The 142,964-nt window shown below is 40.1% G+C and overlaps 8 protein-coding genes across 11 annotated transcripts; 5 read left to right on the forward strand and 3 right to left on the reverse strand.

Moving 5' to 3' along the window:
- The first annotated feature begins 511 nt into the window (after window positions 1-511).
- On the forward strand, window positions 512-12,939 carry klhl14 (kelch-like family member 14). The gene is made up of 8 exons (XM_070919424.1): window positions 512-1,389; window positions 3,316-3,437; window positions 7,636-7,725; window positions 8,530-8,608; window positions 9,042-9,232; window positions 10,801-10,959; window positions 11,989-12,146; window positions 12,799-12,939. The coding sequence occupies exons 1-8, from the start codon at window positions 512-514 to the stop codon at window positions 12,937-12,939; spliced, it is 1,818 nt and encodes a 605-aa protein (XP_070775525.1).
- A 7,822-nt stretch (window positions 12,940-20,761) lies between these two features.
- cacna1eb (calcium channel, voltage-dependent, R type, alpha 1E subunit b) lies at window positions 20,762-74,834 on the forward strand. Its single transcript, XM_070919695.1, has 48 exons — window positions 20,762-21,180; window positions 27,148-27,411; window positions 31,818-31,923; window positions 32,823-32,962; window positions 44,283-44,386; window positions 45,200-45,358; window positions 46,889-47,079; window positions 47,167-47,270; window positions 47,355-47,470; window positions 48,946-48,999; window positions 50,286-50,369; window positions 50,498-50,707; window positions 50,854-50,966; window positions 51,600-51,712; window positions 51,829-51,960; window positions 52,231-52,300; window positions 52,661-52,778; window positions 53,689-53,756; window positions 53,837-53,904; window positions 56,545-57,318; window positions 58,457-58,725; window positions 58,971-59,115; window positions 59,289-59,418; window positions 61,638-61,697; window positions 61,842-61,948; window positions 62,469-62,480; window positions 63,281-63,377; window positions 63,495-63,655; window positions 64,444-64,581; window positions 64,739-64,940; window positions 65,050-65,214; window positions 66,314-66,424; window positions 66,543-66,623; window positions 66,915-67,034; window positions 67,166-67,231; window positions 67,799-67,890; window positions 68,020-68,194; window positions 68,288-68,415; window positions 68,785-68,881; window positions 69,346-69,451; window positions 69,865-69,972; window positions 70,058-70,158; window positions 70,755-70,861; window positions 70,954-71,053; window positions 72,707-72,811; window positions 73,222-73,357; window positions 73,828-73,991; window positions 74,310-74,834. The coding sequence occupies exons 1-48, from the start codon at window positions 20,762-20,764 to the stop codon at window positions 74,832-74,834; spliced, it is 7,215 nt and encodes a 2,404-aa protein (XP_070775796.1).
- A 3,029-nt stretch (window positions 74,835-77,863) lies between these two features.
- On the forward strand, window positions 77,864-82,282 carry LOC139296264 (RING finger protein 11-like). Its single transcript, XM_070918636.1, has 3 exons — window positions 77,864-78,427; window positions 78,844-79,013; window positions 79,853-82,282. The coding sequence occupies exons 1-3, from the start codon at window positions 78,305-78,307 to the stop codon at window positions 80,022-80,024; spliced, it is 465 nt and encodes a 154-aa protein (XP_070774737.1). The 5' UTR covers window positions 77,864-78,304; the 3' UTR covers window positions 80,025-82,282.
- A 1,276-nt stretch (window positions 82,283-83,558) lies between these two features.
- Window positions 83,559-87,492, reverse strand: rpe65a (retinoid isomerohydrolase RPE65 a). The gene is made up of 14 exons (XM_070919246.1): window positions 87,374-87,492; window positions 87,001-87,083; window positions 86,686-86,836; window positions 86,050-86,157; window positions 85,664-85,805; window positions 85,403-85,550; window positions 85,102-85,183; window positions 84,881-85,013; window positions 84,625-84,764; window positions 84,406-84,535; window positions 84,197-84,311; window positions 83,994-84,088; window positions 83,796-83,907; window positions 83,559-83,704 (listed from the first exon to the last, which is right to left on the reverse strand). The coding sequence occupies exons 1-14, from the start codon at window positions 87,490-87,492 to the stop codon at window positions 83,559-83,561; spliced, it is 1,704 nt and encodes a 567-aa protein (XP_070775347.1).
- Window positions 87,493-89,541: 2,049 nt separating this feature from the next.
- Window positions 89,542-96,450, forward strand: LOC139296118 (serine/arginine-rich splicing factor 11-like). 3 transcript variants are annotated; one of them, XM_070918422.1, is made up of 12 exons: window positions 89,542-89,815; window positions 90,636-90,769; window positions 93,024-93,139; window positions 93,718-93,798; window positions 93,916-93,953; window positions 94,093-94,226; window positions 94,402-94,486; window positions 94,572-94,691; window positions 94,780-94,869; window positions 94,967-95,089; window positions 95,496-95,679; window positions 95,793-96,450. In XM_070918422.1, exons 1-12 carry the CDS (start codon window positions 89,694-89,696, stop codon window positions 95,973-95,975), a joined length of 1,410 nt encoding a protein of 469 aa, XP_070774523.1. In that variant the 5' UTR covers window positions 89,542-89,693; the 3' UTR covers window positions 95,976-96,450. The 3 variants fall into 3 exon arrangements, with proteins under 3 accessions (XP_070774523.1, XP_070774524.1, XP_070774525.1); XM_070918423.1 differs by having other exon boundaries at window positions 95,006-95,089; XM_070918424.1 differs by having other exon boundaries at window positions 95,006-95,089; window positions 95,880-96,450.
- A 408-nt stretch (window positions 96,451-96,858) lies between these two features.
- Window positions 96,859-107,929, reverse strand: LOC139296527 (ankyrin repeat domain-containing protein 13C-like). The gene is made up of 13 exons (XM_070918945.1): window positions 107,469-107,929; window positions 107,297-107,338; window positions 106,384-106,488; window positions 103,785-103,870; window positions 103,468-103,513; window positions 103,108-103,174; window positions 102,791-102,935; window positions 102,575-102,706; window positions 101,417-101,578; window positions 101,229-101,308; window positions 101,015-101,113; window positions 98,933-99,033; window positions 96,859-98,832 (listed from the first exon to the last, which is right to left on the reverse strand). Exons 1-13 carry the CDS (start codon window positions 107,842-107,844, stop codon window positions 98,702-98,704), a joined length of 1,572 nt encoding a protein of 523 aa, XP_070775046.1. The 5' UTR covers window positions 107,845-107,929; the 3' UTR covers window positions 96,859-98,701.
- A 517-nt stretch (window positions 107,930-108,446) lies between these two features.
- On the forward strand, window positions 108,447-110,127 carry znf830 (zinc finger protein 830). Its single transcript, XM_070918890.1, has one exon. The coding sequence runs from the start codon at window positions 108,488-108,490 to the stop codon at window positions 109,526-109,528; it is 1,041 nt and encodes a 346-aa protein (XP_070774991.1). The 5' UTR covers window positions 108,447-108,487; the 3' UTR covers window positions 109,529-110,127.
- An 804-nt stretch (window positions 110,128-110,931) lies between these two features.
- Window positions 110,932-117,703, reverse strand: efcab14 (EF-hand calcium binding domain 14). 2 transcript variants are annotated; one of them, XM_070918889.1, is made up of 9 exons: window positions 117,107-117,703; window positions 116,307-116,452; window positions 115,991-116,136; window positions 115,351-115,449; window positions 115,126-115,233; window positions 112,449-112,601; window positions 112,089-112,188; window positions 111,878-112,009; window positions 110,932-111,339 (listed from the first exon to the last, which is right to left on the reverse strand). In XM_070918889.1, the coding sequence occupies exons 1-9, from the start codon at window positions 117,280-117,282 to the stop codon at window positions 111,161-111,163; spliced, it is 1,239 nt and encodes a 412-aa protein (XP_070774990.1). In that variant the 5' UTR covers window positions 117,283-117,703; the 3' UTR covers window positions 110,932-111,160. The 2 variants fall into 2 exon arrangements, with proteins under 2 accessions (XP_070774990.1, XP_070774989.1); XM_070918888.1 differs by having other exon boundaries at window positions 116,307-116,455.
- Between the last annotated feature and the right edge of the window lie 25,261 nt (window positions 117,704-142,964).

Raw genomic sequence — 142,964 nt, forward strand, 5'->3', positions numbered from 1 at the left:
AGGAGACGGGATAAGTGTTAGCCGAATGCTGCATGTTATCCGTCCACCGTAGCGGCCGTCTCTTTCTCCGTATCCGACAACTTCAGCCGCGTTACCGGGGGGGAGAAAGCCCTGCAGCATCTCCGTATCCTCGTTTTGTTTTGACAGCGCCCTTCAAACCCCCAGCCTCCATTTAAACCATCCTGCTCTTCTTGACTTAAGAATGAATAAGAGTGGCACGCTATGGGAACTACTGCGTTTTTGTTTGTTGCTTTACGACCAGAGCTCAAAGTTGAAAGCGACTGAAGCCGTGTTGGATGCAGATTCTCGCCGGCAGGCATGGCATGATGGTTATTCCCTGCTGGATGGACGGGAGATCTGCTCAATAACTTATTCGAGAAATCGCTTTCTATTGTACTAGTTGACTGATAGCATCTGTAGGCTTACGTGTGTTGTGCAAAAATAAATGACCTGAGGTAAATGGATTGCATGGTTTATTTGTTGCCTAGGTGGCGTTCACAGTCAGGAAGTCATGTCCAGATCGGGTGATAGAACATCCACCTTTGACCCAACACACAGTGACACGCTGCTGCACGGGCTCAATCTCTTATGGAGAAAACAGCTTTTCTGTGATGTGACTCTCACTGCCCAGGGACAGCAGTTCCACTGCCACAAAGCTGTGCTGGCATCCTGCTCCCAGTATTTCAGGTCTCTCTTCTCCTCCCACAACGTTATCAACAACGAGGGGAGCAAAGGGGACCAGGGCAGCAGTGGGACCCCCTCATCCTCTCCTGATGACAAGCTGGTGACCCCCAGCGCCAGGCCCATCAACAACCTGGTACTCCAGGGCTGCTCCTCCATTGGACTACGATTAGTGCTGGAGTACCTGTACACTGCCAACGTGACTCTTTCCCTGGACACAGTGGAAGAGGTGCTGTCAGTCAGCAAGATCCTCAACATCCCCCAGATTACCAAGCTCAGCGTGCAGTTCCTCAACGACCAGATCTCTGTGCAGAACTACAAGCAGATTTGCAAGATTGCCGCACTCCATGGACTGGATGAGACCAAGAAGCTGGCCAACAAGTACCTGGTGGAGGATGTGCTGCTGCTGAACTTTGAGGAGATGTGTGCCATGCTAGATGCTCTGCCACCTCCAGTGGAGTCAGAGCTGGCTCTATTCCAGATGTCAGTCCTCTGGCTGGAGCATGACCGGGAGACTCGCATGCACTATGCGCCGGACCTTATGAAGAGGCTGCGCTTCGCCCTCATACCTGCTCCAGAGCTGGTGGAGAGGGTGCAGTCTGTTGACTTCATGAGGAGTGACCCTGTGTGCCAGAAACTACTCCTGGATGCCATGAACTACCACCTGATGCCCTTCAGGCAGCACTGCAGGCAGTCCGTGGCCAGCAGGTGAGGATGAGACAGACAAACATACAAAGATACAAAAAGAGAAACACACACACACACACACATACACACACAGCAATGAGCTGTTTGAGAGTGGACGGAGGGCGATTAAATACCTCCCACTAGTTAAATTTGAACAAATTGCCGACTCAAGTGTTGCCCACGCGCTCAAGTGCTGGTCCCACTGCCTGTGTAGTCTAGACCATGTAGGTGGTCAGTTGGAGATGTGAGGTTTGAGGCCCAGTTAGTGAGGATTGTGGGGGTTTTCCTGTAAAAGATTGCCAGCTGTCATGGGGCTTGATCTGCTCTATGCCACACTGTATCCATAATTACGAGGTTACCTTATGTTTTAGTGAAGAAAAAAACAAGTCTTTATTTCCTCACACATCTGTGTAATTGCTCTCTAATCAGTGTAGACAAGATGCAGCAAACTAGATAAAGGTTATGCGTTTGACGTGTAGCAACTCTCATGAATGCAATTTGAAATGCTGTAATTAAATTGTTTCCAGAATTACATGGTAATTACATAACAATTCTGGCATAAGTACAAGGATATTTCAGCTATTGAGGTTACAATAAACAAGGCAATTCAATATATTTGGGTATGTATTATATTATATTTGAGAAAATTCAGCATTCATCAAATAAGGGACAATTTGACAATGTTCTCTATATTCAGGTTAGATACACGTGGCTCACTCTCACACAAATAGGCCAAGCTGCACGTCTCACTTCCATCTTTGTCCTGATCAGCACTTTAAGGAGCTGGTAAGTTGACAGGCGTTGTCAGTAAGTTGATTGATTGACAGCCCTGTTGTCAGGTTTTGTTGACAGAGCTCTTTTGAGTAGTGATGGCATCAGTATTCAAATTTTAAATTCACTGGATATATCTTGAAAGGGCAGAAAATCCGAGCTGTGACACTGAGTCTCTAAACTTGAAAATCTATTTTTGTAAAACAATTTAACATGTATCTATTCCAACATTGTCCCAATAACATATCTATTTCCACATATGGACCTAAATGAGCAAAGAATCAGGAATAATTAGTTTCACATGCCACTGTTTCTGTCCTCTCTCAATTAATCACCATTATCTATGTCCAGGGGCCCATTTGCATATGAATAACCCCAAAACACTTCAGAGTGGGCCAGTAGCAGAGAGAATGTACCGAGACGCTGGTGATTCTCCCAAGCATAAAAAAGTAGAATAAGAAAAGGAAAAAAAGGTGAATGTGACTGAATATAAAACTGCTCTTAATCTTTTTACTGCATATTGTGATTAATTGGTAGATTTGCGTTGAAATCCATTAGGAGCCAGATAATGGTCATTAATGTACAGTAAAGTGTGCGGCTTTTGGGTTATATATCATATACAAACAGCAGGAAACATCTCACAACTGGCTCACAATTGTCACATGAATCATTGCAGCCAATGAAATGGAGACACTGTATAGGCAGTTATATGTACTCAATTGCGCTTTTAGCCTCCAGCATGGCACCCTGCACGACCGTCTTCGCTTCACAGCTAATTGAAAAGATATCTTTAGAGTACAATAACCATTCAATAACACATCAAAAGGATGAATACGCTGTTGAGCAATTTTTTGTTAATTGTGATAAACGTGGCCTGATTTGTAGTCTCAAGTTCAGTAGCTTGTACCCAGACGAGGAGCAGTTATTTATTTAACAATGAATTTGTTCTTTATTTCATTCACTGATTATTTCATTCTCACACTCAGAGTGAAAAATCAAAATACGCCGGGGAAGTGCTGTTAATACAAAGTAATTATGCAAATTAGGGAATTAAAGGTGTCCAGGTTCAGGTTGTGCTTATTTTGGCCTTTGGATGTTTTATTTCTAGTCTTAATACCTGTTTTGTCCTCTGTTTCCTAACACTTGTCCACACACCCACACTTTTTGACATTACAGAATCCGTTCCAATAAGAGAATGCTGTTACTGGTGGGTGGTTTGCCTCCTGGACCTGATCGTCTCCCCAGCAATTTGGTCCAGTACTATGACGACGAGAAAAAGACATGGAAGATCCTCACAAGTGAGTAGGAAAGGCTCTGCTGCTTTTTTTTTTCTTTTTTTTTTTACCTGAGGCATCTCGTGTTAGTGGCTTTTATGATGAGAGAAAGTTGTTCCTATGGATGACTTTAACACAGGTTAATTTCCACAGAAAATGAGGGGAAGGAGTTCCCTAAATCCTTTAGGTAATAATGTATCACTATCACTTTTAATATAAGTTTTTAATCAGAGCGTGACTTCACAGCACTGTGGAGCTTCATGCCCGGTTTCCCTTGTTTTTGCTGAAATATGCTGGCAGGATGCATGATGAGATTTACTTGCATCTAATGATCTATTGTGGCAGAGATAGAACAATAATGAAAGACATCGCTCCTCGATAGCTTTTAAATGTAGCTTGATTATTCACTCACACTGATCGATACACAAGAGTGAATTAACCCATACATATTAAAAAGCAGCGTGGAATTAGCCTGTTGACCGATGAGTTAAACACCAGAGAGATGGATGGGGTTAGTGGAACACAGCAACTGTAATGTCGATGCAAACATTTAAAAATATATAATGATTTAAATCGACAAAATAGCAAAAATAAAAGATATAAAGACATATCCTATAACCTGTAGGAATTTATACTAAGGTGCAGTTTATGATATTTCATGATGTCATATTGAAAGCAAGTTGTCATAATTTCCCCCCAAAAATCTATTCCATTCAATAAAAATGTGTGGTCTATGGAGAACATATTTGAAGCCTTTGTGAATTTACAAACACATTCCTGCAGGACTCACCTCTGTACAGTGTACTATGCTCTTTCTTCTCTCTGTCTTCCCTGACCTTTTAAGGCCCACCACTATATTGTTGCCATATTGCAAAGGTCAAACAGGAGTTAATGGGAAACCATATTTGTGCTTTGCATCATCATTGCTGGACATATTGAGTTTTTTGTCCTTTTGTTTTGGTTGGAGCCATATCTCAGCAGTGTCTCTTCATTCGTACATATTAGCCATAGGTCTGTTTTCTGTCAGCTCGGCTCTGTGCAGTGTGTGTTCTCTCTTCATTTTAATGAATCTGGTATGGTATTTCTCCTGTTGTGGTTATGGTGTCTTAAATTCAGAGAAAGTTTTGGACATTGTTTCTCCCTCCGTTCAAATCATAACGTTTCTTGGCAGTCGTTTGTTATTTTAGCTCATGTTTGGCTCAAATTTATCAGGGTGCTTTTTTTTTTTCTGAAGGACCCATGCATACACAACAGCCTGAAACTCACTGGTGTTTATATCGTCATTTTCTCATTTAACTCACACTCCTGGGTATAAACTGCAACCAGCAAAAGGTCAGTAGGGATTTCCATCACTCAAAACTAAAAAGTTAACACTCAAATGGTCCGTGGCCAAGTGGAAGGACAAAACTGCAAAATCATCCCCTTAACACATCAGTGACCATCTGATGTAGCCGCCACACAATGAATGTGGAATAGAAGATTATTAACATTCAATCATAACTTTTCAATGAGGCGAAACCTGAGAGGGACAGCCTTTGATTAAGACATTCATCAACACAATTTGGGGAGAATCTGATCCCTCTCGTTGTGTCAGATATATCCGCTGCTCTGTGATTCTAGTGTAAAGTTTGCCATCTAGTGTACCCACAGCAGCGTGGACGAGCACAAGACAAAGGCAGGCACAGACTCAGCCACAATGCTGGACTATTCCTGTTCTTCCTCTTCTTTAAACCAGCCTGATATTAAAATCTCCCACTTGGAAATGGACCTCATCTACGCAGCATGGCCTAGAACAAAGGAATTCAGCTCAGTGGGATGCAGTTGTAATGGTGTTAAAGGCACGTCAGAGCTCGAGCAGCAGTGGTGCATTAGCTGTGGAATCATTCAACCAACCCCGACTGTGCCTCTATGCAGAGGTTTCTGACTCCCTCTAGTGAGCCCTAGAGCTCACTGTAGACTGGAGTGATGGCGTCCATCTCGTAGAGGACGTGCTCATCCTGCCCTCCCATGGCTGTTCACCCCCCTGGGGTTAGTGGAAGATTTAGGGGAGAGGGGACGGATAGGTAGATTAATTTCACACTCCTTCTCAGGTGATAATTCTCAGTAAAGTCTTGCACAATGTGGAAGGAAAAATAATTGATATGTTTTATTATTTTCACTGCACAAGACTATTACAGTATAGATTCAATTATTATAGCCTGCCGCTTATCCCACTGTTCACCACTGTCTGAGGCACCTGTAGAAGGAGGGCAAATGTCCCAAATCCTCCCACAGCACTCCTCACACTCTAGCCTGTGACATACTGTACAGCAATAATCTTCTTTTCACATGGGTACGAGATGATTTTTAGTATGAGTACAAGTCGCTAGACATCAAATAAAAAGCCGCCCATCCGTGCCCTATATACTGCTGACTGAATGATAATGTAAATAGCATGTAAGGGAATTTGGCAGTCATATGGCACTCGTCTTTGAGGTGCACTGGAGGCAGGCAACCTAATCCCCTCGTTCGAGATAAAGCTGTGTTTAGTGTATGTAGTATTAGTTCCTATCTGAGACTCCCCTCCCAGAGAGGACCGGCACATGTCAGCCAGCCAGAGTGAGATTGCAGGGAGAGGCCAATTGGAAAGAAATGAGATTCAAGGCTGTCTAATTTTGCAGCAACTGTGATCCATCAGGCGTTGGGGAGGTGACAGTGGAAATGACTGATGGAGACAGACAGGTGGGCTTTAACATTTCACTGATTTGTGCTCAAAAAGCACCGGGCCTGAGATTTATTGAGTGAGCACGATCATGTTCATTATGACTGTCACCTAAGACCATTTCTCTACATCTCAATGGGGTCACTTCAGCAAAAGAAGATGGAGGAGAGGAGGGGAGCACAAAAACATACACAAGGGAAAATCCTCCACAAGGGGTCCTGCTGCAGCTGTGGGCTGGTAGCCGTTTGTGCTAACTTTATGCTAACACTTGATGAGGAGTAGGACACACCAAAGATCATTTATTGGATGTACTCAATATATTACGAGATGAATAGCTGCTGTGGCATATTTTAATACTAGATGAAGAGAAAAGGAAGATAGATAGATAGATAGATAGATAGATATTGTCGTAACAAACAGTAGACCGTTTACTCTGCCTCATACTTTAATTTGTTCCAGTGTAGGAGTCAACAGGCTTGATTCCCCACAAGAAATCACTTCCTGTAGATGGATGAATGGAAGGTTACAAAACAAAACCAATGAGGAGGGGAAATAAATCCTATAACATTGGCTCACACTGAGGATTGTGAAAGAGATGTTTGCCTGTGTCACGGTGACAAGCCTGTTGGCCTGTTGTGATGAGTACATTGCCAATTAAATCAATCTTGACATTAACATGTACTACGAGCACTCGTCAAACAATAGGACACTCAGCGTGACGATATAAAAACAGTCACTGAATGAGAAATGCTGCCAGGACTAATATTGCTTATTAAAAGGTTAAGATAACATTTTGTAGGTGTTTTATAAATAAGAACCTCATTACATTTTAGTCTAGTCTCTAGACCAGTAGACCTGGATCAGGGATTGGCAATTACTGTTCAACCAGGCCCAGTTTTTTAAAGCTTTGTTCAATGTAGTGTTTCAGGTGCAGCTGAGACTCTGGCTCAATAAGTTTTGTTTATTATTAATTTTAAGATAAAATGTAGCAGATGTTTTTTTTAGTACTTTAAGTGCCAACAGAGTTACAACAGTTTATGTAAATAGTCATTTTCTGTATGCGATTGTATGTTCTGTGTTGTGTTATCAGCACGCTATTTCTTTTAAACCACCACTTACTGTGTTTGAGAGAGGCAAATCTGTCATGGTCAAATAGTGTAAAACCATGGAATTCAAACTAAACTGTTTTCATGAGGTACTTGTTTAATTTAAATCCAGTATTATTTATCTGTTAAGTTTATTAGATTTTATTTCAGCACCAGGGTTAGGGTTGTCCATGGTAAGGCTTAAATAACCTGGTTTACATGCCGCTTTGGGGGGCACTGATTATTATTTGATGATACGAGGTCATGTTTATTGGGGTTTACATTAACCTTGTATTTATTACAGTACATTTATGATAAATCATGCACAGTTTTGATTCAAACTTTAAAAGGGAGGCCTAATTTGACCCACAGGGTACTATTTGTCTATACTTATCACGTTTTAGTTTGACGCCTTTGATTTTTGTGTCTTGTCCAGTAATGCCTTACAACAGCGCCCATCACTGCGTGGTGGAGGTGGAGAACTTCCTACTGCTGCTGGGCGGGGAGGACCAGTGGAACCCCAACGGTACAGTAACACCACAGACCGAACGTCTTGCTTTCCAGTGACTTCACACAGCAAATTTGTCAGTGTTTACTTCATTTAGAGAGCGCTCCCAGCCAGAGTTGATGCAAGCTCAAACCCATCAGAGTTGATGTAACACTTTCAGATGGTTTCAAACACTCATCCTAGAGCCAGTTCAGCTCTGAGTGGACAAACAACACTCCAATCAACACTTGTCAATAATTGGCACAGAAAAGTAACTGTTATTAACACTGAAATGTTTGTGGTGTAGAAGTGTTAAGAGTGCTTTTTGTGAAATGGTGGTAACACACCGCCATAGTAAGAAACAAAGACTGTAAATGATCAAAAACTCTGTCCCTGTCCTTTTGTTCTTATTCCATCAAGTGTCATTACAATACAGTGCTGCACTTAGTGAAATCAGCAGTGTTTATTTAGCTCTGAGAGTAGCACACACAACCAGCCAGCAACACAAAACCAATACGCATCATTAGAGATCATTTAAGATGTTTTGAACAGATTATCCTACAGAACCAGATTGGTCTATGATTGGAAAAACAAGACTCCAGTCAAAACTTGTTAACGCAGTGAAAAGCAGCACATATTAACACCGAAAATCATCATGTGTGGGTGGTGATTTTCAGATGATATGTTTATATTTAAATAAAGAGTCACAGTTGTGCATTTCATTGGTGCTGTACGTAACAAAGGATTTGGTAAAGAGTTCAAACTGAGCACTGCCTAAACTGTATTGTACCATAAAAACTCATTTGAGTAATCAATGTCATTGATCGTGATTATGTCTTGCAGGAAAGCACAGCACTAATTTTGTCAGCCGCTATGATCCCAGATTCAACAGTTGGATACAGCTGCCTCCTATGCAGGAGAGGTGAGTCTGATTGTGGTTGAATACAAAACTGTTCATTTATAAAGGGACAGTACATCTGATGATGCACTAAGAGACTGTAGACCCCAACACTGTGATTATTATTTGATTTTTTTATTAGTATTTTAAGTATTGGCTTTTTCATCATGTTTGCATACAAACATTGTTTAATACTCTTTATTACTTTACGTGTATTATCTTTAGAATTCTGTTTATTTTTATGAAGTTATAATATTAAAGAAAAAAGTAAGTAAGTACACCCATTACACCGGCATAAAAACAGGTGCTCACAGCTGGAAAGCATAACTGGGCCTAAACAGTCAACTTATTTCAAATATATCCTTTCCTTCTTCACAGACAAACTGTGGGAAATCCTACAATAAATCTTGTCATTGCTGGTTTAATGATGTTGTCTGGGTGACACTTCCTTCCTCAGGAGAGCCAGTTTCTTTGCCTGCCGCCTGGAAAAGCACCTGTACGTGATCGGTGGTAGGAACGAGAGCGGCTACCTCTCCAGCGTGGAGTCCTACAACCTGGAGACTAACGAGTGGAACTACGTGTCGTCTCTGCCGCAGCCTCTGGCCGCTCATGCAGGGGCAGTGCACAACGGCAAGATCTACATATCAGGTCAGGAGAGAGCCTGTCAGTCAGACACACTTATTATCTCGTCTTCTTCTTGTCATGAAAAACATAAAGAGGTACCTGATGTTCATTGCTCGGCTTTTGATAAAGATAAATACCTCCTCTAAAACATTACTATGTGATAAGTATTTGGCACAACAACAGTCAATCATCTTTATTATCACAGCTGAAAAATTTGTTCACAGTGACATTAAAACAACAGCGACCATAGGCGACGACTATAAACACATACGCAGTACAGAATAAAGCAGCAGTGGAATGTGACCAAGTACATTTACAAACTAGAGGTAGTTTTACTTTTTTTTTTTTACTTTTATTATTTCAATTTTCTGCCACTTTAAACGTCTATTCCACTACAGTTTAGAGGAATATTATTGTACTTTTTTTTGACAGCTATAGTTAGTAGTTACTTGCAGATTAAGATTTTATAGTTTATAAAATATAATACATTGTTACAGATTAAATTACCCAACTGTGTATTAAGTTAAATTAGCCTTCACCATGACCCTTTAAAACATTAAAGTGCTGCTTACACAGTGATGCATTAGCATTTATAATTAATTAGCTTGATATATAATAATGTGACACTAACAGGAGTCATTCTGCTCTGCTCTTGTCACATATGCAGTAGTACTCCCCAAGATCTGTAAACAGACTTTGATGTGTGAACCCACAAGGGAGCCCTACATCTTTTCATCCTCTGAGCAGGAACCCTGAAGCCAAAAACTGAGGTCCAGATTTCAAACTCTAGATGGACAGAAACATTCAGACTGGCATTTTTCTTCCTAAAGACATGATTAAATACCTGGTTTACCCTTTTGATTTGATTGTCTCCATGCGAGGTTTCTTGCAAAGTGCAAACTCGAAGGGTCAGGGTGCCATGAAATGCTGCAATACAATCATTTCAAAATGAAGCATATACCAATACTTCTACTCTCTGAAATCCATAATGATATCTTTTGTTTTAGTGACATTTAAATCAGTCAAAGACTCATCACACCAACACAGAAAGTCATAAACTAAAATCCTTCCAAAAGATGACTATGACTGAATCATTGCTGGACTTTATGATGTGACTATAGTACTGTATTATGCACCACGCCAGTCATTACAATATAAAACTAAAAGAAGGGAACAAAGGCACCAGCCTTGAGTGGAGCCTGTTTGAATAGAGCTGGTTGAAGAAGGCGCCATTAACTCTGACGCACTGCGATCAATCAGTTAAAAAATAAAACCAGTGTCTAGCCAGTGATACACAGATGGAGTTTAAAAAAGAGCCAACGAGTTTCTCTGTAAGCACATGAGAAATACATTTTAATAATTTATACTCACTCTACACTTAATCATATGAGATACTTTTACAATATATTTGAACATGGTAACCCTGGTAGTTATTAGGTTCAGCAATAAATCAAAAGGTTTTTTAATAGGGACTCTACCATTGATCAGCATACACAGTCAGTTTGCCCTGCAGAGTATATCACACGAGCAGCAAGCATCCACCTGAATTTCGACACATATTAAAGGCATAGTTCTGTGTTTGCCTGTTGCAGGAGGAGTGCACAATGGAGAGTATGTGTCCTGGCTCTACTGTTATGACCCTATAATGGATGTGTGGGCTCGGAAACAGGACATGAACACAAAGCGGGCCATTCATGCCCTGGCTGGGATGAACGACCGCCTATATGCTATTGGTGGAAACCATTTGAAAGGTAAGTACTCTGCAGATAGATGCCTTTTTATTTTTTGTCAAAGCTGTGTGAAAGAGATGCTGCCATTATGAGCAGGCGGCGATTACCTTTATTACACTATAGACCTGCAGCCCCTCTTCTCTTTCACACTTCGTCATTGAAAGTACAAAATGAAAAACTGAACAAACAACCGGATTACTGTTGTGTGTTTATTTGACCAGTATAACTGAGTGGGAATTATGAAAAGATGAACTTGTATGTGTTTCTTTGAAATACAGTCCTTCATTACTCATTTAAAAGACTGTTGAATGCACATTTACTGTAACGGTTGTACAATTTGCAAACTATAATTGCCAAACTCAAATTCTTTCTGTTTTCTCAGACTTATTATTTTAATGTAAAGCACATTGAGTTTTCTTGTAATGTAATGTGCTATATTAATAAAAGGCCTTGCCTTCAGATTATTGCAATGTTCAGGTACTTGTGAAGCGCAGACACTTGTAAGAAAACAAAGATTCTTTACATTGATCCAGATGTCAATGTTTCATCTGTTATTTTTTCTCCTGTGTTTACCTGCATATATAGTGGCTAGTTACCATGTTATTATGAGTATATTGACTGAGCAACTAGTTTAAAGTTAAACAGGCAGTGTATTAAATGGACCTACTGTACAATGACAGGGCCTGTTAGCAGCATGTGATACATTCAAAACTTGATTTCAAATCTTACAGCATTTCTCTATAACATTAAACATTCAAGTTAAAGAAAAAAACATTTCTTAAGAGTGTGGCCTGGCTGGCAACATATGCAGACAACCCCTCAACTGTCTTCAGATTTTGATTCAAATGTTGTTGAGTCCTGATTGGTTCACAGAAGTATGTGACATCACCTTTTTCTAAAAGAGTCCCGCCCACTTAAAAACCAGTAAGAAGGGCACAGCACACACAGAAATAACCAAAACTGTTAACAAAATGTTGTGTTCATGTAGGAACTCATCGCTCAGAGTAAGAAGCTGTTATTTTAAGGTATTTTTCTTCCTCTCTCACAAAGGTTTCTCCCATCTAGACGTAATGTTGGTGGAGTGTTACGACCCGAAAGCTGACCAGTGGAACATCCTGCAGTCCCCAATCCTGGAGGGTCGTAGCGGCCCGGGCTGTGCTGTTTTGGATGACAGCATCTTCCTCGTGGGAGGCTACAGCTGGAGCATGGTATATCCTTACACATCAGATTAGATCACTTTAGATTAAAGGATAAGGCTGGCAAAATTCTATATTTTTGTTTTTTTCAACAAATCCCATGAAAAGACCAAAAACCAATAATGCCTTTGTCTCAGTTCTTCAAAACTTCTCTACCCCGTCTGTGGCACAGGTCAGGAATATATTCTTTCAGTTCTTAAAAAGGCTCAGCAACTTTCTTAAACATCTGAGAACTGTAGCTTTTAGCAAACGTCACTTAAACAGGAATAAATTGTGGATTTGTTGGGGAGTCTTTGTAGCTGCGGATTAACACACATTTGGCACGCTAGCAAGTATTTCAGGCATCAAATATACTACAGTTTGTGTTCATGGTAATGAAGGAAGGTGTCAACAAGTGCAACAGAGTCACTTACTGATGTGTTTTAAATAGTTCTTGGACAACAGTGGAGCTCTATCCAGCTTTGGCTTCACAGGCAATACTTGTTTGTAGGATTAGTTCATTATTGGTTTTGGTCTTTTCATGGAATTTGTTGACAAAAGAAAAATATAGAATTTCACCAGTCTTAATCTTTAACGTTGCCCTGGCTGTTTTTGGCCACATTCATTTATATAAAACTGTTTTTCCATTCCACAAGGGAATGACTTGATTTTCTTTTTTCCTCAGGGGGCCTATAAGTCTTCTACCATCTGCTACAGCCCAGAGAAAGGAACATGGACAGAGTTGGAGGGAGAGGTGGCAGAGCCCTTAGCAGGCCCAGCCTGCTCCACTGTCATACTGCCCGCCTGCCTTCCCTTTAACAAATGACAACTAATCCAGCAGGCAGGCAGAGTGGGCAAGGAGCAGCAGAGTGAATGGGGGGAGGACCATCAATAAGCAAAACAGTTGTCAACAATTTTGTGACAAACCCTCCGGTCAGACGACGGGGGTGTGTATAAATTATTTTTTTACAGGTTTGACCAGAGCACTTTCGTTATTCCCTACTGAAGGTTTGAAAAAAAAAAGAATTGTGTAACTCATGTATTTAAACTCATCTGTGTTCTGAGAAATGGTCAGTTTCATACTTGATTTAATTTAAACTGATAGTAAGTGTTTTTGGCTTCTCTTCTATAGCACGCATAGTGTTGAACTGAATTATAGCTTTCAAATCCATTGTATCTTGTATTCAGTAGAGGCATAATTCCAGCAAAATGCAGTGTTGTTTCATGGACTGACGCTGGGAGAAAAGGTGAAGTCCCAAATCGTCATGGGGTTAAGTGAAACTAGGGCTGGGTGAGTTACATTAACCGTGCTGAAGTGTATAAATATTCATTCACGTTATAGCTCATTTTTCTCTGGCTAGATTGTCCACCTGATCAGATCATTATGCAACTGTTTTGTTGGCTTTCTCTGAAAATGAACATATTTAAGTGTCTAAAATGGTGACATTTCCAGAGACTTTTCCCAACTGCAGCTGTTATTATTTAACTGACATGGTGTGAACAGACATACAGCGTAACTAGACCTGCAAGCAGGTGTACCGGGGTCCAAACGTTGTAAAAAATGAAACAATTACACAGTGATCTTTATGTCCATGTCACCCAGCCCTAATTTTTAACTAATTATCTTAATAATTTACACCCAGACTGAAGTCGTGTTTCTGTATAACTTGTCGAACAGAGAGCTCCTTACTGGTTATCTGCTTGAAAAATTTACCAAATGTTTGTGGCAACTATTCTTCATGCTGCAAGTGAAACAATTTAAGGTTTACCATTGGTTCTTAAATATTCATATGACGCACTAATGTTCACATTAATTATACAATGATGGTACAATCAAATTGAAATTGCTAGCCAATGTATTTATGGGTAGCGTGTTTGGGTAAACTGACGGAGAGGTTAGTTAGTTTGTTCTCCTTCACAAGTTAATGCTAACAGGCCTGTTTATGAGGCCACATAGCATTACCCTGATGGGGTTTTAATCTTTAAGGTATGAAAAACAAACAAGCATACAGTGGTACAGCTTTATGCACTAATAGTGAACTCTTAATTCAGCAAAGAAAGTTCACTAAAATGTAAATTAATCAATGTGCTGTGTTTAAATAAATGATCTTCAGTACAAATGAATCTAAGTCCAGTCTAGTCTACCTTATTAGGTTCAAAAAGTTGACTCTAAATATTGATGCAGTACCTGTTGAATTCTGTAAAGATTTGTTGATTTCATTCTTGTACATAAATCGCTTGCAGTGAAACATTTTTGTGCACTCAACCTTGGATTTATTCTCAAATCCTGTTATGTCCTTTGCATTTTAGAATATGAAAATAAATTGACTCTTGATGATTAAAACACCTTTCTCAGTTCTTTGCCATTGTAGACAGAAGAGATAATTCAGCATGTTTTAATATAAAGACATATCCTGTGCTAAAACTAACGATAGAAAGTTTGATTATGAGATGGACTAATGACATATTGTGCTTATAAAACATATTTCTACCTTCATATTTTACAAATCATTCACAAGTGTTTGTATTTTTCTTGGAACAGTTTTCTGCCTCAAAGTTTAATCAAATGAAACAATCCAAAGAGGCAAAATTATTCTTCGGCTGAACTGTTCACCAGTCAAGAAAGGACGGCTTTAATTTTAAGGAGTCATGAACCAAAAGTTTGAGAACCACTGAACACAGCTGAAGATCTGTGTAACAACTCATCTAAATTATTAAAACACAGCTTCACACTTTGACAGAATGAAGCTCAGACACACTAAACATGCCAAGTGTTCACAACTCATGAGGACATCTAAAATATTTATAAATTGTCTTGATACATGAGCAGGAACATTGTCCCTCTCTGCTCGCATAGTATTTAGCTTGAAGTTGTGCATCATCTTCAGACTCCACTGTAGTTGCCTTGGCTGGACTGCTGATTAATTAATGTCAATATGAGTTAAAGAGATATTCATTTAAGTTAGTTCTACTAAATTAGTTCTGCAGCCCCTTAATCTCTCATAGATTATACCAATGAAGACTCCATACTCTGAGCCTACAAAAGGTAAGATTATTAATAAATCTGACCTTGAAACACTTTAAGATTAAAAAAAAAACCCACGCAGCGTTACACCAAGCAGGAGTCTGTAAACTGTGAAAGCAGCAAGCATACAAAGCGAACCTGATGTTCACCCTCAGGCCGGCCTCTCATGCCAGACCAGATTTGATTTGCCAACCATTTACTGCCAACTGTCTCATGCGCCAAACAGCATGCTCGTCCCCCTACACATTCTGTACACCTGATGGTTTATTTCTAATGTCTTTTTTTCTTTTTTCTTTTTTCTGTCAATGGCAGCAGTTTCTCTGCTTGGTGTCTCCACTTCATGCATCCACTTGGCCATGTGCCTGGAGGATAAGACGGCAATTATTTCCTCACAGAGATGATTCTGCTAGATTACATAAATCCATATCTAATTCACACAATATGGCATCGGGACGTTGGAAAATCCTCAGTGTTCTGCGCGTCACAAAATCCTCAGAGACGTGTCTGACAACAAGATACTGCATGAGATGTTTGAATGCCTCCTCTGGTCTGCGGTAACGTCAGAATAACATAATCTTGATTAAGACAAAGATTTGAAAAGCTGTCCCAGGACAAAAATTAAGAGCCTTAGACAGAGAAATACTGAGTGTGGCACTCTCAGTCCCACTGCTAACACATCCTCCTCAGCTCAGGGAATAGCTGGATTGGTTAAAAGGAACACGGCTGACCTTTTAATTAAGTACATGGACCATCATGGCTCTGTCTTAATCACAGAAGAAGTATTCTCTATCCTTGGTTCTAGTTTCATAATAGTACAGACACAGGACACAGTTTTTAAAGGGTTAGTTAGGTAATGACTTAAAATTTTGGAGGAAAACCTTACTTTTCTTAAAGCTTAGAGCTGGAATGAATATACATTTTCCCCCACACAAGATAGTTTATCTCATTACTTCATCTGAGTTTTTAGTATTTTATGGATTTCGTTTTGTAAAATGAACATCTTCATTTGCATCATCCTCAAACCTTTCTGTTGAATCTATTCCTGCTCAGGATTTAGAATCAACATACAGTAGCTGCAGGCTTTACTTTCCATATTCAGTGATTTCTTTTTTAATGTCTGCTAACATCAGATTGCCTGTCCTGATGTGGTTGGATAAACATTGAGGGCGAGCGAGCCACAGATAGTTAACAATAGACACGTTAACATGCTTCTTTCTTATCTCTTATTTCCAAAGTGGTGGAGATCGTTTCTTCATGGACATTTGGAAACAAAGGCAGCGTGTCCTGTGTTGTAGGTAGTTGTTTGGCTCTGAGGTAAAACGGGAAGTGATCCGGTTGTCTTTGCAACAGCGACGCCAACAATAATACCACTTGGAAACGCTAGAGGGGGAAAAGTTGGAAAGTTGTCTATTTCCACACACAGCATGAAACTTTATGCTTTAATCCTACTGTACTTTACCTGCTCCAGCATCTTATTTTTAACATTCATTTGTAAGTTTTTCAGTCCACTTTTTCTTCTTGTCTGAGACATTTATACAGAGATACAAAGATTACAAGTAGATATGCATATCTGTGGAACTGTTTAGAGGATTGTTGATGATACTTTTGTGGCGTTTTTTCATACATTTCCCTGTTGAAATATAAAAAATCTTAACTCTGTCATACTGTCATAGCTTTTTCAAAAATGCTTTAACCGCAAACCACAAATAAATGCAGCATGTATGCCACTTGTTGAGGATACTCCTTTGACAAATGATGATGTTTCCCATCGAGTAAAAATATGACATCTTTGCTTATTTAAATATTTATTCAAGTAAATAATCTTTTAATTTATTTTCCTTAAAGAGGAAACTACTGAACAGGTATGACGTCCAGAAGGTGAAATTATTTACTTTCTTTAATTTGTCATTTACTGTGGTAACATTTTATTTTAAGGGTATATAGATCCCTAATCATTTCCTAGGAAGTTTCCTGGAAAAAACTATGTAATTTGGCACTAATTATTGGTAAAGCAGAGCTCAATTATTACATTTTTAATTGAGTGATTCCAAATAAATGTGAAACTAGGTCCAGATGGTGATTGCATTGCAGATCAGCTGAGCATGCAGTTTCTCAACTGGCAAGTATTAAATTCTTTTTAATACTTTTTTTTAGTTTTTAACAGTGGTGGAATGTAACCAAGTACATTTACTCAAGTATTGTACTTCAGAATCATTTTGAGGTATTTGTCCTTTGCTTGAGTATACTTATACTTATACCTGCACTCTCCAATAATTAAGAGGCAAATATTGCACTTTTTACACCACTACATTTATTTGACAGTTCTAGTTACTTTACACATTATGATATATCGACCCAACAGTATGTGCAGTACAGCTAACATAAATGCATTAGTAATAATAATCTAGCCATTCTGCTAGTAAAGTACATTTACTTTAGATATTTTATGTTTATAATACTTAGAAGTAGCCTAATCATTTGAAATGATGCCTTTTACATGTAATGGAGAATTTTCACTCTTCTCTATTTTTACAATAGGTGTAATATGAAGGTGAAACCTGGACTGTGCACATCTTTATGTCAATGCAGCTCCTCATTCAGTAAGCCTGCTGGGTGTCAGGTATGTGGCTTTAGTCCACCATCTAGTGGTAAATATATCTGAGTCTGTGTATCTGTGCTCACACCAGTCCACCGTTTCAAATGGGCAGCGTGCAGCAGACCTGTTGCATGTCTCTCTCCCACTAAAACTCCTGTGATCTCTGGACAGGTAAATAACTTTCAATCCAATTAACTCCTTTTAAATGAAGTTTGAAGCCAGGGCCGTTCATAAAGTGACTCACATCACCGCAGCCAGCTAGTGAAGATGGTCGGGATTGTTTCCATGCCTCGCTCCTGTCCCCATGCCTGTTTACGTTCATCAGAGCTACGCTCCCCTGGCTCCCCGCCACCCCGCGGTATTTATAGCCAAACAGCGGTAATCATCACTCAAGGAATCCTCGCGAAATCCTCCTCAAACCTCTGAACTTGGACTGAGTGAGAGGGGCTGAATTTAGGATCCACCTGATCGGGGCTCTCTGACGATGAAGGAGCGCGCGTCACCTCAAGGTAAAGCTGTCAAATTCATTAATCCTTTCATTAGCTGATTGATATATTTAAATATATATATATATATATATATATTTTTTGCTTCCTGTCGCGGGCGCTGCATTGATCCTCTTCCTCCAGGGAATATTTTTAGCATCTTATTCATGTATTTCCACTTGTTATGACTGCCGCTGCGTGGTTTTTTTTGTTTTTTTGTCTTTCCTCACGGTTGCTGTGCGTCAAACACTTAACTCCACGAGAAGAAAGAAACAGCATCCTAATTAGCAGTACCTGTTAACAGACCTGTTAATGTATTCCTAAATCGACTGCAGACCTGCACAAATGAGACGGGGGGCTTTACAGTGGTACACTAATTGAAGCGAAGGAGATCACAGCCAGAAGCTGATATTTGAATTTAAGATAGAGGAGCATCTTTACACAACTTTAATGAATTATACAGATGAGGTGGACGCCTCTTTCAGCAGTAATTGTTGCTGCTCATATCTATAAAGCAACCTTATCAATGCTGCCATTCATGATTCATTTCATCTCTGATTGAATAAATAACCCAAATGTCATTTATTAACCCTGCACATCAGCCCACTGTGTTGCGCCTGCTGCTTTTTGAAGGTGTTCCTGTTGATACAAGTGCCTTGACATTTAATTTCACCAACAGCTCTGGCTGCCAAAAAAAAGCGCCTGAAAATACAAGGTTTCACCTATCTTTTCAACTTGCATGGCTGTGCTAAAATCAGAGGCAACCCCCCCCCCCATCAGCAGCATAAAGCTGCGGCTAAGCCACCCGTGTAAATGTGTGCGCTGACCTTGTAGCCTCTCCCTGCTTTCAGATGAGCGCTGTGCTGTGTTCGAGGGCAGAGCTCAACTCAGACTGTGTCCAGTTCATGTCTGAGGAGCCCTGCTGCTGATGAGTGAGTCACTGTGCCTTTGCTTCAGCTCTCCCACACTCAGTCATCTTCCTTTCAGCTCCGGATCAGTGGAAACAGCCTTGTTTCGTCTGTCTCTGACTGGCTCGCCTCAAACTTGCTGTTTTCCAGCCTTGCCACCTCATCTCCCTCATATTTCTCTGTTTCAGCTTACTCACACACACACACACATGCACGCATAACTGGACAATGGCAGCAACAACAGGATAATGGTTTAACAGGTCTGTTGTGTTATGGTCAGTAATCTGGAAACAAAACGTGAGACTAGATTAAAGCAAGAATATGTACACTAGATGTAGAAAACCTCACCTCTCTGAACGTGTCTTCGTTGCTTTTATGAGACTCACTTTGTGTGCAAAGTCTTATTCTGCTCACCAGTATGATTACTCATACTATTTCTGGATAGCTGCTGGTTCAGAGCTTTTGTTCATCCATCAAAGATCTCACCAGCTGAGGTGATCATTTAGAAAAAGCACAGTTAAATGGTGACATTCATTCTGACTTTAAGCTGCACTGTTTAGTGGGAAAACACAGTTTATGTTCCATGAACTGTCAGTTTATCTACTACATGTTTCTCATATTCAATAACCATCCTTCAATACATTTAGATTCTAACAGTATTAATAAAAATGTGAGACATTCAGAAAGGTTAACCTTGCTCTAGCTATATGAGACTGCCTGGTAGCCTATTTGGCTCAACATTTAAATTGCTCAGCTTTTAAATATCAATAGAACAAGTCAAGTGGAAATTTGACCCCATGGTAGTTTGCTTTATAGAGAAAACCTTGCTAGCCATGCTAGTGGTTCTCTGAGGCTGTTCTGAGATACAGCAGTGGTTTGAGCTAAATGCTAATGTCAAAGTGCAAACATACTCATAATGACAATACGAACATGCTGATGTTAAGCAGGCAAAATGTTTACCATGTTCACCATCTCAGTTAAACCTGTTGGCATGCTAACATTTGCTAAGTAGCACTAAACACAAAGTGCTGTGGCAAACTAGGCTGATGGGATGGGTCATTACTTTGCAGGTATTCTACAAATTTGTTTTGACCTGATGATGGTGCTAGATGAAAAGTGAAGAGATCAACAAAGTTATTATAATTCATTCTGAAGGGGATACGAATGTGTGTACCGTATTTCATGGCAATCCATCCAGTAGTTGTTGTTGAGATGTTTCACTCAAAACCACAACCTCCTGGTGGCGCTAGAGGAAAAGTCATGTGATCACCAAAGTCATTAGGTTACAATGTCTGGAAGCCATGAATGTCTGTACCAAATTTTACGCCAATTCATCCAGTAGATGTTGAAATATTCCACTGGATGTGTTTATAACTGTGACCTAGGATTCATCCTCTGGGGACCATGAATATCCATCCAATGGTGCACTAACCAACTGCCTGGCATTGCGGTCCCTAGAGCCATGCTGCTATCGTGGCTAACAAGGAGAGGGGACAAGCAGGATGTGAAATGTTTTCCAAGCAGTGTTTCATGAATGTGTTTAACCACCTTTCACTCATAAATGTTCTGCCTCTCTACCCTTTATTTTGTTTGTAGCATTATGGTGAAACCGCTAGCCACCGCGCTCTGTAGAGATGCTCACCAGTTCAGACCAGTCCCTCTCCCGCTCCCTCACACCCAACCTCCACTCTCCATCCAGCTGTGGTCCAGGTGGAGAGATGCACATCCGGTCCTCCCTGTCCCTCCCCGAGCCTGAGGCCTGGAGGAAGCCAAGCCCCGCTGCTGCCCGTCATGGCCTGGCACAAGGAGCCCGCTCCTGCTCCCTGCAGGTCCCTCATGCCGTCCCTGAGTGTCTGGGGCTGCCCCCTCGAGCTGCCAGCTTTGATGTGTCGTGTGGTCTGGAAGAGGGCTCGTCCGATCAGGGTTCAGGGTCTCTGAGCCCGCACGGCATGCTGCGGCGGCGGGGGGGACTCGTGGAGCAGAAGGACATCATTATGGCTCACCAGGCTCACAAAATCCAGAGCACGCCGCAGGCCCGCAGGAAGGAGTGGGAGTAAGTATAAAAGAGATTCAGAGGCAAATGATTGCTCTTAAATTGTATGTGTAAAGATGATAAATCTCCATGGAGGAGGATGAAAGTGCTGGTGTAAAAGAATACACGTACTGTTGTATATGCAGTATAACTTCTCAACCTATTGAACCTCTTTGGTGGGTCCATCATAACAAACATACAGTTAAGCCACAGAACTGCATTTTAAATGTTGAACAAGTTCCCAAGGCTTATAAAGATATAAAATATGTTATGCTGAAGGGGCGGCATGGTGGCGCAGTGGTTAGCACTGTCGCACGGGAGGTAAAGCTGGTTAGAGCCCCGTCTGCCCCCGTCATGTCGAAGTGTCCTTGAGCAAGACACTGAACCCTAAGTTGCTCCCGATGGAGACCAGCACCTTGCATTGCAGCTCGGTCGCCATTGGTGTGTGAATGTGTGAGTGAATGGGTGAATGAGACTTAGCTGTAAAGCGCTTTGGGAACGGTGACGGTTGAAAAGCGCTATATAAGTGAGATCGTGAGATTGTGAAGAAAATGATGCAAAAGGATGCAGAATTAAGTAGTGACGGTGTCATACGATAAAAAATGGGATCTTTGATGTCAATATTTCAGCCAATAAACCTTTTTCATGGCAGACAGGAAAAGCACGGGTGTAATTAATAACATTAATGATGGGAAGGGGCCCATCTAGCCTTCGTTAATGTTATTAATTAACTCCTGTTCTTTTCCTGCCATGATGTTTCAAACTGTCTGTTGTGAGGAGGACCTGTAGACATGTGACATACTGTAGCTTCAACAATGTAACAATTAGATTAGAAAACAAACAGTATATGAGGTGAAAGGTGTCGCTTGTATCTTCTGGCCTTCAGCTCTATGGAGCATTTTAGCATCTTTCAGCTCATTGTTTTGGTTTTATGGCCCACAACTTTCCTGTTTTGACTCACTCTTATAGCTCTCATCAACCTTGGTTTCAACCAGGTTGTGATAAAATAAAATAAAAAGAGCTAAATATTTCCGTCAGGAGTTGGTGGAGGCCAAATCAGAGCTCATGAGAAAGTGAATATTGGACTGACATTCTTTAAGTGACCAGAAAATTAATGCTTATGATACTCCATGTCCGCTGAAAATGTATATTAGCAACCGTTTGCCCACACTGCCCCCAAGTGGCCAGAAATAAATACATTAATGCAGGTTTAAATCTGAATTTCTTTTAGATTAACATGAATCTAATTACACCATATGATGTAAAAGAGTCAACTCTCAGGTCCGCACACTGTTCTGTTGACTCTCATCAAATGCCGTAGGAATCCTGACTTGAGTGGAATTGAATGTAAACAATTATCACATGAAAGGCAAAAACCTGAACTAGTAGCCATCATGAAATGGCTCAAATCTGAAGTAACCTAGTGGCTAGTGATGAAGGTTGAGCGTCTAGCAACCTATACATGTACACCCACAGATATTTTTCTCAGGAGCTTAATTAAACTCGAGCTAAATATCGAGAGAGGTTTACGTTAGTCAGGTCCACTGGGATGCTCATGTTGCTTTGTGTCTACTGGATGTGTAAGTCGCAGTTTGCTTGCTAACAGGTTAACCATAACAAATAATAAACCGATAGTATGCCAGGCTTGGAGTCGTTTTGACCACTAGGGGGACACTAGTGGTCAAAACATGCGTAGAATCTTTAAGGGGAAAATGTAAAGATAAACTGTAGAATTGTGTCCTTTGAGGCCTAATAAACATTTTGAATGCATCTCCTTCCACATAAAACATCTGCAGAGCTGGATTTTGGAAGAATTTGAAACCTGCATTGTTTACATCCATGTTTGCTTGCTAGCAGTCTTGCATTTGTTGGTGCATCACATCACGCGTGTGCATCCTTGTGCACGTAAATGAGATACTAACAAATGGGGACTCACACTTAAAAACATTGATCCATTGTGCTACTAGTGGTCAAAAACTCCACAATACTGAAAACACAGGGGGTTCAAGGGTTCAAATGCTTAACCATCACTGTATACATTGTAAAACATATTATTGTTGTTTTGTTGCTTAGTTACAAAGTGCTCATTTCAAAGGGTGCTGCATAGTAGCAATACATATGCAGATGCTTTTGTTTCTAGCATTGTTGTAGTTCCACCAATGAATCACCAAATCAGTTCCTGCTGCTCATCATTTGAAGTTTCTTGTGGAACATTGTTGGCTGCGGTTTACTGTAATCAGATACTGGATAGCGTTATTAATGGCGGAGCTGAGGGTGCTTGCTCATGATCTTTTGAACTCTGGAGCCACATTGCTCTGATTATCTGCTTCCCACCACTCGAATGTGGAGTGGTACTCCATCAGCGTAACCCCCAACCCACCAACAAGCCCCCTCCCTCCTCCTCCTCCTCCTCCTCCATCCTCTGATTTCTCTTTGCTCTACTATACCTCCACCACCCACTCCACATCCACTTTACTGGTGAATTGTCATTCTCTCTCTGGCTTTCCATCTTTTTCTCTCACGTACAAACACACAAACACGCGACTTAAGTCCATTTTTTAGTCTTATTTTCTAATTTTCAACCTGTAAATGTTGACTGCCTGAGCCTGAGGGACTGAAAAATAGCAGCTGAACATTGATTTCAGGGCACTACTGTACATGTATTGTGGTTACTTGTCCATTAGGGGATGCTAGGGAATCGAAGTAGAGGAGCAGCAGGGAAGCAGCATATGATGTCTTTAGAGCTAGGCAGTAGAGTTTTGATATTGTTGACTTTTCCTGCACAACTGAAATATGAAAGATATTTTATAAAACTGTAAACATTTGAGAAAAAGATCAAAATCAACGTGACAAAGTGACATTGAATTTCTGCATAATATGACTTTTGAGAGTGAGAAACCCCCCCCCCCTCACAACAGAAAACTTTTCCAGGTTTGAATTTGCAACATTTTGAGCTTTTATTATTTTTTTCTCTCGGTGTTGAAGACTCTGAAACCACAGCCATGATGTTGATATGCTTCAAGGTAAACTGGCACTGTGTCACGCCAATCTGCGATGATATGAGCGGCAGTTATTGGTCGAATCAAACTGACATAACTCAGTACTAGAGGATGTCTGTTGCTAGGGAACAGAGAGAAAAATAAAATGCTAAAACCACTCCAGTCAATGTTGGATGAAAGCCTGTCTGCAATTATATAAATGCTCTTCAGAGTTCTGGCACAAAGTACGCCCATTAACGTTTAACTCACAGTGCGTGTCACCTGCAGCCTCGCTTCATCTGTCTTCCCCTGTACGGTATTTATAAAGATGTTGTTTTTTGCTGGACTATGGACATAAAAATGCACTGCAAGCTACTGTGGGGTTTTTTTTTCTTCTGTTTTTCATAAAGCACATTTCATATCCTGTAGACAAGACCTAGCTGTCCGTCAATCAGCTAAGACAGACTATTTCTTTTAAGTTTATCTTATTCAAAGTTTGGTTAGGCCCCAAGCAAATAGATATGAGCTTTTCGTCTTTTTTTCCCCCGCTAACAGTTTACACAGCTATATTTAGAAGCCTTTGAGTAGGCTGTGAGCAAGAGCAGAACAAAAGCCAAACACTGTTAAAGCAGACTACATCTGGTCGTCTATACAGTACAATGGAGCATCAGCGTAGTGACGGCGGTCTGTCAGCTTCATGAAGATGTCCAGTGACCTTGATGGAGGGGAGGTGTGTGTGTGTGTGTGTGTGTGTGTGTGTGTGTGATTGGGAGAAACAGATTTCTGTAGGAAGAGGTTGCTCTATTGTGCAACATGGCTTTTGTTGGCAGAAATGAAAAGAACGGAGCAGGAATTCAAGAGAGCTATGTCGCTATGGAAACAACAGCAAAGAGAGCGCCAGAGACGCAGAGATAGAGAGAGATATGTACTGTTTGTAGAGATGGACAAATATTTTTGTTGGGCAACATACAAGTAGATTTTTTTTTTTTGGGGTAATGAGGGCTTATGTAACTAAGTTTTAAGTAAAACGCGGAGATAATGTTAATATACTGTGCAGATATTTGCAAACCGCACATATCACTAATCATCGTCATCCTACTGTTTTTACATTCTGCTCTCAATGGGTCAGCGTCGCCTTTTGTTGCTCCCCTGCTTTGCATGAAGCGACACGCCCGTCGGCTTCATGCAGATTAGAAAGAGGAGGTAACGGAGTCATGGGTTTTTGGAGCTCAGTTGGGGACTTATTCATAGATCCTGTTAAATCAATGTTTTTTTTTCCTCTTTTGCCTTCTCCCCCAGATCTCGACTTGTTTGCCAAGCATAAATTTGTCACTCTCTCTTGGCTTGCTTTTCGCCCCCACCCCCCCAAATCTGAGCCCTCACTCGCTTGCCCGTCTGCACTCTGTGGTACCTGTCTGTCTGTCACTCAGTGATATTTTCTGTGTCAGGATCTCAAGTGGACTGACAGTGTGGTTGATTTTTAATTGCATATATTTTAAACGGCAGCTTTTGGTGGGGGCATGAAACAAGCCACGACTGAATAATATCATGTCTGTGGGGGCTGAAGTGGTCATCTTCAGGAAACAGTGGGGAAGGGAGGAGAGCAGCAGATGGAGCGAGAGAGCCCAGTTGCCTAATGAGGTCTCACTTGTGGCACTGAGTGCGAAAAAGACCCTGCTTTCTTCTCTTCTCCCTCAAAAAGGGAGCAGCCCTAAGATCTATTTCATGCTCTATTTTTACTCCTGACTTTTACTCCAATATTAGCACAATGGCCTAGTTTTTAAATGTTTTAATAGTACAAGTCTGTCTCCATTAATGAAAATACGACAATGCCGTCTGACTATCAAATGGTGAAAGCGTTTAAATGGGGGGAGAAATGAGTCAAGCTGCTATAAATCACCTTTAGGTCATTTCTTCTTTCTTTTACTTGCTTGCCCTATCCACACACTTGTTGCCTTTTTTTTCCCTGTGCATTGTCTCTGCTCCTACTATTAGTGTTAAATGTATTTTCACACCTCTTCCTCTTGCCACTGCACCCACTAACATCTTTACATAATTGTTTTTAAACCACGTACCCACACAGCTGACTGTATATAGGCCTCTTTTTCCTTTTTTTTTCAGGACAATGTTTTTGTTCATCCTCAGCAAACTCTAATTGCTATGGTAACAAAATATATGTCCCTCCTCTCCACCAGCTTTCATTCAGATGGATTTTGAAATCGCCATCATGAAATGTTTCTGTGGGAGGGGGCTGCCGGTGCTTATGCGCTCCTGGCTGCGTGATCATTTTCCAGCAGGTGATAAGATTGTAAGATACGTCTGATCTCGCGATTCAGGCGGCTCTGTTGCTACATTTTCGACCAGATTAGAGAACAACTTCGTGTGCAGTTTTGTTTTTAACAAAAGAATCTGGTTTAGGGGCGTTAAACGGGCTTCCTTTCACACGAGATCTTCCTTTTTGTCAAGTCGAGAGGATGCGTAAAGTTTGCGAAGACTTCCCTCGGATCTCTCCATCTAATGAGCGCAGAGTAGTTTCTGATCACGCAGCAGCCGCCGGTTTGTCAGATCAAAACGAGCTTGGATGTTTGATAGAAAGGGTATAAACTCGGTGGATCTTTTTTTTTCCCTCCCTCCTGCTGCCTGAGTTTTAGAGACGCGCACACATTAAAAGTTGTTCAGAGCTGATGGCACCGCGCTGTTAAACAGATGGGATAACAGAGATGCTGAGGTTTTGCAGCTCGTGCACCTGAATCGTCATTAAGTAAATGGATGTTTTTTTCCTTGAAATATAATCCAGCTGAATGATATAATCATTCCCCCCCCTCGTGTGGATATGGAGTGATAGGAATCTGCAACTTTTGGGGATTCTTGGCGCTCGAACAGCTGTCAGTGGATTGAAGGTGGATCCTTTTTTTTTCTCGTTTAGCTCCACTTCACATTTTTTTCCTTTTACTAGAAGTCGTCCTGTAGTAAAACACTCTAAGCCGGCGGTCTCCTCATCTCTTTGTAGAATGGCTCGGTTCGGAGACGAGTCCGCTCCCAGCACGGTGGACTCCGGCGATGGGGACTTGGAGCGCGGCGGGGACGGACAGGACGCGGCGGCGGCGGGGCTGACGGCTTCCATGAAACAAGCCAAGGCGCAGCGGGCCCGGACCATGGCTCTGTACAACCCCGTCCCCCACCGGCAGAACTGCCTCACCGTCAACAGGTCGCTCTTCATATTCGCAGAGGACAACATCATTAGGAAATACGCAAGGCGAATCATTGAATGGCCATATCCTTCCATAGAAACACCAGCTATGTTTAAAGTTGTCTCTGCTTTTCTTCCATTGTGTCATAGAGGGAGCGCATGGTAGGTTGTTGTCAGTTCAGCACCATGAACAGCTACAGGCAGCATGTGAGCAGCTGCAGCATGAAAACTCCCATCCACTCCTGAATGTCTAAAAAGCCACAAAAGTTCAATCTAAAGTGCAGCTTAAAGTGCAGTGTCAGTGCTGTCAGTGTGTTGTGATGACTTCCCATGCTCCTTCACATACATGGAGCTGCTAGTTAAATCACCGGATTGAAAATGAGCTCTCTAATTAATTCCTCTGCACAGCTGAATGTAACCGTCTCATAATTCTGTAACTTGCCCTGATTTTATTCATCTGCGGGGCTCCATGTGCTGCGGTGCTGGCAGAAGACAGAAAGTTAGCATGTGGTGATCATTAGAGGCAGCTCTGCTCGCTGTGGGGGTGGCATGTAGGCACATCTCTGCTGCCTTAGTGCTCATTGGAATATGAACCTGGCCATGAGTAGGTGTCAGTTCAAACCAGGCAGCGTTTCTCCGCTTCCTGCTGTAGCGTCGGCCAACAGTTTCTTTCTCCCTGAACTGCTGCAGATCTAACAAAGATGAGCAGGGAAGTTATAGTTTTCCAGCAACTGCTGCAAAGTAATGTAGTGTGAACATAGAGTTCAGGCAATTTATATGTACAGTTACAGGATAAACATAAGAATCCATTAGTGCTACTTCTCCATGTTCACTTACATTATCTTAATTCACCTTAATAATGCTTGATGTGATTTCCTGATAAATCGTGTACATATTTAGACATTTTAAAAGCATAATCAGTTCAATAACATCACTCAGTTGCCATATCTACCCACTGCACCTCCTGTCTTACACCCCCATCAGTGCAGTGTGCCAGTCTCCCACTGTTACCTAACCGCAGGCTCTGTGTGGTGTGTGGGAGTGGGGCTAGTGGTCAAGACTAGCTGGCCACTGGCAGCCCGGTAATGTGACTGTTGGTAACACCGAGGCAGAGGTATGTGGGAGAGAGCTGGCCGGTAGTACTGTGGTGGATCGTGGGCTGTAAAAAGCAGCACATGTCACAGTATTGACTGGGCGAGACCCAGATTTTTTTGCACCTAGCGTCCAAGTTCTGAGCTCGCAAGTGAAAAACAGATTCATATGCATTCATAGCGATGGTATTTCTTTGATTGTTGAGTGTTACAGCATAACATTTCTCGCTGGGACCTCTATTGCCCAATATAGACCAACATCTGTGCACCATAGAGTTAAGTTAAAGGACCACTGTTCCTGCAAGTTATACTAACAAATTGTGCGTACTAGAGCTGCAACAATAAGTCTATTTTGATAATCGATTCATCGCTTTGAGTCATTTTTAAGAAGAAAAAAGTCCCAAATTCTCTGTTTGCAGCTTCTCCAATGTGCTTTTCTTTGTTTTATATCATTGTAAACTGAATATCTTTTGGTTTTGGACCGTTGGTTCAGACAAAACATGATATTTGAAGATGTCACCTTGGAGTCTGATATTTTAATTATTTGAAAATAGTTGTTAGTTGTCGCCCTGGTGTATACTTTACATCACTGCTGACCATTTTTAAATGTAAGCTGTACAGTTTTAGACTTCCAGACAGCCATTAATTTCCATTCATTTGTATACAACACGAAGACCTCCTAAAGCTCTGTTTAGTTATGTAATACATCACACCCCATTAATTACTGTCAAAGTTACATTCTTAATGTAACTTTGACAAAATAAATGTAGACTTGACGTTGACTTTGGTAATTTGCACATCTCAGAAGAGTTTAAAAAGTCAGTTTCAATATATATTTTCATTATGCAGCTTACTTCACATACAGATGCAAATAGTCGATCAGTGGGTCTTGGACTGTTGGTCAGATAAAACAAGCAATTTGAAGTTGCAGACTTGGGGCTCAGGAAATTGTGTTTGAGGTTTTTTTTCTCCTTTTAAGCACATTTTATAGACCAGATGATGAATGTATTAATCGAGAAGGTAATTGGCAGATTAGCCAATAATCAGTTGCAGCTCTACGCTGATTCAGTTGTTGCAGTTTTACATCATTTTGAACCAAACGATGTGTTAGATTGTGTGTGTTAAACAAATTTAGAGGAAAAGGCAAAATAGAGCCCAGATAAACCCACCCTCACATTCTATTCCATGTTCCAAGAGCGAGTAAATTGATTTTCTTACTGTACTCAAATATAAGTCAACGGCTGCTTGGAAGGTCAGAAAAATATGTTAAAATAACAGCATTGTGTGCCAAATGGTTAACTGTATGTGTCTTGTCCTAAATGGTCTAAAACATGCATAGTCTCTGGTACGCATGGTAACAGGTAGTGACAGAGTGGGCGAGATTTATTAAGTGTTTCCCACTTTAGCTATTTTCAACTGCTTTCAATGGCAACAATGTGGACTTGTCAATGTGAGTCAGTATGGGTCCCAGAGGCCCCCATCTCAGCACTCCTCTGTGAGTCAATGACCCCATTTCTCTCAAGGCAGGAAAATTAATAACAAGAAGCAGCTGCCTCATGGGAACTCCGAGGGACTGAAAGTCACAAGCACATACAAAGTGTTGGGGCACATATAGTCACACGCAGTGCATGCTGGGTCACACATATGCACACGCTGCACCCCGAGGGGCCCATGCATGTACACACTCATACAGATGTTCCAGCGGTGAGAAGATAGATATCATTCTTGAGAAATTATTTAAATGATGCAAAAGCCTCGAGAAATAATGTGAGTTTTAAAGGCCTACAGGAAACATTCAGACGCTTATGTTTTGAATTTGGAAAATACAATTGTGCTTGAGATTTAAGGCTGCAGATAATTGATATTTTCATTGAAGATTAATCTGCAGGTTGTTGTTTTTAATTGATTTATTATTTGGTCTATAAAATGTCAGAGAAATAGTGAAAAAGCCCCATTACAATTTCCCAAAAGCCCAAGGTGAGTTCATCAAAATGCCTGTTTTGTCCGACTAACACTTCAAAACCCCAAAATATTCAGCTTGTTATCACATGAGACAAAGAAAGCAGCAAATCATCACAACCGAGAAGCTGGAGCTTGGTAATATTTGGCATTTTTGCTTGAAAAATAGCTTAAATGATTAATCCACTGCCAAAATAGTTGTTGATTATTTTTCGGTCAATCTGCTAATTGATTAATCGACTAACCTAAAATGTTTTATTGCAAGAATGCTGCTCTCGTTACATTTGTTTATTATTTATTTGCACATTCATCATGAAACATCAAATTCAGACCACACGTGAGAATGTTTCAAATTCAACTTCACCACAGGCTCTTACAGTGTTTCTACAAGTTCTCAGCAGATGTTGCACCTTATTAGGGATAGTGGTAGTTTTTGAATTACTTTTGTTTTGTTTTGTCAGTTTGTTTTGTCGGACCTACAGTGATCTGAAGCACAGAGAAACAAGAAACAGGAATGTTTTTTTCCCCTGAAAAATGACTCAAACAATAAGGAGATTATCAAACCTGTTTATGATAAATGTTCTGTTGTTGTTGTTCTAATTGTTGCAGCATTACATCATTTATACAGTCATAAAAACACTTGCAACTGTAGCGTCTGTTATTTTTATGGTTAAACTGTAGTTGAATATTTATTCGCTCCTGTTTTTAATACAGAGATTTTCACAACTTTTCTGGTCAATGAAACATTTCAACCTGAAACCTTGGCTGCTTTTCTTTGGTAGCAAACACGTTGAAGATGTGAGTTTTGTCCTACAAGAACACTAGGATCGACATACTGTAGTCTGGAGTCAGCTGTACGCAGTGAAAAGCAGCCATGAGAACTGTTTGCTGTAGGTTGTGTGGTTAAACCTGTCAGGCCAAGGTGACTTCACAGAGCTCTCTCTCTCTCTCCCTCTCTCTCTCCCTCCCTAACCTGCTCTTTTTTCTCTTCATGAAAAGCACTTTTAAAAGTGTGTTGCCATGGATACTGCAATCTCTCTAACAGATTGCTTCCAGTACCAGAGAATATGAACCTTGCCATAATTCATCTGTCATTTAATCATCCATCCATGTTTTTTTTTTCCTTTCCACTGAACCACACACACGTGTACTTTGAAATATTTGTGGTATTTAAAACAAAATACTGTATATATGGATACAGAATAAGAGTACGAGTCACTGCTGTTAATGTATTGAACATTTTAAGCTTGTTCAACTCACAATATGGTGATTTTTTTGTATCGTAAAATAGGACCTGTTTGTGTAATGATGTACAGTATATTGTCATGTCCCTTTCTCTTGCTTTTTCCATGTTCGCTAAGCATCACTTGTTTGTTTTTATGTGTTAGTTTTGTCCTTGTGTCGTGATAAAAGTACTTTTCTTAACTTTGCGGCCTTTACACCCTTTGAGTACATGATCCTGGCCACCATCACCGCCAACTGTGTTGTCCTGGCCTTGGAGCAGCACCTCCCTGGAGAGGACAAGACCCCCATGGCAAAGAGACTGGTGAGGACAAAATCTTGTTTTCACATCCTCAACACAGAGACGAGGTTGTGAGCGAGCTTTTTGTGAGACGCAAAACAAACCAGACTGACAGAGAGTTCATGAGAAGATCCAGTTGTTTTTGTGCCTTAAACTGCAGTAATCACTTTCAGTCAAGGGTGCAAAGTTTGCTGTTAGCATGTAGTGATCTGCTCAGAACCCTGGATTTCAAGAAGGTGGTGGAATACCAAAATAAGAAAGCTTATACTGTCACTATGTTGCTAGGTTTTGAAAACATGAGGACAGATGCCATATACAAATGTGCCTTTAGTGGTGGAAAGTAACTAAATATATTTACTCCAGAACTGTACTTCAGCGAGTTAGTAGCTACTACTGTTGAGATTAAGATTTTATATGTAAAACATATGATCAGTTTATAGAATTTGTTATAGATTAAATACTCAACAATATATGCTTTTAAAATTAGCTCCAACTTAACATTAAAATGCTTTATATACTATATATACTAACTCTGAATGGAACCACTTTCAAAATGTTTACTTTGATACTTTATGTACATTTTGCTTTTAATACTTATGTATTTTTACTTGTGTAAGATTTTGAATGTAGGACTTGTACTTGTTTACTTGCTGCTTATACTTCTACTTTACTAAGTAATGGAACTAAATACCTCTCCCACCACTGTTTACCTCTAAAATAGTGAAAATGTCCATATATCCACATATTAGATATCATAGCTGTGTTTTTTCTACCCCCCTGCTGCACTTCCTCTGCTGTTTGTAAATGGCATGTCGTCTATACAGTAGACTGTGTGAAGTGTAGTATATATTAGTTTGTTCATCGGCTCTACTCAGCTCTCCTACAGACTCTGCTGACCTGTTTCTTGTGTGGTATTTCCGCAGGAGAAGACAGAGCCATACTTCATTGGGATCTTCTGCTTCGAGGCCGGGATCAAGCTGTTGGCGCTCGGTTTTGTTTTCCACAAAGGCTCCTACCTGAGGAACGGCTGGAACGTCATGGACTTCATCGTCGTGCTCAGTGGGTGAGTGACATCAGTTGGTCTCCCTGACAACCTGAATTTTTTATCAAAGTGAGAAATGTTTGTTTTGAACATTGTGAACAGACAAAGTTGCTACTTGCCAAGCATACTGGTGAAATCTGTCTTTGGAGGAGGAACAAATATCCGCTCTCTGTAACTAACCAACTTTTTGACTGGGAGCCAATCAAATCAGAGAAAAGCTATTGCACTGGCAGGAGCCAAATAATAATAAATATAAATTATTTATATACTGTAGCCCAATATCACAAACTTCTTGCAAAGCTTTCCTCCTGTTTTTCTTCTGTCTGAATGCTTGATGGATCTTCTTCAAAGCAGTCATAGCTGGGAGAAGCACAGGTGTGACTAATAACATTAACGGTGGCTCACTTCCATCAAGCGCCCATGTAATCCATTCCAGTGAGCCAGTATTCACAATACCAGGACCCAAAGAGCTGGCTCACCTAAATGGAATACAGCCATCGTTAACGTTATTAATTACACCTGTACTTTTCTTATTATAGCATGGGAAAAAGGTCTATTAGGACTACTGTTAAATGAGGATTAAAGTGTTATTTTGCTGTTAATATGGAGGATGTTACAAATTGTGGATGATTGCTAGACTTTCTCTTCATGCTAGCTTTTGTTCCACTAGCTTCAGTTATGTATAGTTATATCAAACATGAAACTTTAGGGCTTCTTTTATTCGTCGCTTTGAAAAACTGAAACATGATACTTGGTATTTTTGTCCAAATTCGAAGCAACATTGGTAGCACAAATTTGAGATAGAAGATGAAACAGTTATTACTTTGCTAACATTAAACAACATTAGTCTCAGACACAGAAACCCTGGCAAAGCCTGAGTTTGGCTTTCTGTACTAGAGCAGATGACTAGTGAGTAAGTGTTTCTCACTATTGCAGTGTTTGCATATGACCAGTAATGTATTGCCATATGTTGTGGTTATATGTTTGATAGAAGTAACCAGTGTATGTCTGGCTGAAAACAGCAGCTAGTTAGCAGTGATAATAAGTTATGTGGAGGTCAATTGCTGTGAATGTGTCTTCCACTACGCACGAGGAGTATCCACTGTTTGTTTGGTTGTTAAATATTTCAGAATATCTGATTTCAACCATAACTGTACATCATCAAAATCAGTTTTTGTGCTCTTGTCTTTCAGAAACAGTTTGTTAGCAAGCTTACAAGGCCTTATACCTAATCATAACTATTTCTATGCTCATACCGACTTTAAGGATAAGGCTCCCGTTACTCTCTGACTTGCCAGGTTTCCATCCAAATGTTAAGTGAATATTAGAGGTTAAGCACCTCGAGATAAACTGCATAAACATGAAACTTTCTCCTGAATTTTCTGCTTTTCAATCCAGCTGTTTTAAATGTGCAAATTGAAAATGCGCATAAAAAGAGGTGGATGGAAATGCACTTACTGTTAACAAATCACAACTTCCACAACCTGTTTTAAACCGCAAGCCCCCATTTGTTCCAGATCAGAAATATACAATTAAATTTTTTAAAAAGATTAAATACACATTTGGTGCTTGAGTATTTCCAGCAGCAGGACGATGTATGTGGGATCAACTCAAAATAAACTACAGCGGCCAGCTTCATCGTAATGAAGTCACCCAGTGTAACAATGTGGCTCATTAATATGATTTTGGACAGCAATGGAGGCAATACATGTTAGTAGGATCAATTCCTTTTTTCATGGGATTCATTTACAAGAAAAATACAGAATATGACGAGCCTTATCTGAATATCTCACACTGCCCACATTATAAGTATAAGATCCTAGTTGAAGGTCAGAAAAGTAGCCTTTTAATGTAAAAATGCCAAATGTAACTCTAACAGAGCTGATTTGTGTACCGTCATAGGTGTGTGTGTGTGTGTGTGTGTGTGTGTGTGTGCGTGTGTTTGGAGATATGGCTCCAACTGCTCTCTTTTTAATTTTGAATTTGGTTGAACTCCATGATGAATTACAAACTCCACTGATTGTATGAGAGAGTGAAAGAAAAGTTTTAAATTAATGCTCAGCAACTGATTCTGCAATTAATTTTGACAGAACTCATTTTTGCTTTACCAGGCTGTGGCTGGTGAACCAAAAGATTCATTTCAAGACTCTGATTGTCAAGTTGTGTCGGTGCATCCATGCGTGCGACGCTGCTTGTGTCAACGTTTATCAATATTGTCGCCACGCATGCTTTGTTTATTTTAAAGGCTTCTAATCCCTGCATGCTGTACCTCGTGTCTGACAAATGCTTGGCAATGGTTGACCCTATAGGCAGGTCTTTATTGTTGATATTTTGATGTCATTTCTCTCTATAAGCACATACATTTACACACCACATACATCCACTGGAAAACACATAAATGCGTGTTTCCATGGCACAGTCAGGCTCTGCAGTCAGCAATAGGTGGGTGGATAAGTGGATTGGCAGTTGTGTCTAAAACCTGCTTCGGTTCGCCCCCAGGACCTCTGTGAATTAAATGTGAATGCAGCGCTGGAGATGTTATGCAAAGAATGGATGGATGGTAGAGAAGGAAAACAAGGGGGAGGAAGGAAGATGGGGAGACGGACCCAAGAAAACGCATAATGAGAGACTTCATTTGTTCCCTTTAAAACTGGGGTTTAGTGAATTAATTGTGCAGGAGTTGAGCATTGTTACCACTGGTATGTTGTTTATGGTTTAAGTGTACAGTATTCAGGCATTCAGGGAAGGTTGCTGTTGGCGTGTTGACATCTCATTTCAACCTGACACCCACATCTTTCTCTTTCCTCAGTGTCTCTTATTTCTCTGTCTGTCTTTCCATCTCTCTCTCTCTCTGCCTCTTACATAAAAGGCACATCAGCATCACGTTTACAGTCCAGTTAGCGTCGACCTAAACGCCTAACAGCTGTGTTGTTGACAGATTTCCACAGAATCGACAAGGTTTAAGTGTTCAGTCGGTTTTTAATAATCCTTTCTGAACAGTTGTTACTTTAACAGCTCTGGTTGCTTCAGTGGGATACTTTGAAATTCTCTCATTAGGCATCCGTCAAAGTTTGCAGCAAAACATTTTGCTTTCAGTTTCTCGTTAGCCAAAAGAAACACTGAAGCAATGTTTGGTGAAAAGTAAAGCTCATTATTCACAAGTCTTTGTGGATTTAAAACTGATTTTTGATAGCAAAATAGGTCGAAGCAACATGTCAGGAAGTCTTCACTGGCATTGAGGACAATCTGTGACTTAAACCTTAAAGTAGTATTCTCCTCTAATGATATGAAAATGCAAAGGCGTAATAATTTATAATATAAATTGTCAACCAGGATTTTAATTTGTAGTTTACTTTTTGTTCACAGCAGTGCTCAGTTTGAATTAATCTATGCTACATTGGATTTCAGGTTATGACTGCAGCATAATCCACGTTCCTATGTCTATGTTCCAGTCACTGTTTCAACACAGTATGGCTAAATAAATACGCAGCATGTGTGTTTTAATACTTTAATTCTGCTGTGAAAACTTGTCACCTAGCCAGATGACCACAGCTGCAGTTTTTTCCGAAGATGGAAACTGTTATCTTTTATCAGCCTCCCATCAAGCCCACAAAAAACGAGTGTTACTAATAATAGAGATTTGGCGTAGGATGTCACTTGAAGGCCAGTGGTGTAAGTTGTGTAACAGTTTGATGGAGTTCAGTAGTGGTGTGGACCCAATTACAGTCCTCCAAAACACGTTGGTGGGAACTTGAAAACGTGTGTCTTACAAAGGGCTGCAGTTAACAATAATTTTCATTAATTTCTAATTATTATTTTCTTAAACAAGTGATTAATCGTTTGGTCTATAAAATAGTGAAACATTTCCAAAAACGAAATTCTCATTGCCCACGTGGATATATTTTTGTAATTCAGTGTTTATTGATTTTTACGGACAATGAATCTGTCATTCATCAAAACAATAAATGCACATTGCTCAGGAACACCCTTCATGAATTAGAGCAGACAAAGCACAAAGACACTATGATACTGTATGTTTTGACTCAGTTCTGATGTTCTCGTTTGTGTTTAAGTCCAATAATGTTCATACAATTGATTTACACAAGGACAGTTTGTGCATTAGTGGTTGGAGGTCACCGGAGAATAGTTTGAAACAGTTCTTAGTGAGATTATCAATACACTGCACCTTAAAGAGGCAATAATTGATATTTTAAAAATAATAATTCATCAAATGACGATGTGAAAACAGTGTGACAATGTGAGAGAGGACGCCCACCACTTTACTGTTTTGGTTCACTCTCATCACTCTCATAGTGTCATTTTCGGCTGCAGCAGGCCACTGATTACAGCAAGAAAGTTCTAAAGACTATTTAAACACTACCTGTTCAACACCAAACAGCACACAGACACAGTTAGCTGCTAGCTGGTGAACATAGTGGAGCATTTAGCAGCTAAAGAGACAGATATTTCCCATAGGAGACCAAAAACAGCTAAAAAAAGAGTGAATATTTGACTTATATTCATCAGATCCGACTCCACACAGCTCCAAATGAATGCTAATGTTGCTTCGTAACTGCTGGATGTGTAAATAAGCAACTGTTTGCTAACAAGTTCCCCATATCAACTTTAAAGGTGATAATATGTCATGTTGTGTTCACAACTTCTTTCCGCTGCTCCCAAGTGGCCAAAAAACCTCTGATCACATCCAGCGAGTGCTTTGTTGCACCTGTAACCACACCCGATAGTGAAGTTAGTCTTATTTTAGAGAGTTTATATAGACTGTTGAAGTTAAGCTCTTGTAATGCAACTGAAATGTCACTTACAGTATAAAATGCACAAAGTCGTCAGTGTGCTTTCTGCAGCCCACAGATCATTTTGCCCAGTTCCAGCCACAGCTGGTTGGTAACTGACGACCTGGTTTCCTGCCACCTATCTGACACATTTTCTGGTAGCACATATGCTGCTCTCCTCTCTCTGTCCCTATCAAACACACACACACACACACACACACACACACACACACTCTGACGCTCTTTCACTCTGGTGGCACAGTACAAGTAAGTCAGACTTAAAAGAAAACACACATGTGTCATGGAGGCCGTTTGGGAGTAAAATCGAGGCCACTGGGCCAGCGCTGGCGGCATTCATTCCATTTCATATTAATGAATTGCTAGAAGCGAATCTGCTGGGACACTGAGCTCAATTAAAATCCTTAATCTGAGTGAAGAGTGTGTAGCAAAAGAGGACCACAGCTAGAACAACTTACCCACAAACCAATTTAATTCACTGGGAATCCTAAAATGGTCAATTATATCCTGCGGCAAACAGATCGTCACAGGTGGACTTGATGCTTTGATTAGCAATAAAATGTCTCCCAGATGACTTGTGCATGTGTGTGTGTGTGTGTGTGCTTGTTACTCCATTTACAAGGCTGAAGGTACAGATTGTTGCCAGCGAACCTGTTGCCCTCGTGTTGTTAAATTAGCTCCCTCATCAGACCTGAATGATTTTGATCCCCAGCTGTGCCTGCACTCGTGTGTTTGTCACTGTCAGTATCCCATTGCGTTGTATGACGGATATCAGCTTTCCCTTGTTGTCCCTCTTACATACTGTGACACTTTGCTAAAATTGTTGCTCTTTAGACAGGATGAATAATACAGCTGGGTGGGAGTTGGGAGTGACTCATTAGCCATCTGGCTCAAAGACAGACACACAGAAGCGAGAGAAGTCTCATTCTTGTGTGTCTGTCTTTGCACGCCAAGGCAGTTTTCATCCGTAGCATTCAGCGTACGCTCCCAAACTGTTGTGTATAGATGTGTTGATGAGCTAACTGACAATGCTAACGCTAGCTTGCTAATATATGACCTGTTTAGAATGAGTAAAAGACACATCTGATCTGACACTTGTTCTTAAGTTATACTTCACAAAAACAATCTCCAAGATTTTATGCAACAAACATCAGGCTAAATGACTATATGAATCCTGCTGAAACACACATATTCCCCTATGTGTAGTTATATAAATAAAAACAAAGTCATTAATATCTGTTTGACCCCGTATAATAGTTGTTTTTGGAAGTTATTTTACAGCTTATATTGCTCATATTTCCACATTATTAAAGTTGCTACTAGCTAAGACATTTTTAGTTTTTGAAATTTTAACGGTGCAACTCAGTGTAGTAAATAACTAGTTTGAAACTAGCTGGTAGTTTCTAAGAATTTAGGAAGGACTTTGCACGCAAACTTAGTAACGGATTTAGAAATTGCAGGTACAACCCAGTCCTGGAGGTCTGTGGGGCAGATTGGTGATCCCGCCTTGCGTCCTTGTGTACATGTACATCTACCTGTATGCGGCACATGATTCCATTGCGTTTAAACACACCTGTAAGCACGAGTTCCACTGCACATCTGTGGCCTCAAAACTTTGAGTCAATTTCAAATGCAGCTAAAAATTCTCCCAACCATGCCAGAGACACACAAAACTAATTGAGGAATTAAGAGTAAAAGTTCAAGATCTCGTCAACATCATGTGTATTACTGCAGGAGTTTTAAAGGACGGCTGCAGTGGTCTCAGCTCTAATTTTGCTCTCATAATTGAACTGAACAAACAATAGCTTACAGTCCCAGGTGGGTTTTCTTTGGGAAAACATTCACCCAGCCATTTATTCTATGACTAATCGTGAATAAATGTCTTTTTTTTATGTAATCCCAATTCAACAGAGCACTATTAATGTTGCCATTACACGCATGGTTTATGTTTTTTCCAGATTTAATTCAAAGCCATTAATTTGTTGATGCATTATGTTGACGTTGAGTCAACTGCACATTACCATATACGGAGCCGTGCTGAAATGGTGAGCAACGTGATGCTGCTGATTACTGTAGTTTTTGGTGGTGTTCATAGTGTAGGTGGAGGTGTGTGGGAGAGGCTGCATTCTGTGCATGTAATGAATTCAGCCTCTCCAGAGCCAGTTTGATACAATACTGTGCAACAGTGCTTCACTTAAAGAGCCAACGAGGAAGAGATTAGCCTCTCAGTGTGCACATTAACTCGCTGCTGAGTTGTTACACAGTTGAATCTGTAGAGGGGCGTGTGTGTGGAGCTGTGCTGTGTTTCAGTGTCTCTTTACTGTACTGAAGGCCCTGATAAAGTGATATGAGTGTTTATACTGTGAGATTTTACATTTTTCTGTCTCTATTCATTTCGTTATAAATTCTTTATGCCAAGTGGATTTTTATTCCCGCAAATTGATTTTTTTTTCTGAGGGTGCTGGCAATTATATAGAACAAAGAAGATTGCTTCACAAACATTTAAACTTTAAAAGGAACTGAAAACAAACTTTAAAAGATTGAATAAAAGAAAGTGTGAACAGAAATTTAGAGGCAATCTTGATATGACAAGACTCCGTGGTAGCAGCTCTGTGAAGCTGTACTTCACCTGGAATTATACTTGTCTGAAAATACAGGTAAACATCTCGATCTAATAATAATAATGAAGGGGTTTTAAAGGCAGTCAGAGCACTTCCAAAAGTAATTTCCCCCCAGGGATCAATCAATATAAAGTATTTCTGAAACGTGTGGCACATTGTAACTAAAAGAGGGTTCAACAACCTTTGTTCTCACTGTTGGAATAGCAAGCAATGTTTTCAGAGAAACAAAGAGGTCTGGTTGTTTCATAATATACAAGAAGGTCAGCAATATAACTTGGGGCTGTGAGATTAATTGATTTATGTAATATCTGCTACTCTCTTCCTCTTTGTCAAGCACCGTTCTGAATAACATGCAGTTTTTTGGGGTTAACCAGGAAATGGGATCACAGTAATCTAACTTACTGGTGGTGAAGGAATCAGCTGCAGACATGAGGTCTCTTACTCTTGTCATATTTTTAAGATGATAAACCGACTTTGTCACAGAACTTATGTGGTTGCCGAAGTTTAGGTCGGTGTTTATTACGTTGAGGTTCCTGACTTGTTTTGCGGTTTTAACATCACACAGAGGTACGATGAGCACTAATCTTTTGTCTGTGTTGTAGAGTACCGACAACAATGCAATTGAGTTGACTATCATCTACATAATTATGATCGGAAATATTGTTATGACTGCTCCCTCTAGTCCTACCCAATATTTGAATTTATCCAACAATATTTTGTGCTCCTTAGATGCAAATTGGTCCATACAGCATTTCAAGTGAACAGTATAAATATACAGTATGTATGATATTGGAAGCTGAAAGACTATAAAAATGTTGGTTTGCATGATTATTGATTGTGTCAGTGAATTTTGTTCCTGCGGTAAAACAGTTTCTAAACTAAACAAAAGAAAATGCCCTCTGTGTGTGTGTAGGGATGATTCACGAGCTACCACAAGCAGACGGAATATTTGCTTTAATTTTGAGGGAGCCTCCACTGAATTGTTGTGCTCAAAGTGCAGCCTTGAAGGAGCTGTGCTGCTGCCTGCCTTTGTTCAGCGTGTTTGGTTTGAAGGCTATTTCCACAGACTCTCCCACTCCTCTGCTCCCGCTCTGTCTCAGTGTCTCTCGCTGTGTCATCTCTTTGTCTGACTCACTCACTCACTCACTCACTCACTCTATACATTCACAAGCACACTAAAACCCAATTACTGCTAATAACCACACTGAAGTAATAGTGATTGTTTGGTATCCTCGTTAATGCCACAAAAAATAAGAGAAAGGCAAATAGAGAGACTTCATTTGTGTTTATTGTTCGTCGTGTTGATTAATTTACATTAATTTGATTTGATATTCAGCCTCGACGCTTCAACACAGAGTGAATCAAAACGTGTAAATAAAGTCGGACCAAGCTGTAAACACGGCACAGTAATTTGAAAGACTGACATGTAATGTGCAGTAGGTACGTTAGGTTACAGTCTGCTCCAATGTCAAACTTAATCTGATTAATAAAAAATGAATGGATAAATGTTTATTATTAGTGTGCCTTGAAACACTAACTTTGTGCTAAGACGTCAGCAAAGATGGCAGCAGTGTTCGTGTAATAATGCCATTTTCATTCATTTTTTTTATCCTTTCGCCTGTTTAGTACAGCGCAGGAATTTGTTGTGGAATGGAAATTGATCATTGTCTGTTTTGTGTGTTTTGTATTAAAGTCCACTTTAAACTCCACAGATTTTACACATCAGGTTCTGCTTTCTTGTCATGAGGAGCACGCTCAGGCCCTGAAACCATTCTACTACACGGGGCTGCACAACTAAATGAAAGTAGTATATCGCTTATGTTATATATGTATGTAATAATGTGGATCTGGAGGAGCTTTGTCAAGTCCTCGACAATACTAAGAGTCTACAGCCGTGCTAGCAACTATGTGAGGCTATGCTGAGCTAAATGCTAACATGCTTAAGCAGGTGTAATGTTTGCCATTTTTGTTTAGCATGCTAATATTTGCTAATTATTCATTAATCCTGAGGGGGAGATGAATGTGTGCCCTAAATCTAGTGCTAATCCATCCTGTAGTTGTTGAGAAATTTCCTTCACATGCGCAAACTGGTGGCACTAGAAGAAAAGTCAGGATCACCATGAATGTCTATACAAAGTGGTGGACCGACTGATTGACCAACAATCTGCTATTGCCATCCCTATAATCCTCATGACGTCATATTATCTTGACCTGTGCCTGGAGGCTTAAAATGCATAACTTAAAGGCCACATTACAATATGGAGGTGTAAAGTTTGAAAGGTAGAGAGGATCTAAGAAAAGACACTATTGAGTTTTATTATGGAAAATGTAGCATTTTGCAAACTTCACACATACTCAGGACGAAAAATCAGGATGTCTCAGCTGCATTGATTTTGACCTGTCTCTGGAGAGCCCCTCATCTTTACAGAAGTGCAACACTAAATCGCTGGAGTACCACTGTAATACTTGTGGTTCTGTATACACTGTTTGTGATGAGCAACTGATCAGTTTTCCCCAGAGATGCTGGCCTAGAGACTCCTGGCTCCTAAAACTGGCTGTTGCTTTTAAAGCGGATGAGAGAATTTGACGTGATAGCTGTGTTGCCATGACTGTACCTGGTCTTTGGTGTGATCCTTTTTTTTAAATTATCTATAACCCCAGCAAACAGTTGCTCGCTCAGTCGTCCTGCACATATTGTAGCATTCAGTATTGATAGTAAACTTTTAGAAAAGGTCCTGAACACGGCGGTTCGGACAGTGAGCTCTCGCCACTTTGAACAGCACTTTCAGGTTTTATCTGCAGCAGTGTGAACGTGGCCTCACTCATTCACTCGCTCATTCGGCCTCTCTCCCTCCCACTGCTTTCAGGAGAGATTCTGCGTGGGCTTACACTTGAGTTTCTGCCATGTGCTTTCTACCCCTTGCTCACACACACACACAAACACACACACACACACACACACACACACACACACACACACACACACACACACATACCCTCCCCCACACTTCCTAGCATTGTCCACAGATTTTATGAGTTTGTATATTTGTATCTGTGTGAGAGAGAGAAAGAAATCTGGAAAATAATTATGATTTCTAGCATAATTTTCACACCCTAGTTAAGATTTTACTTGGCAGATTAGGAGTGGATATTTACCCGCTCATTGGTGAAAGCGTTAACTGTTACGGGTCACCGCATTGGATTGGTTGATATTGACTTGAGATGCAAGATTTTATTTTTTGGCAGGCTTATTGCAGCCCTTGTGTATTGTTTGTTATAACATTATCTTTTCCGAATTAAAAAAAAATAAAACGAAACCTGCCATCGCTGCAGTGATTTCTGCTGCACGTTGGTACACGAGAGATTGCCTGTCGGTTGCTCCTGATGCTGTGTTTGTGTGTAGGTGGAGGGACATCAATGTGTGCGTGGGCAGATGTGAGTAGAGATGCCTGCCAGGTGTATGTGGCTGTGCGTTCTTTGTCTCTCGCCGTACAAGTCTGGCACACTAAATGGATATACTGTACCTCTGCATGACATCGAATCAGTTTTTTTTTTTTTTCTTTAAAATGACTCATCTCCAAAACTGTCCTTGAGTTACATCCGTTTGTTGCCTTTTACCTATTTTTGTCACGAAATTTGTCAAACACACCAGACAAAAAACATTAATCTCAAGAAAGGAAAGAGAGGCTTTGTACCAGATTTAGCTGCTAATTGTTTTTACATGTCCCTGTTGCATTTTCTCTATTTTAACCCAAATGTCTTTTTCCTTTTCAGGCCATCACAAGTAACAGCTTTTAATTTAACAAAGTCTTAACAAAATAATGAAAGAAAGATCTGCCTAACAGTCCTACCATGAAAAACACCTCTGAATCAAGTACACTGCATACATAATGTGTATGTGTTGTCCGTCAGGATCCTGGCCACTGCTGGTGCCCACATGAACATCCCAGTTGACCTCCGGACCCTGAGGGCTGTGCGAGTGCTGAGACCTCTAAAGCTCGTCTCTGGGATCCCCAGTGAGTCAGTTACTAACCTCTAATGCTGCACTGTAAGGTCAAACTATCTGGTATAACACTGAAAATAACAAGTGATCATTCTTTGTGGGTGATTTTTAGGACTTTTCAGTTCACAAACCCAGTCGTTTGAGAATGTTCACGTAAGAAATATTTATAAAATCTCCAACACAGAAGCTTTTGCTGTTGCTGTGTCTCTATTGTATAAGGCTGACCATCCAAGCAATTTGTGCCTGTACTGCGTGGTCCATAATTTCAAGGCTCAGGGTTAATTCTGAGGCCCTTTTGAGCTTAAAGCCTATGAATTTTGCATTGATACCAGAGTCATTTTTCCCATTATGCAGCTTAAAGCCACCAATGTATTTGCCACATCCAGAAGCTACTGTGTGCTGCAACTCATTGGCTCTTTTGTTTAATAAGAACCTGTTACAAAAACAGCTTAGACACTTAGAAACATGTTGAATGACATGAAAAGCATGTGTGTTGCAGTTTTTGCCATTCGTGACAGCTAATTACTGGGTTTATAGGAACAAGACTTCATTCTGTTTTGTTCATCTTGAGGCAGTGAAGTGTAAAAGCAAAAATATGGCAGAGTTGCAGGCTCCTGAATGTGTTCTCTTTAATCTCTTAAATTGGGTTTTGAATAGAATGGGACTATCTTTTATAAAAGCTGCCATTACTTTGATGATAGAATTTAATTGTTTATTTTTTTACAAAAGGCAACCTAAAACATTTAGGTGGGCCAACAGACAATAGATTGAAATATGGTGGTGTTATTCTTGAACGAGATGTCTTTTTCTTTGTGAATACTTTAAGGCCTGCAGATTGTGCTGAAGTCCATCATGAAGGCCATGATCCCGCTGCTCCAGATCGGCCTTCTCTTGTTCTTCGCCATCCTCATGTTTGCCATCATCGGTCTGGAATTCTACAGTGGGAAGCTTCACCACACCTGCCTGCCATCTGTGGACATCCAGGGTACGGTCCACTCACCACATGCATTTTTGTTTTGTATTAATTTCTTGTTTAAACAGAAAGTATAGTAGTATAGTGAGACACATGAGAAAAAGCTTCGGTCCTGAGTTAGTACGAGTGTTTATCCAACGGCATATGTCTTAAAACACCTCCTGTTGGTTATGTCCTTGCATTTCTGGGTCAATTTTGTTATTCTGGTTAAATGTAGATAAAATTAAATTAAGACATTCCCACTCAAGTTTGAAGGGAGACAAATGTTGTGTGTAAACAGCATGTTTTGGCATCAGTCTCTCAGAGTTAAAATAAAAGGTTTCTTCACTCTCATCATTTGGTGAAGGTAGATCAAATTACAGGTACATCTCAACAGTTTACAGCCTCCAGTTTAAACTCTTGGAAGGCATTATGATGATAGCCAACAGTTTGAGAGTATCTGCTTGCAGCACAATGCCAGTGCCTTCAGAAGATTATCGTCATGTTGTCATTTTTGTTTCTGAATGATTTATGATTGCCTTTGACTGGTTTACCAACAGGTATACCAACTGTGTTGTTTACTCATTGTTCTCAAGCAGAGGGTGTGAACATGTTTGTTTGAGAGCCTGAGGCTTTCGTAGATTACGGTAGCAGCGAGCTCAGAGGTATTATTAGAGTTGATACTGGCTGTTTAGCCACTGCCTAATTAGTCAACAACTACTCTGTAATCACACGCCACACCACAGCATTTACTGTCATCGCTCAACACAACTCAGATATGGATTGAGATTTAAAACCCGAATAAGTTCACAGTATTTAGAGCAGGAAAATATTTATATCCATCCCTTGATTCTCTAATGGTCTCTAATAGTTTAAAGATCCCCTCCAGACGTGTTTTAAGACATATAAGCTTAACTACTAGATGTAAGATAGTTTCAAGTTTCCACACATACTTTTGTGTGGAGGGGGACTTCCATCTACACAGAACACAATTAAGTGCTTATTTAGTTGTATAACAACAATCACGAGCAATACAATCAATGACAAGAGAAAATACAGTGGAAATTTGGGGAAATATGCTTATTCGCTTTTTTGCCAAACGTTAGAAGAGAAAATCAATACCACTCTCATGTCTGTCTGTTCATTATGAAGTTACAGCTAGCAGCCAATTAGCTTAGCTTAGCATAACTCTCACTTGTTTAATCCGTACAAACACAAAAAAGAGCAAAAAGGGAGAAGTTGTGGTTTTAAATAAGCGCGATATAACTGATGGTTGGAGAAAACATAACATTGAATCGTTTATGTATACCACATGCATCATAACGGCTTGTGGTATAGATTCTGGGTATGGAGTTAACTGAATTAAAGTGTAAAAGTATAATATGATATTTAACTAATCAATAGTAGCCACAGGGAAGTCAGAAGCTGAGGTCAGCAGCAGTGCAGTGCCTTGCTGCCCAGACATGAGTATTTACTAGTGTGGACATTACATAAATATATACAATATATATACATATCAATGAAAGATCATAACAGTTACTATATGCTTCTTTTTTTCTGTAGAAAATGAGACTGTTGACTCGTCAGAGTTGGCGTTCGCCTGCGGAGTGAGGAAGTGTCCAGAGAGCTACGACTGCAACGACACCTGGATCGGGCCCAATGACGGCATCACGCAGTTTGACAACATCCTGTTCGCTGTACTCACCGTCTTCCAGTGTATTACCATGGAGGGATGGACGGCCGTTCTCTACAACGTGAGCGGAAGAGGTTCAGTTCTGCTGAAACAAACGCCACGCAGTTGTTGTATATGTGTAATAATGAATGAATGTTATGGATTTCAGACCAACGATGCCTTGGGTCCCACATGGAACTGGATATACTTCATTCCTCTCATCATTATTGGCTCGTTCTTTGTGCTGAACCTGGTGTTGGGTGTTCTGTCGGGGTGAGTGTGACTATGTGTGTAACATGGGTGTTTCTGTCTGTGTTATGTGTTATGACAGCAGTTTTTTCATGTTTCCCTCTTCAGAGAATTCGCCAAGGAGAGGGAGAGGGTGGAGAACAGGCGGGCCTTCATGAAGCTACGCCGCCAGCAGCAGGTGGAACGAGAACTGAACGGCTACCGAGCCTGGATAGACAGGGCAGGTACTGGGCAACAGAACAACTTTACATCTGCTGACACACACTTGTTATTTAGTTACGTGGAGGGATACAGCGATATAGAGGCTTATAGTGACTGTGACTAGAGCAACTAGATCACCTCTAAATTCAACTCATGAGCTGTGCTGTTGGTCCCACTTTATGCATCATCACACAGCAGACAAAACCTGATGTGTAAAAGCCATCTGATGAGCAAAAAAGAGTTATTCCAAAACATTTAGATGGGGCAGAAATGTTCTCAACGTATATTTTTAATGAGAATGTAAGAGCTATTTTTGTTTTACTTTTCCCCACCTTTTTAGTTTATACTGTATATGTATATAAATACATAATATGTTTAAATGTTAAGCACCATAGCAGACCAATCCAATGATAGTCCTTTTAAAACTGTACAAAACAGTCAAAAGCATGTAAAGGGATACTTCTTTATTTTGGGAAACACGTTTATTCGCTTTCTTGACTAGAATTAGATTAGCGAAGGGATACCACTCTCATATCTGATTGTTGAATATGAAGCTGGAGCCAGGTGTCTGGTAGTCCGGCACATAAGCCCCCATAAAGCCACAAGTACGAATTAAACAAACAAGATATAACATGTTAATTAGTGAGTTTTAGAGATGCTGGATACCTTTAGCTGTGTCCCCCTGTTTCCATGCTAAACTAAGCTAACCGGCTGCTTTATGTTAGGCTAAGCTAACTGGCTGTTGGCTGTAGCTTCATGTTTAACAGACAGACATGAGAGTGGTGTCAATCTTTTCATCTAACCCTCAAAAGGCCGGAAAGTGAATAATTTCCCAAAATGACAAACTTGCTTCGTTCACAAAATAATAATGGAATGAAATTTGTGCTGAAATCAGAGTTAAAACGTACAGATATTATACAATTATTAATAATTTCACAGCTAATTTAACAGGGTCTTTTTTTCCCAGCTGATTTTGTAAAGCTATCTCTCGGCTACAGACACTTTCAGAGTTTTTGGACCTACAGTAGAGCAGCTCTGTTGAGTTTCACACACACACACACACACACACAAACACAGTGCTGTAATGGCAATCTACATTGCTAGTCTCCCACGCAAGTAGAGGGTGAGAAAAAGGTGATACTGACTCACTTACTTAAATTTGTGTGCATGTGTGTGCGTGTTTACATGCATGTGTATGTGAGCGAGCTGCAGTGCATATTTATGTGTGCATGGATGTGGGTGAGTGTGGGAAGAGAGAGAGAGAGAGAGAGAGAGAGAGAGAGATTGGGAGAATGTAAAATAGAATAAGAGCTCTCTTTCTCTGAAGAAGGTCATAAAGCAGCGTTTACATCAGCTTGGCCTCACTTCCTGTAAATGTTTGCAGACATCCTAAAGAACACAAACCTGCGACGTATATCTCTCGTGTCTGATGATTTAGATTGTGCTATAATGAAAACAAATATGTCTGTGCATAACCTCCAGCTTTATTGTGTTACAGAGGAGGTAATGCTTGCAGAGGAGAACAAAAATTCAGGAAGATCGCCGTTAGATGGTGAGTTCACACACTAATCACACGTTGACCTGTGTTTACCTGTGACATGATCGGATTAACTGGCGTCTTTTTTAACTGTATATCCAAACATGTCAAAGGTTTAACCACCTCTGTACTGTTAAGGTGTTGTGCAAGCTGCAGGTAACCATAGCAACAACACTAATGCTTGATTTAACGTTACCAGTTAAGTCTCACTGCTGAAACTAAAGCCCCCTTCAGACACGCACCTCGTTACGTAAACATGGTGGCAATTTAACATGTCGGTCTCATGAGTCACTTTTATGTAAAGATCACAGCAGCAATCTGACTGGGATGGATGTATGTTGTGTTCAGCCCTCATTAATAGTGCTGTAATGCAATCAACACTTAATTATCAGCTCTTGCGTTCAAAGAAAATACAAATGTTGTGAAATGAGTCCATTTTAAGTTGATGAGGAGATTCTTCTCGTGTCAGAAAAGTCTGTAAAAATTATTCTTTGCCTCTTGCAGTGGAGAGAAAAGGAGAAACATACAAACATGTATAACCGCATTAATCATTAAAAACCACCAGTCTTCCTCCTTATATTGTCACTTTCCATTCATGCCAACCGAATGGGTGAAATTCTGCAAATCGCTTTACATACAGCATGTGAACAAATAGGATTTAGACGAGGGTCCCAGCTTGTCACGGCTGTGCGCTGTCGGATATTATAAACTAGGCAGTAGAATTAAATTGAAATTATAAACTAAACAAATAAATGATGAAATTGATGAGTGAGAAGCGGGGGCGAGCGTTCCTCGAGCTTTGTTTATTAATTGATTATTCATTAATTCAGGCATGGGCGGCAAAATAAGTTTTAAAACCCCTTCACTGATTCATCCTGTGAGAGAACCGAGAACGCTCCTCTTCCTTCATGTCGTTAAACTTTTCAACTCACCTCTGTTCTCCAGCAGTGCGAGCATTGTGGATCTTTAATGTAACGGTCCTGTGATCTCTGAATGATCCCTCAGACATCACTGGAAACGATAGATGACACCAGCAATGTTACGTACTTACCCAAACTGACCACAAACACAGCCTCTCTGTGGTATTAGGGTGCTAAATCCCTGCACTGTGAATCAAAATGTGAATAAATTATATTCAACATGTGTGCATTGTTCTATCCACAGTCAGTTTCCTCTGATGAGTGTAGACAACACAGAAACGTGTAATAACTCAGCCTACTAACTGGAAGGAGACACTTCACTACCATTTTAAATGTATTGAAATATTTGTATAACCTTGTGTTTTTGTGGAACATGTTTAGTGCTAAAGAGAGCGAGTAAGAAGACTGGTGCACGGAGAGGAGCGCCAGGAGACGATAAAGGAGACACGACTGCTGCCAGTGCCAGTGAGTGAAGAAGTTTACCATTTCAGTCTGTCCAGTTAAATATACTTGTTCTGTATATTCCACCTACATGTTACCGCTTCCTTGCCCTCCTGCCGTCTTACATTTGAACTTCTCTTTTTCTCTCTCAGGCATGTCGCGATCGAGGATGAACTTCCGCAGCGGCCGGCGTGGTCCCGCTGCCTACCTGCGGCGTAAAGAGCGCATGTTACGCATCTCCATCCGCCGCATGGTGAAGACGGACACTTTCTACCTGATGGTGCTCAGTCTCGTGGCTCTCAACACCATCTGTGTGGCCATCGTCCACCACAACCAGCCCGACTGGCTGACCATCTTCCTCTGTGGGTTTCAGTTTTAAATGTGTTTTTTTTCTATTCTTCTTTACTACTTATTAATTCAGGTCATGTCTAATTAATGATTTTGTCAGACAGCTGCCTCCTTCTCCTTTGATATAATTGCTTTTTGCTTTTTGTTTTCTCATCTCTAGACTATGCAGAGTTTGTTTTCCTGGGGCTGTTTTTGGCTGAGATGTTTTTGAAAATGTATGGTCTGGGTTTCCGGCTCTACTTCCATTCATCTTTCAACTGCTTCGACTGTGGGGTGAGGGCCTTCGTCTGTTATTCCGACTCCATATTACACTAGAAAAGAAAAGAAAAGAAAAGCGGACTCAAAGCTATTCTGTTTTATATCACAAAGGAAAAAGTTTAATTTCTGGTACAAAACGGGGATTAAAGATTTATGGTGTGCCTTACAATGACGCTTATTGCTTATTATTATTAAATTTTCAGAATATAAATCAATAAGTAAACCATTGTGACAAATGTACTAATCACATACAAACACACCAACATTAACACCAGCTTGTAGCCACCACATACATAAACACCTTATAATATCAAGGGACATTAATGGGGACTCGTCCAATTTTTAAAAATAGGACAGAAAAAGTTGCCAGATCTTATGAAACCTTCTGGTTGAGCCTTAAGTAGTATGCATCAGCTGTTTGAGTTTGAGGTGCGCTATTACATCCTCCAAACAGCGTTCATGAGATGGTGATATGGTCTTCTTCAGTTGTCGAACAAACCGTGTAGAGAGGGCCACGACAGCAGCTTGGTCAGCATCTTTAAGTCCTCCAGAGATCAATAACTGTGCCACATAGATTTGAGAACGAATTAACAACATGTTTACTTGTAGCCTATAGGACATGATTTTTTTTTTTTACATATTTTGTAGGTCATTGTCGGCAGCATTTTCGAGGTGGTTTGGGGCTTCTTCAGGCCTGGCATGTCATTTGGGATCAGCGTACTGAGGGCGCTGAGACTTCTGAGAATTTTCAAGATCACCAAGTAAGTGGGACAACGTGAAAGGCAAAGCATTTCAGCTAAATTAGACCTGGGTTGTAGTATATTTGTGTATATATTTTCCTGCAGAGACAAAAAAGTCTGTGATTTCTCTCTGTCAGATACTGGGCCTCTCTCAGGAACCTGGTTGTGTCCCTCATGAGCTCCATGAAGTCCATTATCAGCCTGCTTTTTCTTCTCTTTCTCTTCATTGTGGTGTTTGCTCTGCTGGGGATGCAGCTTTTTGGAGGAAGGTGAGTAAAGCGAGTATGGAGTTTATTTTGATTTGTGGTGCTGATTTCCATAGAACACTTTAACCTACGTATCTGATCGTGCCGCAGTTTTGAAACGGCTGCTACCCCCTGCGAACTGAACAACAGTTTCTTCAATGGCGTGTATGATGAAAAGGAGAGGAAATGGCATGTCCGGATGAAAATAGCTTTACATCCTCCTCCTCCTCTTCTTCCTCCTCCTGTTCTTCCTTGGTCATATCTGACCCTGCTTTCTATCTGCCTTCCCTCTAGGTTCATCTTTGAAGATTACACTCCCACCAACTTTGACACATTTCCAGCTGCCATCATGACAGTGTTTCAGGTTTGGCTCCCACAGATCCCCTCGTTCTGCCTGCTCTCCATGACACATTGCACCCTGGGATATTTCTCACCCCAGGCGCAGATTAAACAACTCTGCTCACTCGCTCTCCACCCCCTGCCTCCGCTATCATCCCACACATCCATACACACATATGCGCACATGAATATCAGACAAGTGAAACGTGAACAAATCCACATCAGATCTGCTACAAAACCAACTGTGAAAGAGTGTTTTGATCAGCACTCATAGTAATTACTTATCTTGCTGCCATTTTTAATACCATATCTTGAACTGGTTTGCAGACATGGAACATGTCTCCTGTCATTATTTATGCTAAATATTCTGTGCATTTGCCTACAGATTTTGACAGGAGAGGACTGGAACGAAGTGATGTATAATGGGATTCGCTCGCAGGGTGGAGTGCAGTATGGCATGTGGTCATCGATCTACTTCATAGTGCTCACCCTGTTTGGAAACTGTATCCTTATCGACGCTTCACAAGTGGTCAGAGAGCTCAGATATAACAAAAGTAAAAGCACTCAAAATGCCAGCAGAATGTCAGAATTATATATTATTCTACTGGATTATTTTTGTTGCTGCTGCATACATTGAATGTTGTTGATGATTTATACTACTACCACTATACTAATACTTTTGGGTAGTTAAATCCATAACATCACCTCATATTTTATACAACAATGACGTGTTTTGTAAGAAAAATCTTAAAGGAATAGTTCGGCATTTTGGAAAATACACATATTCAATACCTCTCTCATGTCTGTAAGTTAAAATGTGAGCAGCTGGTTAGCTCAGCTTAGCTTAGCATAAACTCATTAACACCTTATATATCTTGTTTGTTTAATCAGCACAAAAACCAAAGTTTAAACATGGACTGTGTGGGACAATTTCCTAGCAAGGACCTGCTCATGAGATATAAGGTGTTCATTGATGAGCTTCAGAGGTGCTGGTAGGTGGATTTTGTTACCTTTGGACAGAGCCAGGCTAGCTGTTTCCCCCTGTTTCCAGTCTTTGAGCTAAGCTAAGCTAACCAGTTGCTGGATCCAGCTTCATATCTAACAGACAAACATGAGAGGGGTATCGATCTTCTCACCTAACTCTTGGTAAGAAAGAGTATAAGTGTATTTCCCAAAATGCTGAAGTATTTCGTTAAGTAACTAGTAACAGTATGTATAACTGTGACGCTACATACTCAGGTCACATGAGCCACCTCTATTCGCTGATGGAGACGATTGAAATGCCCCAAAAACCAAGCAAATGGAGCTTGAATTGTACAAACTCAATATGCATTTATGAAAAGGAGAGGGGAGTACAGACCCTGATAGGTTCCCTCGGTTTGTTGTGTTTGTTCTTAACTGCCGTCATGACAGACACACTGCTGAACGTCTTCTTGGCCATCGCTGTGGATAATCTGGCCAACGCACAGGAACTGACAAAGGTTTGTGCTGTTCTCACCTCTGCTCTGGGTAATATTTAATACAGTAAGTGTTCACTAAATATTAATGTAATCTTTATCAGGATGAAGAGGAGGAGGAGGAGTTCTTTAACCAGAGATATGCCAGAGGCAGAGATGGCCTGATATCCGAGTAAGTTCTTGTTCAACAGCTAACAAAATTAGAGCTCTAGGATGAGATATCCAGAGCATTCACGGCTCTTAAGTATTTCTTAGTTGTCAGTGTGTGACTGTTTCTCAGATCTTCTCTTGAGCAAATAGAAAATTCAGATTGGGCTGAAAATTTGTCACGATTCTTCAAATGGTTTTGTCTTTTTTGCAGCAGATGCAAGTAGTGGAATCAAACTGAGACTTAAGATTCAGTAAGGATGCTGTGGGAGAACTGATGGTGGTCCTCAATTTGGCCATCGTGCTGCTTCTGTTATTGGAGAGAAGATGTTTAAAAATCAATAGAGTCTAGCCAATAAGATCCATATTTTCCACAATGTCGCTGATTGTGGACTCTCTGAGAACCAGTTCCTTCAGTCGCATGGTGAATGCAGAGTTAGAGAGGCATGTTTAAGCCACTGATGACGTAATTCTGAATGTTTATTGAATGTGCCTGATTTAAAAGCATGACCCCTTTTAGACTGAAACTCCCTCTATAAGTGTCTTGGCCTGTGATTGGTGATGGGCAGCCTCTTTTGTTAATGAGAGACATGATTCGTCACTGATTTCCTTTCCTTCCGATGACCTGGTGGCTTTCCCACAGGTCTGATGATCCAGTAAGTCCGGAGGAGGAGGTCAGGAGGTATTTTTCAAAGATTGTTGGGAAACGGTGGGAAGTCTCACTGAGTCACTCTACTGGGAGGAGGCACACTTTGGAGCGTGTCAGATTTTGATTTCCTACTTAGTATGACTCCGTCTGATCACTGCGACAATGGAGTTATTGTAGGGAGGAAAAACTACTACAGTACAAGACGCATCAGGGGCATTACTGACCCAGAGTGACCGATTCCTTACACAGCTATTACTAAAGAGTACTTGAGTTAGTGTCTCATTCAAAGCATTGGCCTGGCTTGATTAGGACTGTACTATTTTGCATAATTTACACCATTAATAAAACCTCTGGGTGTCTATTACTAGCTAGATTTTCCAAATCATATCGCATGATTATAGATTGATGAATGTGTTTTTTCTACTTACCAGGTGGACCTTTATTTGTACAATATGAAAATCAATCTTACTTGACATAAGTAATTCATCTGAGTGATTTTTTTTTGGCCGGTTTATGTTTTTCTTGTTAACATTAGAATATCATTGTATGGTAATGAACTTGAGTGCAACAGTTGTTTTAAAAAACAAAAGGCTTTCACAGGCTAAGTTGTTGGAAAAGCTAACCTGGAAGACAAATATAGCTGTTGTCAAAAGGTCGAAGTGGAATTTGTTGGCTCTTGAATTAAAGAGGTTTTTGTTTTCTGTATCAGATCTTCAAGTCTTGAATGTTGAAAGTCCTCCAAAAACACCAGATAACACAAACAGGAAAGTGTTTTTTAAACAATTTCTGCTAACAACTTCACTACCAAAATAACTTCTCCAAAAGAAATGCATGAACGACTAAATGTTCACTGTGAAGAATTACTTATTTCAAGTCTCTGCAAGCTGATTTTTACAATGGCAATAATATAAATGTTTACGTGATTGGTAGACATCCAAAATCCCATGAAATGATGGTGCCTCCTTCAGACTCTCTAAAACCATGTAGTAATAATAACTTGTATTTGTATTGTAGGTTTCTTAACAAAGTTATAAAGTGCATTAGAGAGAAAAGACAAAAGCAAATCATGTATAAACGACAGGTAACTGCACAGACTCTGTAGCTGTGACACTGAATGTATCATTTGTCTGTTACATATTTGAATGTTAGTCTCGTATGTGTTGCAGCTATCAAGACGCTGACTTTGATGTGTATTACAGTGTTTTGCTGGTTCCATCACGTTGTCTTGTTTTTATGCCTGTTCTGTGGCACTGACCAAAATGTTGAATTTTATTGTCACATTCTGTCGGCTTTGGAACCAATTTGGACCTTATTTTAAGAAAAATATTTGATGTTAATGGAATCTCTACATTATTAATCTTAAAGTACTGATTTCAGTGCTTTCTAAAGCCGTGTAAACTGGGCAACCTCCGCCCACAGTTTGCGTCCCCTTTACACATTTTGTTCTGTGCCACAGCAAATGTTCTGTGTATGTTGTAAAACACTAATGTCTTGTTTTCAAATAATCACTCATTGATTACATGGACAACAAAAGAATCTGAATCCCAGTAAGTATAATTGTATGCATCTCTGTCTCACAGAATTTCTCCCTTCAGTTTTCCTACTCGATTATTGAGATTATTTTCTAGACTTTACAGTATGTTTGTACTTAAATCCTGCACCTTACCCTTTTTGTTGTTCTTGTGGTTTTTGTTTTTCTCTTTTTCTTTTGATCTGTCCTCTCAGGTATCTTCATTTCTTTTTTTCAGTTTTTGAATGTAGTTGTACTCTTTAGCTTGAAGTATTTTGCACATTTTTCCATGGGAAATGTTTTTTGTGTTACTAATTGACTAACATTACAAATTCACAGAAAAGGTCCGCCCTTTTCTTGCAACTTTTATTTAATTTGTTTGAATATTCTTTTTTATATAACTGGTATGCTAAATGGACACTAGTCTTGATGTTTCTTGTCACCAATTCCTTAAATTTGGGCCTGTTGCTGCCCCATATTGATATGAAATATATTATGGTCCTCAGTGGGAGGAGAAGACCCTACCTATACAGGAAACGAGCCATCCACCGAGGCCGACCAAACTTCCCAGAGGAGGGTGAGGGTGCAACAGGGGCCGCAGACGAACAGCCTCTCAATGGCTCCAACGCCTTCTCCAACCGCCGCGAGAGAAGGAGGAAGGTTAACATGTCAGTGTGGGAGCAGAGAGCCAACCAGCTGCGCAAACGTCGGCAGATGGCAAGCAGAGAGGAGCTGTTTAGCAGCCCTACGGAGGACACGGCCGAAACTCCCACCATCGCCCACCACGGTGCCACCCTCTCCACAGAGGCCAGCCCGGCTCACCTGCCTGAGTCTCCCATGTCTGTTGGGATGCCCCTCCCCGAGCCCCCGATGTCCATCTCCATCCCCATCCCTGAGCCTCCGGCGGCTGAGCCTCTGGTAAACCTGAGCGAGGAGAAAACAGGAGGAGCTAACCACCGGACAGCGGGCGGAGGCGGGGGCAGGCACAGGATGGCCCGCAAGTTCAGACCCAGCCAGGGGCCGGAGGAAGGGGCACGGCACAGACGGCACCGTCACCGCGAAGCTCGCCCTGAAGCCAAGAGTTTGGACTGCACCCAGACGCCACACGAGGTGCTGCAGGTCAGACGGTCGCTCAGCCAGGAGAGGAAGATACTGGATGAGAGGGAAGAGAAGGAGGACAGAGAGGAGAGGGAGAAAGCAGAGGGAGAGGGAGGCTCAGTCCAAGATGACTGTGGAACAATCATCAACCCGTATGCAGAAGTTGGAGAAGATTGTAGAAGGTAAGGCTGTATTCCTTGATGAAGAGATTTCCAAACACTCTCTCATATTTTTACCCTTATTTTTTTTATCCCTTTTCTCGTCATATGCGATTATCTGGTGAAGGCCATTTTAACTGAAATGTCACCACATATTTTCCCCAGAGAGATGGTAAATGGGCTGCAGTTATATAGTGTTTTTCTACCTTAACGAACAAAGCGCTTTAAATCTTGCTTTCCATTCACCCATTCACACACACAGCACGCAAAGCACTGGCCTACCTGTCGGGACTAACTTGGAGTTCAGTGTCTTTCTCAAGGACACTTTGACATGTGGACAGGAGGTGCCAGGGAGTGAATAAATGGACGACCCGCTCTACCTCCTGAGCCAAGGCAGCTTGTCACTTCTCTGTTTATTTCTTTTAAAGGATAGGGTCACATGTTTTAAGTCAAAACTAGCCACATGCCCAAATGTACACAGATATTAGCTGCTGTAATCATTCTACCTGTCCATCCACCGGCTGAGAAGAGATCCCTTCAATGGAGGAGATGGGGGACAAAATCCACCTTTCATGCAAAAATGCATTCCTACAGTAATTCAGCTGAATTATATGAGGCTTCAGTGTGTGTATTTTCCAAAATTCTTTTTAGTACAAAAGTCACCCTTTTTGTTTGCTTGGACAATGTTAATACCACAAAGATGGAATTTTATACCAAAAAAGAGTGTCACTTTCAAAGATATCCACTTGTTTTGCCAACTGCTGAGACCTCAAATTGCTTCACTTGAAATTTGGAAAGCATTTTTGCACAGAACGAGAACTGTGGATTTTGTCCCACGTCTCCTCTATTAGAATAGCATTAGGTAGGGCATTTGCAGCAGCCAATAAGTCTTGAAATGTACGTGTTGGCGTGTAATTATTGTTTTAAGACAGACGTGAAAAACTGCTAAACTAATATGAAAAGCAGGACTAAGAGTCTACAGCCATCCCAGCTTTACAGTGGTACTTTGGGCTCAGTGCTAACAACAGCATAGGATGGTACTAGAGGTCAGTATACCAGAGCTTTTGCACAGTTCTTTCTACAGGAAAGATTTCCATGTCATAACATATCTATGTAGTGTTGTACTGATTTAAACTCAGTGATCTTTTCTTCCCCATTTCAGAGCTGCCGACATTCCCGATCCTCCTCAGTGTGACCATCTGCTGGACTGTACCTGGTCAGAGCAGGGTGAAGGCGGACACACAGACCAGTACGAGTCCCTTTGCCAGAACATCCCAGTGGAGCCCGCCTTAGAGGCCACAGAGTTCACTGTGAGGGCCATGGAGTCTGAGAACCGCCCGGTCTCCATCAAACGTAACAAGACCAACCTGGAGGGGAGCGTGGCCATCGAAATGTCTTCACAGCCGCTGCTGGAGCTCACACCCATGACAGGTAGCACTGTGATCTCTTCCCGCTGCAGTCACACTCCTTTACTGTGCTTCATAAAGTGGGATTTAGTATCACTCTGGATCACAGCGTGTCGGTGTTTCTGACATCTGATGAGAGCGCCACACTTGGAGACTTTTTTTGATGAATCCATTGTACCGGTGACTCACATTGTTCTTTCTTTGTCATACTGTAGCTGTCCAGCTAAAACAGTTTTTTTCTCTCCTCTCGCACATCTGTCTGGGTTTTAGTGAACAGTAAAGAGTTGGAAGTGTACGACTCTGACCAGAAAGACGATGAGACGGAGGAGGAGGAGGAGGAGGAGGAGGAGGAACCTCCAATTCCTCCCAAACGTGTAGCTCCAGACAGCATGTTCATCTTCAAGGCCTCCAACCCGTGAGATGCTATAAGACCCTCTAAATCACCGATTATCAAATGAAATGCTGTAGTGTTTGCTTACTTTTATTTTTAAGAATCTTTACTTTGACAAAGGTTTTCTCCTTTTGGGCTCTTTGCGTGTGCTCTTCCATCAGCCAACAATTAACATCTTCCCCTTCGTTGATCCGCAGTATCAGGAGGATCTGTCACTATGTGGTCACCATGCGCTACTTTGAGATGAGCATCCTCCTCGTGATTGTGGCGAGCAGCATTGCTCTGGCTGCTGAGGACCCTGTGTGCACCAATTCAGACAGAAACAAGGTGAGATCAAAACATATCTCTCCTAAAAAGTCTATAGTTTTATTCATTACCTAAATTCAGGTGTGCATGAATGAATCAGTTTGATGTCACTGACTGAAACCTGAAAGAAACCTCAGGAAGAGCAACAGAGGGGGTCCAGGGGTCCCTCTCCCAGGACGGGCAGACAAGGCAATAGATGTTGTATAGAAATAGATTGTAAATGTATATGAAGAATATGAAGCAGAGAGGACAGACCGGAGCCACATGACCTCCTCCCCACCATGGAGACCTGGGAAGAGGACATTCACACAGAGACGAGGAGAGAACATACACAGAGATGGAGAGAGAGACAAATACTGCTTACTTCCTTCTCTCCACACAGATGGCTAATCGCTTGTCCTTTTGGGAAAGGTACAAAATTGTCAAACACAGCACCCCCAAGGAGGTTTCAAATGCTGTTTCACCATCTGAAAAGCACTTCATGTGAAGCACATCTGAAGTGTCAACTTTTAGTTATTAATCTAACTAATACAAGATTTACAATCAGTCACTGACATCACACCAGAGCAATCTGATGGTATTACACTGACCACTGGTCAATGTGAAAGTTACAACAGTGTTCAGTTTAGTCTAGTTTAGGTCCGTATTAACAGACATTTATCCTCATGGAAGCACTTATTTCCATAAGACGAAAAGAATGAATTAAACAACTCACTGAACTCACTCATTCTAAAATACCACTGATGAAATTTTAGCTTTCAGGTTTACTGTTTGATCTCAAGTTGACATAACACTGTGTCAGCAACAATGTGTCGTGACACATTTGGTTTCACGCACATACAAGGTGAGAATCAGCAGCTTTGACTGGGAGATCGCTGTGCAGTTTGTTTTTCTCAGCTTTTCACAAGTCAGTATCATGGAGAAGTGTCAAGAGTAACCAAATAAGCTCAAACCAGTAAAATCAACACTGTTTAGGGAGAGAGAGAGAGAGAGAGAGAGAGAGAGAGAAAAGATCCACACAATGTCACATTTTAAATGTTCCACACCGTCTATGTACTCTGCTTTCTTCTAACTTCGCCACAGACCTGACTCCACGTCACTCACTGTTTGAAGTAAATTATCATTATCCAAAAATGTGTACTACTACTGCTGTTGAAGGACAACACAAGAACTTACAGAGTAACTTGATACCTGAAATCCTGTCTTTGCTGACATCCAGTGGTTTAACTTCTTACCTTGCTGTAGTGAAGTACAGGTGGATCCCAGGACACCAGTGTGGTTACAGGTGCAACAAAGCATATTTCTGACCACACCCAGCAGTGATACTGACATGAAATGTATAACAGAAAGCCTACGTTACAAACTGAGGGAGAAAACTGTAGTATGCAGCAATTCTGGGGCCTGACACATACTTGAGACTAAAAGTCAGGTCATCTCGGCCTCCGCTGTGCCGATTTTAACCTTTTTTTTCTTCTTTTTAAAAAAAAAAAATCTGTCTCTTGTGCAACTTAATGAAAATATAATACTAATTTGCCAAATGATTCACGGGATCCAGAACAAGACAGAGGAATTTTAATTTCTCTTAGCATCCTTGCACATTTCTGTAATAATGTTGGTTACATAGAGCTACGATTTGACACTGTTTATAAACACACTGATTCAACCTATAAAGGTTTATTTAAAGGCAATGACATCCTTAAATTAAGGTCTGAGAAGTATGCCAACCAGAGGATTACAGGTTCACTGCCTCTAACTGGAAGGTGTTTTATGTAATCCTTTGAAGCTGTACCACTAGCAGTGTGCCCCAAATCTATACTACATACTAATTCTGTCATGAGTATGTAGCGTCTTTACACAGGAAAAGTGACTAAATAAAGTACACTCAAACCACGCAGTGTGCATACTAAATGCTGTTGATTTTTGAGTGTGCACAAATGAAATGCTGCAAAAAATTTAAATGAATTGTTGGTGAAACAGCTCCGGAAAGTCCGAGAAAAGACATTTTCTTTGTAAAGTTTAAGTGATATTCAACGGCTGCAATTTGATTGATATCTGACATAAATTGTATATATGTAGATATATTGTATAATTTCCTGTTAGCATAAAAGTGTGCTGATTGTTTATACTATGACAATTAGTATGCAGTACATATGGTATAGAATTAGTGTGTCATATGGATTTGGGACACATACAGTTTTTAATAGATAATGTTTTATTTGTATTTTTTATATTTGATCCAGGTCCTCCGTTATTTTGATTACGTCTTCACTGGAGTGTTCACCTTTGAAATGATCATCAAGGTGGGTAACTGAAACACGTCTTTTCACCAGTCACACTTGTAAAGAGCTGAACTCACTCTAGATTTACTCGGAGGTGTTTTGGTCCCTGTGTGTATTTAATGTGTTCACTCTGCGTGTCCGTGTGGGTGTGTGTTTGTCCTCCAGATGATAGACCAGGGTCTCATTCTGCACGATGGCTCTTATTTCCGAGACATGTGGAACATCCTGGACTTCATCGTGGTGGTGGGAGCTCTGATTGCCTTTGCTCTAACGTGAGTCACTATATATTGCTGCCTGCCGATGACTAATGACTGACTCACCGCAGCAAATCATTTTCTGAGCATACTGTATTGTTATAAACGACCTTCCCTCAAAGACACTTTTTTGCAGCTTCAAAACAAACGCAGGGCAGCTCAAAAAACGGCAAACATGGAGGCATGCTTGGTCCTGTACAGTGTGTAACTCAGATTTAACTGTCACCATGGTCCTGCAACAAGAGGAAAAGATGTTTTCTGTGTAATTTTGGGTGTTACACATGGGTGGAGTGTGTCCTGACTGATAAAATGCCTCTACAGTATTTCTTTCTGTTGTCGTGCTCAGCATGAGTGTGACAGATAAACTTACTAAACCTTTTTGTGCCTTTTGTGTTACTGTACAGGAGCGTATTGTATGTTAATTTCTCTGTTGTGAATATAGCTGTGATCCTCTGAGCCTTGCTCACGGTGTATCTCTCTTTATGCCTCAATTTTTCTATGTTGTTCCTGTGGATTTTGTCACTGTTGGGGCTACCAGGAATGTGATGGGGTAAAAATTTCAGTCACACTAAATGTAAACGTCTCCCATAAGCTTGTCATGTATTGCTTTTATTTTCATGTGTGTCATTTTTCCATTTTGTATTCAGTGTGTTTTTGTTTCCTAAATCTCACCAGGTCCGACAGGTATCAGGGGTAAAATGTTTGATCATTTGGCCACCCTAATAAATAATTTCTGCCCTTAAATATTTATACCTACATATTACCCTTAAATATTTATACCTACATATTGCCTCAAATTATTAATTTTTGCACAGTAATTAATAGAAAAGAATCTGTAAAATGGAACAATGGAAGATAACACGTGTATATCCAGGTAAAAATAAATAAATACATAAATAAACACACAGAGCTCAAGCTTGGCTTTAATAAAAGGACAAGGACAAATAGAACAAATACTATTATTTAGTGCTATGACATTGATCGAATAAAGTCAGTTAGAGCAGCGCTACACTACAAAAACAGCTATAATAACTTCATACTATCATCCTAACATGATAGAATAAAGTCATTTTAAGGCATAATTTCATAATTTAAGGACACAAGTGAATTTGTTGAATAAAATTGTACAAACATTTTTCGCGGTGACACCTGCTGGACTCTGTACAAACACACTCAAGGTGAAGTTCTGTGTCTCATTGTGTTTATTTGATATGCTCTTGTGTTGACATTTTGCTTTTACTGTGTTTTCTTTTCTTTTTCGCTGTTTTAAATGTGTCTATGCCATGTGTCCTTGTGCCTTATTCTGAGTGCACAACTATCTCCCTAAGTACTTTATTTCAATGTCAACAGAAACAACAAAGGCCGAGACATCAAGACCATAAAGTCCCTCAGAGTTTTGAGAGTTCTGCGGCCTCTTAAGACCATCAAGAGGCTTCCTAAACTCAAGGTACGATGTAAAAACCTGCAAACTCTCTTTTTTAGGATTTTAGGATTCTGTGTTATTTTAGAGCTCTCTGACAGACTGTGCTTGGTTTGCCGTTCCTCTTGTCTTTCTTCTCTGCAGGCTGTCTTTGACTGTGTGGTCACATCTCTGAAGAACGTCTTCAACATCCTCATTGTGTACCAGCTCTTCATGTTCATCTTTGCCGTCATTGCGGTGCAGCTCTTCAAGGGGAAGTTCTTCTACTGCACTGACAGCTCCATGAATTCAGAGAAGGAATGCCAGTAAGTGGATATATCTAAGTACTCAAATACCACAGTGTAGAAATAGTTTTAGGAAATATGTTTATTCACTTTCTTTCTGAGAGAGAGAAGACGGATATCACTCTCATGTTTGCACGGTAAATATGAAGCTACAGCCTGCAGCCGCTTAGCTTAGCTTAGCATAAAGACTGGAAACAGGGGGAAGTAGCTAGCCTAGTTCTGTCCAAAGGTAACAATATTCACCTACCAGCACCTCTAAAGCTCATTAAATCTTGTTTAATGCACACAAAACCGAAGCGTAAAATGTACACGTTTTACAGGAGGTTATGTGCCGGCCTATTTCTTGGCCTTTCAGGTGAACTTCAGGGAAAACCCAGACCAAAATAACAAACCAACCAGCCTCGGTTAAAAATAAAACCAAAACAACTAAATGAAATGAACTGCCCAAAAAATAAAGTTACCATACTAAACCTAACTCCCTGATGACATCTCTCCTCTACAGAACTTTCTGGCAAGGAGTTAACATACACAAGAACAACTCAATATAATATCATCTAATAATGAATAGATTTAACAAACGTAACCACAACATTTCTGAACTTTCTGACATATATAAGAGAGCAACAGACAAATCATGACACAAATAGTTTATGATATCGATGGCCTGTAATTGGCTGCAGATCCCCAGTTAATAGTACAAGAGTAGGGTAATATTTTCACAAAACAAAAGCTTTAATGTCTTTCTCTTCATTAAAGCTGGTTGTGACTTAAGTGAATCAATGACCTCTGGGCCGCTCTGTTCCCTACAGAGGCTACTACATTGACTACAGCAGAGACAAAAAGGAGGTGAAGAGGAGAGAGTGGAGGAGACACGAGTTTCACTACGACAACGTCTGCTGGGCCCTCCTCACACTTTTCACTGTCTCCACTGGAGAGGGGTGGCCTCAGTAAGTGGATCTTCTTTTTTCAAATGTTTTCTTTCTGGGTTGGATTATCATGTACACCACTGAATTCACATGATTTCCCCCCAAAAATTGTAATTTAATTGAATTGGTCTTAATTGCCTCAAAAAGATGATTCCTTCGATCTATTTTTTCATGCTAGGGTCCTGCAGCACTCTACGGATGTTACAGAGGAGAACATGGGGCCAAGCAGAGGGAACCGGATGGAGATGTCCGTTTTCTACGTGGTCTACTTTGTGGTCTTCCCGTTCTTCTTTGTCAACATCTTTGTGGCTCTGATCATCATCACCTTCCAGGAGCAGGGCGACAAGATGATTCAGGAGTGCAGTCTGGAGAAGAACGAGGTGTGGAGCGGTGAAACGTATATATGCGCAGACACACACACACAGATACAGTCACATGTATTCATGCAGTGTCTCTGTATGCATGTTGTGTTCAATTTCTCTCCATCAGAGGGCTTGCATCGACTTTGCCATCAGCGCCAAGCCGATGACCCGCTACATGCCGCAGAATAGACAAACCTTCCAGTACAGACTGTGGCACTTTGTGGCGTCGCCCTCATTCGAGTACACGGTGCTCGTCATGATCGCTCTCAACACTGTGGTCCTCATGATGAAGGTAAAGCAGCAGGATTCATTTGACAGTAGTGCAACAGGATGGAATTTAAAGCACCTTGTGTTTATCATGTTTTCAAGTGCTTTAAAATGCGAGCGACAGCTGACAGTGAAAATCAACGTGCTTGAGATGTAGTAGTAATCCAGAACTAAAAAACATTTAGTCCACCTTTTTTATTTTCTTCAGCATGTAATTTACTGTCATTTACTGTCATTAAAGGAGTTCAGCTTTATTTTCAGAGCTCTGACCATCATTCACAGTTTACAGATCGACCTCTCGGTTTTACCTGCTATAAATACAGTAGTTATGCACGCTCAGCTGTTTCTGTGCAATGAGAGATTATGAGCATTTTGGGTGCACTGACTCTGATCATGTTTCTTGCCCCGTTGGACTTTTTAGCTTTGCTTTCCAAGATCAAGAAACTATAAAAATAAAAGTTTTAAAGTTTAACTGTAGCTTTCCTTCCTAAAAACAGGCACTTTATAACTTATGTTGTGTTGTTGCTTTTAAAGAAGCAAACAAACAAAACATTTCAATGAAAAAACCTACAAAGTTCACACAATTCTTTCCACAGTGCTCCTGTTTGTTTGTTGTCGAAGTTTGATTGGCACCAGACTTCATACCAAAGACCACGCTTTTCCTCACAAATCTTAAGATCAGAACTTCCAACAAGCACCTGAATGTACCAACATAGGCACTTTTTCCAGAAGAGTTACCCCTTAAAATTGCTGCAACTATATGGCAATAATTAAACATTGACAGAAATATAAATAAAGGCAATGAAATGTTCACTGTAGTTAGCAATCTCAAGCATGTTTTTAGTCTGTTCTTACACCGCACTGACATGAACTGAAACCAACGGCTATGTGGAAGACAAAAATCAAAAATCTCCTAAGGGAGATTAATAAAGTAACTTTTCTTCTTCTTGATATTCTGTAGAAAATGGTTGTTAGTATTGTGAAGTATGCAAAATGTATGTACTGAAACATGCCAATGTGAACTTTGAAAGTGTGTGTGGAGGTGGTCGTCATGTCTGCCAACATGTAATCAGTAAATTCAAAGTGATCAATGAACAATGGTGTTATTTAAAATTCTTCTTTAGTACTACTCGGCCCCAACAGCCTACGACACGGTCCTAAAACACCTCAACACGGCCTTCACCGTCCTCTTCTCCTTGGAGTGTATTCTCAAGATCATGGCCTTTGGTCTTGTGGTGAGTTTTAACACAAGAAGACATACATCAAAAGACAGAAGCGATTTAGATCACATGTAGCTCCACTGATAAAGAATTTGTCTATGTTTCGTCAAATGACATTTTCTTTTACCCGCAGAACTACTTTCGAGATACTTGGAATATTTTTGATTTCATCACTGTTCTTGGCAGCATCACGGAGATAATTGTGGATTTACAGGTAAGTTACTGCCAAGACACCATTTCATTTTCACAATGTTGTGACCCAAGAAAAAAAAGACTCAGCTTCAGAAAATAGTCAGCTTCAAATGCGGCATTCTCTCTCTCCAAGTTTCCTCGTGTGTTACGATCCCTGCCTCCAGACACAACTTAAGTCATGTTGTGATGAATTTCGCCATCTGTGTTTTACATCCCGTCTCTCCCTTCTGTCTGCCACTCTCCCCCTCCCTCCATTCCTCCCTCCGTCTCTCTCGTGTCACCCTCTCTCCAACCATTTGCACGCCTGTCCCAGTCGGTGAACACCATCAACATGAGTTTTTTGAAGCTTTTCCGAGCAGCCCGGTTGATCAAGCTGCTGAGACAAGGTTACACCATCCGTATTCTGCTGTGGACCTTTGTGCAATCTTTCAAGGTTGGACATTTTACAAATCAGCTTCTTCATTCTTGTCATTTTGATTCCTCACACAAGGATGATGATAATATTTACATCATATGCCTTTATGACAGGTTTTAATCAATCTGCTGTCTCTTCTCCTCCAACAGGCACTTCCTTATGTCTGTCTTCTCATAGCGATGCTTTTCTTCATATACGCCATAATTGGAATGCAGGTATCCTTTCACTAATATATCACTAATAACACAACAGACTGTCATGGCTCTCAGCTGAAGTTGTTTTCTTGAAGAAAGCTATTAGTTATGCCTTGAGCCGAAATCTTTAAAACATAGAGTTATGTACAGGGCTTATCAAACAGTATTAAAGAACGCGTTTACTCTTTTAAGAAACAAATGTGACTGAAGATACACGTTTTTCTATCTGATGTCATCTTAGTTTTCATGAATTTCATGGATAGTTGTGTGCTTAAATGTAGCTGTATTGTTGTAATTTGTATGAGCTTGTTTGGCGCATTCTTTGCCTTTATTTTGTTTATATTATATCAGGTCATTCGAACCATTATTGATAGTTGTGTGTGGTTTTGATTTGGTTCAGTTTAGGATCAGTTCCTTTGTTTCACCTATTTTCTTTTCTTGCTTTCATGATTCTATTAATGTTTTATTTGGACATTTTGTTTAATGAATGGACCCCAGGAAGATTACAACTGCTGTGGCAGAAGCTAATGAGGATCAAATGAAATGAACAAAAGTCATTATTTTACTGAAGCAACCTGTTTTCTGCAGGTGTTTGGAAACATCAAGCTGAATGATGAGAGCCACATCAATCAACACAACAATTTTAAGACCTTTTTCAGTGCACTGATGCTGCTCTTCAGGTGGGCTTATCAAAGAACATCCTCCAGGCCCGATGCCTTCACTTTCACTGAAATTAATTCTCTTTCATTTCTAGATTTGTGTTCTTAATTTGATGTCAACTAGGCGTTTGTTTGTGTTTAAACCTCCAGGAGTGCGACGGGGGAATCCTGGCAGGAGATTATGCTTTCGTGTCTGTCGGGTCAAGAATGTGAACCAGACCCGTCCATTGCCCCCCTCACCCTGTCTCCAGACCACGAGGGAGGCTGTGGGACTGACTTTGCTTACTGCTACTTCGTCTCATTCATCTTCTTCAGCTCGTTCCTGGTCAGGCCTCTAGCAAAATATATATATCTCAGTTTTTCTGCTGTCTTGCACACTGCTTTTCTTCTCAAATCTTTTTTTTATGTCCTTTCTTAGATGCTAAATCTGTTTGTGGCTGTGATCATGGATAACTTTGAGTACCTGACACGAGACTCCTCAATCCTGGGTCCCCATCACCTGGACGAGTTTGTTCGCATCTGGGGGGAGTATGATCGTCTGGCATGGTGAGGCTTGATCTTATTACTGCTGCATTTCTACATTTTTATTTTTGTTTCAAGCAGACATGTTCTATCTTCATCCAGCAGAGGGCTGTCAAAGTGTGTGACATGTTGATACATTTTTCAGTGCAATGAGCTGTCATGTTGATAAAATTCACGTCTGAAAGAGCATTTCAAGTTCACTGTGTTAAACTTTTTTTTACTTGAAAAAGAAAATATTGTTCTGACATACAAGACCTTGAAAAGGGAACTCGCTGTTTATCTTCATCTGGATTGGATCTGAGTTTTATGCCACTTTTTATTAACCTCTCCTCCTTCTGCGTCTGTGTCTCTCTGTGCATCCACTCACCTATCGCCCTTATTTTGCCCCTGAAGTGGTCGTATCCACTACACTGCCATGTATGAGATGTTAACACACATGTCGCCACCCCTGGGACTGGGCAAGAAATGTCCTGCTAAGATCGCCTATAAGGTACTAAAAACATTATAACTTTTTTTTTAAACACAGAAGGGATTGATTAAATTATCTATATCTCTATATATACTACGAATTGTAATGAGGTGAACAGACTGTTAAGTCAAGGGTAATAAAAAGGATTTATTTGAATTCAAAAAACTTGGTTAGTTCTGATTAAAGCCAAAACTTTTACAGAAGTTGTTTGTGTTAAGATCAGCTGATGATGATCACAGAAGGAAATTTAATTTTAAAACTCATTTTAAAAAGTTTGCACCAACTACATTAAAGCAGACGAGATGTTTGTGTGCATTATGATGTGTCTACATGTGCCTTTAAATGTTGTTGAAAGTATTAGCAGACCATCTGTGATAGACAATTTATGTTACTTATTTTGAGAAGTATTATGTTGTTTCGTGTTGTAGTTTATATTGAATGAATGGATGGATCTCCTTCTGTTTTCTTATCTTGTCGTCTCTCAGAGGTTGGTGTTGATGAACATGCCTGTGGACGAGGACATGACCGTCCACTTCACCTCCACCCTGATGTCGCTCATCCGCACAGCTTTGGACATCAAAATAGCAAGAGGTCAGGGTCACCAACACACAGATGTTATTATTGTGATTTGTTATTGAGGGCTGCAATTTACGATTATTTTAATCATAGTTAATCTGCTGATTTATTTTTGTCGTTTGGGCTATAAAATGTAAAAAATAGTGAAAATGTCCAAGATGACTTCTTCAGATTGCTTGTTTTGTTCAATCAACAAACCAAAACTCAAAAATATTCAGTTTGCTATCATATAAAACAAAGAAATGCAGCAAATCCTCACAATTGAGAAAGGAACATTTGACTTCTATGCTTGAAAAACGACTTAAATGATGAATGTTTAATTTGTGTAAATTAACTGATCGATTAACCGACTGATCATTTCAGCTTTAATGGCGTTAATATAACATATTGTGTTTGCCAAAGTGGCTGAATGTGGATGCTTGTCACAGGTGGTGAGGACCGCATCGCTCTGGATAGTGAACTGCAGAAAGAGATCAGTATCATTTGGCCTTATCTGCCCCAGAAGAACTTGGACCTACTGGTACCTATCAACAAAGGTCTGGCTCTAACTATGGAGGAAATACTCAATGCAATGCTGAGAGACGAGCGGTAACCGTTAATGTAGTGCGTCTGCCCTCACAGATACGGACATGACAGTGGGGAAGATCTACGCTTCCATGATGATAATGGACTACTTCAAACAGAACAAAGCCAAGAAGCTCAGGCAGCAGCTTGAAGCGCAGGTCAGCTCTGCGTGCTGTTATTAACTTTCTTCACCCTGTTTTACAGTCATATATTCAAAGACAAATAGTTGCAGAAATACATTTTAAAAAAGGAGGATGCCTTTCATCGTTACAAGACAGCCTTGTCTATCCTCACTTTTCAGTAGTATGTCACACATTTAAGGCAGAATTGGGTCAGTTACATGGAGAAAAAACCAAACTCTAGATTGTTAGCTATGATGGCTATGGTGGCTCCTATCACCTTAGCTTTAAGATGTAAATAAAAAAGAAGCAAAACACAGAGAAAAAAAAAGAGAAAAACTGACAAAAAACACAGTCAAAACAAGAATCAAGTTCCTTCCCTATTGGCTGTATTTCTTAAGCATCCATTGTTACCAAACAGAAGTATGTACATACAGGGAGGATAGGCAATGTGCAGACTTAATTGTGTTTCATGTAACGTCTTGTCTTTGGGGCGAAGACTACTCAATCCACTTTGACCACATATTTGTCTTTCCCACCTTTTTAAATGTGGCCTGAACAACATGAAAATGAAATAGGAATGAAGGCCTGGTACCTGTATTTGATACGTCGTGTTTTTGTTTCTCTCATTTCAGAAGAGTAACTTAATGTTCAAGCGTCTGGATGCCGCCACCCTCCCCGAGGACATTCTGTCCAACACCCAGACACTACCGATGATGGCGCACAGTGCTGGCTCAGCCCTGTGAGTCTGTGCACGCCTGCAGATTTGTTATATTTGTACTTTTGTCTCTATTCGTGCATTTGTTTTACTGTTTCTCTCTGTTCCCAATACAGGACCAGAGGAGGGTTTGTGGCTTTGAGCCCCATCTCACCCCAGGAACTATTTCTGCAGCCCATAAGCTCCGACGTTGATGCTAGTCAACAGCAGAATCTGGTAAGAAAGAGGACCAGTGTGAGCATACAACCATCAATACCACAGCCATGTCTTGGAGCAGTGGTTCTTAACCTTTTTAACTTGTGACCCCTTAAAACAAAGCATTGTTGACTTCTCAGATTGTTTTTTGGATCATTTTAGGGGTCAAATTCAAAAGGTAAACATCATTTTGAAGAATAGAATTGAATTGAATTGAAGAATTTTTGCTGCTTTCTTATCCTGTTATTCATTTCTCAACCCATGAAGTGCAACACACATCTGCGGCATCACAGAGCGTCACGTCAACCATCAGTATAAAAATGCATTCAGTGCAACAAAAACGTGATTCTGCTCTTATATCGGCCATCATGGTTAAGTATCCAGTCCTGAATCAGGACAGTAGTAGCCTACTGTGGATGAGGGCTCAGTAATGAGTGAATCCACTTCAAATATGAAGTGCAGCTTGCACCAGGTATTAGTTGCCCAACTCACAGACAAACTCTCTAAACTTCTGCCCTCTGTTAAAACACACCAAACATTCTCCCTAAAGTATTTTAATATGAAATAATCATCCAAAACAGAGCAGTGACCAGCAGGCGTGAGTGCGTCATACCGCTGATGTGTGTTGCCCTTTTATAGTCGACTTGTGATAACTCTAATATAACTGATGAACAGTAAATTCATCAAATTAAAAACAACAACGCATTTGGTCTTTGCAAACGGAAATTGTTTATTTGCATATAGAGTGGGGGAAGTGACATCCGATCACAAGTGGCCATTCGAGACGCATGTTAATGCCAGGTGTGAACAGACTCACTTGGAGCTTTCCACTTGTGATCGGATCCCTGAAGATGCATGTTAATACCAGGTGTAAACAGGGCCTAAAGGTCCCGACCGCCAGGTTTGGAACCACTGTCTTAGAGCACAGATTTGCACTCTGAACATTCATAAAGCACAACATTTATTGAGTTTATAGTGTTTAACCCCACAAAAACAGTACAAACATGTTTTAACTGATGACGTTGCTGTGACTTTTCTCAGTGCCTTGCAGAGCACGGCATCGCTGCTCTCTGTGCTCCCGTCTTTTAGTCCCGAGGAGGTTGGAATAGCAAAAGGCAGATTGTCAAACTGTTGATGTTTCGCTGTGTCTATGCTGTCTGGTTTTACTGGTCTACATTGCTTGCCAGATGAATGATATGACATGATCCTGAAAGACCCACATATTAGTGTTTGTTCTTGCAGAGGAATGTGTTCGGCCCCTAGACAGATGTTGTGTGGCTCTGTTTGTGTAGCTATTAAGACCTGAACATGCATGCACTGGATGTACTTCTGAGCTGAAATATAGATTCCATCTTTCCCTGTGAACTGTTTTGTTTCTTGTCTATTCTCGCTCTTCTTCTCCTCTCTTTGCTCCTCTTACACAACCTCACACTGTTTCTATTCCTCCTTGGAGTCAGTTTTCCTGTTGCTAGTTGTTAATCTGTCCGTTTTTTGGCTGGAATGGCTTCTGATTGGATGATGATGGCAATGATAGATGACCCTCAGTGATAAAATGGCTTGTCTGCCCTCCTCTCACCTGAACTGGACCTCCGTATATATATAGAGGCAGTCCTGGCGAGGACAAGCCTGATTGTGTCTCCTTGCCCTCCTCTCTTGTTTCTGTACTCCACCTAGGTGGGCGAGTGCAGTAGGGGGATTGAAACCCCACTGGAGCTTCCACTAGGGAGGGGCCTGTGTGTGCGGGCCTCTTCCATGCCCCGTCTGGCTGTAGAGTCGCAGGTACACACATCTTCCACGACACGGACTCTGGTGCTGGATCTTGAGGACGTCAGTGGCTGCATGGGCTCTAATGCCAAAGTGCCTTGTTCCTTATGTGCACGAGATGCCGAGAAGTTTAAATCAGTAGAGTTTCTGCTTGTCATTTGCTACTTTTGGGAGTCTGATCAAGGCTCAAAGAACTGTTAAAATGGGGTGTGATCTGTGAATGCTGATGCATCGTCTTCTTACCTTGATCTCTTTCATCTCCAGAAAACTAAACCTAACAAGTCTACTTGGATGCACTGTTTTTTTGCACTGACTAAAGCATGATTTTTTTTTCAAACCTCTCTGCAATGGTCCACTTGTTTCTGAATTAACTAATCTGAATGTAATTACAGTTTGTTGTTTCTGTTTCTGTTTTCACATACAAGCAGACGGAGGTCGCGAGTGGCTCCATGAAGCGTTCAGCCTCCACTGTTGCGGATCAGCGGGTGAACGGCCTTTGGCAGGAGGAGAAAAGTCCTGAGCGAGTTTATCGACCTCGTCACAAAAGCTACAAGGCTGCTGGTTAGTTTGCATACAGCATGAAGCATTTTTTTTCCTCCACCATTTGCAAAACATAGATCCCTGGTGTCAAAATACAGGAAAGGCTGTATAAGCCATTTTAAAACTGCAGTGTCACATTGATCACCTTGTTAAGGTAGGTGGTGTAGGCATTTTTACCACGTAGGTCCAGCAAACCCCAGCATTGTTATTGCTATACTTCACTGTAGGGTAAATACTAAAACTGGTACATTTGTGTGGTTAGAGGTCAGGCCGCACCTATTCTGGTTGACAATGCAAGTAAGAGGAAAATATGTTTATATAAAGTTTCTTGGTTTGTCGATGACACTTCACTCTACTAGATAGCTTGACACCAACAGCATTATATTTACCTTTATATTTTGAGGAACAAAATAATTGGCCACTTCACTGACCTCTTTTTCTCCTCATCTGTCATTTCATGTTGTCTCCGCTCCTGAATTTCTCCCCTCTAGTTTCTCGGTCTGAGCACCGGCAGCAGAGCGACAGGGAGCGCGGACGATCTAAGGAGCGATGTCACCTCCTCTCTCCGGACGAGTCTCGTTGTAACTCGGAGGAAAGAAGCTTGCAGCCCTCACGATCCTCTAGTGTAGAGAGAGCACACCCCCAAGATAAACAGGTGGGTCAGAAGACCTCTGTCCAGCTGACAGATTCAGGGACAGCAACAGAGCAGGGTCACAAATTAACAAGGGCTTTGGCCAAAAACACACTTTAAAGTCTGTAAAATAAAAAATAACTCAAAGCAGTTTTTTTTGCGTGTCGGTCACACTGTTCATATTGTTTCTGGTGATTTGTCAGATGTTCACATGTGAATGCTACCATTGTCCTCCACAGGCCACCAAAGTGATGGTGGGGGAAAGACAAATTTAGCATTTCCTGGAAATAACAATCCATAAAGTCATTGTTTGTTCCATTTTTTATTAATTCTCATCTCCAGGGCAACAGCTCAGACAGTCCGGTGCCCTCCACCTCAGAGTCCAGCACCCCCAGCGGCCGACGACCTTTATCACAGACCCCGACCCGCTCTCACCCCCACATCTCCTACTCCCCTCTCGTGTGTCGCACTCACCCATCCGTCGGCGAGGATGAGGATGAACAAGGCAGCCCAGAGACCATGAGGCTGGGCAAGCCCACCTGGGAGACCCAAGAGGGGGTCGCAGGCGAGAGGCGGAGTGAGGCAGGTCGACACCCGTCCCCACCACGACGCTACCCCTCCGAGCCGTTCCTGGCCTCCCAAGAGGACGACCACAGCCCAGACCCCTCAGGTCCCATGGAGACGTTGACCTTCGAGGCGGCCGTGGCCTGCAGCCTGGGACGCTCAAACACCATCAGCTCGGCCCGCCCACGCTTGCGGACTGGCTGGCAGGTCCCCAACGGACATTTTCGGAAGCGTCTGGCGCAGACAGCCTCTGTGGCGGGCTGTGATCCTCTCAGTGACACAGAGGAGGACGACAGGTGCTAGGGACAGGAAGGGGAATCCCAGAGAGGTGTTAGAGGACTCTGTACGACAGTGTATAGAGTCGAGGTTAATGAGACTCTTTTTGCATCCGTGCTTTGAGGCCGCGAGCCCTCTGGATGTTTGCTAAAATGTGAAGCCAAAATGAACGAAAAGAACAATACTTCCTGAAACTGTAGTTGCCAATTCACACAGAACACTGACAATAAATAAGGTCTATTTCCTGACTTGTACTTGATGACAGAGAGTAATAATACATCTCAAATAGTTGCGGGATGCAGAAAATAAATGAATGGATCAAATTATGTCATTTGTGTCAATAGGTATTTTCATTTCTGAAGACGTTTCTAAATGATTCAGTGTTGCTCTTAACAGTATTTATCTGTGGGTTGTGTGAATATGTAACTACATTTTCTTATAAATTAATTGTTTTGTAAATACATTGTGATCATCACACCATTGCCATTTATTAGAGCAGATCAATACAACAAGCCATCATGAGGAGGCGATCTGATACTTTACCAGACAATGTGGATACTAATAAGTAACACTCAATAATGCTGGATTTTTTTACAGTATGAATGAATGTGCAGGGGGAAAAAACTGCCTGATTTTCTCCGTCATTTTCCTTTTTGGTATTGAACATAATAAGTTGTGAGATATGAATATAGTCAGTTATAGAATAACATAGAAAAGATGCTTATTTGTTATTTCACCCTGCGTTATTGTTAAATCATGCCTCCAACAAACCTCAATTATCCTTCAAAATCTGTCTGTTACTCTCATTTTTACCAGTCTACACCCTTTAAATGAGAATTTGCCAACAATTATATTTAACATTTGACTTTGAGAATTGTTGGGGTGTGTAATTTTACCATGAACTGATATGAAAACAAAATGATCTTTCATCTATTTTCACCTTTTTCTTCCTTGTGAATATTGTATGAACCATTGCAGACAATGACTGTAGAAACAATGTAGACACACCATGACACATTTGCTTCACAAATTAACATTACTCTACTACTTATTAATAATGTACAGAGAAATTACGCTGTTTGTAACATTTAGAGAAAAAAATAATAATAAACAGTATCAGCTGGTGAGCTTTAAAGGTAAAGGAATCTTCGGAAATGTTCATTTTAAGGTTTGTGTTTTTGTTTTATTTGCCTGACGAAGGCCAATTCTGTGAAACTCACTTAACCAAAAACATGGAGATTTGTATCATAAGTTCCTGGAATGCAAATACTTTGTGGGTTTTTATGTGTATAATAGCTGTATATACTAATAAAGGTGTCCTCAAGTTGCCACTGTCATTGAATGTCTTTTTATTATTTGATAAAACATGAAAACCCTTTTTTAAGTGAGACCTTGAAGCCTTGAACATTGCAATAACAACACCCACAGAAACCACTTTAAGTGCATGTGGAAACTGACAGTTTGTGCTGTTATTTAAATGTATTTTATTGATTAACTATACTTATTAGTTCACACCTTTGTTATTATGGTAGCATATAGCGTTAAACACACGTCAACACAGGTCTGTCTGATAATGATTTTCTTGTAGATGGTCTCTCTTAATAGGTAGAGTAGTGAAACATCTTGGACTTGTTTTTCCCAAAATGTTAGTGACCAAAATATATTTACATATTACATTTATCATAACAATAGTGTAACAAAAGTGATAGAATGACTTCTAGAGATTATATGAAAAAAGACCTATGGGTCACCCACACAGGTGTTCTCACTTATTGTTCCAGATTAGACCTCTACAACTGTGTGGGAGTGTACAGACTGTGCTTGATAGTCCTCTTTCACAGCAGACACTTTGACTTGTCATAGCAGGAAAAGCACAAGGTGTTACTCATAACATTAATGATGGCTCTGCTCTATTCAAGTGTCCCAGTAAGTCATGACAGTGTGACAATACCAGGAAAGGAAAATAGTTAACAAAAATAGTGACTCATGTCTTCTTTTGTAAAAAAATAAACATTTGTGAATAAAACATTTACCAATCAAGATCGTAACATTTACAGTAAGAAAATACTTTGACTTACTTACTCAGACAGATTTAATTTTATTTAATTTTGCATTGTTGAAAGTTACATCTGACCAAATGTTTAACTTTACAATTGAAGAAAATATGAGTGAGACATTCTGGTTCATTCTGACAAAAATAAAAACATTAGTAGTGTATGTGTTATAGGATAGGTTATGTGTTATAGGATTACACATAAGATATAATTGCTTCTGAGGAGAGTGTAATTCATATATTACCGCAGCACACAAGAGAGGCTAAGGAAAAAGATCAGGAACTAGTTAAATTAAATACAATATATGATACTGTATGTGATAAAAATCCAGTACAAGGTGCAGTTGTAGTTTTTAAGCACCAGTTTCACTGTACCACAGAAGGCCATATACTGGGTAGTCTATAAATATTACATGCAAAACACAGACAAATTGAAGGTTTGCTTATAGTGTTTACAATTACATTAAAAATGTGCCAAAATGTTTTGCAATAAAAGTACAATTAAAGAAAAGACAAGTAGACTCCAGCTCATTTTTACAAATAGAAGCACAAAATGAAAGAATTAATTGAGTATGTCTGTATGCTAAATTATATATACAGAATTTGCATGGTAATAACCAAGTTTTATTCCAATTAATATCTTCAATACTGGATTTTGGATTATTTCCCCCCCATGTAAGATATTTTATTTAAAATTAATGATAATTTTGACTGATTATTATAATTGTTCATTTATCAGTAAATGTATTAATTAATTTATCAAGTAATTAATCATTTAGAATAAGAAAATTATCATTGTTCTATATCATTGTTTTTATTATTATTTTCATTTTATTTCTGCCATTTAAAGGGGTGGGACTTTGACTCTCTCTTGGAGCATATGAAGGAAATCATCCAATCAGCGCGCAGAATCACACCCTTACGTCATATGCAACGGACCGTTAACATGTCCTCTGGTCGAAGAAAGCCCTAGCAAGGAAGCAAACTGTTTAATGTTACTCACGAAGTTAAAAGGCGGAAATGTCGCTACAGTCCGACACTCAGGCCGCCCAGTGTTACGGCCACAGTTGCTGCTGAAGTAGATATGTTGTAGAAACTGTGCTTCTGACAAAGGAATGAGCGATACTTATCGAGGAAGTCGCCCAGCTGGCTAGCGAAAAAGTAGCTAGCTAGGCTGCTTGCTGTCGTTAGCAAGGGAGTTCTTTGTTTTGTTTTTCAGGTGGACGTCCGTGTAAACATGAGGAGACACTAGTGTGGACATTTGCTTTAACATTTAACGTTTATGTAGGAGTTTTATAATCATGTATAGTGCATCTTTGGTAGTAGATAGTTGAACTGGTTTCTGGGATATTAGACAAAACTAACATTAGCCACCCGAGAGCAACTTTAGCAACAAAGATCAGATTTTTAACGTCGGCCAGGACAGGAGTGGAGACACGAAGATATGGGCAACTGTCTCAAGTCTCCGACATCAGACGACATTTCTCTGCTTCATGAATCCCAGTCAGACAGGGCGAGTTTCGGTGACGGGACAGATCCAGACCTGGAACCACCTCCGCCGTACCAGGTGAGACACTGCTAACACTCAACCTCCAGGATGTTAATTCAAGAAGAAAGAAGTTTCTGGCACCCGTAGGACAAGCGTTCACAAGACTAATCTTAGTTAATGTCTAAATGTTAATATACAGCAGTTAATATTCATGAAAATATGCCTGTATCCAGTGTTTCATGTCTGTGGCCTATTTATAAGTCTGCCTCGGGTCCAGTGTAGTCAGCAGTTGTCATGCCTGAGTAAACAAACGGGTTTTACAGTCACTCTCACTAACTGGCCTGTCAAGAATGTCCAGACCAGACAGCTGCTTTATTTTTCACTTTATCCCCGCACAGAGCCTCACCAGTGACACCACTTGTATAGAAAAAGTGAGCTGATGTGGGAGGATAACAGTTCTTATTTCATTTTGGTGTTTCTTTGTCTGTTTCCAGGAGCAGGCTCACATGCCCATGTACCATCCCACGCCTAGTCAGGCCCGTCTGGCCACCCAGCTGACCGAGGAGGAGCAGATCCGCATAGCTCAGCGCATCGGCCTCATCCAGCACCTCCCTAAGGGTGTTTATGATGGAGGGCAAGACGGCTCAGAGAAAAAGATCAGAGAGTGAGCATTTTTGCATTTTTTTGCATGAGATGTTTACACAAAGGAAGGTAGCGGGCCATGAGAGCTGAGACATCTTATTCATTTCAGACATCATATCTTTTCTACTCCTGAATGTCCATATTGTGCCAATTTTAAATGTGACTAATATGGGAAACAAATCATTAGTAATGGGCATATAATGTAGGTGAAGCTGTAATTGTTTCATTTTACTTGTGCTGAAAAGATTAGTCATTAATTGAATATTGAGTGCCAAATGACAGAAAAAGCAATAACAGTTTTGATAATCTATATAAAAAAAGCAAAAGCAAATTTGTGATGTAGGTCATATAAATATAATTGACAAGTAGAAATGCCAAACATTGGATGGTTTTAGTTTCTAAATGTGAGGATTTGACGGTTTTTATTGGTTATTTGTTTTTTATATAATTTTAAGTTTTGGGTTTTGGACTGTTGGTTAAGCAAAAAGGCAATTTGTAGACCTTAGGCCATGGGAAAAGACCATTCATTAATAATCAAAATACTTGCCCAAAAGCCCCAATATCATTAACATCATTTGTAATGTTGATATAATGGCCAACATACAGGGGAAGCTGTAATGGTTTCATTCATTTAGCAAGAATAATGATAAAAAAAAAGAATGTAACTGTAGTGCTGCAACTAACTATTCTCTAAGTATGTTCATTGACAATATATATATATATATATATATATATAATTTCCATTGATATAACATTATATAAAACAGCAAATTGTCTCATTTGAGAAGCTGTAGTTAAATGATTAATTGATAATCAAATCACTCAACTACATTAATTGACTAATCCTTTCTGTATTTTTAGATGCGTGATCTGTATGCTGGACTTTGTATACGGGGACCCCATCCGGTTCCTGCCTTGTATGCACATCTACCACATGGACTGTATAGACGACTGGCTGATGAGATCCTTCACCTGCCCCTCCTGCATGGAGCCTGTGGATGCTGCCCTTCTGTCCACCTATGAGACCAACTGATTTTTCACCCCTCCTCCCCCAAACTTAGATCAAACACGGCCCCTCCAGCCCCAAAAACACACCCACAAACCCAACATCTGCCCTATTATAGAGTGGGAGGAGCTAAATGTTTTTGCTGTTTTCTTGCACTTTGAAAAATTCCATTATACTCACCTAATGTTGGCCTTCCATGCCCCCAGGTCTAAATAAGCTGGTCTTAAACATCCGTTACAGAAACCAGTAAGAAACTGTTTCCAGATGACCCTGCATGATTGTGTTTGTGTGTGTTTGTCATGCCGAAGCAGCGTCCGGTGTTGCTGCTGACGGTGAGCACGTGTGTGTTTGTGTGAGCTGTTTGATGACTGTGCATTTCCACTTGAGCCGGTCTCAGTGATGTTTCTCCCCAAAGGTCCCCAGTTCACCTTCATTCCCAGTTAGTTGTCATTACCACGGATAATTAGGTTAACAGATTATTGACCAAAATGCTGCGAGTTGTTGTTAGAAAATAGATTCACTTTGAGGCTTTCTGTGGCAACAGTAAGCAAAGACTTCCTCAACATATTGATCTCCTAAACATGCTCTCACAGTAAAATGGCCCTACACTTTGGAGATGTGGGAATACACAGCTGAAGTTTACGGTTTGTGTCAGATAATGAAGAAGACATTTCTCTCCAGTTAGTCAGGATGACAAGAAAATTATGCACACACTAAACAGAAATCACCCAAAGTTTATCCTAAAGTAGATCAAGACTACATGATATTTGACCACTCCAAATAGCCAGACTTTAAAGAAAACACTTTGAGTTGAAGGGAAAATAATGATGTGTGACACAAATGTTTCACCAGGCGATGTGTGTGTAAAGTAGCTGGCAGCCAATGTAAAGGGCTCATTTGTGCATGGGCAGGTGGATCAGTCAGTCAAAAATTAGAAATGCTTGCACACACTTTTCATCTGATCCAGAGATTTGCACTTTACTTATAGGACAGTATCTAAACAATATATTAATATATGTACCTTATAACCTTGCACTATCGATACTTCATTCCTTTGTTTCCTAAGATGCAAAAGCTATATAGCTGATAAAGATATTTTCAAAGCTGTCGGTAGTCACCTATCACGTTGAAGTAAGCCTGAAGATGTATTTCATGAAATCTGTGATTCAGTAGTGTGAGTCTCCGCTTTGTTCTGCTTGATATTTGATTCTTGTGTGTTTTGTGTACAAGTGAAGGGACAGAGGCTTGCTCCAGTTTAAAGGAGACGTTCTACGTTTTGGGAAATACGCTAATCTACTTTATTGTCAAGAGTTAGAGAAGATTGATATCAATCTGATTCTGTGCGTTAAGTAAGGGGTTGCAGCCAGGAGGCGATTAGCCTAGCTTAGCATAAAGACTGTAAGCAGGCAGCTAGCATGAAGCTCAAAAATACACCTGACAGCACCTCTGAGTAATTGGTGGTTTTAAGGAGAGTTAAGTGCTGTTTGACAACAAATTATACCAGCATGAAACTCCCTGGGAAACCATTTATGTACACATTAAACAGACGTGTTAATTAATGAACTGTAGAGGTGCTGGTAGGCCAATTTTTTAACTTTGGATAGAGCCAGGCAAGCTGTGTCCCCCTGCTTCCTGTCTTTATGCTAAGCTAAGCTAATTACCTCCCTCATCTGGCTTCATACTGAGCGTACAGATATGAGAGCGGTATCAATCTCTCATCTTTTGGCAAGAAAGCAAATAAGCACATTTCCCAAAATGTCGAACTATTCCTTTTAAGAAAGAAAAGAGGCTACATTTGAGATGAACTTGAAACTGTTGATTTTGAATCCACATCAGTGCAAAGTCACTTTCTTTATTATGTCACTTTTGTTTGTTTTCTTACACTATAATGTTTTGTGTTGCTTTATTTCTGTTCACTGTAGCAGTAGTTACAATCATTGGTTTCCTTTTTGGTTTGTGGCGTTGTGTGGTGAAAGTATGGCTTTCTTTTTTTCTCTCCTGTTACCTGTGTTTTATCTTCTACCTTCACATGTTTTGTTACATTTGTGTAAAATCCACTGTGTATATAACTTTTACACTGGTATAAGCCAGACTGTGCAAACCTCTGTCCCAAATGAACTTCAGAGTGTGAGAGACTTCTTTTATGGTGTGATAGTTACAACTGAGTTTTCCATTGAGCTTTTCCTTTGCTGTGTTTTTCAGCTTAAGTTTATTCTGAAAATTAATAGTTCCTGTAATCTTGTTTTATTTCTTTCTTTTTGGAAGGCTAAAAAGCTGTCATGTCAAAAAATAAACAGAAAAAAAACATATTTCTTTTAATATTTAATTAAGGACAGGCAGTCACTCCTCTCCATCTATAAAAATCTGCTGGTGTCAGTCACACAGTGGACTAAAGGCACGCAAAAGGGCAGATTTGTGGCTCTATGATTACCAAAATGAGAGATTACAGAATACACGATTGCAAAATATTCCTTTGAGCCTTTCATGAATGCAATCCTAAAATCTGGCAGTGGAGTGGAAAACGTGACTACATAATCAGGGTTCTCCGTCCAAGCCATATTAGAAATGTTTGATGCTTTGTTTCCTCTGCTTGCATCAGCTGGGGAGGAAACGTGAGTCAAATTGATTAAGTGTTTTAAATGTGACGCACAAACAGAGTGGATTTATAATTACAAAAACAGTGTGAACCTGTCCACACGAGATCCATTCAAACCACAGAGGACTTAAATATGTGCATGAATCTTACAAACAATGAAATGGGGTCATGACATCGTACACAAGGACCACACGTCCCTCTTTATGCACTTAAAGAGAATAATTGATTGCAACATGCCCTTTCATTCAGATTAAGCAGTGACACAGTTAAGCAGCTTTGCAGTGCTGCAAGATCTGAGATCAGATTCAACGGACAACATTGAGCAACACAATGCTCACAAAGGACAGAGATGGAAAGGTCACTTGTTCAAACGCAACCATAATACGATTTTGTGTGGCAACATATTTAATCTCTACAAATATCTCAAGAATTTAGGCTGAAAGATTATTTGTACGAGTTGTTTTTGCTGAAGCGTCAATCGATCTACGATATATCAAGAGACACGCCTGTTCGTTTTTAGTATTTAAGGCAGTAAATATCCAGTTTCACAGAGGGTAGAGTCTCTTTGCTCAGTTTGCCACCGTGCTACCTAGTAAATATGAACATACCACATAACAGAAGAATATAAACAAATGTTTTGATTTTGCCAAATTTATTTTTCCAAACATGAATTATTCATGTGAACAAATACTTTTTTTTTATTAAAGCAATGCTGACAATTCAGGGTTAGAAATTCTAGTACATTCAAGTTTGGACATAGCAACTAGACTCAAAAAGACACATAAATTCATGTAATATTTCCATTTTGTCACATTGACTGCAAATGAGAACATACAACCATTTTGGCTGATAAAGCTTTATTTTTCTTGACACATCAGTCATTATTTATCATGGTTTTTAATACTGAGTGGCAGTTGATAACCCTGTAATGGCTGACTACTGTTGACACCCTGAGAAAAGCATCATTAGGGTTTGTACATCCCATGAAAGGTGACAGGAATGCTGCACTCCACTTCTGCCCTGGCGACCTCAGACAGATCCTTGGCGTTGAGGATGAGGAGGTATCCCGGTCTCTGGGAGCCAGGAGCTGCCACGATGGTCAGCAGCACCCCTGAAGGCACAGCACCACGTTATCATGAAACCATTTCTGTCATAGTAGGCACAGGATTAAATGTATTGTGTTTATATTGCTGTTGACGTACCGTCATCCTCATCTATCCCATCAGGAGTCTGAACAAAGAGGGGCTCTGAGGGGTAGGAGTCTGGTTCTTGCCATACCCAGGTCTCCTTGGTCCTCACATTCAACTTGCAGATCTAGTAAAAAAACAAAACCAGGTAATTAAAAAGCTTGTTTTACACACTCTGAACCACTTACAATTTAAGGTATTTTGTTAACTTACCCTGTCTGGAATGAAATGGTTAAGACCCAGGCCGTAGGCGTATGTGTAATTCTTCCCTCCGTACCTCTGGTAGTTGATCTGAGGGAACTCAAAGGCTACAAAAACAAAATTAAAATAGTAACACAATGATATTTCCAGTATATATTAAAAATGAATGTGTCCACCATGACTGAGTAAATAAAATGTGTTGGGTGTGTTTGCACCTTGGCGAGGCCCGGAGAACAGCACCTCTGGCTCCAGCCAGATCGTCCCATCAGCGTGCATCGTTGCTGTTGCTGTGGTGTACGGCAGGCTGACGAGGTTCTTCCCCTGCTCCTCCTGCATCAAGTCCGCAATGAGGTGAGAGCAAACAACATGAGACCTCTGTAGATGGCAATTTGTGTCCTCCTGATGAGTGAAACAGGCGACTCACCTTGTGGACGTCCAGGGGAATCACATATCTGCGGACCTCCGGCTGAGGGGCCATCATGGCCGCCTTCTTCACCTCTTCCCAGTTGGCTCTCAGGTTGGCCAACCAGAGGTAGTTGTAAACAAACTCAAAACTGCATGAATGAACGGATAATGAACAACCTCTATCAAACAGATCTGCAGGAGAGTTACAAGAAGGGTTAAATTAAAAGTCTTCATTTACCCTTTCCATCCACAGAGGTCAACAACAATGAAGCCTTGGTCCTCATAGCTGTTGATGTGGTGAAACATGCCAATGGCTGCCCCTTTGTACTTGTGATCAATGTACTCTCCTGGGTTTTTCTTGGCAATGTGAAACAAGGTCTATAAAACACACATCAGAATAAATATCATGAGATTTCAGGGGCAGAGCAGATGATGATATCAAAGGTTAGAACACTTAAAATCACTAAAGATGTCAATCAACTTCAAGCTCTTACTCCTTGGCTCTCATTGGACTCGAAACAGTCCATGTAGTTGGAGCCTCGGATACTCCAAGCGCTCAGGAATTTCAGCAGGTTGATTTTCACCGGGGTCTCCACAAAGATAAAGTAGTTGTCTGACATGCCGAAGCTGAAATTGTTGGAGAGAATGTCAAAACGTGAACCTTTTCCGTGACAACATTGATAACATACCAAATGGATTATTGACTTTAACACACCTGTGCACATAGGAAGGCTTGAACCTCTCAGCACTGGGGAACTGCACCACCACCTTGGACTTCTCAATGGGATCAGACTTATCTAATAAAGAAGAAGGCAAAGGTTGTGATATGTGAAACAGGTGTCAAGTTGTTTCATACTGTAATATTTATGAGAGAGAAAACATCTTTTATAAAACATTTCGCTTGGCTTCAGCAGCACATTTTGGTTAAAGGTGAGGACACTGCTGTTAAAGTGCCTGTGTGTGTGTGTGTGTGTGTGTTTGTTGTTGAGTGCGGGAACGCCAGCGCTGGTCCGAACCTTTCTGTGTGGGTGGAGTCCTGACGATGTTGTAGGCCAGCGATGCTCCTTTCCCCATGCAGTTTCCAATGTTGTACACTGTACCATCCCTCTCAATATGAGGGTGGGCTGTCACTCCGTTAATGCTGACATAGTTGCACAGATCAACCTGCATAGACAATAAAAGACATGTCACTTTAGAAATGTACCGTTCTGAAGTTTAAAAGTGGAAAGATCAGTTCTTTACACCTCAAATTATATGATACATTTGTGTTGCTGTACCTTCTTCAGTGTCTCCAAGGTATCTGTGTTTACTTTAGTGATGTAGTTGGTTTCTGTTACAGCATAAAAATCCTCTCCAACAGGGTAAACGTTCACCAGGCAGTTGTCTGTGACCTCGACACCCTTGAAGTAAGAGAAAAACCTGCAAACAAAAGATGTTAATGTCATGAGTTGAAGCCAACACAAGTCTGGAGATTTTAAAAAGCAGCTGTAGAACATTCAGCAGTGTCATGAAGAAAGAAAGGAAGAAAGGAAAATATATACATTTATTTGCAGGACGACTTTTCAGACTTTAAAGTACACAGTTCATTTTTACAATAAAAAGCATCCAGATGACAGTGAGGACGAGCCGGAAGAAAAGCCTGTGTGTTTACGTGCAAACCCACCTGGAGAAAATATTTTTGCAGGGATCAGGGTACGCAAAGGTGCCAAACTCAGTGATCACCACACGCTTCTCTGTGATGGCTCTGACATACGCATCTGTTCTGACAAACCTGGTGTAACAAACAAAGAATTTCATCCCAAAACATTATACAACCATTTTGAAAAGAAAAAACGTTTAAAATAAATTCATGGTTCAATATCTTGGAACCCTTCATTCTATTCCCAGAGGCTACCTGTTGAATAAAGGTGTTAAAATGACAAATAACTGAATACACCCATGTGTCTGTGTCAAAGTTATTTAAATTTTGTTTAAATCTTTATAAATCAAAACCTAAACCCCTCACTCAGCATAAGCATAAGAAAACCACAGGACTGTAACTTGTGTGAGTCAGGTAATCCATGACAGGGGACATCCTTTTTTTAAATGTTGCAAGTTATGGTATAATTTCATGGTGTTAATGCAGTTGTATGTGCAGTGTGCACAGCTGTTACCATGCAACAATACCATATAAAACTGAGACTTGATGCGCACACATGCTCAAGTCTCTGCAGGTTGATTTTTCTACACAGTTGTAATGCAGAATATTAGATTATAGCCTGAAAAATGGCCAAACACCTTAAGGTCCTTAAGATCTTACTTTCGGAAGTAGGTGACTTGGCCATTCTTGAAGTCGAATTTGTGCATGAGGGCCTGGCCATCAAAGAGGTGATAGAAAGGTTCATCTCCAACCTCAAAGAGCCCAGGTCCCAGACGGAGAAGACTTCCCCTCAGAAAAGAAGGAATCCTACCTGTAAAGCATCAAACACAATAAACACAAATCAGAGATTGTTTTGAAATGTATAGGTTTGTTTCTCAGAAGGAAAAAAAAATAATTTCCTGAATGCTATCAGTATATGAATGTCAAAGAATGATTTGCCTGCAGTCTATTTCTGTCTGAAAGATGCAAACAAACCTGTCACTGTTGCTGGAAGAGCCTCAGACAGCTCCTCACATGTCTCAAAAATCTTCTTGTAGCCACCAGCTGGGTGTTCAAATCTGTTACCAAAAAGTGAAGACATCAACCAACATTGCAGCCAAGTGAATTAAACTTAATGAATTTTCCAGCAAGTTAAATGTATGCGTCTGTTGGCTGTATTTCTGACAGGTCATGCAGTTCGTGGTCTCAAGAGTTCAGCATGAGCTTTTAAATCCTTCAGGAGCTTAATCAGCTGCAGACACACTGACCATTCAAGTCACAGTGTAAAAGTCACAGGATCAAGTTAAATAAATGTCTATACAAGAGCTGAATAACATTATAGAAATTGTACATTTCATCAGAAACTCACCGGCTGACCATGTTTCCTTCTCGTTGTAGCACCACACAAAGCAAACTCTTAAGAAAACCTCTGGTCACTTCTGAACTGGAAGCTTTTGGGTTCCCAGTGGATTTGGGGTATTTATTCATCCAGTCCCTCTCACAGACACCACAATCTGCACTGTAAACCTTTCTCCTGGCCAATCATGTCGCACCGTGAACAAGAATCCCATTGTGCCAATATCCTCTGCTTGATGACTCAATGGGCACCCCTCTGAAACCGGATTTATTGCAGAGAATATTTATTGCAGAGAATGTGTTGCAATGGTCCATGTGATTTGTATCAATTGTTCAGATGTTGTGCTTTAAGATAAAGTCAAGCTGAGTCATACTAAGTACAGTATATTTTTATTATTGATGCGATGTGTAGGGATTCAAAACAGCATGGAGCAAGTGAAGTGAATGAGGATTTAAGTTCAGTAATGATGTACAATCCACATTTATAGCCTGAACAAACTGACAGCCTTGGTTACATGTGTGTAAATTGCACGCTTTTAGATTTCGTTAGAGAAAAAACAAAACCTCTTAGTATTTAAGTACAATAACACCACTTTATTTTAGATTAAATAATGTTTTTCTGAAATAGAACAGTAATAGAATGAGGATCAGAATAATATCTGTTGTGAAACAACAATAACAGTGAACCTCACTGCTATTATTAGGCCCTGTTGTTACATACAATGCTAATTGGATGAAATGTGGTCAGTTGGTCTTTGGTCTGAACACAAAATGCCTTAACTTGCTTGTCTCGGTGCAACTATAATCCAGGTGTAGGGATTATGCTTGACGTAGCCTGAAGACAAATGCTGCATTGTTTCTTCTGGGAAAAAGCACCATTAGCACAGAGAGTTTCACCAGAGGCAGTTTTGTCAGAGGCAGTGTTGTGATGTAGCTCACCCCCCCCCCCCCCCCCCCCCGACTTTAATTAGCAATATTCAACATTTTTATGATACTCAGCCAGTGATTGAATACTACCCAGTGAGGCAGAGGTTCAGGCAGTGTTCAGTCACCCCTCAGGAGGATTTCTTTTTTCTGTCAGAGGGGATCAAACAGAGCCAGGACCCAAATCTGTGGAGGGAAGAAGATTTATTTTTTAAATCAGATGCCCAAATGTTTTCCACCAATTGTAGCGGAACAAACATGCATGTTATATACACATGTACTGCAATTACTTTCAGTCACTCTGGAAAACGTTGTATATCCACTTTGACAAAAACAGTCCCAATTCAAGTCCACTTACTAGCTTTTTCTGGGGCTTTCAATCACATCACATGGTTCTCATCAGTGGATAGAGGTGTCTCAGTTGTCATGGAGCGATTTATGAAAATTGCTGATGAAAATTGTATGATGTGATCAAAAGCTCCAGAAAGGGATAGTGAGCAAAGTGAATATTAAAAATGTTCTTGGCTGACAAATCCAAAGTTAGATTTCCCTTTCACAATTTTGGGATCAGGCTGTGTTTTATCCCCTGTGACAGCAAAAATAACCTGAACGCTCCAGAAAAACTTCATAAATGGATTGTTTTGTGAAACTGCTATTTCCAAGCTCAAGAACGAACTTTGATTAATATTTATGCAGAAGGATGTACATAGATACAATAAAGAGATTGATGATATTGTGTGTGGTATAACATTAGTAATTTGTTGGCTATCAGAAGAAAGGAATCCCACACAAACATGAAAGGAGATATAATCATTATTTAATACATTTCCCAGATTATAGGCCTACATATTTGCCAATTAACAGATCCAATCTGTGATGGGAGAAGCGAGGTCCACAGAGGACAACCAATATGTAAGTTATCATGATGTTATAGGTATGGCAAAGATATAGATGCTTTACTTTCCCATCAATACTCACTGTCCCTCTATTGCCACATCCTTCTATATATCATCTATTAGAGGGGAGGGAGACCTCTGTTGGTCAATGATTGTAGGTCAAAACTTTTCCTACATAATGTCAATGCGAGCGTTGGTGTGCAAGACTAATATCACATCGATTGATGACAGGAGGCGAAATTAAAGAAATAGCTAAACCTAATAACCTGTTTTTATTAAAGTATTAACGTTGTTTTCACAGCGACGGAGTTCAACTTCACGCATGCGCACTTCCTTCGGGAATTACAATATGGCGGCGAAGTGCTATAGTCTGTTGATGTAGTCGATAGCAAACACCTTGTCCGCCAATTATCAACAAATAAGCTGATTGAATAACCAGCAGATAACCGTAACTTTAATCTAAGTTTAGTTATTGACGGTAGTGTTGTTGTATAAACGTTTTCAGTCGGGAAAATGAATTACACCACGAAGGTGGTCCAGGTGACGAATGTGTCGCCAAGCACAACATCGGAGCAGATGAGAACACTGTTCGGATTTTTGGGAACCATCGAAGAACTGAAGTTATTTCCACCAGAGTGAGTTGGCTAGCTGATGATTTTAACACTCTGCTTAACTTTAATGGTAATGCAGTCACAGATTAGCTGTGTGATTACCGTTGCGGGACGTAAACGTTAGGCCTAACATGCTAACCAGAGTTGTAGCTAACAGTAACTTAATACACCAAACTCGGCTAACACCAACTGGTTTTACGTTCATATTCATCGTAATATGTTTCTGATATGTGTAATAGGTTTCTTTACATGGTGCTGTAAGTGTAGCTAATTACTCCATTAAAGGTCAATTATAATATTAGAGGCAACCACAAATTCCTTAAAATATTTTGGGATCCAATTACTATCTCATAATTTTGTCTGAGTAAGACTTAAGTTTGACTTATGTCTTAATTTTGCCATACAATATCACTTACTATCCTAATTTCACCTTACTGTCACTTGGAGCATAATAAACGATTATTTTCATTGATTAATATATTGATAATGTTTTTGATTAATTGACAAATAGTTGAAAATGGCTGTCCAACTAAAAGTCCAGAACCCAAACAGATAAAGTAGAAAATAGCAGTAAATTCTCACATTTTAGAAGGTGGGTATGTTTGACATTTTGCTTGAAAATTGACTTGACTTGAGATTAATTTTCTGATTGGAAGCATGTACTGAATGAATTTTCACATTAAATTGTGAACAGGCTTAATCCACAACTCAGTACACAACAAAGCATACGGGGGCGTGGTTGGACCACATTACCTTGTCAAAAGACAAAAAAAATGATGCTTTGTTTGGATGATTGTTAGCAGTTTTGTGCTATTTAATGTAACATTTTTTACTTCCTCAATAGTGATTCTCCGATGCCGGTGACGTCGCGGGTGTGCTTTGTGAAGTTCCAGGAGCCAGAGTCTGTTGGAGTGTCTCAACATCTGACTAACACCGTGTTCGTGGACAGAGCTTTGATCGTGGTCCCGTTTGCTGAAGGTTTGTCTCATCGTTATTATCCCTTGTATGAGTGGTCCTTGTTGATTGAATGGCATGACTCTTGAATAGTGAAAATGTTAAAGAGTAAAAAGGATTCCATCTATCCCATTTGTGAATTGCACAAGTCACCTCACCTTGGTCTGTTTATATGATCCGCAGATGCCTCAGAATTCAGAAGTGAAGTTGTTTAAACTCTTAACCATATGCATTTTATTTTCTCCCCCATATTGGACTATCCTCTGTTAAACTTCTCTCTGTTATTTGTGTGTGTGTATGTGTGTGTATGTGATTTTTGTAGTGAAGAAGGCAAAAGCAGCCCCCTCGTTGATGGCTGAAAGTGGTCCTCTGCCTGCCAACAGGGGATTATAGACATTTGCAAAGGCCAGCAAGCATTCAAGTCCCACCCCTCTTTTTGTGTCCTCTCTTCTTTCTCTGCCTTCTCTTTCTCTTTCCTTCTGTCTAACTTATCTTTTCTAGGTGGTTTAGTTTAGTATAAAGGTCAGATGTCGGGGACATACCCTGAAACAGTGCTCATTTTGCATTGTTTTACAACACTTTTGAACGTTGCTTAGCCATTCATTTTATGGCTAAAGCATTGTTCCTTAACGGATAAGGCTGGCAATATTCTTAATTTTTTGATGTCAGCAAATCCCATGAAAAGACCCAGAAACCACTGTGGTCCAAAAACTATTGAAAGCACATCAATGAGCCACACACTGGGTGACATGTTATTATTATCATGATAATAAACGCAAGCAGTGCCACAGGCACTGCCCTGCTGCCGTAAATACTTGCTAGCACACCAAATGTGTATTAATCTGCCACTGAAACTAGTCTCCAACAAATGCACCATTTACTCCTGTTTGCTGAGAACTACAGTTCCAGGTTGTTTTAGGAAATCACTTAGCCTTTTGTAAAAATTAAATGATATATTTGTGACCTTTTTTTTTTTGAAGACTTCAGTGGTAACAAATGGATTTGACAGGGTATAAAAGTCAGAAAGCATTGAGCGACTGTGTTGGTTTTGGTCTTGTTGTGGAATAAATTGACAACAACAACAACAATAATGTAATATCGCCAGCCTTATCCTATAAAAATGTGCAAATTAACTATTGAAATAAAAAGCTGGTGCACAAATAGCACGATGCCCAACACTGCACATAAATACTTAACCATATGTGAGCTGCTAATTTTGGGACTTAGCAAAGAGAACACTAGTCAGTGATTGGTTATCTTATATAATAGTCATACTAAATCTCAGCACAAATTGTCTAAGATGCCCACCCGACATGACACAATGTTGGTAAAATATATTCTCTTTAACAGTGGTCTTCTTTTGTTGTTGTGTTTTACAGTTCTTTTTCCTGGCTCAGCCAGTCCTGTATACCAGGCCCTGCTGAAAATACCATCCAACAGTTTTGTCTCCTGCAGCAATTTCTCTCTTCAGTGTGCTGTTTTATTTAAATGTTGTCATTGTTGTGTGTCTGTATGAAGGTCATGTCTTTTTGTGAAAGAGTTGTTTTGGGATGATTTGATGATTATAAGGTGTTTGTTAATTTGCGCCATTTTTTAAATGAAATCAGTGCCGTATTGCAAATAAAGATGATAAAATAATTTCTTAATTGGACTGTGGTAGCACAGATTAATCAAACCAGTTATCCTCTGCCTAGGTTTGGTTAATTGATGCAGTGGCAGGTAAGGATACTAGAACAATGATGTACAGCAGACTCGCTACCCACCCTGAATTCTGCTATTGTCATTTAGTATATCTGACATTTGTGTTTTTGGTAAGTAAACACTGATAGCTTGTATAGTGTTCTTGCCAAATCCCTAAAATTCTCTCTGTTGTGTGTATCTCGATTTTTCTCTGTGTGCTTTTAGTAGCGAAGCCGGCAACGTCGCTTGTTTCAGTAAACGTCTAAATGAAAATTGAGGGCACACCCAACTGGAGAAGCAGCTGTGCTTGCTAACGTTTGGTTCATGACTTAAAAAACACGTGCAGGTGATATATTCTTGGCAGTGTTCATTGGAGTAGTGTGATATATTCCAGCAATAGTTAAGTCACTGCAATGATTATGTTGAATTAAGGGAACTCTTCTCTGATCTATAAGGTAACCATTTTGTTGAACCTAATTTGAAGAAATGCAGTGTGAAGACTATTCTTTTGTTTTTTCCAAAATGTCTTCTCTGTAGTTGATGTGTGTGTGTGTGGAGATGTCGTTCCCTCCTAATGTCTCTTTTTATTTTCCTGTAGGATCTATTCCAGATGAGGCTAAAGCTTTGTCACTGTTGGCGCCAGCAAACGCTGTTGCAGGAATTCTGCCAGGAGGAGGACTTCTTCCGACGCCCAATCCCATCCCCAATCAACCTGTAAGACTTCAAATTCTCCGACTCATCATCTAGTGCATGACCTTACAAAAAAAAGTATTAAGATTTCAATTTCAAAATGTGATGGTGTGCTTTGCATTTTACCAGAAAATCATCTTATCTTAAATAATGTTATTTTTTGTTCTTTGGACAAAGAGGATTTGCTGTTGAAGCAGGGATGTGGTGCCGCATCAAATTATGATCCATAGATAAACTGACATAATTTAAGTTGACTTAACAATCTCACCTCAAAGTCCATTTGGTAGCAGTTCTGGAGCTGCTGATCATATCATATGATCTTCATCATAACAGACTCTCCTCAAGGTTAATGTTTTGTGTCATTTGAGTGTCTTCTTTTTATAAATGAGAAAAAGGAGTATTTCAATAGGTGTGTGAGAAAAGAGTGGTCAGTGTCAGTTGTTACTTGTGGGTGATGTCTTTTGTGATGGTGATTTGGAACAGGAAACCGTGAAATAATGATATTAACACTTGATGAGCACTTGAACACTTGTTAGATGTCAAGATCTCCACAATAACAAAAGTGTCTTTAAATGCTTGTGTGCGTTTTGTTTTTATTCCAGCTCGGAGGAAACCCTTTTGGTGCTCCGAACATGGATGCAATGGCTGCATTTGGATTCCCAGGACCCAACATGAATCCCCAGGTGAGAGGTTTTCTTGAATGACACTGACTCGTGAAACTTTTCCAAAACTTGTGAAGTCAGATATGCAGTATATTTAACCAGACAAACCTTTACACTTCTCCTTGCTATTTCTTACAGGCTGCTGATCAGCTGTTAAAGTTCATGACAGATCCAAAGTAAGTCAGTATAAAGAGGCTCTTTTGTCCTCTTACAAATTTTGCTTGTGTGCAGTTTTAAATTACAGAGTGAAGAATTAGATGTGTTGGTGTGTGTGTAGAAATGATGAGTCAACTAATTAATATTGCTTTTGTTTAGACTGAATCCCTTGGCTGCAGGATTAAACCTGAATGCAAGCCTGAAGGCTGACGCATCTAATAGAGAAATCGAAGAGGCCATGAAGAGAGTCAGAGAGGCCCAGTCGCTCATTTCTGCTGCTATTGAACCTGGACGTGAGTGCACTAAAGTTTGGAGGACTTTTCTTCCCTGGACGTTGACTTTGCAGTTTAGAATAATGTCTGTTTTGTGCACATTGCAGTGTTAAGCAGTCATAATTCTTCTTCTCCCTTTTGTGCATTGTACCTTGACAAAACTAAGCAATTTCTGTTTTTTTTTTCTGTCCTGCAGATAAGGACAGCAAGAAGAAGCACACTCAGTCCCGGACTAGGTCCAGGTCCAGAAGGAGGAGGTCCAGATCACGTTCAAGACACAGGTGACAACTTCTGTTAATTATCTGAAGAGTTGAGATGGAGATGCTTTTTATTTTTAGATCAAATGGTCTAAATGTCTGGTTGCAGGCGAAGCAGGAGCAGATCACCGCGACCGTCAAACTCCAGAAGCAGGAGGCGCTCCAAAAGCCCACGCAGGAAACGCACCCCCTCCAGAGACCGAAACAGACAATCTCAAAGCAGATCCAGGTGTGTTAACTGTGTAAATGCTTTATGACAATAATAGTTAAAGATGAAATTGAGCCTGTCTGAGATCTTACATCACATTAATCTACAGAGACAGAAAGAAAGATGATTCAGGGAGAAGAAAATCCAAAACGCCACCTAAAAGCTACAGCACAGCCAGGAGGTCACGCAGCGGGAGCCGGTGAGTGCAGCAAAGGGTTTTGTGTGCTCAGGCAGAAGGCAAATAAAAGTATATACAAACTTTTATACAGCAGCCACCAAATCTTTTAAAGTTGCAGTATGAAGTTCTCAGCTTTCTGTCCTGCTCTGCTACACAGGAGACGTAGGAAAAGTCGAAGTGGCAGCCGATCTCCTAAGAAGTCTCCTAAAAGGAGAAACTCCAGGTCTCCATCTCCTCGAAGGTCTGTGTATTGATGTGAAATATTTGTAGTTAATACCAACAGATTATCACTGCACGCACACTATTTTAAGATTCTGATGAAATACATTTTTTAAAACAACGATCACACCTATCCTGTGAAAACCAACGCTGGTGTGTGTGCCGTTTGTTTGTGGTGTGAAAGCAAAATGAACCAACTACAGGGTTTTGTCATAGTAAATATTATCCAGTTAATAATTTACCTGCTCAGTAAGTCCACACGACTTCATGCTTAGCTTTTGGTTCATTTGTACAAATCGGACCAGAACTAAAAGGCAAATGTGTCATTTTTTTCTTTGGTCCAGGTCAAATAAGCTAAATGTCCTTTGTCTGGGTTCATCCTGGGCATTTTATGACACACCTGACTTTTCCCCCTCCTCCCTCTACAGACACAAGAAGGAAAAGAAAAGGGACAAGGAAAGGGAGAGGGACCGCAAGAGTGATAAAGAGCGCAATCGTGACGAACGTGAACGCTCCACCAGCAAGAAAAAGAAAAGTAAAGACAAAGAACGAGAACGAGAACGAGAACGTGAGCGGGAGAGGAAATCAGACGGAGAGAAAGGAGATGTCAAGGTTGGTGTATTATATATTATTCTTACACAGCGTGAGCATTGCTGCTCTGATGTAGACCAGACTGGGAGTGTTTATGCTTTTAAAATGTTGCATCCGTTGGTTTCCTTTCACAGATCACCAGGGATTATGACGAAGAAGAACAAGGTTACGACAGCGAGAAGGAGAGGAAGGATTCTGACGACTCTGCTTTGTCTCCTCAGTCTGTAGAAGGTAACGGCACAGCGCGGCCCGCGAAGCAGGCCAGAGTTAACGGAGCTGACGATCACCACGAAGAGGACATGGACGTCAGCGATTAAGTGGTCCATCCTGCTTCGTCCCACATTATCCCTGTTTTAGTTGTGAACATGTTGCGACTTTTTTTTTTCTGCCCCCCACTGGGGTAAATCTAAAATGTGAAGTGAGCGTGAAATGTATTGATTTTTTTTTTCTCACCGAAGAGTCAACTACTCTTTTTGGAAATGTACAATGCAACGAGTTTGCCCAAAGACACTGTCACATTGCTTTAAAGTACCCATAAGCTTTTTGCCCCTACAAACATAATCGGTTAAAACTGGAAGTGGGCTTGCTTTGCGTTTCTTGAGCTTGTGTTGTCAGGTTTTGTCACTTCTTCACACGTTTTAGCTTTTCCGTTTTTGTTTAGTGTTGTGGTGTGTTGCTCAGGCCTCTTCCCCACTTTCTTGAAACAGTTAATGCGTTTGCCTCTTGTTATCTGAAAGTGTTGATTGTTTTATCAAGGATTTCTTTTATAATAAAGCCTATTTGGAGAATCAAGACTTTGAATTTATATTTCTGCATGGGTGGATGACTTTTACCTGAGGTTGGGGTGCCAAATGTGGATTAAATAAATGTGTGTAATTTTATATTGTGATATGTTTCTGGACAAAATAACCAGACAGGAATGTCTGTTTTGGACTAATCCAGTGAATTAAATTCCTGATAACTAAAGGTACTTACGTCATTGCAAAGACTACTAATGCAAAGATCATATAAAAATCCAATGGCAATATTTATATACTAAACACTAACCTCAGGCATTTGGAAGGACGGATGGGGTGATAAGGATAAAATCTTCAGTCACGGTATATTTAATTTTAAATCACAATAATACATTTTCAAAAAATAACTATTGACAAATAGTTGAGTACAGATAAGATATATAGATGAGTACAAAACCTGATGAGCTGATTTGATTGGTTGAATAATTGATTAGTCCATTAACAAAAACTTATTATGAATTGTTCAACTTAATATTCAAGCAAAACATGGAAACATGATGGCTCCAGCTTCTCAAATATAAAGAAATGCTACTTTTTCCGTCTTAAATGAGAGTAATAGGAGTATCTTTGGGGTTGTTGGTCGGAGAAAATAAGACACGGGAAGACATCTGGGAAACTGATGGGCATCGTTTTCCTTTTTTTTTTACAAATTCAAGAAATTAACAGATTAATTGAAAATGAAAATAAAAATTTGTTGCAGCCCATAAACCAGACACAAATGTCTGTTTTTGGCTAACTAAGCTAATAAACCTGAAATGAAAGTACCTCATCACATTGATGCAAAAATCATGTAAAACGTTTTGTATTGCCATAAAGCAGTCCTGCTTGTTGCCTCAGATGTGATAAAGTGATAGATAACCCGGTATAGCAAAATATGTGACAGTTAAAATCTACTACTACTACATAGAATACTGTCTTTTTATCAGACTTGCACAAAGTCAGATGAAACATGATGCTGGTGCTTTATTTAAAGGGATGTGAAGTAGGTATGGTTGCAGTACATATAAGCTGAAGCCAGAGACAACTCAATGGATCAGATTATTTCCCATCTGGACAGTTTTGGGATATCCAGAAATATCAACTTCACAGCTTAGTTTACTCTCCTTGTAATTAACAAAAAATAACGGAAACTATGCGCAGACTACCACCAAGGAGAGAGATTATAAGCACTAAAAGGTGTTTTCAAAGTGTTAGTGTTACAATTTTTCAGTTTTTCCTTAATCTAAATAGGAATAAGTCTGCAGGTAATGTAACAAACGCTGAGAGAATATATCTTAAAAGATGCATGTGATCCAGTAGGCCAACACAGCCGTAGCATGCCTTAACTATACTTAATATCAGTGCAGTATTAAACTAAGAACAGTTTACCTGATATCCCATCTGGGTTCTCCCACACACAAACGTACATACAACAACCCTTGGTACAGTACAATTATTCACTCACACCGAGCACAGAATCCATATTATCACGACAAACATGGAGACAGCCGAGAGGTAACATGAGCGGACCTGAAAACACAGGAGATTGCGTCCTGCACAGGGGAAAAGGCTTGGATGTCGAACTGTTAAGAATATGTTTTTATGCTAAACCTTCTCCCAGCTGGTTAAAAACATTCTTAAGTACTGGAAATGTATTGCTACACAGTGTTACTCCTTTGAGTATATATTTATATATATATATGTATATATAGTACATAATTTATAAATGAATATTAAGCTCAGTTTGAGGATATAGCTATGTTTGTGGTTCTTTTTGTTATGAATTACAGATGAGGCGTGAATTATTTACAGATGGCCGGTGTCAGTGCAGTTTTCAAGAATGACAGCTCAATTATCAGTCCTTGGAGAGGAGGAGATGGAGAAGATATTAAAATAGTGATGCTGAAGAGTCCGTGTTGAGTCTTCCGACAGCTTTCACAGGAGAGAAACAGCAGCACAGAGCAGCGGATTGAACTGCTCGGGTGGTGAACAGCGAGTACAATGAAAGCTATCACTCATTTCACAAAAAAAAACTGACTGCCGATATGCATCTATATGGCGCTCTGTAACATCTGTTTGCATTGATTTGCTTTGGATCCACCAGCAAAATGAACAATAACTGATCAATAAGACCAGTTCCCTTTTTTTTTTATAACAGATAATATTTATAGGAATAAAACAATACAGGATTCCTCTATTTTGTTTCCCACCTCCCAAACATATTAGCTCGCTGGTCATTTCCTGTTTGTGTCAGATGTGTTTACAGGTCAGAGGTCTGGGAAGCGACTGGGATCTTCTTTGTATTCAGTCGGGATGCAGAAGATACTCTCTTCAAATTCGTCGTAGCGGAATTCCTGAAAGGTGACGGTCGCTGTGATCGTGGGGAAGACGGGGATGTCTGCGAGGGAGAAAACAACAGAGGAAAACAAGTTATTTTGTGATCGTTCCCCTCAAGCTCGTCCACTTGCAGGAGCAAAGCGGTAGGTCCACACACATACCGAGTTTGACTGGAAACCCGGGCGGAAGTTTCATCTGAACAAACTCCCGGAGTTTGTTGAAGTGCTTGAACGGGGCTATGACTTCCAACACATTTAGTAACCTGAGGGCAGAGGAAAATGAGTCAGCGGTTTTCTTTCACAGTCTTTTCTTTGCCAACATTTCTCGTCAGGTACAGACAACCTCCCGAAATCTGAGCATGAACAAAAAGGAGATTAAGTGGTTTCCAACTTTTGTGGCTTGTGTCTACTTCCAATCGCTTGTCCAAGAGTTACAAGCAGTTCAACAAAGTTATGTCCCCTTCTTAGATTGTTTCATTTGAATAGATATGATGTTTTACAATAAAAAAAAGGCAATGATTAGAGAGACGTCAGTAAACAAGACTAATTCTACAGCCTTGCTAGCAGCTCTGTGTGTCTGTACTTAGCCAACATCAACATGCTCACAATGAAAATGCTAACATGCTGATGTTACGCAGGCATAGTGTGTTAGCATGCTAATGTCAGTAATCAGCAAACACAAAGTACAGCTGAGGCTGATGAGAATGTTTTTAGTTTTTCCACAGACCAAAGCATTACATATAAAACACTGGCGCTAGAGGAAAAGTTACAGTTTCATGGAAATCAATCGAACAGTTATTGAGAATTTCAGTCTGGACCAAAGTGGTGGACCGACAGAGTAACAGTACCATGGCTAAATAATTGTGTAGCGGAAATGTTATAATCTTGCCACTCCTCAGATTTATCTTGTTAGCCCTTGGTGGGTCCCCACCCTCAGGTTGGAAACCACTGGAATAAATGAATTATTTGTTTCCTGACATATCAGCTTTGGCAGAGGTTTTCAGTCCTAGTCCTCAGGGTCCAGACAAACACTAACACACTATAACACGAAGCAGTAAATTACACCCAATCTGCATCCCAATTGTAGAAGATTCACTAAATAAATGGTTAAAATGAAAACTAGTGGGGCTGAGACTGCAGTAAATGTTAGTAAAATGTAATGTTCACAACTTGAGATAATAAGAATGTGAAACAAAATAATTCCTCTACAATCATTGGTTTCTTTTGGTGATTAACGACATTTTAAGAGTAGTAAGTCCAACATATTTTTAACAGTACAGAATGAACAGAATGTGAAAGGGGAAAAAGATCACATTAAAAAAACATTAGCTATTATAAAGGGTGGGATTTTATTGCTGGCTCCATTAAGGTTCGTTCAGTAGAGGAGATAAAGCAAGTTACTACATAATATCCCTGTAATATTTCACAACACAGCCTGTAACCCATTACAGACAAAAACAAAAAAACACATCCTGTTTGAAGCCTCTCAGCGTAACATGCCTTTATCCTGTAAAATTCCTCTTTAATTCTTTTCTCAGATATTATTGGTTCTCTGTGATCCTCTGTGAAAATGTACAGCAATAACACTCTTCTCAAGGCCATCAATGGTCATTAAATTTACTCTTCATCCATTCATATTGTAACAATTCATCTTCCACCACCAGATGAAAAGAAAGCTTGTGCAGATAGATAACCAGCAGGGGGCAAAGATACAGTTTATCTTCTACAGCTAGATCGATGGTTATGTAAAAGGATTGTTAATAAAAATGTTTGTTTATGTTACGTGTTTATGTGAGAAAAATAAGACCCAATATTGGGAAATTTATCATTATTTGCTTCTTCAAAATATTGTTTAGTTACACTATCCTTAAAAACCATGTACTAGTCATGGTGCATGAAGTAAAACACATGAGGATAAGAAATGAGATAGAAATAAGTTTTTTTTTTTTCTTCAAATAGCCCAAGCACAGATAACATGGTGGCCTTGTTGTAAAAAAACCAATGCACACACTGACATTTTGTAAACACATGGTGGAGCAGTTGATTTGCGATCATCTCATCAGTGGCTCCCCCACACAATCAGAGAAGCCCTTGCGTCTACCTGGTCCAATTATCTGATCTGAATTATTTCATCTCTACACTATCCCTTTCCTAAAATCCCAAGTGTATCCAAGTGTATTCACCCAGGATCAATCTGCACAGAGAGCTTTGTAAATAGATCTAAGGAGGACTGGATGTACTTACGACTCGATGCCTAGAGGGAAATCCTGGCTCATGGCTACAGTAGCTTTGAAGTTCTTCTTGCTTTCCTTACACACAAGCTCTCTCCCAAGATGAGGTGGCCTGAAGATGGGAAAAGACACAAAGAAATAGCTTTTTACCATCCAAGACGGTTCTTGTAACTGCCCTGATTTAATTTCAGAGACTGATGAAATTGTAGAAAGTACAAGATGCTTACTTTCCGTGCTCTGCAGTGATGTACTCTTCCCAAGAAATTGTGTTGGGTGCTGGAGCTGTGAGAGACAGCCTTCTCACAGGCTGGGGACAAGAAAATATCAGTCAGTGACATATCACAGTCCTTGAGGTACCATTACTATTTATCCTATTGCTAGATGGAGTCAGAACACTGAATTCTTCCTCTCTCACCTCAAAATTTTGTTCACTGATGCTGCCTCCTTTACTCAAGCTCTCCATGATGGCTTTGTTCCTCAAGATGTCCTCCTCACTAAGGTGTTCTCGCCGTTTCCGTGACTCCAGCATCAGACCGTTCACTGAATAGAAGTCAGCCAGGAAGTTTCCAACCCTCTCCTTCACAGAAAATAAGCAGATGTTGGGCGTTTCATCATGAGTTACCCAGATACTACTGCTGATTTCTCAAAATGTGACAAGGTGCAGCCTGAAGGAAGGAAAAATATAACTTTCCTTATTCTGTCATCCCCATAGCAAGAAAATCTCTGTCGAAGTTTATAAAACCACTGAACAGAGCAGTTCAATACACATAGGTCTCACAGATTGTTGTTTGAAAACATTTCAAACATCAAAAACACTCGGACTGTGCTGTGAAGGTGGTATAGAGAAATATGATTTTATTATTTTAATCTACATTCGGGAAGTCTAAACCAGCAGTCCCCACCCAGGGAGAGATAAACCTGAGGGGTTGTGAGATGATATACGGAACAGGAAAGACAAAACATACACAAAATATATATTTTATATATATAATCTTTGATTGTTTCTTGTGAAAAACTGGACACTTTCACCTCCTCTTCAGGATAGTAAAAATGATTCAAATCAAACTCAAAATCACACTGGCACTACTTACTCTCACACTGCTCTCAACTCATTGTCATGTGATGAGGGTTCACAAGTAGACAATGATCCATTTGAAGTGGTTGTAGGTTAAAATGGTTGAGAACCACTGATCTAAACAACCCGACCTTATTCCCATTATTTGTTTGGGAGAGATGGATTTGCAGAGGTTAACATGCTGTGAGTGTGGCTGCATTAACTTTAAATGGGTTATGACTGAAAAATGTTGGAATGAACAATCAAATGTCTGTGAACTGAACACACCTTTATGACCTGCTTACATGTAACGTTTTGATATTCAACACCCATTTAATGTTCGCCTTCATTTGATATATTTTAACATTTTTTATTTTCTGAACAAAAAGGCTAATGTAAATATATAAATCTTTTTTTTAATGTTCAGATTGTGCTTTTATGTCGTTGAATGTGTAATGTAATGTGTTAACTATTTAAGTTCTGCAATGCTTTAGTAATGGTTTGTCCCATGAAGCTTACCGTTTTATCCTCTCTGAACAGCCAGCCGATCTGACTACGAGAGAAAGAGATCGACTTGGTTGACAGAGTTGCAGAGTAGACGTCACTGCTCATCAGAATATCCACCTCTTCCTCAGTCTCCATCTCCGACTCCTTGGGGCAAGACAATGAATGGTGAGGCATTGCTCTTCATATTAAACAGCTGATGACACAATGTGAAACAGACTGCTCTCTCACCTCATGGTGTATTCTTTGGTACACTTTTGCTTCGTTGTCCAGAACCACAAAGGACTGGGAGGGAGTAGCCTCGCCGTTGAAAATGAAGCTGAGATCTCCGCGCTGACACTTCATATCAGTGAAGTCAATGAGAGTGGTGTCAAGTCTAAATCAAGAGAGAGGAGAGGGAGTTTGAGAGGATTGTTACGTCCTACTTTTTAGGTCTAAAAGAAGTCCTCGACCTGGATATCGACCATTTTGCTGTGTCAAACACTCAGTGAATTAGATTCTCTAGTAGATACAACAACAGCCTTCACCTAGTATTTTTCACGTTTTACCTGATATTAATTCCCTGCTTGTAGATTTTACAAGCATCAGAGGGCAGCATCCGGGACAGCAAAGGCACTAAAACACAGAGGAGAGTGTGAATAAATTCAACTGTGGCTGATGAACAAGTATTTCATACTCTGGAATTTTTTTCATTGACAATAGAACAAAAACTCTGATTTCATTTTAATAATAATAAATAATAATAATAAAATCCATGAGTAAAGCAACAATTTAACCATCCAGAAACGTTGAAGAACTCAAAACAAAGTGGTTTCAAATTAAAGCTGGACTTATCAATAATCATGTTGTAATAATGTTTGTGAATACAGCATATAAACAACTTTTTTGTGTGAAATATGAAAACTCACCCCAGCTCTGAAAGTCCCAATGCAACTCCAGATAAAAGTCACCAAGCTACAGAAAAGACACAAACATGTCTGACTAAAGGATTCAACGGATATATTATAACCTCATGGGTCAGACGAAAAGTACAGTGCAGTGAAGTTTTCACATTATGCATTTCAGCAGTTAATATGCATCCTCAAGGACAGGCAATAGTCGTTTATGCAAACCAAATCCTGCAGAGATTCGGAAAATACAATGGAGTGAAAGTTCAGTGATGCAGAACGATAGCAGTTGCAAAATTCTGTGACATCTGTGGAAGTGAAGCCAGCGTGATCCTCACCTCCCTGAGAGCTTTCAGTAATTTTGGCCTCTTATCCTCCACGCTCTCCCTGGATTGCTGCTTTAACTTCCGCAGTATTGCTGTGACTGAGGAAACAAAGATGAGAAAGAAAATAACAAGTTACACAAATGTCCACCTGGACGATGCCTAATACATCCAAAGTCTTAAAGTATGAGGTCTTACATTCTCTTTGAGTATAAAAATTGTACACAACTTCCAACTACAGCCCGACTGACACGTTGGTCGACTGATATCACTGGCCGATCTCAGCTTATTACAGATATATTGGTATTTGCGTAAATGTCTACATATAACAAACAAATTCTAGTACATAAATGTCAAAGATGCGTTTGAGGCCATTTAAGAGACATTGTTTTGACTATAAAATGTCAGAAAATATTGAAAAACGTCGGTCAGATTTTCCTCCTAGTCCTAGGTGACGTCATCATTGTCTTTAACATCATTGTCTGACCAAACTCAAAAATATTCAATCTACAATGATATAAAACACAGAAAAGCAGCAAATCCTCACAATGGAGAAGCTGGAACCAGAGAATATAATGTAAATGTTTCTTTGGAAATTGACTAATCAATTCATCTACTAAATGTTGAAGCTCTAGTAAAGTGCTCTGTTATACAATGCCACTGTTACACATGAACACACAAGGAAGCATCACTACCCCACTACAACTAATTCCAGTAGTGAAGTATCATTTTTCATATTACAGTATGGATCCGCTGATACAACTTGTGAACTGCAGCTCTCTCTCTCTCTCACAAGCTGACAAGCAACCACTTAATAATATTGCACGGACCAAAACAAATCAAGATATCTCAGATGTATCCCGGTTATCTTGACCAGGGGGGAAACACTGGACTGAGAATGGACGGGACTGAGGAGAGAAGCGCTGACGAGGCACTTGCTGCACTCGGGCAGCTTGTCATTGCGCACACACAGATGACCAGCGAGTGAGCTGCTGACGCAATGTACACCCGTGTAAAAGTGAAAGGTGATGACTGATGGCAAGACTGCAGTGTTTCATAAAAAGCTGCATGTCACCCATTTGATATTTACCACCCATTATGCTGTATTTGTCCCTCTCACTAAGACCATAGCCAGCTGTGTGAAGCATGTTATTTAATCTAATATTCAAATCTAAATACTCCATGCCATGGCTTTCTTTGCATGTCCTTGCTGGTGGTGTGAATGTACCCAGCCCCCTCTCTGCCTCCCCTTCACCCTTGAGAGTGATGTGACCTTCTCAAAGCAAAACTCCTGGTCCCAGTCCCTAGCCAGCCTGCCACAGCAGGCGTGGAGAGTTGAGACGCATACTAAAAAGGTTGAGGGGAATTTCTTAAACTACTGGGCTTCACAACCTCCATCGCAGGCTGAATAAGAAGACAATCGTTATCTACACAGCAATAATACGATTTTTTTTTGTCACAAAAATGGAGATAAAAGATTTAGTATACAGTCACTTCACAAGACACTTAGTGTGGCCATTATCTTTTATTTTATCTTTAGTTAAGTATGCAAAATTAACACCACACCTAAAATGTGACAGAGCAGTGAATTCATCCCAAAGGCATTAGCTGGTGCCTTTCACATGTCATTTGACTCGTTTTTACTGGATGTCAGGTCTAAAAGCAGTGGCATCATTAAGCAGGGGAGTGACCAGGCTGTAAGCTCAGGGCTCGCTAACACTAAGCCATCGTTCAGGCTCTGTTCCAGCCCATCTGGATGACGGGGGCTCAGAGAAAATCTCCACCTTTAGCTTTTTAGCTGGACCGACCAGATAGCAGCTGTCTCTAAACAATTAAATGACTCATAAAAAGGTCCTTCAAACACTCCCACATATGCCGTGACCTCCAACAGTTTTTAGCCCGCTTTGCCTTTTTCCACAATTTGTAAAAAACAAAGATGATGAAATTAGAATTTGTTAAAGATGTACACAATATTAACCATAATATGGAAGTAGTACTGTTAAGGGTCTATCAGTTAAAAATTAAAAACTTACATGTTGTAATGAGATGTTTTTTGCAAACTGATTGGGCATTACAACTGATTTTGTCCCCCATATGCCAGCAGAGATGCCAAGCGTGCACAGAGGTATCAGAGAAGACTCTAAACTGTACACACTGCCAGGAAATGTTTCTGCAATGCACGGACTCTCTGACACTGAATTTACATTGAGATTCTGTATTGCATTTTATTAACTATGAGAAAAATAAAATTAGAATTTCCTTTTAATTTGGCAAAAACACATCCTATCATGCAGTTGGCAACACAAAAAAAACTGAGCAATGCAACCAAATACGATACTTCCTGAACACTCAACAACCATCATGCTGACATTTACCAACACTGCTACAATATTAGCATTCAAACAGAGAGCCAGTCCAGATGTCAGCATGACTGACTAAACAACAAATAGTGACTAAAGCTGACATCATGAAGCCGTCTAAATCTACACACGTCAGACAGTCACGTTAAATGTTTTTTAACATTGAGTGTAAAAACAGTGAGTGTATGATTGCAGGTATGCCATTGAATTTACCATAAACACATCCAAATATGAGCAGTGTTGACAAAACTTACTCATTTGTCTGTCGCCATAGCTGATGGCTTCTGCCAGAGGGCTCCATCCCTGCGCATTCTTTATCTTTACAGGAGCGTTATGGGCCAGTAATAGGAGGGCACATTCTGAAAGAAAAACACAAAAAATTATCAGAGACAAATCTACATTATTGTCAATTCTGTGTATTATCGCCACGTTTAATTCCATGTTGTTTTGAGCAGCCATGCCAAATTAAAAAAAAAGGTAAATGTTAAGATTTTAATATTAACTTTGTACCAGAGTCCAGGTAAAAGATGTCCATGTTTAAACAGACTACTGATCTTTATGTAATGACAAACTCAGGACTCATTATGCATATTTTTCAGTACATTCATTAAGGTCAGCATCAACAATATTAACAGCAACTACTACTTCTATATGATCCCGCCTCTGTTGTACTTCTATTCCTCCCGTTTTTCCCTGCTAAAGTTTTTGCTTTGTGAGTTATTCCGTATCTGAATTTAGGGTCTAAAGACAGAGGGTGTTGTATGTTGTACAGATTGTAAATTTGTGATTGTGTTATATACATATAATTGACTTGACTATTCTGCACTGCAAGGTATCTCCGTCGGCATGTTATTACAATGCTGCAGAGGTCAGATCAGACATGCTGAGTGCAGCAGGAGCTTGGAGGCTACTCCAAAAAAAGGAAGGAGAATTGAAGTGCTTTAAAAAGGGCCGTAATGAGGTTGCTAAAATACTCTTTCAATAAAGCCTCATTATGACAGATGCAAGGCCATGGAGCACAGCAGATTTAGTATAATTTTTCTGGGCTAGAGACGGCTAGATTACACTCTGAGAAGCTTTTTGTGCATTTTGGTTAATCCTGTGTATGACAATAGGCTGTTAAGATAAAAAAAACTCAATACAAATGTATTCCTCCATCAGTTTTACCTTTGTGGCCCAGCATCACAGCCAAGTGAAGAGGTGTGTTCCCTGAAAGAGAGGCATGTTAGATGATATTAATATTGACATCAATAATTCCACATGTGATCAAAGATACCTGTTATGTAAAGCATTTACCCAAATTACTTGCAAAACAAACAGGTAAAAGCACAAAGCTTACCATGTACATCTTTCTGGGAGATGCTATGGGTCCTGATGAGAGAGGAGAGCCGACGCACATCGGCCTTGAACACGCACTCGTGAACAGGGAACTCCAAGTCCTCACTCGTCAGGATTATTGGGTTCTTGTTGTTATCGTTGACAATGGTGCCAATAGATGATGAATTGCCGTTAATGTTGTTTGCATTGAGCTGCTGTTGCTGCTGCAGTACCGAGGTTTTGGCTGATTTCTGAAAAGCCCTGTTGGATTTGAAATGGTTACTGGTACCGTTTGGGATAGTACCGTTTGAGGTCTCATCGTAGGTTTCCATTATCTCGTCATTTTTGTTTGGTTTGTTGTGGTCCTTTCGCATGGTGCGTATCTTCTCCCCTGTCATGATGAACGTACGTTACAAGGCTAACTAATTAACTTACTGGGCTACAGGCTGATGAAGTTGTGTCAAAAATCTGGGAGCAAGTCAGAATGAACAATATCCGCAAATGTGATTTCAAATGAGATTCTTAGCAATTTAAGCCAACAGCGGCGCTTTCTCGTAGCTGGCTGCTCTGTTATTCAAAGATCGTTACACCTGCTGCCCAGCTCCAAGCCAGCATTAGCGTTAGCTCCCAGCAAACGTTGGCTAGCTAGCCCACAATAAAAAATGAATATGGTGGGTGCGGCGAAGAAAACAGAAGATAATTCTAAACATAACAGAACACACACGCACGAAATCAACATACACCTACGAATATGAACGAATACCAGACGACTACATCATTGTCTCGTCTACTGCTCCTTGAATATACGTTTTAAAATGGTATCGATTCACTTTGCTTTGCGGCAAAATCCAGGCGTACGGGAAGGTAAAAAAAATGCCAGCCAACATCTCTGTTAGCTTGCTGCGAATGGCCAATCTCGCGAGATGATTCTACAACCCACGGTTTGAGCGCGAGTTCATGCAGAGTACGTCATCTTCATGAGACACACTTTTACTTCATCGCAACCAAGCAGCTAGCTTGCAAGCTGTGTTGTTTTCAAGAATGGCAACCTCAAAGAAGGGGAAGAAAGTTGTAAATCAAGAGGAACTCCGGCGCTTGATGAGAGAAAAACAAAGGCAAACAACAGACAAGAAGCGCGTCGAGTCTCCTTTTGCTAAATACAACAGTCTCGGCCACCTCAGTTGTGTCCTGTGCAATGTGCAGGTGAAGTCCGAACTACTGTGGCCAGCTCATGTTCTTGGTAAACAGCACAAAGAGAAAGTTGCCGAGCTGAAGGGAGGAAAGAGTCAACCAGTGGCACCACCGATTCAACCAGTGAAGAGGAAAGCACCGGACAACGAGGAAGTTAACGGGAAAAAGCCGAAACCCTCGTCGGGCGCAGGCCAGTCTGGGTCAGGGCTGCCAGGAGATTTCTTCGAGAAGCCCAGCGAAAAGGAAGCTGTTTGTACTCAAAAGTCTGCAGGTCTGAGTCTGTTGGCTGGCGTTTATGATGAGGACAATGATAATGAAGAAGGTGCCGAAGAGGCAGGCCAGACAGGAAACACAAACCCCCCTCATGAAAATGCTGAAGCTGCAGGACTACCAGCTGATTTCTTTGACAGCTCCATCCCATCCACACCCGCCATCTCCCATTCAGGATCCATCCTCAAAGCAGATGTGCAGGAGAAAATCACAGAAAAGAAAGATAACACAGCCGAAGCACTGCCGGAGGGCTTCTTCGACGATCCTGTAAGAGATGCCAAAGTGCGCAACGTCGACGCACCCAAAGATCAAATGGACAAGGAGTGGGAAGAGTTTCAAAAGGAGATACGGCAGGTGAACACAAAGTCAGAGGCCATCGTGGCGGAGGACGACGAGGAGGGCCGCCTTGAACGTCAGATTGACGAAATTGATGAACAAATTGAGTGTTACAAGAGGGTTGAAGTACTGAGAGACAAGCGGGATGTGGTGAAGAGCAAGCCTATGCCCAGAAAGGATACACTTATGGAGACAGATGCTAGCAATGATGAGGAAGAGGAGGATGAAGAAGAGCTGCTGGGGCTTCTAGGTCGGGACTGGAGGGCTAAAGGGGCACTGGCCTAAGTTGCTCTAGAGCTCATGTAACTGTGAGACGGAAGCCTTGTGTGACTCATTTTGTCTGTCAGCTATCCAACAATTGTAAATATGTTCGTTAAAAGATCTTCATCACGTCTTTTTGTTTCACACTGGATTAAATGTAATGCAGTGATATGCAACATTCTTGTAAGACATTGTTTAGTGTCTCAGTTCATTACTTAAAAAAACAGATGGACCACAATTCAAACCTTTTAACTGTGTTTATTCATTGGTGCTCACACAAAAAAAACATTCATAAAATCTCCCATGTACAGTAGCAGCATGGATCCAAAATCTATGTCATGATGGCCAAAGCTGTTACATTTTGAGCTCAACTAACCATTGTCCTGCAAAAACAAGTAGTCTGCTATGTTAAGTTTATAAATAATTTTCTCATGTTACATTATAAGCAACATGCAAAGCACAACAGAATTATTTTAAAAATGTACAATGTTGAGATTAAGACCATAAAGCAAAATTTTACCAACTCAACCTCCTTCACAACATAATTTCTTGAGAATACATTTAAACCATTTTTACAGAGTACAACATTTGAGTATGACAATTGTTATGTAAATACACCATTATTAGGCCCATAAAAATGGAATAAAATGAATCAAGTAAAGAGTGATGGTCAGTGCTTCTTATACTACCTGTTACACATTGCGAGCTAGGTGTGCCTTCTGTCTACTGCAACACTAAACAAGCAATATCTATGTCATTTTGTTATTGCTACATATGCCTCATGAGTTACCACTTCAAAATTATTTCTGAATGACTCAAAGTGTTCATAGCCCTTCAAAACATGTAGAACTGAAAACTGCAAAAATAACAAGTTAAAATACAAATACATGTAATGATGGACTAAATACACAACCCCAATGAAAATATAGCAACTAACTGAAGATAAATGAGAAAAAAAAAAAACATTGAACAGAAAGAAATCTGAAACTTTGTTTAGCTCAGAAAAGACCACACCATAGTCCTCACTTTTAAGCTCAATTGTATGTTTTAGTAAAGTTAGGAATCTGTCCAAAAACAAAAGACTCACAAAATATCAGTTTCTAGTAGTCATTTGTAAACATTCATAAATTCTATCTTGGGTTCTTCTAAATAAGGTTCAGGTGAGTTTTACCAGGTGTTGATGGGTGGGGACACTTGCAATAGACTGACAGTTAAAGCCTCCTGAGAAGCTAAATACACAAAAATGTTAGATCAACATGAGACAGATTGGTTGAAAAGAAAAAAAACCCAGGTGCATGAAAACAGCAAGTCTGAGAATTGAGGGTGGAAAACAAGATTCAAAATAATTCACAACACTTATTTCCACGATTTATTTCATATAAACCATGGGGTTTGCTAAAATAAGAATATTCTGCATACAGGTACTCATGGATTAATTTTAAAATTTAAGCGTATGTTTTGTGGACAAAGATGTGTCGAAATGGACTGGGGAGGAGGGGAGTGAGTAGGGGGCATGCCAGCGCCACTGTTCCACAATCAGTATGATAAATATTCAGTTCACAAAAGTGCAGCAATTACAGAAAAGGGTCGGGACCTCCGAACCCCCAGACCCCGCTGGGTAGTCAATACTGTTCACTGCCGTCAGTGATAATGTGCTCACAAACCTACAGCAGCTTTTAGCTCCATCAGGGAGTACCTCTGGTCCCTGTCATTGTCAAAACACTCCATGGTACCAGCACTGGGAGTTGATGTTCCAAATACTTCACTCAGGGCACGGTAGGTCAATCCAAGTGAATTACGTCCAATGTCTGCCTGCTGGAAGATGTCTTCCAAGTCTGTGGAAAGAATTGTTTGAGTCAGAAAAAAACAGGTTTGTCTATAAGGGCACTTTGCAACACTGAAAATATCCATAATCCACAATACAATCTGTAGCCTTTAAAGCAATAGTTCAACATCTTGGAAAATACACTTGTTTACATTCTTGCCGAGAGATTGATACCACTCTCATGTCTGTGTTAAATATGAAACCGCTAGCTGGCTCTGTGCAAAGGTTAAAAAATACCTGCCTACCAGCAGCTCTACAGCTCACTACTGAACACGTCATATCTCATTTGTTTGTCTTCCAATAAAATGAAGTGTACAAATGACATGATAAAGTTTAGCGAGGTGTTACTTCCAAGCATTTCTTGGCTGGAAGTCTTGCTGTCAGCGTGAGGTTGCCAGGCAACCAGTGGAGACTTCATATATCACAGCCTTATATTTACAGGACAGACAGAGTGGTTTACAAGACAGCAAATACATGTATTTCCCAAAAAGTCAAACTACTCCTTTAATGAATGCTGAGATATGAGACTTTGGAGTGGTGGTGTTCACCTTTCAGAGAACTGACACCAGGCAGGGACACCCTCTTTGGGCATGTCGTCTCAGCATTTCTCTTGGAGCGGTTTGGAGTTAAGAAGCGTGGACGTCTGCTTGTCTGAGGCTCTGTCAGTGGTGTGGATATCTCTGTGAAAAGAAAAAAACGTAAAATGTAACATAAGGCAAAGAAAACCACTGTAATAAACTGCTTTATCCTACACTGTACCTTGCAGATCCCTGGGTGTTGCTTTGGTTGTAGTAGCTTCGTTCTCGGTTACTGGACTTTCACTGGTGATTGCCAGTTGAGCTGCGTCATTGTCCTTCGACTGTAAAGCAGATGGAAGATGAAATGTAAAATACATTAAGTTGTTGTTTACTCTCTAGGCCAGTGATTCCCAGCCAGGGGTACTTGAACCCCAGGGGGTACTTCTGCAATTGCTTGGGGTTACCTGGAAAGATTGTGGAGTTTTAACTAATTCTACTAATTTGAACAAATTTAAATTACAACTTGAATTCAAGGCTGACTACAATGACTACAAAGGCTCAACTCTTAAAACGCAGAAGTGTGAAGCTTCATATTACTCACGCTTTGCTTTGAACCGTTCTCTAATGACGACACTCTCTGCTGAAGCTCTGCAACCGTAGAGAGGAGGATGTGGATGTGCTCATCAGCCTGTGTATGATGCAGCTCCTCAGTCTTGTTAGCCTCGCTGACTGCTTTTCTCAGGTCTGTTATGTCCTATGACAAAAAAAAGTAAAGTCCATGTATAGCAACCTGAAATTTACTGTTATATGAAATTTCTACGATTTATTAGACTCATGGGCTTCCTGTTTCTAACATAAAAGCACATGAGGGAAATCAGTCGTAAATTGAAAGAATAGAGGATCGTATGTGTGATGAGGTTAAGTGTCCTGGGAAGTTAGGCAGGTAGACTGAGACTAAAGCCTTGTTTACACAAAGTTCCCGGTAAATTACTGGGATAACCTTTCAGGCACGCTAGTGATTTCCACTATTCACACATGTAGCTACATTCAGGAACATTTCCGTCTTGCACCTTTTCACACATGCCACTGCAAAGCCCGAATAGATGGGGCAAGGGGCAGTCCAGCAGATGGCGGTAATGCAACACTAATGGATGCCAACAGCCATAAAACTCAATAGAAGAAGATGGGGATTATTTTCAGGAACATGGTGGGCAAGGAGCGGTGCCAATGTTCTTGTAATGTATTTAATATTCAACAAATCAACCACAAAAGCATTGGCAAGAAAACAGTAAACAAGTCACATATTCAATTATGTCATCAGCAGAGTCCTGTCCCTGCAATGTTACTGCTTTCATTCACAACGCAGCCATACCGCCATTTTCCCTGAAATGTTACAAGGTCTTGAGGTGGGAAATTGGTGGTACAGATTTCCCTGAACATCAATCCCTGCTCCCATTCACACATGACCCCATGCAGGAAATGTTCCTGAACATTTCAGAGGGGCTGTCATGGCAGCAACTGAATCGAAAGGCACAAGACCGCAGAGGATGGAGGGCTTTTGTCGATGGCCTATGTTCCTTAGGGAGTACAAAGGCCTAATGAATGATTTCAGGGATAGACTGCATGTGTGAAAGGGGCTTAAGAGTGTACTTCAAAATTCAGAGTTACAAGACTATGGAAATCTCAGCCAGCTAACAATTCATCACTGACCACTTCATAATTGAGGTCACTGTATAAAAAAATATGTAAAAGTATTATTATTCCCTGATCCTCTTTTCCTCTCCAATTTTGTATTTAAAAAAGTGGAGAAAATATTCTGCACTTGTCTCAGATATTTGACCTAGTTTTACTCAGCAAACTAAAGCAACCAAGCTCCCAAAATAGATTGGCACTTGTTTCATGCATTATGAATGAAAAGCCAACGCATGGATCCAAGAAATGACAGGACCTTCTTAACCCAACGACTCTTTCAATATAAGCCTGACAGGAACTGCAAAAACAGCCATGCATGTGTGGGTAAATAAATAAACAAAAACTAATCTGGCGGTGGCAAAGTTCGCTGTGGCTTCGGGTTTGGGTTCATGCCACAGTTAAGCAGATCAACCGACATTTCACCAACAGAATCATCTTACTACAGTAAGTACAAGTACATTAGACACTCGTATGTAAGTTATTCAACTAATTCACTTAAGCATAATGCACTGTTAACTTGCTTTATGTTAACACTGCTCTCCATATATTAATATATAAATAATAAATGAGACAAACAGCCTCCAGTAATATTTGCAGTGAGTGTAGAGACGTAAATAAAACTGGAATTACCGCACCACAGTTGTATGCCTTCACCAACCAGCCATGTTTACAGTTTACATCCATGTATGTCCAATCTCATGTAATATATGTAGTGAATACTTGGTAGGAATTGAAAAAGGTATAAAAAGTATTTTTTGGCTAAATGGAAGTTACTATATTGATGATACATATGTATGATTCCAGTGAATACACATTGTTGAACTGATTAATGAACGATTATCATAGTATTGGCTAAACAGGTAAACATGTACTTGATTACTATGTAAAGATTCATTCTTATATCACTTCATCATTGTATCCCATTAAACATCTGCGTGAAATTTTGTCATAATTACAGCATCAATTCTTAAGTTATGGCCACGGCTATCACCGGCACAGAGGCATAAAAAGACAAGCTGTCACACAAAATAAGTGAAATCCAACTTTGACTTTGACTCCTGAAAAATTCATTGGCTTTGCTTGTGTGAAATACTAGAGCTTGCAGCCCTATACTATTAATGAAGAACCACAGCTTCAGATTCTTCTGTGATGTTTGTCAGCTGCCCAAAACACTGTATTGACATTTCAGTAGTTTAACATACAGCTTGAAAAGGTAAGGCCTCTCACTGCAAACCACATTTATCATTACTGTAACACTGTTGATTCTCATTCTCGTTGAGATGTAAATGGATGATTGAATGTACACAAACTTGATGTAAAAAATGCGACAGTCACCCAGATTAAAATTAAGCCTACAGATAAAAATACATATAAAAATGAAAGATCTAAACAAAAGAAGAAAAGATTAACCTTGTGCGAGCAAAAGCCTACACAATAATCTCAAAGCAAGCGTGAAGAGGTGTAAGAGCTGTGGAAAAGGCGTTAGCCCTGATACCTTATTTAATCTGAATATGTCATCATACCAACTGTTAGTTGTTCAGTGCCAAAATAAGAAACTATTAGAAATGTCAGTGGCTTGAATTTACCATTGTCTTCTTCAAGTCGTCATCTTTCTTCTGATTTTCAAGAGCAGCCTGCATAGTCTTCACATCGTGCTGCACACTCGTTAGTGTGCTGCCAATTGTAGCAACACTCTGGAAAAGAAAAATACTCTGTGAGGTCAGTTATGAAAATCAGTACATAAAACTGAATATCAATAGGTAGATTCTCAACCAAATTTCTCTTTTTGTTCCATTTTCCTTTGCCTTTACCTTTTGAAGCTCTTCAACTGTAGTGGGAAGGCTGATTAAATCAGCGGCTGATTTCAAGTTGGTCTTTAAATGGTTTACAGCAGAGTCCAGCAAACTGATCTGCAGGAGAAAAATGACACATGACCTTCAGTTACACCTCTAAGACAGAATTACTAATCATGTTCAGTCACACAGCCGTTGTTTTACCAGCTCTCTCATTTCAGAGTAAAAACAATGCTGACATTCTATACTGAGTAACAGTGAGTCAAATGACATGCTCAAACTATTGCACTGTAAACTCCGGTACTCAAGTAACCTGGTTGTGTAGCAACACCGAGATAAGTGTACACTGGCTCAGCTAGTATTCTAATTGTGGGAAGGTATGAAGACTTGGTTGACTACATTCATATTACATTGTTACTGCAGCATGTGAAAGATGCACTACTTTCACTTTTGATTCTTAGTCTGCAAAAACCAAAGAAAAGTAAAATGTGCACAGCATTATGCAAGTTAATGTCAAGAAAAGAAAATGCATATACTCTAATCAGCTTTTCCTACTTCAGCTAACTGAAGTATGACCAACGCTGAATGTCTTGATATTCTCCAACACCTTGTCATGAGCTCTGGCTTCAATACCTCTGAGAAAATAAAAACTACTGACCTTCCTGTTCATTTCTGTTAGGTTGGACCAGAGCTTGTTCAACCCCTTGTCCCCGTTTTCAATGTCATCCATCTTTCTCTCTTTGTTTTTAAGGTCCTCACTTAGTTTTGGTATTTCACTTGATGACACCTTCTGGCTGGATTCCACTGTTGCAAAACATTATAATATGTTAACAGCAGTGTTAAACACAAAGTAATGGAAGGTTGTGTAAATGGGATATAACAGATTTATAACAGGTTTAAGTTTCCACAAGGCAGTGAGCTTTTTATGACCATCACAAGGTAACCGGGTGCGTGCGTATGACAGTGAATCTTACTGCTATGCAGCTTTTCTTTCAGTGCATCTAGATCTTCTTTCAGAGCAATCTGCATCCATATGAGTCCAGCACAGGCCATAACGCAGGCAGCTAATATGATGAACAGAAACAAAGGGTAGCAAACGTTGCAGCACTGTGTGTAGCTTCTTCTGTAAAGAGAAGAAACATGGTAATATTAGACATCATAACTGCACAGCCTCTTTCATTATTAATGAAGGGGATATTTCCAGAAGACTCTATGCTGTGTCATGGGAATTTAGAGGATTATTGATTAATATTGGTGCTTCAACATATCGGCTGCCACATACTATATCACCATATCATACTCCTGCTAAATCTAGTGCTGCTTATTTTTAATTTGATATCAAGCTTCAGAAAAAAAGCCTGACCATCTTCTTAGTGTGCAAGATGTCTCATGCTATGCTTTAATTAGAGCAAGTGGATTGATCTGGCAATATTTATATTTTTCTTTTTAACCTCTGCACAATGACTAAAAAACAGGTGGTGTACTCCAGGGCAGAAGGAAATAGGACTCTATTGGTCACAGAGTATATGTTGTTGAAAAACTCAATATTAAAATTGTTTCATTGTTATAATTCAGCACTTTTAAGTGAAGAAGAGCGACATAGTGTGTACTCTGGGTCCAAGTGCTGCCAACCTAATGAGCTATAATATTAATCTACAAAGAAAAAAAAACAATTAAACTATATTTTTGAAAGCACACACACAATACAAAATACTGACAGACGGTTGATATGAAACTTACACCACGACAAAACGTTTTTAAACTGGTCACTCACTTTCCAAAGTTAGCTCCGCTGCTCAGGTTGTTGAACTCGTCGTCGTCCGAGCTCGAGTCGGACTCCGAGTCCGGCGGCTCGGTTCGGAGAAGTCGGTGCCCGGACCCCTTTTTGGTCTTCTTTCTCTTGCTGTCCCCGAGTCCGATCAGGGCATTCAGCTCCTTCCTCTTCTTCATCTTTTTCTGAGGGGTCAGCGAACCCGCCGAGCCCGATTTAAACCCGACTAAATCCAAAGTTTTGTCCAGTTTGGTGGATGTTGTCGTTTGTAGCAGCTAAGCTAATATAATGTTCTTTAGCTAGCTTGAATTACAACCACGCAACGGTGCTAACGGATATAAACACATCGGACTTTGCCGGTTGCTCGCCTTGTTGACTTACACCTAATATACAAAAACGTTCAACAGCCGATCGGCATAACGTTGCTCTAACAAAAAGGCTTCTATAAAACAACTTTTTCTACTAGCTGCCGGGTTATTACATACGTTAGGTAGCTAACTCGGCTAGCATCTGACACCCTGCTAACTGTAGCTAACAAGGGCTGGCTATCGTTACTATGCTAACACATCGTCTCCGCGAGGTTTAAAAATACCAGCCCCGATGTCGCTCAGTCTGGAAACGCTCCAAAAAGTCTTTAAATAGATAAACAGAATAAAACCTATCTATCATAAAATCAAAATATGCATCACTGTATTTCCAGCGATCCGTCCAGCTGCCTGTATTGTTTGGGCAGGGCGTCCAAATAACCTCACAGCTGATTGGTGCAAAGAGCAGCTACAACTTCCTCTGCTCTGTTCTGTCAGGGAGCGACACAGAGCAAAACACCGCCCGCCACTGACAGCCAGTTTACGTCGCTGCGGCAGAAAGTCAAGAACAACATGAGTAAGTTGAATTAGCAAACGCAGAAAATGGGATGGAGACATCAGTTAAAAACATGTTAGATTTAACTAGCTAAAGACAACGAGAAGGGCTCCCGGCGTGCAAAATAATTAGCATATGAAACAATGCGACAAACATGCCAGAATTACCAAGTAGGTACCAAGCTAAACTTGACTGTGCTTGAGAAGGAACAGTCTGACAGTTTCCCAATGTCCCTATGTCAATTTTTTATTTTATTTCCCCCTTTGCGAAGTGAATTTAAATTAGACCTACAGTACATTCCCATTTTTTGGGGTTACACACCCCATCTGAGTGAGTTTAGTATTTTAAGGTTTTATTCTGCTCATTAGAATAGCCAGAAGATGGTTTTTGTTTTGTTATAATCATGAAGCTAATTTCAAGGTTCAGTGAAATAATCCAAAAGAAAAGCAGGTCACCTTAATTGTTATGTCTTTTTCACTATTTGCAGTATTTGTTTTTCGAGGTGTGTATTATAGTTTATTGACTAGCTGTACAATATCATGATGATATATTATCATGTCATTGTTTTACAAACTCCTGGTGTTCACATTAGTGATTCTGAGAAAAAGAAATTCAAAAATTATTTGGATTCCAACCACATTGCCATCCCTTATCAGAACCATTTGTAGAGGGTTGAAACTAATGATTATTTTTATAAACAATGAATCTGTTGAATATTTGTCAATCAGTAGTGAAAAATCAGGGTCAGATGTCTCCATTTAGCTTGTTTTGTCCAAAACCCAAAAAGGTTCAGTTTATAATTATATAAATCATAGCATTTGAGAGGCTGGAAGAGCAAAAAAATCCTGTTTATTAATTTTCTGTGCATTGACTAATCGATCATTTGACTAATCGTTAAAGGTAGCTTGTATATTCTCATACCTACAGGTTATCCCTCAGGCCTTTGTCATTTTTGTGTCAGTGTGGTTTGGTGTTTACATAATATTTTCAAGAATGCACCACACTCTATCAAACAGGATTTCATTTTTTGTTTCAATTCGCCTCTTCCAACAGGGGTCCGCCACAAATCCAGCTGACCTGGAGCGCTATTGGGATGACCCAGCAAGACACATGGGCTGAGGAGAAGCAGGGTTGCTGCAGACTGGCCTTTACCTCTTTTTCATTGAAAATGGACTCCCACTGGCCTGCTTTTGGCTTTGAAAACATGTTCCTTTATGTGCCTGGACCCCCATACTACCACAGTACAATACTAATAATAATGACACTGAATGAAAATCTCCACACTGGACCAATTTACAAACACACAAAGGAACTGAGATGCTCCTCAGCATCTCAGTATGAGTTTTGTTATTGACTTGCAAGGGATGAGACCTACTGCTGATGCTTTATTACCCTCAGAAAAGAATTTCTCAAGGCAATGCTTGTCAGTCCACAATAATAGCATGATGCCACCCACCCAAATACAAAGCTAATGTTATTATAGTGTAGTCAGACTCATGTGCCTGCCCTCTTATTTAAGTGCATTAAACTGGGGCAGCTACAGCTATTGTTTTGAATGCATTTACTGTCCATCCAGCAGTTTCATGTAGGTAGCTGAGCAAAATTCAATCAGTGGCTCATCTCCACTAAGAACACCTGGTGAGGGGACAAGCATCACGCTGAGGGCCTGCGCAGACCCCCACCAGCATGAGGCTGCAAATCAAAGCATCAGAGGTGTTTCATCTCTTCACTGGAGTCTCCGTTTTTCATCTGGGGTTAAGACTGAAAGGATGACACTTCAACTTATGGCTCCTCACATCTCCAGCCACAAGGTAGGGAGCATCAGGCATTAGAAGCCCACGACTCTGATTACTACAAAACACTTGTTTTCGCACTTTGTTCACAGCGGGGTTTCTCATATTCTCAGCAGGAGTGATTCCTGCAACTGTCAGGGCAGGGAGCTGCCTTGGGTGCTGACAGAATGTAAATAGTGGTGGCATGATAGGAAATACTGAATAGAATTGACTGCTAATTGAAGGCTTTCATCTGACATGGCAGACTGTGTGAATACAGATTATCATCAGTTGGAAGCAGGACTGCTGTTAGAATACCAATTTCTCTCACCAGGCGTTTTTACCGTTTATTTAGAATCTTTCAACCATTATGTTGGATGACTCAACTAGTAGACATGAACAATATATGCTGGCTGACGGATTAAATGGGACCCACGTGGTATTTAGAACTGTGACACATGCTTGATCTTATGAACGTGTCATGCTTTATTAGCAAACAAACACAGTAAAGCACATGCCTTGTTCAGCTCTCATTGTTCGTTCTTGATCCCTTTTTTGAGTTATTAAAGGCCCTCAAAACTCATTTTCTCAATCAAATTACTTAATTACTTGATTACTTACTATGAGGAATGGGGACCTACACAAACAGTTTTGGTTTCATTAATTTCTCACGAGAGGTTTATGTCTGTGCTGTTTTGTCTGTAGCCTGGTTCCAGACCTCTGAATAGCCGCTCTCATCTCTGATTTGTTGATTCAAATAGGTCTGATATAGAGAGCCGAAGTCATGACGTCACGTTTGAGCTAGCCTCTGTTCCACTAGCTTCTGTAACTCAATGCTGTCTCTCATTCAGCATTTCTTTCATCAAGCGGAAGTGTGTTCCTGGAGTTTACCTTCCATATTCTGCGACAAATCAGCACCAACTGCAGCAAGAAACTGAAACCTTCGTGATTTTAACAAAGTGAAAGAGCAATTACTTTGTGAGCACTGAAAAAAACTACAAACACAGCAGCGTACTTGTGTCACTCTCTAAATTTTTCGACTTTCTAGTTGTAATCTCTGCTGTCTAAAAGCAAGCCACACAACATACTGTTGAGAAAGGCTTTGTTGCAAGGCTGGATTTTTAGTTATTAGCATAGTTACAAATGTCAGTGGGCTTTTGAATGAGGTTTTCTTACATCTGGAACCGAACCCAGAAATTCTGGTTTCACTTCGGCTCTCTGTTGGTTGGAGAAACAGTCGACCAATCAGAGCTTTATAGGTGGGCTTAAGAATGGGTATGTCCTCTTCCTAGATAGCTAGCTATGAATAGCAACAGAAAAATGGCGACACAGTTACAAGTTGATGTAAGTCGAAATAAGTTCTTAATCGACATATTGTTTTGATCGTTCAAAAAACGTTAATTGCACCTAGCAACCACTACTGCAGCTTCTATGCCAACTGAAAATTATGCTGGCATTATTGATTATTTTCATTCATGATTAATCTGAAGTTTATATTTGCTATTAATCAATTAATCGTTTAATTGTTGGTCTATAAAATGTTGGAAAATTGTGAAAAATGTCCATCACAATTTCCCTAAAGGCCAAGGTGGTGTATTAAAGCGTGATTTGTTCAAAAGCAATCCAAACGTGAAAAATGACCACAATGTCCGGCTGAATGAATGAAGTGAAATTAAATTTCTTTGTGCTCTTCTCACTGGCTTCATGCTGACGGGGTTCAGTTGGACAAAGGTGATATCACGTACTTCTGTGTACCAATCAGGATTTAGCAACCTTTGAATCAAGATGTGACATTAAGGGGGTTGTTTGCTCATGTTGCCAGGCAACTGTAAATCAAATCTGATCAAACCATACCCACACAGTCCTGATGGAGCAGATTAGCTGAGTTTTCAAGTGTCAAACTAAAAATTAATAACACTTTTTTCCCCCAAACTTTAACTTATTGTTATTGCTTTTTATTCATGAATATTTAATGTTATAGAGAAATATTTACGATTTGAAGTTTTCAGGAGCTTTAATGCTGCAGTGAGAATAAGAATGCACTGAATCAATTAGTGTGTTTTTGTTATGTAATAAATATTTATTTAGAATATGAGTGAATTATTTAGACTGCTCCAACTTTACTCTGTATGATTTCACCAACCACTTTGATGCAGGGAGTCCAGTCATATATCCAGAGCATGATACACTTGCTGCAGCAGATACAACTCACATGGAAATGACACCAGACTTGTGACATGAGAGTAGAGTGAACCAAAAAGATAGTTGCCAAAGTTAAAAGTGATCGTTCTCTAGCATTTGAGTGACCCCATCCCAAATGTCTTGTGTCAGTCAGCCTGACTTGTGGAGGCCTCTGATAGTGTACAAAAGGGAATCAGCAGGGGGCAATGTTCTCACATCAAACAATCCTAGACATGCAGCATGAAGGCAACACTTGAGTCAAGGACAGATGAGCTCAGAATCACTGGCGTGGCTCAGTCTAATGGCAGCAGTGCAAATATTTTTCACATCCAGCGCAGCGGCCATCATTGATAATTTCTGTGCTGTAACATCAACTGCAGTATCCTGTGCAGAGGTCTTATAACGGTAAAGGCCTTGTACACCTAAATATTTTACACACTGCCAGACTCAACATCAGCCACATACATACACGGCCAGCTATGTTTAGGAATCAAAATGCATTTGAGATCATGTAATCTTTAATAATTAACATGATTGTAACGTTCGCCATCGTGGGTAGCTGGGAAATATTTCCAGTGTAAAAGCAAAGGCGGAGAGGGAGATGACAGTTTGACGACCATTTGCAGCTTTCATTGCAACTCCCTCGGTGTAGAAGTGTCAGTTGAATGCCTTTAAAAGAGCATGTATCGGACAGGAACATCATGATTTAGCGATTAATTCTCTGTCTCCTGCCAAAAATCACACTGTGGCAACACTTAACTGTAGAGGCCGCCACTGCAGTGATACAGCAAAGGTCTGATAAAATCTGAAATGGATAAAAGGGAATAGATTAATATATTAAGCAAATGAAAGGGGGTGGGGGTGGGGGTGGGGGGTTCAGACAGGGAGAGCGTTCTTTGATTGAATTTTGTGGAAAGTTCAAACCATATGCGCAGTAAATTCAAGAGCTGCCTGAGTTTATTGTTTGTTGTAAATCTTTTGCTCCTCAACTCAAATCACTTGTAAACATGTTTATGTAGATCAACATGGAGGCTTATATGACCCTGCTGTATACTGTTAATATAGTAGTTGTACTGATAGGTCTTCCATATTGTGTGTTACAGCTGAGTGTAAGGAAGAATTATCAGACATTTTAAATTCAATGAGATTTAAGGATTGGTTTCACAGACAGACAGCCAAAGTTCTCTTTTTCACTGCATTAGACCAGGATTAGTTTAATCCATGTCTGTGAAATAGGCCCCTTCATTTTCCTGGTAATGTCTTCAGTGCACAAGGTATCTTCTTGTTCGGTTCTTCTGTTATTTGCTGAGGAGAAAGGGGAAAAAAAGAGAGAGACAATTGAAATCCACATAATCACATTTCTTTTCATTTTTTGGAAATGGTCTCAAGCAAGTTTACCGATTTGCAGCATAGTCAAGAGAGGGCAGAAGACAAATAAAAGACAACAGAAGAAGAATAAGGCAAACAGAGGAAGAAGACGAGAAACAGTTGACATGTAAAGGAAATCAGAAAACACAAAAATGGGGGCGAGGGGGCAGGGGGTGGGGGGTAGAGCATCTGAAGGGGAACAATTCATTGAAGTTTTGCAGATTTGATTAAAAAGCGTTTATGTGGGTGATTAAAGCATGACAGAGAGGCAATGGATTTTATTGATGGCAACATATCTGCAGATTGACGCTCAGAGAAGACAAGAAACAACGCAAAACTGTTTTAATAAAGTGGAACGGGATTTTGCTGATATTGTACCTTATTTTCTCAGAGTGCATGGTGGGGGTAAATTGTGGTAAACAGAAATACTGCTCTGGCCTAGATTTCTCTCACACAGCGGCTATTTTATTAAGTACATCCAGCTTGCAGCAGACCAGACTCCCTTTACTGCAGCTCATCTGTGACATGGGCTGATGGGTTTTGAGCTGTAAAATGCAGTTATGCATTTACTTTAGCTGTTCTTATCAGAGATGGAAATTCTGAGTTTGTACTTAGTAGTTTGATTATATTGCTAGATGTGTGATTGCTACATCACCTTTCAGATTTATGCCCTATCTACTTGTTATTTAGGTCCTCTTTCTAGAGTTTTCCTCAACATGTACTATTACCGGCTTATATCTGTCTGTTTCACACTGAGTGGTTTAAAAAAAACGTCTCCAAATACAGAGAGAGTTATTTCTTCCTCAAAGACAGGGAGGGAAATGTGACATCCTATCCCACACACTGTAATTTGTGAGTTGTATTGGCAGTTGCATAAACTGGATTTTGTGTGTGTGTGTGTGTGTGGCTGCAGTCTTTATGAGTGTAGTTGTTTAAAAGAGAACATTTACTGTTTCAGTGGTAGCAGAGGTACTGAGATCTTTTACTTTGGTCAAAGCAACAATACAACAGTATAGAAGTCCTGTGTTCAGAATTTTGTGCAAAAAGTGCAGAAGTATAAGCATCAAAATATACTTAAAGTACAAACAGTAAAAGCACTCATTATGCAGGATGTCCCCTTTCAGATCAATATATGTTATATGATTGTAGTTATTGATGCTTTAAAGCTGGTAAAGGTGTAGCTAATCTTAATCACTTTAAATATGTATAATAATACATAATAATTCAGTTGTTAATTATATTTTGTATTAGTAATCTGAATCTGGTTTAATTATGGAATAAAAAGTACAATATATCCCTCTGAATAGCAGTAGAGTAGAAGTATAAAGTTGCTGAAAATAGAAAAGATCATAGTCTCTCCAGATTACTTCTAATTTGTTCACGTTTTAACTGAACTGTGAAAATCAGTGTGAATGTCTTTGTGTGTATTAACTGCCTTGCAATGTCAGTATCACCTAATCTCGCTCTAAAGTCTAATTATCCTAATTGAACTTTAATAATTCTACTAAGTCTAACACGATGTGTATACGTGTGAGAAGTTAAAAGATTCCACTCATTATTCATAATACCTGAGTTCTGACTTTACACATGTGGGGTTTGAACTAACAGGAACATCTGCTCGGTGTTAATGCAGCCTGCACCTGATTGGAGTGTTACAGCTTCACAGAGCTAATGGTCTAATCACAACCATACACACGGTCAGGGAATAATTTCAGTCTTATTACACGATTTACTTATCATTTACTGTAGTTTAGCCTGGAATTATTCAAGAAAACGTCTAAATATCTGGTGTAAGCCCAATTAATTTATACTTTTTATTATATTTTAGGGTTTTCAAAAAGATAAAAGATGATCTAAGAAGATTTAAGCTTCATTTGTAGACGTTTTTCAGGATGAGAGAGAAAGCATGTCAGTCCACGTTTCTTTCCATGTAGACAAAAAAACATGAACTGGCAAATTTTTTTTTTTTTTTGCCTTCTGAATGTCATCTTAGTCGCAGATACTGACACAGCTGCGTTTGTGGAAGAAAAAAAAATCTCATACAGACATTTTAAGGTTGTCACCAACTTCATGCGGTTCCTCTATCTGGACGGCGTGCTGTTATTTGCTTGTTTGTGGTCAATCCTTTCACTTGCTCGATTCCTGCTAGTCTCTCTCAATCTCGGCTATTAATGAGCTGGGGGTTTTTTTGCCCTCAGAACTATCGCTGACTGGAGGGTTTCCGGTTGTCCGATGCATGAAAAGCGCAGGAGGGGTGTCTGTTTATGAGATACTGGAACCATCATGCCTGGCAAGGACAATCACAGCAGCTCCCTCAGTGTCGCTTAATTCTGCAAAGCCTTGTCTGACTGCTTTGTACTGCAAACCACAGCCATGTGCCTCTGATTCACTGTCTGTAGAAGCGATTCACTTTCATGAATGGTGTAATGCATCTAATAATATTCTCAAAACTCCTGCGAATAACAACGATGTGCCCCGGTTATGAAAGAGCAAAGAATTATTGTTTTCTTGCGATAATGTCAGGAAAATAAAAAGGGACCTTTGAAAATAGTTGTTATGTACAAGTGTAATTTCTCCCCAGCACGTTGGATGCTAAATGAAATGTGCTCCTTGCGTATGTTGAGGTGCAGGCAATGCTGTTTAGGCTCTTTGTGCTCGGCTGTATTCATCCACTGTCAAGCTGAAGTTGATCTGCAATTCTCTTTGTACCAGATCCTCTCCCAGCATCTATGATCCAGACGCACGAGGGAGAAACCTTGACGAGGCGCATGAGAAGAAAACCAGCACATTTGGGTATGACTAAAACCTTCAAAGCGTTCTCCGCCAGCCCAGACTTTTTTTTGTGATTCAGCCTATATAGTGCAGACGAGCAGCACATGGAAAAGGATAGTCTGTATTTTCGGCAGCATGTGTTATTTGTGTTTCTCTGGACCTTGAGGTTCATGGAGCCCCCGCAAAATGAAGTGTGAGCTTGCAGCAGCTGCCAGGCGGCATGTAGTATAGAAATACTACCTCCTCTGATGAGGTCGAGAGGAAAGACAAATTTTTAAAAGGAGAAAGGAAATAAGAGGATTAGGGCTGATACGTGTGTGCAGCCTCCCACTAAGACAAGTGCGCCCTGTTGCAGGATACCTGTGGCTCGTGTAAAGGCCTGTTTACAATGGATTCATAGACATTGATGAGACAAAGGAGGAGTGTTTTGATTGGTTGGCGGAGGTTGTGTTAGTGGCAGATGTGATGTGATCGTCATTAAATAAGATACATACATAAAGAGTTGAAGGTCACCGACAGTTTGTAGATGTGTACAGTGCATTACTGCCAAGGACTAACTAAACTAGTGTTTTCCTGAAGCACACGTTTTTAGTGGTGAAATGCATAATCTGAATGTGCCGAATGAAACAAAAACAAACCCTGTTACTTAATTTGTTGTTATTCAATCTAAAAAAAAGTAAATGTGGCCAAACACCTTGGTGGCAGATGGGCTCTTAAAGCATTGTGGAAATATTTAAAAGTGTATTCAATGACCTTAATGAATGTGAGTGAGAGAGTGTGAAAAATGAGCTAAGACATGTTATCAAAGACGACTTTGTGCAGTTGTAAATCACTGGCCTGTGTTGCTCACCATGTGCAAAGGATTTACTTGCAATCTTGTGTTTGGAAATGTGTGTTTTGCTCAAGCTTACCTCAGTCCAAATTTTGCAATTGTAAGTAATTAGTAAACCGAGTGGAACACATGTCTATTTGCGTAAAATGACCAGACAGAGAAGCCGAATGTGATGGAAAAATGCCAAAGAGCAAAACAAAACTATTCCCACATTTGCCCTATTATCCAATCCAGGTAATAAAAGGTTTGATTGATGAAGATGCTGGCACAGCAGCGAAAATCGCTCTCTTGCCATATTTACATACGCTAAATCACTGCCTGCAGAGTGAGCGATTTGGCATTTGTGCCATCCACAAACATTAATAAGACATAAATAAGTAAAATGAGGGAAAGGTGATTATGTATGTCTGTGGGGATTTTGCAGCAGAATGGCTCTGAAAAAGGGTTCCAACATTTTGTGCGAGCTCCCTTGCCAAGCCTCTATCAGCTCCCTAAGTCATATCAGATGTTTGGGCTTTATTGGGACTTGAAATAGTTATTAGCCTGAGCACCCACCCTGCTGGATTTATCTCCTGCTAAATAAAGATCCACACAATAATGAGCTCTGCTTAGTGTGATATCTATTCCGTCATTCCTTCTATTCACTACTTTTCTGCTTCTAAATAAAAAAACTGCCCCTTTTAGAATTATGACAGGCAGGTGAAATTGTAGTTAATATAAGAAGTAATATATCTCTCTACAAGACTAGTATCCTTGGAATTCACTTGAGATGAAATATAAAGTTTACAGAGCCAGTCCTCTTACAACTGAAATGTGTTCTTCAGTGGATTAAAGGAAAACCTCCATTAAACAATGAACAAAGCAGCCACAGTGGCTCTGAATAGAAACCTTATTGCCGTGTGCGAGTGCAGGCGGTTTGCTCACCTTCAGCAGGAGGGATTACGAGAGAAGGTGGAGCGTTTATGCCGTCCACTGCATGTTTCCTAAATTACACTATGCGGGTCATTTCCATAGGGGGGAAAAGTAGGCCTGCAGCGTATCTAATTTGTCTATAATACCAGCAGAAATAGAGAATCTCCTGCCAAGCAGCATCTCAACTTCTGCCTTTGTCTGACATCCTGTGTTGCCGGAATTGCAAAACTCTGCCAATCTTCTGCCCATTTTCCATGAAATCAGACATAAAAAACAAAACAAGACATGCACTGGAGAGATTGTTTTATGGATATCCAATATGTGCTAATTCACACATCACTAAAGTATTCAATTTAGAATTTAGTTATGATAGGAAATAATGCAGTAATAAGCAATTCAGTACGTACACAAAATGAGTAAAAATGTAATTTAAAAAAAAATTGAACTGGACTAGTCTATTATAACTCATAAAAGTATACTAAACCTGATCAACAAAATCAGCGAAATAATGAACAGCAGTACAGTGCAGATGACTGTGTTTGTACAGGTTTTTATGTGTATAACTATGAAAGTGATGTGGGGACTTTCTGAAGAGATCATGTATGGTCATGGATGACTTAATAAAACAAAGAAAGCTGCATTTATTTTATAAGATGAGACAGAACTGTATTCATGCCAATCCCAAATGTCTGTGCCAAAAGAAGCTCAATATAACTATTATTATTATAATATATTATTATTATTATTATTATTAAGTATATTTTCTATTAAAAAACAATACACATACAGTTTATGAAGTGCAGTAATGAAAGATAATTTTTAGCAAAATGTATAAGAGTCAGCCTTCTTGATAATAATTTATGTAAATGATATGAGTAAAATTTGTTAGGATCTCTCTTTGCAGCAGCAGCAGTGTACGTATGTTTCAGTAATAAGGCTTTCTGTGTGAAAACACCTTGACTCCATTGTAACATGAGCTAAAAGCTCTGACATGTATGCATTTCTTTCATTTTTCACCTCCTGTATTCCTGCATTTGGCAGAATGTCAAAGAATCAAATACAAGAAACCTTGGACTCCATGGAAATCCCATTCAGTGGCAACAATACAGAGAAAGCTAGCACAAAGACAAAGCGCCTATTCTTCTCATGAGGGGAAATAATAAAAACAGAAAAAAAATCATTCATTCCTCTGCATGGTCAGAAATGTACAGTCATGCTGATTCAATTTAACACTGCTGCAGGAGAGTAAAAGGTATTACTCAACAATTAGCTGGTGCAGTGTTAAGCATTAATTTGTGTGTTTTAGAAATAGGAGATGCTGTCACAGTTTCTACACTGTGGTCATGTGGTGGGTGCAAAGTGACAAACAAAAGTTGGCAAAGCAAGTGAAATCTTTTTCTCAGCCTGTCACATATTGCACACTGAGCCAAGAAGCGTTTACCATTCAGGTGTTGGTCAGAGGGTTGGATGTGCTTGACTATTTCAAATTGATTACAGGGTGAAGGATGGCCATAGACCTAAATTTAGGAAAGCCTTCACAATTGAGATCTGAGATTTTTTACCTCCTTCATATAGGCTGCAGTGAGACTGCCTCCTGTAGCTCAGGGTTACGAGCTGCTTCTCTACTTGTGTTGGGACAAAGTTAGGCACAGAGCACACAGATCACACCTAATGCAAACTGACAGGGAAGCCAAAAAAATGTCAGGCTTTTTTTCCCTCACCTCAATGTTGAATGTTTAAGTTTTGTAATTCTGTAGTTACGTTATAAATCGTATTGTCTCTTCTTTAATTATCAGTGATGGTGCATATTCCTGCTGTAACCTCCTTTTAGCCACACATGAAGGTTAACCTTTGCTTGATGAGAAAGAAGAAGAAAAAAAAAGATGAGAAGCCGATTAATTTTTTTCCCTTCTGTACCTGCTTCCCTTGTGTCCTAGTTAACATTTATATTATAAATAAAACCTTCCAAAAATAGACAACATAACCTTTTGTTCTTCCACAGTTGAACACTTCAAGCCCTTATGACAGACTTGTTCAGTCTAAAGCCTCTGAATATTGTAGAGTTCAACATCGACTCTATCTTTTACTGCGTTACACAGTGGTATTAATAGCAGTTGTACTTAAGTTTAATAAAAATTAAGATGGCCATCTGCAAACATGTTAATTAGAGCAGTGACATACTGTATATCTACATGGAATTAATTAAATTACTTTTTTTATGAAAAATTAAAAACTTCAATATTGCTTATTATTACAGCTGTCATTGCTAAACTTCATCTTATTATGTACATAATTCTGTAGGTATACACTAAGTTTATTAGTTTCACCTATAGTGCAGTCCTTTAATAAATCCTACCATCATGAAGGTGTTTTAGAGAGGTGTTGATTTAACTTTGTGATGCTGGTGAGTTGTATTGCTGAGAGGACAAATGTTATTTATATATTATGTTATGAGAGTTTGGATTTAATTGTCTTTCCTTGACCTTAAAGGCTGTATTTTAAGTGATAAAATGTATGTCAAATCACATATATTTTTTCTGTGTTTTACATTTAATTATTATGTTTATTGCAAATAGCCATACCCAAAATATATAATATTATTGATGTCAAGGTGTTAAGCCAAAAATATTGCAGTATTCGATTTTGTCAGTATTGTTGTTAATTTGTTCAAAGTCCTGACTCCGACGCTAGTGTTTTACCCACAAAAATATTAATTTTTCCACAAACGTCAAGGATTATGTCAATCATTTTTTCATGATTGACATAGATAGTTAATAACAACTTGGAGATTTTAAGGGTTTTAACAAAAATACAATAATTGTGATTGAAATATCTTTTGACACTCATGTTTCGGGCGACCCAGTGCCGTAATCCATGCCCTGCTTACGCTCTTAAATGTCTCGCTGCTGTATAATTCTCACTGCACCATGCCACTGCCGTGTTACATGTCATGCTGATAATGACACAACGCATTTGTCAGTTCACACCCTCTAGTTTGTCCCTCCCATCATCCTGTGTTTGGATAAACATTTGGGCACTTAGAAATACAACTGTCAGCACTGTAAATTGTGTTGGGACGCCACTAACATCGTTTACCAAGTCAAGGAGTACACTTCGGCCACAAGGAGCTGGTACACGACCAGTAAAACACAACAACACTGTCCAATTGACTGATATTAGTGTCAGGTCTCTTGTTAACACAACTGAGGTGGTCTATTTAACTGCTGTGAGTGCAGACCCTATGTAAAAATCCATATCACTGGGTGTTTTCACCACATGTCTTTTTCATAGTAACATAATTCCTATAATAGGTGTCTGGTAACACTCACCGTCTACTGTATAAGCAGTGCAGAAAGAGCCCTAGGTACTCAGTTTGTTGTATAAAAATAAATTCATATTGATAGGTCAATCTCAAAAAGAAAAACTGGGCAGTGTTGTTGTAAAACTGTGGAGCTGTGCTGCTGCTGTTCTTACTTACTTTCTGCTGATCACTTACTGTGGATTTCTTCAGCTGAGGAGTGAATTTTGTCGCACTGTATGGTGCTTAAAAACAAGAGGTTAGGAAAACATAACCTGCCTGTCTGGGGCAATATGGTGTGGAAGGACCTGCTGTTTCTGCTAATTCCCAGTGCAAGAAATCCAAACAAGTAGAAAATATCAGCCTGTGCCAGTGAGAGAAAATAACGCATGGTGGTGGGTTGGATTTTATGGCGCACTCAATAGAGAGTCGGACAAGGAAACATAATGCCTAATTGGGTCCAGAAATTGACAGAATGAATTACCCGTCTGTTTGTGTCACAGTCGGTGATAACCATGCAATTTTGATTTTAAAAACATCATAATATTTTGATGAGGGTCTGCAAGGCTGTAACAGATGGGGGCAAGCTAGCCATCCAGAATGTGCCACATTACTTAATATAATAGATAACCCAGGGAGAAGTACAAGTGACCGCTCTCTGTTATTAACTATTACATATATTTGTGAATTTGGATTTAATTTGACAAAATCCAAGAGCTTTCTGTGGAGCCCCAAACATTTTGCCTCTGACAAAATGTAATAAAAGGTTTTTTAGTCAAAGATATAACAGAATGCACCAATAGTTAATTGAATAATTAAAATGGAGTATAAAAAGAAAAATACATTTTAATTTGTCTTTCATTATCTAATTTTGATTCTCAGCTCCTTCATTAGACTAATTTTTTGGTCCTGGCACATATTTAATCATTTATCTATTCCCTATTTTACCCATACAGCATTTCACATTTTCCTCACCTCATTCCCAATTTTCTCAAACATATACATCAATGAGATGGGTGGATCCATGTACGCCCAGAGCAGTGATTGGTCCAGCAGGGTTTGTGTGTGTGTGTGTGTGTGTGTGTGTGTGTGTGTGTGTGTGTGTGTGTGTGTGTGTGTGTGTGTAACAATCAAGAGTACTGTGGCTAGCTAGCTTAACTGAAAACACTGGTGGCTTAACACACATGAGTACCGGCCCTTTTCAGGCATCAAGCTAGCTGAAGCTCAGTCAGTTCATGTAGTGTTTGTAGTCCATATACTTCATGCTGCTGGAGCATCAATGTGTCCACTCTTACAGTGGCTGAAGCATTTTAATCGGCAAGCAAATGCTAACAAAGTTATCTAGCTAATGCTACTTAGAAGTCTTTTATTTTTTTTACATTATGAGAAAAGAGACATTAAATCATTTAATTGTGATCCTTGATGAACACAAGAGACATACTCTTGAAGATGAAGATGATGTTATGAAGATAGAAGCATTGTGTCAGTGATCTTCTAAGTAATGTTCTTCTTTTGTTTTTTACTGCGTTTTGTCAGTTTCGGGGCTCCATAGCTTCCAGGACTGAAAGCTGTGTATGAAATTATGTTCAGCAGAACATACTTTTTAATTTACCTTTTGCTCGTCCACTTTTCCACTTGCAGTTGCACTCATATATATTCTTTTATCTTAATGCGAAAATATATTTTAGTTCAAATCCCCAAAACCGCTCACATTATTTCTCAATTATTTACTTAAAGTTCAAAGCCCCAAAAATCCTGAAAAATACAACAAAAGGTTGCATCCACTTGCTGTTTTGTTAGTAATGTGTGCAATAGTTAATAACAGTAATGTTTTATGCTCTGTGGAAATCTGATTTTGGAAAGAACCCCTTCACTTGATACAGATTCATCCAATTATTTGTATTTGCTGTTTATTAATGAATTAAGTTCTTTTCAATATTGAACAGAGAGCTTGTGAGAGAGGGCTTCATCTGCCCATGTCATTAGATCTGGCAGCGAGGATTGCCTGCAGACTGAAAAGCTGCATCTCTGCAGAAACCTCTGGGCATTACCATGGGGAGAGATTAACCCTGTCCTCTGCTGTTTGATGTGGTCGGCTGATGTAAAGTCAACTGCGTAAAGATACACGAACCGGTCTCCATGCTAAAGCCTGAAGTTGTGTGTGAGGCATGTGAAGATGGTATATGAAGCATGCGCTCTGCTAGCCCTCTTCCTAACAGCTTCCAGCCAAGGATGATGTCACTTCTTGCCCTGCAGAGGAGTAATCAGTCTCCTGCATGCCTGAAGGGCCCCTTAGGAGTTATCAGTCTTTGATAGTTGTCTCCGTCGCAGCTGATTCAATCTGTAACATCGCTTTAGGCCCTGTGTGAGCATATAACAAACATACTTAATCCTTTCTGTCGTTAGAAGTGGAGAAAATCCTCCGCGAGCCTTCCTAGTTATGTTCTAGTTGCCGAGTATTAATATCAGAGCAGACGTAGTGATACGCCTAACAAGAGGTATGATTACATACGTACACATGACAGAGGGAGACGGTGAGCGACGGAGAGATTCACACGCACACACCCGCAGGCTGATACAAGCACAGAGACACACACACACAGCTCAGTGTGCCACTTCCTCATCTCCTGCTGCTCTGTCCTTAAACCTCTTCACCCTCCATGCAGGGAGTAGACACTGTGCTCTTTTCTCTTTGTCATGGTAATAACACTAAGCCTAACTGTCCCCCATTTTGCCTGTCAACTTGCATTTATTTTGTTTTCCTTTTTTCTTTTCTTTCCCCGGCATGTACTGTCAGGTTTCTTGGGGTACGTTTAAGTCCCTCCCTGCATCATTCACCGCTCCTGGAACCAATTATATTATCCGGCCAGCCCTTTCAATTCCTACGGAGGGAAGGACAGAAAGAAATCTAGATCTATTCCAGCAGCATCACACCTTTACTAACCTATTCTTAAGATCCCGCTCAAGATTTTCATTCCTTGCGCTGCTTTGTCTCCCTCTCAAACTCTTCCCTCTATAGTTTGTCATTCTTTCCATGAAGTTCCCCCTGACAGTGTGAATAAGGGTCTTGTTGTTTTGCGACACCCAACATACTGCTGTGTGACACATTATCTGGTGTAGTCTGCCATTGCAGCAGGATGCTTGCCTCAGAGCCTAACCGTATTGTCTGAGCTTTCACCTCACCCCTGGCTATCTGCTGTGCTCTGGCTTAAGGCTTATCCTCAGGCCTCTGCAGAGCTGCCGGGCCAATGAACACTAACAACTTTCCCTTTGTATGCTGTGAGAACCTCACTACACCAGCATTGGCACATTTACTACTACTACCTAGTAAGACAGAATAATATCAGTAGTAGACCTCTACTACTGATATTATTCTGCGCAACAAGAAGTTGTATTATAATTGGATTGCTCAGCACAAGGTCCTCAATTCAATGCATGTGGTGTTCTAAACTATTCACCACACGTTTTGTTCAAAAATCTCTTGTGCAGAAGTGGTTGTTTGGATGAGATCACATCTGGTTTTGACACCACATCTGGTGTTTTTGTCACTCTGTGAAGCACTGCTTTGTTTTTTGTAATATATGACGCTAAGAAACCAGTCGTAATGGGTCAAATGTTTTTTATTAAATATGAATGTTATCTATTTATCTACACTACCTGGCCAAAAGTTTGTGGACATCCAAAGGCATACATACCCATATGTACTGTAATTGTTGAGCCATGGACTTCAGCCTCCACACTTCTGGGGAAGGCTTTCCACAAGATTTTGGATGCAGGCTGCAGGGATTTGCTTTCATTCAGCCCCAAGAGCATTAGTGAGGTCAGGCACTGATGTTGGACAATAAGGCCTGGCTCACAGTCTGTGTTTCAATTCATCCCAAAGGTGCTGAATGGGCTTGAGGTCAGGGCTCTGTGCAGGCAAGTCAAGTTCTTCCACACCAAACTGAGAAAATAATTTTTTATGGAACTGGCTTTGTGCACGGGGGAATTGGTATGTTGAAACTGTGACTGTTGCCACAAAGACAGAAGCACACTGATGCCCAAACCCTGAAAAACAGACCCAGTATGTGCACAGATGTCCACATACTTTTGGCCGATCTATCTATTTATCCATCCCCGAGCAGACCTGTCCTTTTAGTCCATCCAGCTATCCATCAAAGGATCTATCTACCTACCTACCTTACTCTCTCCTAGTAAAAATGGCAGTCATGGCTAACGCTTTGCATCCCAGTGGGAGTTAACACAAGATGTGTTGCCACCTGAGTGAGGCCACAGCGTCCATTTGACTCCTGGATGCCTCTTTCACGTTTTTTGACACCACTTAAAGGTGAAAGCAATCTACCCCCTATAGCACATGTGGTGCCTTTTCAAAGGCTTGGAGGTAGACATCACATAATAAACTATTCTTTCATCTTCCCACTAGCTGCTATTGCAATCAGACAAGGCTTTGCCCGTATAATCATTGGCTTTGAAATTGATGCAGTTCCATTGAGATTTGTGTATCATCAATTCTTTTTATGTTGTATTTCTCAGCTCCCTGACATTGGTTTACTCTGACTGCAAAGTGATGCTTAACTTCACACACATTTCATATGAAAGTGTTTTTTTTTTCACCCAAAGTTTTTGACTCTCCTATGGTTACAGAGAGGTGGGATCCCGCGTATGAGCCTGATTGAAATTCCAGTGCTACATTCAAAGTTGTCCTCAGTTTCAGTTGAAAAGCGGTCCTATGTAATTATCCTAATCGCAGTTTTAAAAGCAGTGGGGCTGTCAAACACTCCCATGCAGGATAATACACATATTGGCTAGAAATGAGCAGTTCGGACAAGCGCAACAATGTGTCAGGAATGTCACTAGCTGAACAAAATGCCCTCTATTGTTGTTCTGTGACACCTGTGGCTACCTTTTTACAGACAAGCTCTAATTAAGTACTCAAAGAAAGATGTAGATGGGAAATATGAATGCTAATTTATCTACTTTGGTGTTTTTAATTAATTTATTATGGCTTATTATCTATTATTATTGTTGTTGTTGTGTCGATGGATGTCTGCATTGTATGCTTTTTGCCCTGAAATGGCTTATTGTCATTGTAAGAAACCTTTATATAAATACAAATACAAAAAAAGGAATACACAAATTCAAACAGCAAAGAAAAACAACCAACCAAATAGCTGAATGTTGGAAGAATCTGACAGCCCAGATCAAAAGCAGACAGCGAAACACCTAGCAACCTTTTTGGAGGCTCTGTGGCGACCTGGAGGTCAATAACACTCATGCTTTCTGGAGTTGTACTAATGTAAAGCACAATGTAAATGTAACCATAACAGATGTCATGAGATATGCCATTCCGAAACTAAGAATGAATACTGAGGAGGCTATAGAGAGGGGAGATACCTGGCATAAAATTTAGCTTGTAATCAACAAAAAAGTTATGGAGAACCATAATTCCAGCCTTATAACTACTGAACATGCACAAGGGTTTGCTCGGATACGCTCATGTTTCTTTTATACTTGTATGTATTACGTTTTATGCGTGTTTGGAGGTGTACACGTACCCATAACACACTTCCCCTGTGTATGCCTGCAGAGAAGTTTATGTGTATCTTCAGAGAAGCATAATTCCGGTTTAACAAGTAAATTATGTAAAGTCGAGCGTCTAGGGAAACAGCCATTGTTTGAGACTGTTGAGAAAATGTATGCAATGGAAAAACTGACCGGCCTGCTGAGTTAAAGGAAATATTTTTGACAGGAAGTGGGAAAATGGATCATTCATATGAAACATGATGCCGAACAAGAAACTTAACTGTTTAAATATGGAATAACTTGAAAAGAGAATGTGTATATTTGTCTGAGTTGTGTGTGTGTCCTCATATTGTTGTTTCCAGGTCTGAAAACCCCAAAATACATATATATATATCATATATATATCTTATATATATTTCTGAATCTCTTGCCGTAATGATCGAGATGTTTAATTTGGGATTTAAATGAATGATGAGAGATTCAGGGGGCTGCTGGTCGTGCAGTCGGTGTTGACTGAAGCTTGTTTGCTCATGCAGGGTGGTGCTCATATCTGCGCAGCATCCAATAGTGTATTGATCAGGAAGTGAAAGGCTTGTGATGGCTGGTGTTGGCATGACAAGTTCAGAAGCAGCTGTCCTGACAGCATGGAGCAAAACAGGCTCCTGGTGAGGCTTACAAGCCCTCTGTACACACACGTACCGAGCAGATTCAGGAGAAGCTGCTCGCTGGCTCAGGTCACTGACAGTTCAGGATCCCAGATTTCTGCTCCTGCAGTGAGGAGAGTCTGCTGCCGCTGAGAGAGGAGGTGCAGATAGAAACTATAGAGCTCTGCAGGCACGATCTTATTTATATTCAGTGTATAGATTTACCCTGACTCATCATGGTGCAGGAAGAAGTATTAAGAGTGCTGCTGCATATCACTAAAGGAGAAAGATCTGCTTATTCTTTTTGTCAGTAATATCGGCAAACAAAGAGCAAATCAATCATATACATATGACAGCTGGTTGTGAGACAGACACCCTTGTGTTTGCATACTGACTTCACACATTGCTTATATTTTTATTAATCCAATTTCTTCTTCCAAAAGCGCCCACGCAAAATGCCAATCAGATGTCCGCACGGCCTCATATTTCTCAATATATTTCTTTAATAACTACACAAAACAAAAGAGAGATCACCGGCTTTCATCAAAGTCACCTCAGAACAATTTGATCGTTCGATTGAGTTTGCATACCATGCTGTCTGTCGGCTGCCTTGTTCTCAGTGAGATGAAACAGTGCGGCCAAACCATACCATAGAGGGATGTTTCATCATATCAGAATAACAACTGTTATTCCTGATGCCACAAGCCAACAGTATAGAAAATTCACAGCTGCCTGTGTTTAAGGGTCTATTAATTCCAGCCATGACTGCTGAAAGATGAAACAGCTGGCCATAAACTTTCTTGACAAACTTGTGCGTTATGTGGGAAAAAAAGGAAGAAGAAAGGACAGCCATACTTAGACAGTCTTTGTGTCAGTGAGTTTTGTTTCATCTATCATCGCTTGCTTTTCCCCAACTCTGCCAGAACCATCACTTCTTAAGAGGAAGGGCAGGGAGCATATTTAATTTCCTAACAGTTCACTTAGGACTGTTTCTTAGGATTCCTCAAGGACTGTACAGGTAGCCTTTTTTCAGGGGTTTAGTGCTTGCTCTGTACTTCCACTGACATGAAAAATTAAAGGAATGGATGCTGCATGAAACAGTCAGGACTTACAGTATGTTGAACGTCTTGTCTAGATCTCCTTGCTTGTCCAAGAACAGTAAATCTTAATGTTAAACTGCTGGAGTGAGCGTTTAATAACTCAAAACCAAAACTTAGGCCTCATCAGCATAAATGGAGTTTATGTAACACACAAGCTATTAGTGATATATTTGAAGATTAGCCTTGAAGATGCCTTCCCTTCCTGCCTGTGAAGCCAACGCCTCTGGGGGGCAGTAGAGGCATCAACACTTCCTTTCATCTCATCTTGGCTGCAGGAAAGGGGCAAGGTCAGACGGGATTTGAGCTTGGCTCACCACCACATGTTTCTTTGCTTGCCCAGTCTTGCTTTAGGCGCAGATTATCACCATATACCGGCTACTGTTACAGTCTACCTTTGTGGCTTGTGTGCCACGACAGATCCTGATAGGCGTGTCAGGAGACTCTCCTCCCCTATTTTTCCCTCCATATTTATGCAACCAAAGCCCTTTCTTCACTTCACTGATAAAAATATACACCAACATCAAGAAATTTAAAGAGCCTCTTAAAGGATTTCCAACCAAAATATACATCCACAAAGGGGAGCTGGAAGCCATTTATAGAGCTTTAGCTGGAATTGCTTCACCTGTGAGGACTGAATGCTTAGCTCTTCACTTTACTTCTTATTTGTGTGCTTCTTCAGCAATTAAAAGCAATTTATTTTGTTGATATCATACACTATGGTTGATATAATGCTGGGAACCATTATCTCACCGTTTCCCGCCAGGCGTTCAGCCGGACACCCCTTTCAGGACACTGTGTGTGATAAAAGATTAATAAAGCTTTGGGTATGCTTGCAGTCTCCCTTGACGGCACATCCTTTACATGCCCTACATTTGTTTCGATTGAATAGTTGTATCATAAACACAATGAGGGCATTCTGGGTTTGCAGTAGTCTGTAAACTGGTAGCGTGTGGCTTGATTGTGCCGATGATTTGGCAGAGAAAAGAAGCGCCAGGCAGAGCGTGACTGAGAGAGAAATCTTCCAGTGGGTGAAAAAAAAATTAGAAATTCATTATGTTTCTGGGGAGCGAGGACTGTGAATAGAAGATATGTGGTGTGGAAATTAATAACTTTTTGACTCTCACCACTTAAAATGTCACCAATCCACCAACCATTTGAGGAACACAGGAAAACTGACAAATGTGAAGGTCTTTGAATCAAAAGGAAATCAAGAATACTCAAAACTGTCAGAGATTTACAAAATTAGTTTCACCTCCTGCATATTGTTGCCTTTTACTTTCCTCAGTTAAAACCAAGACTCCTGAACTCGATTGATAGACAAATATTCCTCAAAACAAAACTTCATCAAACTGTTGTTGTTTTATATATTTCTCGAAGTCTCTAGAGGCCTCAGGAGGACTTTGCTCAGAGTCCCAGTATGGCGAGGTCGAAGTCATCCAGCAGTGGCCTCCGTCTGGCATTTTACCCAGAGCACATCCTGTGGGAGCGGGAGCTTTGGAGCCGGCTGCGCGACCACATCAAACAATGGCTTTTTGTTGTAAACAAAGCCAGGGCAGCTTGCCGGGGGCCCTCTCTCTCTCTCTCTCTCTCCTCCCGCTCACGGCCCGGATCCAGTCTGCCTACCATAATTCTGGACTGTCAGACAAACGTGCGCCAATGCACCACAAGTCTCTCTGTTCCATTTGCATTTGTACACAAAAACCATGAACCTGGCAGTGCAACAGACAAATTCAAATTCATCGAAAATAGTAAAGCACGATGAAAAGCAAAACTAAAGGTTTGCCTCTAGAGGATAGTTACAATCACAATCACCTGAACAGTTGTTTGACTGCATGGCATGAAACATAATGTCCTTATGTTTATTTATTGGTCAATGTAGCCACTGCTGCAGCTGCTTTGTCCAGGGATAGAGTACCAGTTGTGCATAAAACATGTTTATTTGTTTATTTATATATATATATATATATATATATATTCTTGAAAGCACAAATTTTCCTTATTTCTGAACTTTATTTCTTACAAGTGACACACAAAGCACTTGTCACACTATGTCATTAAAGTCTAAATAAAACACCATAATGCTCAATACTGCCCGACAAAAGCAGAGCAAGTTGAGGTAAAAAGTTTTGAGACTGGCTGGCAAACTGTATAACATAGAAAGTTGTAATGTAAGGTTGTCTTCTTAGCCTGATTATTTGAATTATTTGAATTATTGCCTACATAATACCTGAAAAATGCAGATACTGCATTCTGCCTTTGGATAATCCTCACAGAGTGCAGGAGGAATACGCAGAACTACAAACAAACCGTGTTCTTTTTTTTATTATTTACACTCCATACCTTATATGAATAAAATGTATCTCTGTCTTGCTAGGTGAAAGTTTGTCCAACAACTAGTATAACAACTAATATTTATACTGAATTTAGTAAGTAATTTACAATTCAACACATTTAAGTATGTGATTTAACCACACCAATGAATTCCACTAGAGTCACTGCTACTCTGCTCGTTGTGGTAGCTTTAGCTAGAGTTTAACTGGGTATTTTAACTTCTGTGATTGAATTTAGCTACTGCCTAATTTGGTTATGTGGAATAAGTATCTGAATAACCAAGATGTCAGCTCATTAAAATTGATATTTTTGTATTACAGATAACAGCCAGGGAAAATGAATTAGTAAATTTAGCTTTAGTTTCAGCTAAGGCTAGCAGTGGCTATCTCACCAGCTAGCTTTTTCTTGATATAGCGCTCTTGCTCCGGTCGTATTTACTGTTGTTTAGCTTTGTCTTTAAGTCTGCTTTGTAGTTACTGTAAATATAAAAAGATGTTTCCACAGATATTACACATTTCTATGGTGTGTTTTTAATATTGTAAAACAGATATTAAACTGTCAGATTCAGGTCTTAACTCAAATTTGACCAAATATGTTGATACTGTGTTTTGCCTTTTGTCAGGCAGAATAGATTTCCAGCATGTTAGCTCAGTTGGCAAACTGACCATTAGAACTAACAAGCCACACTCACCATGAAATTACACTTAATAGGTACCCAAAGGTGCTGCACCACAATGTCACATTACATCGAAAAACACATTTCAGCATCAGGAATGATTCAAACCACTACCTAATGCTGCAACATGCTGCAACCCCTGCTGTTTCATGTTAGTGCCATTACCTCTCACACGTCTGGCCTGCACTTGATCAAAGGTGACAATGCAGAATGTTTTCACAGTCGGGCTCGTGCTTATCCCAGTAATTAGCACCATGTTATCGTCAGGAGTGTTGACTGCACTTGGTTGGTATAGACCAGTGATCACACTTTAGCTATGATACTGAAGGATTTTAAACACCCAGCTAATTGAAATGCTGGTGCAAGGTAGCAGCTGGGATGTGTGCTTTGCTATTATCACTACTAATAGTTTTGATCGGAAAGGGAAACAGGAAAAGGGAAAGGGAGGCCCATCTCTGTGTCCCAGGAGCCCCAGAGACCCTCAGAGGGTATTAGAGTCTGTGTTTTTCTATTATGGCACCTATGTATATTTTATCCAAACTGATATTCTGTTGGCAACTCATGCAGAGTAGAATTTGGAGAGCTGGTTAATTGCAAGGTTTGCCGATAATAGTTTCATTAATTCTAGCTGGCTTCCATTGTTCCTGGCCAGGCACATGGGTCCAAACCTATGCAGAGCTTGGCAGTAGTTTTTAAAAGGGGAAATGGAACAACCTGCTTCACTGCCTCCGCTGATCCCCCGGGTTTCAGCAGGTTTTTTCTTTTTTCTCTCATACCTAGTGTGTCAAGGGCATTCCCTGTCTCCAGGCCTCTGGAAACCTGCAGAGGACAATCATTCTAAAAGCTGGTGGAGACGCACAGCAGGGGACCAGATTTAGGTACTCTCTCCATATTCCCTTCGACAGAATGGCCGAATGTTTCATATGAAGTGGAAATGATAATGGATTGAATTCTAACCAAGTATGTGCATGCTAATCACACCGCTTTGCTGTTTGAGATCCGCATGCTGACTGCTGAAGGGGAAAGAGGCGCCTATTGACTCTATTTGAATCCATTGGTGAGCACATGTTCCAATCTCAACACTGAGAACCGGGGTTATAAAGTGTGGCGATGGGAAGTACACCAGAGGGCAGAGGCCAGTGGCTTTATTGCTATTTGAAGCACTGCTGTGTGTCTTTGAGGTTTGAAAAGTTTGAATTAGATTTGCCTCAGCACATCTCCAGCTGGGAACTATGTAAATTTACAGTAAGGAACCTTATCTGTGCAAGAAAAGTTAAACTCTCTACCATCAGCTCTACAGCCTCGGGCGCTAGCATTTTATGTCTTCTACACTGGATGACTAGTCCATAAATTGTCATGTACCAATGATTGAATAGGTTCGTCGTCTTATCTGGTGGCCATCAACAGCAAGAATGTAACCACATGAGCGTGTCCTGCTGATAAAATCTATGTCTGGTCTTTTAGGACTGAACTTTTTTTCATTTGAGGGAATTAACCCAGCAGGAAAATATTTTTCCGTATCTTTTTGTTCTTAAAGAAAAACAGGATGCCTAGGCTTTTCAATTCATGTGCAGTTACTCAAAATAAAGGA

The sequence above is a fragment of the Enoplosus armatus genome, chromosome 14, assembly GCF_043641665.1.
Source record: "Enoplosus armatus isolate fEnoArm2 chromosome 14, fEnoArm2.hap1, whole genome shotgun sequence".
In the NCBI taxonomy this organism is placed as follows: domain Eukaryota; kingdom Metazoa; phylum Chordata; class Actinopteri; order Centrarchiformes; family Enoplosidae; genus Enoplosus; species Enoplosus armatus.

What these genes read in the sequence shown, in the direction of transcription:
- znf830 (XM_070918890.1), top strand. Translation starts at nt 108,488, where the DNA reads ATGGCAACCTCAAAGAAGGGGAAGAAAGTTGTAAATCAAGAGGAACTC.
- LOC139296527 (XM_070918945.1), bottom strand. Translation starts at nt 107,844, where the DNA reads ATGACAGGGGAGAAGATACGCACCATGCGAAAGGACCACAACAAACCA. An exon ending in CTCCCAGAAAGATGTACATG is followed by an intron (nt 107,339 to 107,468) that starts GTAAGCTTTGTG and finishes CCTCTCTTTCAG; the next exon opens with GGAACACACCTCTTCACTTG. An exon ending in TGTTCAGAGAGGATAAAACG is followed by an intron (nt 101,579 to 102,574) that starts GTAAGCTTCATG and finishes TTTTCTGTGAAG; the next exon opens with GAGAGGGTTGGAAACTTCCT.
- klhl14 (XM_070919424.1), top strand. Translation starts at nt 512, where the DNA reads ATGTCCAGATCGGGTGATAGAACATCCACCTTTGACCCAACACACAGT. An exon ending in AGGCAGTCCGTGGCCAGCAG is followed by an intron (nt 1,390 to 3,315) that starts GTGAGGATGAGA and finishes TTGACATTACAG; the next exon opens with AATCCGTTCCAATAAGAGAA. An exon ending in GGACCAGTGGAACCCCAACG is followed by an intron (nt 7,726 to 8,529) that starts GTACAGTAACAC and finishes TATGTCTTGCAG; the next exon opens with GAAAGCACAGCACTAATTTT.
- LOC139296118 (XM_070918422.1), top strand. Translation starts at nt 89,694, where the DNA reads ATGAATTACACCACGAAGGTGGTCCAGGTGACGAATGTGTCGCCAAGC. An exon ending in GACCCAACATGAATCCCCAG is followed by an intron (nt 93,799 to 93,915) that starts GTGAGAGGTTTT and finishes TATTTCTTACAG; the next exon opens with GCTGCTGATCAGCTGTTAAA. An exon ending in TGCTGCTATTGAACCTGGAC is followed by an intron (nt 94,227 to 94,401) that starts GTGAGTGCACTA and finishes TCTGTCCTGCAG; the next exon opens with ATAAGGACAGCAAGAAGAAG.
- rpe65a (XM_070919246.1), bottom strand. Translation starts at nt 87,492, where the DNA reads ATGAATAAATACCCCAAATCCACTGGGAACCCAAAAGCTTCCAGTTCA. An exon ending in GACTCCACCCACACAGAAAG is followed by an intron (nt 85,184 to 85,402) that starts GTTCGGACCAGC and finishes CTTCTTTATTAG; the next exon opens with ATAAGTCTGATCCCATTGAG. An exon ending in ACCATTTCATTCCAGACAGG is followed by an intron (nt 83,908 to 83,993) that starts GTAAGTTAACAA and finishes TTTTTTTACTAG; the next exon opens with ATCTGCAAGTTGAATGTGAG.
- efcab14 (XM_070918888.1), bottom strand. Translation starts at nt 117,282, where the DNA reads ATGAAGAAGAGGAAGGAGCTGAATGCCCTGATCGGACTCGGGGACAGC. An exon ending in TAACAGAAATGAACAGGAAG is followed by an intron (nt 115,450 to 115,990) that starts GTCAGTAGTTTT and finishes TTTCTCCTGCAG; the next exon opens with ATCAGTTTGCTGGACTCTGC. An exon ending in CAGTTGAAGAGCTTCAAAAG is followed by an intron (nt 115,234 to 115,350) that starts GTAAAGGCAAAG and finishes TTTCTTTTCCAG; the next exon opens with AGTGTTGCTACAATTGGCAG.
- cacna1eb (XM_070919695.1), top strand. Translation starts at nt 20,762, where the DNA reads ATGCTCACCAGTTCAGACCAGTCCCTCTCCCGCTCCCTCACACCCAAC. An exon ending in ATCTTCAAGGCCTCCAACCC is followed by an intron (nt 59,116 to 59,288) that starts GTGAGATGCTAT and finishes GTTGATCCGCAG; the next exon opens with TATCAGGAGGATCTGTCACT. An exon ending in ACGCCATAATTGGAATGCAG is followed by an intron (nt 67,232 to 67,798) that starts GTATCCTTTCAC and finishes TGTTTTCTGCAG; the next exon opens with GTGTTTGGAAACATCAAGCT.
- LOC139296264 (XM_070918636.1), top strand. Translation starts at nt 78,305, where the DNA reads ATGGGCAACTGTCTCAAGTCTCCGACATCAGACGACATTTCTCTGCTT. An exon ending in AACCACCTCCGCCGTACCAG is followed by an intron (nt 78,428 to 78,843) that starts GTGAGACACTGC and finishes GTCTGTTTCCAG; the next exon opens with GAGCAGGCTCACATGCCCAT. An exon ending in TCAGAGAAAAAGATCAGAGA is followed by an intron (nt 79,014 to 79,852) that starts GTGAGCATTTTT and finishes CTGTATTTTTAG; the next exon opens with ATGCGTGATCTGTATGCTGG.